At 40.1% G+C, this 144,179-nt stretch overlaps 5 protein-coding genes across 7 annotated transcripts; 3 read left to right on the forward strand and 2 right to left on the reverse strand.

Moving 5' to 3' along the window:
- Positions 1-9,506: 9,506 nt before the first annotated feature.
- Positions 9,507-15,726, reverse strand: slc13a5b (solute carrier family 13 member 5b). The gene is made up of 12 exons (XM_073487663.1): positions 15,628-15,726; positions 14,523-14,651; positions 14,306-14,442; positions 13,906-14,126; positions 13,643-13,823; positions 13,422-13,544; positions 13,077-13,289; positions 12,877-12,983; positions 12,677-12,798; positions 11,511-11,672; positions 10,253-10,390; positions 9,507-9,856 (listed from the first exon to the last, which is right to left on the reverse strand). The coding sequence occupies exons 1-12, from the start codon at positions 15,724-15,726 to the stop codon at positions 9,731-9,733; spliced, it is 1,758 nt and encodes a 585-aa protein (XP_073343764.1). The 3' UTR covers positions 9,507-9,730.
- A 6,260-nt stretch (positions 15,727-21,986) lies between these two features.
- wdr81 (WD repeat domain 81) lies at positions 21,987-36,534 on the forward strand. The gene is made up of 12 exons (XM_073489979.1): positions 21,987-22,209; positions 22,958-23,476; positions 24,236-27,813; positions 27,896-28,003; positions 28,132-28,331; positions 28,448-28,629; positions 29,341-29,506; positions 29,856-30,021; positions 30,159-30,983; positions 31,130-31,275; positions 31,437-31,619; positions 34,695-36,534. The coding sequence occupies exons 2-12, from the start codon at positions 23,115-23,117 to the stop codon at positions 35,019-35,021; spliced, it is 6,243 nt and encodes a 2,080-aa protein (XP_073346080.1). The 5' UTR covers positions 21,987-22,209; positions 22,958-23,114; the 3' UTR covers positions 35,022-36,534.
- Positions 36,535-37,103: 569 nt separating this feature from the next.
- On the forward strand, positions 37,104-41,342 carry serpinf2b (serpin peptidase inhibitor, clade F (alpha-2 antiplasmin, pigment epithelium derived factor), member 2b). 2 transcript variants are annotated; one of them, XM_073489989.1, is made up of 10 exons: positions 37,104-37,267; positions 37,679-37,781; positions 37,886-37,954; positions 38,054-38,128; positions 38,256-38,541; positions 38,699-38,842; positions 39,007-39,195; positions 39,329-39,471; positions 40,254-40,458; positions 40,580-41,342. In XM_073489989.1, exons 3-10 carry the CDS (start codon positions 37,901-37,903, stop codon positions 40,930-40,932), a joined length of 1,449 nt encoding a protein of 482 aa, XP_073346090.1. In that variant the 5' UTR covers positions 37,104-37,267; positions 37,679-37,781; positions 37,886-37,900; the 3' UTR covers positions 40,933-41,342. The 2 variants fall into 2 exon arrangements, with proteins under 2 accessions (XP_073346090.1, XP_073346099.1); XM_073489998.1 differs by having other exon boundaries at positions 37,141-37,267; positions 37,861-37,954.
- An 854-nt stretch (positions 41,343-42,196) lies between these two features.
- Positions 42,197-71,261, forward strand: rpa1 (replication protein A1). 2 transcript variants are annotated; one of them, XM_073485877.1, is made up of 17 exons: positions 42,197-42,328; positions 42,722-42,769; positions 43,037-43,115; positions 44,051-44,159; positions 44,297-44,385; positions 44,570-44,644; positions 45,853-45,970; positions 47,215-47,317; positions 47,442-47,510; positions 47,825-48,017; positions 50,394-50,530; positions 51,832-51,980; positions 59,820-59,949; positions 63,344-63,520; positions 64,337-64,444; positions 64,724-64,810; positions 70,502-71,261. In XM_073485877.1, the coding sequence occupies exons 1-17, from the start codon at positions 42,299-42,301 to the stop codon at positions 70,604-70,606; spliced, it is 1,806 nt and encodes a 601-aa protein (XP_073341978.1). In that variant the 5' UTR covers positions 42,197-42,298; the 3' UTR covers positions 70,607-71,261. The 2 variants fall into 2 exon arrangements, with proteins under 2 accessions (XP_073341978.1, XP_073341987.1); XM_073485886.1 differs by having other exon boundaries at positions 42,215-42,328; positions 45,856-45,970; positions 70,502-71,032.
- Positions 71,262-116,192: 44,931 nt separating this feature from the next.
- On the reverse strand, positions 116,193-118,499 carry rtn4rl1b (reticulon 4 receptor-like 1b; the record flags this gene model as incomplete). The annotated part of the gene is made up of 2 exons (XM_073492353.1): positions 116,193-117,086; positions 118,041-118,499. Coding segments are annotated over 2 exons (1,353 nt in total), but the record flags the coding sequence as incomplete, so codon positions are not given.
- Positions 118,500-144,179: the final 25,680 nt, after the last annotated feature.

The following is a 144,179-nucleotide window of genomic DNA, read 5'->3' on the forward strand; positions in this document are numbered from 1 at the left end:
AAAGTCTTAATTATGAGATAAAATGTAAACTATGGGATCAAAAGTCAGAATTAAGAGATAAAAAGATGTAACTATTAGAGACACATTATAACTATGAGATACGTCATTATTCTGAGATAAAAAAAAAAAGAAGTTATATTTTAAAAGTTATATGAATATTTTTCAACTGGCTGAAATGAGCTTCTTATAGGTAAGATTATTTGTCTTGACAATAGAGCAAAGGCCTTACTTTGTGTTGACTAGCTGTGGGGACATAAGTGCTCAGGTGACCCTTTTTTTTAAAACAGTATTCAAAATTCAACAATGTAATGGGGAGATTGTTTGATGTCAGAGTAGATGGGTGTGAAATTAAAGCATCATGGCACGTGAGAAAGGCATGGCCTGGGCTGCTACAGAGTCGACAATACAAAACACCTCAGCATACATGAAAAGTACAGGAGCTAACTACACATTTTTTAAAAACAGGGCAGTAGCCTAGAATTTATAGCAACACAAACTGCACAATGTTCACAAGTAAAAAAAGGTAGGACACGTCAGAAATGACTTTGGATCTTTGCAAACCTCAGGCTATTCTAGCTAGCAAACAAACCAGACACTGTGTTACTATACGGGTCACATCCTGCAAACAGGCTGTTTCTTGTAATGTTTACAGTAGGTCATTACTTTAAACAAACTTTGTCATAATGTCACACCAGAATCAACAGCAGCCAGTTTTGGCAGAGGCTGACAGAGATCAGAGTTTTAAACAAATTATGCTTCTAAAATGTGATTGGGAAAAAATCTGTCAATTCAAAAAGTCGTGGGAACAATTCCCCAGCATCCTGAGTGTAAATGACACCTAGGCTATGCAATCAAATTGAGATGCTTGTCCTTGAAATATATTTTGAGCATAGATTTGTTTCACTTTTATACATCTAAAACAAAAAACAATAAACAAAATAGAGCAAAATCATACTTTTTATTTCTAATTTCAAATCAATGTCTTTCTCTTTTTTTAATTATAATTTTAAATGTGTCCATGGAAATCTGTATGTGTGTGAAATTCCTCCCACAAACTGGATTCCTTGTCATTTTTATGCCAACAGATGGAGCCATTTTTCCAAGAACACATGCAAAGTGATTATATTGAAGCTCCTCACAAAAATGTTACAGTGCCACAGTACAATGTTTTTATATGGACTTGTAAAGTCACATATTAAACAACGCAAATTGTTAAGCGCTGAAACTTTATACTGAGGAAATCGTTTTGGTCTCCAATCAAACATTAAATTTGACAAATAATTGTTCTTAATTTCTCTACAAAATGATTGTTAATTAATCATTAGATACTTTTGTTTGCTTCCACTGTTTGACGCTAATTCATGCATTCACGTGTTAGCAGTAATGAAACATTTTTATATGTCCTTTTTCTAATGATTAAACAGGTTAATAATGAGTTACAAGCTTTATTAGACCTAATAAAAGCAAGGTCTATTAAATGACCCCTTAATAATTACCTGATATTGCACTCAAGTTAACAATGCAATGCAAAGACCAAGACATACCCTTAAACTGATAGATTAGAAGTATTGAGATTAAGGTTGGTTTAAGTTTCAGCCCTGAATTGTTTCATTGTATCAGCTTAGAGGGTTTAGAATTAGTGTAATTGAGAGGAGGAGAATGTAAATGTACGTTAAAATGCCAAATGAATAAATTAATCGGAAATCGTGGGTTTCTTTTAAGTGATTTTTATGGTTTTTAGGACTACCCGAGTCTCCAGTCAGAATTTGCATCCACAAATGTGCTGTCAAGTTAATGTAAATAAAGGATTTGCATTCACACAGGTGCAATCCCAAAGACAAACACTGTAGCTTGTCATTTATTCTGGCCACCAGGTCATGAAAACAATCACAAAGAGCTATTTCAAAGCAGGCTGTACAAGAAAAAAAAATGCTCAATTTGTTTGTTACATTTAACGATCTCAGCGGCATCAGGTGATGTTGTCCTGAAGGACAGACACTGGATCGAGACACGCATGAACAACAAAATGTCTTTGTTTTTGACATGCGAGAGAAAAACAGACTTCAATAAGCCGACTGTAAATGTAAATCTGAGGCTCAATTGACGAGGCAGTTTCATCAAAACAGTCCATTGAGAAGTTCAGACAGAGGAACACAATAGCAGGGTTGCAGTGCTTTAACCTCTTATTAAGCTTAAAAATGTCCTTTTTGCGAGTGAAGTGGTGCAAACAGCACGTGAACTGTGGTCATACAGTCTGAGTCATCCTTCACTCTGTTTTTGAGCACATGTGTGGTACATGCAAAACGCTAAAAGGGGAATGTTCCCTAAGGTGAAGGATTCTGGGTGCAAGATGTAGAATCCCATAGAAGTAAACAAGTAAACAAGAAGCAGTAAGATTCTGTAATGAATGCAGTCCACCTTGATGACAGTTCCATCTACAGGGGTCCTGACCGATCACTAATTGATTTAATAAGCATGAAAATCATTTGATATGCACGGCTGGATTAATCTGCTAAAGCTACAGCTTGTGACCCATTAAGATCCGACCGACTACAGCCTTCATAGTACTTCCACTGCTACTATTGCGGCTACTGCTGCTTTTACTACTACTACTAGTGTTACTACTACTACTACAGCCTTTACACTACTTGCACATCTACTGCTACTACTGCTGCTGCTGCTGCTACTACTACTACTACTACTATTACTACTAGAGCTGCTACTACTACTACTACTACTACTACTACTAGAGCTGCTGCTACTACTACTATTACTACTAGAGCTATTACTACTACTACTACTACTACTACTGCAGCCTTTACACTACTTGCACATCTACTGCTACTACTGCTGCTGCTGCTGCTACTACTACTACTACTACTACTACTACTAGAGCTGCTGCTACTACTACTATTACTACTCGAGCCACTACTACTACTACAATTACCACTACTGTTGATGAAGCTTCTCAGTCATCCAGGTTATGGTAAATCTAGGTGCTGTATCGTAGGCAACTGGACTTGTATTACCACTACTACTACAGCCTTTATACTACTTGCACTTCTACTGCTACTACTGCTGCTTTTACTACTACTAGTATTGTTACTACTACTACTGCTACTATAACAGCCTTTATACTACTTGTACTTCTACTGCTACTACTGCTGCTTTTGTGTTACTACTACTACTGCTACTACAACAGCCTTTATACTACTTGTACCTCTACTGCTACTACTACTGCTGCTGCTGCTGCTGCTTCTACTACTAGCAATTCCCCATCCTTCATACCATTTATTCAACTTTTATACTCACATACTGACATGCACATACACTGTCCAGCTCAGTCGCCTCGAGGTTAGAGCTCATGTCCATGCACTAGACTGCAAAATCACCTGTTCTAGGTCTGGTTGTTGATAACGCAATGTGAGGCAATTTCTGCATTTCTAGCAATGGGCATTTGAGCATTCATACTGCATTTTCAGCAGGAAATGAATTTTCCAGCTACTTTTTGGTCACGCAAAAAAAAAAAAAAATTGTGACAAAAATATATCAAGGCTGACCTTCAGCTATTCAGAGAACAAGTGCATGAGACAGAGAGAGGCTGAGACAAAGAGGACAGGAAGGAAAAGGAACAAGTTCAAACAAAAACTAATTTCTAAGTCAAAATCCATCCAGTTTTTCTGACACAAAGACGGTTGCTAAATCTCCGAACGACCTCTGGTCTCCCGCTTGGCTGCCGCATCGCCTGGCCACCACCATCCATTCCTCCTCCTGACACGAAAATCAGCTCATATACATGTAATCTGCACGTGATATGACACGTATTGTAGAAATTTTTATGTTATACATTTGAAATGTACAAATACAACGTACCCCTGCTTTTTGAAGTGATGCACGTTTTATTCTGATGACTGGGCTCAAATTTTGATCCGTGCAAATCTAGTGCTGAGGATACTTTGTTGATTATGAGGTGATAAAAGTGTAATGATTTACAAAATAATGTAACCAAGGGAAGTGTTGTAAAAGTGAAATCTGGTTAGTATGAATGTACTTTGGCATACAGAGAGCAAAGAATGGCTCTCTGTCCTTTTCTGGACCTTTTGGATTTTGCCCTGTTGACTTCTGTCCAGAGCTTAATTGGATGCTCGGCTTGCTAACTGAAACCATCTCTACACACAAGTCTTTATGTCCCAGGAAGGATTGATTGTATCAGACAGGCTGCGTATTGTCCTCCTGTAACTGATATAGAAAAGGTGGAAGGCCAGTTTGGCTTTCAAAAAGCCTTCCCATCCACGAAAATGCATCCAAATGCAACAGGTGGAAGAGACACAAAATGTGTTTTTTGGCCCTTTGTGTACCTTGAAAATTCTCTTGACTCCCACATGTATTTGTCAGGTAGTCATTTATTAATCACTCTATCTGCTTACTCAACAACACGAAGGCCTAGTTTCTAATGGTTTAATAGAAATGTGTTTTTGGGTTCACCAGAGGTCTTGTGTGTGCAGTCAGCCGCATGAAACACCAGCAAAGAGAGCGACTTGCAGGTTCAATTTCCTACTAAAGCCTTATATTATGCAGCCAATAATGGAGGCTATGATACATGAGGATGTGTTTCAATTGGATAATGAGTGGGTGGCTGAGAGGCAGAAAAGGGAGAGAAAGGCACTGTAATTACATAAGCTTTTTTCCCCAGTGAGACCCAAGATCATAGTGATCTGAACTGCCCTATGAACCAAACGGCTTGTTAACCACTTTTAAACCATATAACATTTTAATTGTCAAACAGAACTGAGGTCGAAACTTTCACGCGATCCTTTCATTTCTTTCTCCCCGCTACCTTTGCTACAGTGTAACATGTCTATCTGTCACACGATGCCACCAACATGGTTTCGTGCAGTTTTTTTGGTGCTGCGTCTGCTGCAGAAACCTTCAGTTTTGTGGGATTCATTATCTCCAGAGACCTAAAGGAGACATCTAACATTGTCTCCATCATCAAAAAAGCCCAGCAGAGCTCCTACGCCAGCTCAGGATGATCAACCTGCCTCAGGAACTGCTGCTCTCTGCACATTCATCACTGTCTTGTTTGGATCGGACACCAATCAGAACAGGAACAGATTCCAACGGACAGTCAGGACTGCAGATTCAGGACTTACACAGTTGCAGAGTCAGGAGACACAAACAGCCCCATGCTGATGGAAAGTTGGGTGAAGTTTCGCAGTCCACAAAATGTTTCTGGAGCTTCACAGCAAAACAGTTTTGCAGCATTCCCCTGAATAACTGAAGGGTGGAGAAGATGGGGACTTGTTTTAAAACATAAAAAACAACAGAAGAAAAGACCCAAAATAACTCCATACAGTTTGTCCCAGTTTGTCAGCCCTAAGATCCCAACTTGATTCAGAAATATGTCATTTAAACCCTTTTTAAATCTTCGCTGTAGCTGCAAATTTCATGTTTTTTTTGTTTTGTAATTTTTTTCTGGTTGTTTTTATACATTTTTAAACAAGTCAGTTGTTTAAGAGAATGCTACAATGCTGTTTTGCTGTGAAGCTACAGAAATGTTTTGTGAACTACGAAACTTCACCAGACTTTCCATCAGCAATAACTGAACTGTTTTTGGGGGTGAACTTACCCTTTAAATAAGTCATACAGTGTCAATAACCCTGTAACTAAAGTACACACTTTGTATTTACAATATTTATCATCCATCCCTGTCAAATATAAACCTAAGTACGCTGCAGATATTGTACATAGGAATGTACAAATGCATATACTGCTCATGGCTTTTACACGGTTCTGGTTGACCACAAGTGCAAATTGGAAGGTGGAGTCGCACAACATCTGAACGTGACTGGCACACAACATGAAGAAAATAGTGTGCCGCCTCACACACGACATCAGGCAGATATATACACATGACTCCAGTGAACTAAGGCCACTCTTTGTGGACACTGAAAAAAGAATTGTAGTTATGTAACATGCTGGGCTGGTGCTATTGGAGCACAAGTTTCTATAGACTGAATTATAGGATTTTGTGTTGTTAATTGTATTTCTTGCCTTTAATATTTTCACTTATGGGTTTATTGTTTATATGATTTTTCATCTGTTTGTGTCAATTAAATAACTAACTAACTAACTAACTAACTAACTAACTAACTAACTAACTAACTAACTAACTAACTAACAGGCTTGGGGAGAAATGGAATGCATGGAACAGGATTATGTAATCAGGATACAAAAAAAAGGGAACTGTATTCTGTCAAATGTACAGAAAAAAATGTAATTAGATTACAGATACAGATTCAGTACTAACATGATTACAATTTTAAAATAAAGAATAATATATTAGTCTGTAACTATACACATGTGCACACATGACAACACTTCATGAGTCTCACACAACGTCACTCTGGTCCTGAGTGAAACTGAATACACAATTCTTACATTATATTCACTCCTTATTTAACTTAAATAAAAGCGATCTTATTAAAGACTAACTGACTAACTAACTAACTAACTAACTACTTCATGTATAAGAAGTAATTTTTACCTAACCCATTCAATTTTTAGTTATTTGTACGGTTTGTATTTGCCTACAATTTACATATGCAATTGACTAATAAATAGACATTCTATGTTGTTGGTCATTGTTGCTTTTTATATATAAATAATATACTGTATGCACCATTTTTCCTAACACTTGTATGCATAGTAGTAGGCCTACTATGTTAACTTTCACCCATCTCCTTTTTTTGCTGCTTGCTTTAGAAAACATCTTATAATTCCAGATATGTGTGCGCTTCTGATTTACTGTATTTAGAGATGATACTCTTTTGTCTCGCTGTAACACATCATTTTCATCATAATCGTATATACTCATAGTGTTGTAATAAAGAGCTGTGAGCGCTTTAAATGCAGACATGTGAATTGTCTTCTTTGAGCTCATAATGCTCATGACGCACAACAACGCCGGACAATAACTGCCTTGACCGTTGGCTCACGCAGTTTTGGCAAAAGGACAATGACAGGGAGCTCATGGCTACATACATAAGGTGTGCCCTTTCAGTCCAGGATTACTGTGGCTTTCCGCACTGTGTTTACAGGATTATACTGGCTTTGGGCACGAGACAAGAAGTCACTGAGAAAGAAGCCAAGAAACACGTGTGCACTTTGAAACACAGGTAATTGTCATGTGAAGTTGAGAAAGACCCGACTGCTGATTAAAGTGGGATAATTTTGTTGTGGATGACACTAAGGGATGACAATGCTGTTTTTAACTGCTTAGACTGAGCTGTCTTTTGACCTACTTTATTAAAGCCTTTTATTTGTTTAAAAGTCTTAACTGGACCATAAATAATCCTGCTATAAACCGAAAGCTTGCATTTTAAACCAAGTTTTGTCTGCATGACTCAATGACTAAATCAAAAATGAATGAATTAGTCAGTCCGTCTTCTGTTCTATTTAACCAGAGTATGTAGAGACAATGAGACAAGAAAGAAGCATTAAACTCAATATATTAAAACTCATGTCTTTTTTATTCTTATAGTTACAGGCCGATAAAATAGTGTTTATTACAGCAGAAAAGATACGTCATCATTTTCCAAGTACAAAAGTCTTGCAATTGAAAAGAAAAAAAATATACATTGGTTCTTAAATACCACTTTATTACAGTTCAGACAGAATTCATTATTGGAGTGAGACATTTCATAATGTCAGCATATAATGTATTGATCAAAATATTGAAAATGTGTTTACAGTACAATAAGTCAAGGCACATAGGTTTGTTGTTTTCTAGTGACAACACATTTCAAAGGTCAACTGGTGCTGGAACAGACCACTCTACATCCTGATATATGGGTCAATACAGGGGTCATGTTTGGATACAAGGGAGTGGGAGTACTTGTTTACTTGTAGTCAAGTGTCAGCTGCACTGCACATGTTAGGCCTTTATCTATTAATACCAAAATGGCAAACCTGACAAACAGCCTTTGTTATGTGCTTTAAAAAAAAATCCAGCCCTGGATAGCAGTGGCAGAAGAAGAATTTAGATTTTTTTAAAATAGAAGTAGCAACAACACAATGTAAGAAACAGTTGATCACAAGGTTTGCATTCAATTTACTTAAAGGTGTAATTTGTAAAATATAGCAAGAATTGGGAGGTGGCTCCAAAAACATGGAGCAACCGGCAACAACTGCTGCTCTTTGCTAGCTATCTTTGCAGGTAGCTAACTACCGTTAGCTAATTAGCGCATAGTTCAGTTAGCTGTGGAGCCAGTTGTCCTAGAGTTTGCCTAGACCAGGGTCTCGGATTACAGGGGAAGTCCTAACTGGCGATGGGGCTCAGCTCAACAAGGTTAAGCAGCCTGAGATTGAACAGGGCTGGACAATGAACTGAGACTGAACACAGCCTTCAAGACTGTAAAGAGGTCAGTTTGAAGACAGGGGCTACAGTACAGAGGCGATTTACATCAGCTCTGTGTTTGTTGAAAGACAAACCAAGACTGTTGGTGAGTTTTATTTTGTTCATGTCAAGTTTGAATGATGTGTGTTTTACAATGAGTTAATAAGGCAATTAAGCTTGTCTTAGTTCCATAAATGAGAAAAACTTGAATTCAGAAGGTATGGTTGTATTTTTTTTTACTGTTAAGTTGTAGAAATGAGTATTTAATTTCTTGGCATTTGCAAGTTTATTTTGTTTCTACAGTTTTGGGGCTATCAAACTATAGCATCTTGCTGGTGCAAAGTGACATTATGAGATAGGACAGAGCTGGGGCTGGCTGGTTAGAATGCTAACTTTTTAGTCTTTGACATAAGGTAATAATATTAGTTCTCTTTTTAATTGTTTTAAACCAAACTTCTGGCCATATCTTACAAATCTCTTCTTTAAGTGAAAGTACAGATTCTGACACAAGAATGTATAAATAGTAAAGGTACGCTTTGGGCAGATGAATTGCTTTTGTCAGTGTTACAGGTAATGTTATTGGATTACTATTTTACAGAATTTAAATGAAGTATCTGGTTGAGATGGGGCTAATTTGTATGCGGTTGGATAGTTTAATCTATAACCATAGGTCATATTATCTTGATATGAAAAGCAACTAGAAACTACAGCTGTTAAATAAATGTAGTAGAGCAAAAAGGACAATATTTACCTCCTGAAATGTAGTGAATTAAAAGCAGAGGTGGCATTAAATGTAAATCCTAAAGTAAAGTACAAGTACCTTAAAAATGTACTTAAGTGCATCACATATGTTTGTTATACCTTACATCTCATTGCTAATAAGATATGGCTACATGTAACTACGTAAAAGATTTCTAATGACTCAGAACTCATGAATAACCCTCCCTGTGATTTACTTCATTAAAAAAGAGTGGACTTGAATGGTGTTTCTAGAATTGGCTGCCTGGGAGTATTATAAAGTCTCTCTATTTGAAGATATAAATAAATTGAAGTGTAACTTCATTATTATACAATGCTAATAAAACAGAAAGATTTTAATGTCATTTTTCAACTTCTCCTCTCCCAATCATGTTCCACACCACTTTCTTTTCCAAGCAAGACTCAGGTGTCAATGAAAACAAGCCTTGAGGGGCTTGTGTTCTTAGCAGCAATCGGACGCATGCGGTCCAGCGTGTGGTCCTGTGCTGTTGCTCTGACCAGAGGTCTTTGTCTGGCACCTGTGGATAAGGAGGGCAAGGTGTGCGTGGATCATCTTCTGTGGCAGAACCATGCTCACACCCCGGTGACATTAGCCCAGCTTGGGAAGGTGCCCAGGTCAAACATGGCCTTGCCCCAGCTGTTGATGGCCAGTGTAATACAAAGGATGCCAATGATGTTCATGACTATTCCTGTCCTGGCCTGAGGGAAAGGAAGAGTGAGAAGTGATGTTAAAGCAACAGTTGGATTGGGAAATACCTGCTTTCTTGCTGAAAGTTGGATGAAAACATTGATATGAAGCTAGTTGGCTTAGCTTAGCATAAAGAATTGAAAATTGGGCAAACAGCTAGCCTTGCTATGTCCGAAACTTTGCTTTGTTTTCTGTCTGAACAATTCTTAAGGTAATTATCACTCTTCTTATCCGATTCAAGAAAGAAAATTACCGTTTTTTTTTTTTTTTTATTGTTTCAGGTTACAACTGAGTGACTCTGAGCCCACATGTTTCACTCACAGTGTAAGAGTTGCCCCAAAGTGACAACTTTGCCTGTTCAACATATAATTTTCTGAATAAACCCAACAAACCACTGCAATACTCACCATGTCAGCAACTTTGAGGTAACCGTAAGAGAAGACTATAGCGTTTGGAGGCGTAGCAACAGGCAGCATGAAGGCGAAAGACGCACTCAAGGTACAAGGCACCATGACGTACAGTGGATTGATCCCAATGGACTGAGACTGCAAAAATGACACAGAAAGCATCAACAGTCTGAGACATGGATTAACATAGCCTTTATAACAAAATGCTCCACCTCCTCCATCTGGCTATTTTTCCGCCGCCGTAATCACTGACTCATAACTCAGAGTGAAATGTGTGCAATTCTGTGTGGAGAGAAAACTCTCATTAGGTGGGTGTAATTAAGATGTAATTCCTGCAAGCTTGGGGCTGAGTCATGATATCTAAAATAGAAAAGCACTACATATGTAGCGATAATGGCAGACTTCTAAGTTGCAGAAAACATTACTCTGGAATTTGCTGCTGAATTACATATCCCACAGCGCAGCAAGCTTACAAGTGCACAGTAATTTCTGTTTCTCAAAATAAACAAAGGAGTGAAAAGACAAACTTTATAGTCTTCCTTAAACTGTGAGCTGTAAATCAGGTCACTGCGATGACAGTGTTTTGTCTTGTCTGATATCTTTTGTTTAAATCAAACAAGAAAGACTCACTTGACAGGATGACACGTATGGTGACATACCACAAGCCATGACTACCACAAAGTGTCATCACCCCACTCTCAGCTGCATGTAACTGATCAGATGTTCTTTTTTTCTCTCTCTTTTCTTTCTATCTCTATTTTCACACGGGGGTTGGACATCCTTGCGAAACCCACTTGGCTTCGCTCTCCATTAATGTCTAGCTGAATGCCCCTGCTTGGCACTGTCTTTCACAACCCAGCTTTGGCATTCTCTCGAGTGCTCGACCAGCGGGCACAGCAATGCCATTCTTCAGCAGCAGCGGGGTGGGCAGCATTACAAGGCACTGGACTGAATTGGTGTGTTTGGCAGGTTATTAATGGGAGGAGGGGCCCGGGGAAGGGGACCAAACATATTCAGCCTGAATGACCAACTAGATGGGTAACCAAACAAGGGAAAATAGGCCGGCTCCCACTGGGAGTAGTTTCAATGCTGGACTCCAATTGGGGAAATCAGTTCAAAAGCACTTACACTACGTAGCACTTCACCTCACTGAACCACTGCTGCCAAACATAATTGTCTGTCTCGGGCTGTCTGAGATTCTGCTTCTGTTTGTTTTTTCATCAAACACATTTTACTCTCTCTTTCTCTCAGAACTTACCATTGAGGCTAAGACAGGTAGGAAGAGTGTCGCAGTGGCCACATTACTGGTGCACTCAGTGAAGGTAGCAATCAGCAGGCATAAGATGATAGCAATTGCCCAGGGAGGGATGTTTTGCAGGGGAGTCATTTGATCTCCCATCCACTTTGAGAGTCCTGATTCCTACGGAGATGTACATAATATACATAGACAGGGTGAGTCTCTTCTGGAAGTGTACACAGTATTCATCTAAACAGCTGAGTTGACATTTGCTCATTTACTGTGAGTGTACTGTAATTAAGGTTTGTGTGTCATAAGCTGTAGCCTTTAAAATGTTACTCACGTTCCAGCTGCAGCATAAAAACGCAAGATAAATCAAACAAGGGGCGCTTTGTAGTTTTGGAGAAGAAATCCAAACTCAAAATTCAAATTCAACAACTGAATAAACAAGCTGTTCTCAGAGGAAAATAAGGTCCCCAGAACACTGTTTGAAGCTTGAACGGTGGCAGGGTCCGCCAAATATAAACAAAGTAGAAACACTATGAAATTGTGTTGTCCTTTATGGTCAGTTTGTTTATTCTGTTTATTCAGTCATGAAAACAAAAAGAGTTTGTTTATTTATTTTGTTTATGCATAAAATAAATCAGTCAATGAAGATCTTTCTTGAAACGACATAGCACACCTTTAAAGGAACATTTAAACTTTAAGCAGTAGGAGATGTTACAGTTTGGCCCTGGTGATCTTACTTTGAAAAAGTAAACCTATTACCTCAAAATAAGGTAGACATTTACTGCTACTTTACTTCGTCTACTTTACTTGGTAATTTTGAGGCAATCGGTTAAATGATTTTTTTAAAGTAAAATCAACTTTTTACAACTTACAGTGTACAGCAAAGCGAACGGTAATTAGCGAGTCTGATTCCGATAAGATAAAATAAAAACAGTCACACTGGATTACATGAGTTTCCCTTGTGTATGAGTGGCAGGCTCCGCCACTAACAATAAAAAACATAAATAGTATAGAAGAAGAAGGTTTGATGTCATGAAAATCTTTTGCACCTTTACACACAACCAGCCATGAAGCCAACACCACACTTTCCCCTTCGGAGACATTATTAATCATACCATATTGTGTGCAAACTCCCAGCCCAGTTTCACGTTAACACTACGAGTGTCTCTGTCACTTACCTCACTGCCCTTGGCCAAAGCAAAACCTCCTCCAAGAAGAAGGACGATGCCCCAAGGTAACTTCTTTTGGGCAACTTTCCAGGTGAGCAGAGGTGGAGTTGGGCCAGCAGCTTGATGGGGGGCTACAGATCCATTAAATTCAATGTCAGTATCATAACTTTACGACATGTGATCTGTATTCTCCCAGATTGATGGCTCACCTGTGTCAAAACTTTGAGTCCTCCTCAGACAGAAACGTGGGGGTCTAGAGGGCAGAACAAAGAGAAGGACGGCAATGAAGATTGCCACTGTGGCGTCTGTCACGTACCTGAGGAGTGAACAAACTTGGTTAAGATATGAAAGCAAATCATTCACAGAAATTTGGTGTAGCGTTAGAAAAAGAACAGTTTTGTCTACACACTCTGCTTGGGCGTTGAAGATATCTGTGGCCCAGCCATGGACGAACCCTGGGTCCCTTGAGAACCACAACACCACCAGCAGAATGAAGAGAGCCAGGACATTTATCTCTCCGAACGACATGGGCCCCAGCAAACGATGCTGCTCACGGATCACATTATAGGCAGCGATGTCCTTCTCTGTCTTCACTTCCCCACAGCCCCAGGTCTTCTTGAAGCTGTAGGGATGGCATGGGAAAAATCTTTGTGTCACCTCGGCACTCAATAACACTGCTGATGCGGTAAAAGTTTCTTGATGTTGAGTCAAGTCTCTGTCAGTATAATTAGGCTTTAACCATCACCAAACTCACTTGAATCCCATGAAGACAAACTGCAGCCAAAGCCAGGCCAGCGTGAGCATGAGGATCATGTTGGGGAAGGCAAAGCCGAACCAGGAGGCAAAGTTAATCACATCTCCGTTTTGAGGGAAGAGTCTGAGAAAAATAACAAAAGGGATTTAAAGAAAAATCTATTTTTGGAACAAGACTGAGAGCAATAACGTGACTAATTAATGCCTTGAGAAAACACTCACTGGTTCATCTGGCCCATGAGCACCAGATTGGGACCGGTTCCTGTCAGTGTTGCGGTTCCTCCAATGCTGGCAGCGTAACAAACACACAGGGTCATTCCTTTACACATTTTCCGCCTTTCTGCTGCCTCATTAAGCCTTGTAGCCTCCACTGTGGCATCTAAGAAAGTCACCACCGTCGAGCCTTCAAACAAAGAGCAAGGAATGAAAAGAGCTGTGTGTTTTCTTCGCCAAACAGGCTCTACTTGAAGGTGACCGTGTCTCACCTTGTCCATCACTCTGTTTCTCTGTCTGTGGAGGCTGTTTGCTGTCAGTGTCTGATGTCTGGACCTCCTCGTCCGAGCTGAGGATCTGAGGTATCTCCCCCTCATTGTTGTTGAGCTGCTCCAGCACTGCTTGGACAATAGGCACCATCATGGCTGTGGTTGCGGTGTTACTGATCCACATGGACAGGAAGGCTGTCACACCCATGAAACCCAACATCAAACTGCAAGGAAGATAATAAAAAAAAACACTGTTAGTGGCCTTGGCTTGGAAGAGGTGCCCCCTTTATGTTCTCTTTATCTATATCAGGTGTTTTTGAAGTCGTAGTTGATAAGATATGCTTCAGAATTGTAAATCATAAAGAAAGAGTCTGCTGTGGAGGTGTGCATCTGAGCCACTCACAGCGCTGGACGCACACCGACAAGGAGCAGCACCCTCAAGGCAATGCGCTTGTGCAGGTTCCAGTGCTCCACGGCGACTGCGACCATCAGTCCCCCCACAAACAACAGGTTGCTGTCCTTCAGGTACTGCATGCACACCTGAGACGGCACACAGAGTCAGACGTGTGTCAGCAGAAATTCCCCCTCACTGAGCAAAACTCTCCAGGTATTCTACTTACGTCTTTGGATTGCATGATGCCAAACAAGGGGAAAAGGAGGGCCGGGAGGAGAGCCGTCACGGCCAGCGGTAGGACCTCTGTGCACCAGTAAACCGCCATCAGGATGATTACATAGGCGCATTCTGCCTCCTGCGTAAAAACACGTAAAACATAATGGCTCACAAACACAAGAGCCATGCAAGGTGTAAAAACAGCTTCAGGGAGTGGTATTACATAATCTTTAATGGGATGTTATTATGGTTCAAAGGGTGAAGATAAGTGCGCTTGTTGTTCTATTGTTTTTGGTCACCTGCCTGATCATTTGCCAAGAAGATCACAGCTATGAGCGCTCCAAACACCCCTTGAAGTATTATTATTACATGACATATTCTTTTGTCACTTTTATTGCCCTGCAGCCTGTGTTATTAAGACTTTTGAAGCATTGTTTCAGTCAAAAGAGTGCATTTTGAATCCTTTGTCTTTGGTTTTTGCAGGCAAACAATAAAAGTTTGAGACCTCTCTCTCTGTCAGCCTTTGTTCATGGCTGCAGTCTGCGTCTATCATAACATGCGTACATGCCTGTGTGCATCTCCCTATGTCACATGTGTGTAGCAGCGTGGAGAGAGCCCAATGTTCCCACGCTGGACATGACCCTTCACGTTAACAACAAGGAGTTAAAACAACATGGACTTCAGAGAGCCTCTGCTTCAGGCAACACTGCACAGATCGCATGCAATTTGCTCCAGAGTGCACTGCGCACTTGTGAGCCGCATCAACAGGTGCAGGAGAGCACAGATCAGACTCATTCATTTAAAAAAGCTCGTGGAAAAAATGTCAATGGCGCGCTGAATGAATGCGCGCGGCGAATTTGGCTCATTCATGTGCTAAAAGTGCATGACCACGAGATGAAATGTTTCTCTAATTTAACTTTAAAGAAGTAAATTAAAGACATTCTGAATGTGCATGTTACCAAACATACAACCAAACAAACAACCAACCAAACAAACAAAACAATCAGAGATGCAGCATTTCTAATATTTTACGCAAAAATGTTGATTTTCTCCACTTTCAGCACTGTGACAAAGTTTAATTGAATCTATTGTTTCATCCCAAATCAGTTACATACCGAGGTCCCGATCACCAAAGGCAGTGGAAGAAGAAGAAATGGAGCTGAGAAGAGGATAAGCTCATTCTTAACAGAGCGAAGATATTTGAAGAATGCCATCCTGGAGGAAAACGGAGAAAAGAAGGCTTTCGCACCATGGATCGCGCTTTTTGAGGCGCAGAGAAGAGGAGGAGGGGAGGAGGGGGAGGAGGAGGAGGAGGAGGGGGAGTCCCAGATAAAGATAAAGGAGAGAGAGTGAGTGAGAGAGAGAGAGAGAGAGAGAGAGGCGAATCACAATGAAGAGAGAGAGAGAGAGAGGGTGCACACATCAAAACAAAAGAGCTGAGTGATCATTTCTCAGAATCAACACAAAAGGATCGAGGTCATAAAAAGGATAATCAGTAAATCTCCCAAATAATCACAGAAAAAAATCCAATGTTCTCCTTGAGTCATTAGTAATGACTGAACTGCTGCAAATTGGATAAAAAAGTTGATAAAAAGTTAATAAAAAGTTGAGGAGCTTGAGGTTCCTGGAGCAGCCAGACCACATTGACAGGTACAAACCATTTTAAACCATTACTTCATCCATTTATGGATTTTATCAGTTGTGTCTGTTAAAGGACTGCGTGTAGTGAGCTTAGTTGTGTTTGTATACTCCCTTGAATAAAGATCAGGTGAATACTTCTTGCATCATATCAGACTGTCACTGGTGAGTCTGTGATTCACTGTAACATGAAGTCATTTCTGATTCAAAAAGGATTTCATTAGTCTGGATTTCTCCAGAAGCAGTAATGCAACAGAAAGGTCAAAGCTAATATGACTGCACAGGGGTGGTCATTTGAATCATCGCTGCGCCACCTTATTATTTTGGTTGACCAGCAGTGGAGCAGTGAATTTAAGTAATCTTCAGTAAGTATTACATTTATCATAAAAAAAAAATGATGGCAAGTTATGGATGTAGCCTGGATTTTCAAAATAGCGAGGTCATGAGACCAGACTCTAAACCACCTCAGATTTAAAACAAAGAGAAATGTTCTGATTATTATCACTTTTAAATGGTTTTATTAGTTCATTTAAATGAGAGCTGTTATGTTTTTTCATCTTTTTGTCTTTCCTTCAGTGTTTTATATGTCTTCTTGTGCATGTAAAAGGTCTTGAAAGTTAAAAAGGTCAAAGTCCGCACAAACAAAAACTCCTCTCTCCCACAGAAAACGCTGTTCATCAAACACGTCGTCAGTAGCCACACCTTTAATTCCGTGACTTTGTGACATCACGCTACATCACCATGTCACAGAATTGCATAATTTATGCCTAGTGGAATTGATTTAGCGCAGCTGCTCTGTTGTTGTTAGCGATGCTGGGTCAGGCATGTGTGAGCTGACAAATCAGAGCAGACTGGGTATTCAGGTGGGGGGCCTTAAAGAGACAGGAGCTAAAACAGAGCATTTCAGACAGAGGGGGAATACAGTGCAGCAGCACTGGACAGTATAAAGCATGTAAACCTATTCTAGTACTATACCAAAATAAAATTATGAACCTGAAAATGAGCATATTATGTCTCTTTTAGCAGTAAATGTTATCACATGTGATGGGGAATTAGAAAGTCCCTTTAAATTTAAACACGTCTTTCTAAACAAAAGATTTAAAGGCCTAAAAAAGATCTCAATCAGTTGGTTGATGTCAAGCATGGCAACTACAGGCCAGTAGAGATATAGATAACAACTCTCCAACCTCAATGATACAAGACAGTTGAGTTTCCGAAGAGTTAATTGGAGCAAATGTGTCTAGATTCAGCTCTGTATAAGTAAATGGATAATGTGTTGGCTGCTATTGTTGTAGGACGGTAACATAATTATAGGCAGGCATAAACTGTACATACTTATGGTAGTTTCTTAAATAAACACAAAGAAATACATGAATATCACATCTTAAGTATAGCTTAAGTATCCACTATCTCTTATCAAGGAGTAAGTCATTACAATATAATCTGCACTGTCTCTGTAACATGAGGAATTCACAACACAATGTTGCATGTACTGAGAGACAAGCTTACAATGTCTCCTCTTTAAGCAGCATGTCTTTGCCAACCTTAAAAACATGTTGCAACCAAGTCGCTGTCATTACAAGACTTTTGTGTCTGCATCAAATTGCTTGTATTCTGTGCACTAGTTGAGAAATTACACTTCACAATTATTTCAGTGTCTCGTTTCCTCTCCTCCCTCTCAGTGTTTTCTGCTTAACAGACTGTCTGTCTGCCTGACCACAAAATACCTACCTACAGCCTTTCCAATGCCGACTATCACTGTGATTTTGTCATTTTCAATCAGACTTAAAAACAGGTCACTAAAGTGCTAAATGGATTGTCACAGTGTGCTGTGATAGATTCACAACACTGTAATAAATGGGGAATTGGGAGCAGTATTTTGGCTGAAGGGGGACGCCTGGCTTCCTCAAATGTAGATTTCTTTACCACCAGTCCTCATATTTCAACATTAGTGTGGATTTTTCTTCACTGTATTGAGTATGTCCCACACCTACCCTGGCTTTAAACGAGACATATGCTCATTTTCAGTTTCATAATTTTATTTTGGGTTACTACTAAATTAAGTTTACATGCTTTAATGCTCAAAAAACCCATCAGTTTTCTCATATCGTCCAGTGCTGCGGCTGTTTTAGCTCCTGTCTCTTTAAGGTCCCCCGGGTCTGCTCTGAGTGGTCAGCTCACACACGCCTGACCAAATCCTGCTAACAACAACAGAGCAGGTGTGCTAAATCAACTTTTACATGCCAAGCTATTATAAAATATTGTCTAGTTTACATCCTCTGGCTCAACATAAGTCACCACACCAACATGGCCGCTGCCTCGGCACAGAAAAAGTATCAACAAAGGTACAAATCACAATAAAACTGGACGTACTGACAACAGCAGTTATGTGAAAGGAGAGTGTGTGAGTTCTGCGGGACCAGCTCTACAATGTTTAAGTCACAGCTTTGGTGACCATTCAACCAAACGCCGTCACTTATGCAACTGTTGGGTGCGTAGTCTTTATAATTATCTACTATCACAGTCTTATACTTCATTATTTTTATGACAAACTTCGACTTTCTCAAGTTTGAAAGAATATTTATTTATATAAATTGAAACTTAAAAACATCCAACAGGAAACACTAGGATCAAAAAAATATCTGTCTCTCTCCATTCACTAATATACATATTTTTTCCAGAATAAGGTCCCATGGTGGTCCACTGAAAGGGGCGTGATTCTGTTCTCTATAGGTCTCCTTTAAATTTAACCCTGCGGTGTCAGTGTAAGTTGGTTTGTGGTGCCTAGTTTTCTCAATTTAAGCTCTTATTTCATTGCACAGTATACATTTTGCTCTTTGGTTCAAATTACAGTATTTACCAGTCAGAGAATGAAATTATCTTTGGTACACAACTGAAAAAAAGTATATGGGAGAATCTGGAAGTGGGGAAAGCCTTGTGGTTGTGTGCTTGGTACTGGTGAACTGATGGCTCAGAAGTCTGTTAAAAATCCTCTTTCACAAGGCTTTTTCATTGCTTTGGCTACTCTGCCAACCAAAAACTAATCCTTCCCTCAGCCCAGGACTTAACTTCCCACCAGACACACACACTGACAGAAAATGTAACCTTGTTGGCAGAGATAATACTGCAAGAAGAAACAACTTTAACTTATCTCGCTGGATAAAAGGGAACATACGACTTGGTTTCACCTTTCACTTTTTCCATGAAAACATCCAATTTTGGGGCTCCTGTTGTAACCCAAGTGGTGAAAACACATTATAATTATTTTTTTTAAATGATTTAGCGACCATGTTAAAAGCTTTTAAATATTTCCTTTCTTGTTTGACGGGTTTTTGTTATATTTGTGCCTGGATTGCCTTCTGATCTTTTTATAGTACTCTTTCTTCATTTCTTCCAAGAACACCTGACAACATTTTTTTATCTACACTGTATGACAGAAGAACCGGTCATCTCTCTTCCATCCACAGTCTTAGTTTGAACTCTGCACACTTTTGAGTTTGTTAAGGTCGTTAAAGGTCACCTCAGGCTATTTTCTCAGCCCGTCTACTGACTTTATGACATGACACATTATTTTGAATGATGTGGTACAATACAAAGTACAACAGTATTTATTGCAGAGCTACTATAATGCATATGCTTCATTATGTCCTCTGTGTCCTGTGAGTTCAGGCCAATTGCAGTGAGCGCTTTTAAACCAAAACCAACATTGTGCTTTTGGATATAAAACACATTCAGCCTGGCAGTGCTATAAAACTGCTAAGAGCGGAGCTAAGAGAAGGACACAATCTGCCGAGCCAAGGAATGTCATGTTCTTTGGCTGTGTCTGTTCTGTAAAAGTGCTGACAGTAATTATGTTGCATTGGCGGTATGCTGAAATGAGAGAAGCTTTTCATTTGCGTCCCTGTAATTGGGAATCTACAAACCACTGTGGGATTTCAACGTTCATGACTCGAGACAAATTTTTACCAATTTCAAAGACATGCAAAAGCTGTTTTAATCAGGACAGTTTGTTTGTTGAGTTCTGACAATAATTGCCTTAATTCTTTTTTTTGTTTTTATCCGTTTAGTCTGCTAATTTTGACTCCCTTCCTAAAATTGGCTCATCGTGCACTCAATGTTCCCAGCCAAAATGTGCTTTTGAAATATTCATACATACAAATATGCATTCTTAAGTTATGTTTATCATGTCCATATAAGTTAATTAAGAAAGTAGAGTTGCTTTGTCCACAGCCTTCCCACGTGTACTGTATTGTAATAAATGTACCATATAAACAAATTAATTCTATTCAGTCTCTGTTTTCACATTTATGTTACATAAAAGGTCCAACTTTAAGTCATTGTAAATAGAGATTGGGTGCTAGTTTTGTAGATAAATAACTCAGGCATGCAAATTAAACCTGATGTGGTAGAAATCCTGATTTCACTGTCATGCTGGTCGAACAGTGATCCCATTTGGCTTCCAGTCATCATTTCTGTCAACATGACAACATCATGTTGTGTCACCATACAACATTGGTAAACAGAGGTCCTGATGCACATCTTTTTTTGGACATCACAAAATACCTAGTCAAAGTTGGAGCCAAAATAAAACATCAAATGACTGCAAAATTGCATCGTGTATATGTCTGAGGGATTTGTCTGTGAAATTACACACATAACGCCACCTTGTGGAGGTGACTGTCATCACACCCCGGTCAGTTAGCAGTAACAAATATGTATTTATACTGAGCAAAATGAGACTGCAAACTTGAGGAACTGTCAATTTGGGAAGTACTTATGATGGGCTGGTTCCTAAAATAAGAGGAGTAACTTCCAGGAACCTTAAATGTGCAGTGTGTAGGGGATCTGTTTGCAGAAAAGGGAACATAATGTTCCCAATCGCGTCTTCATTAGTGCATAATCACCTAAAAGTAAGAGACTCAACAGAGTCTGCCATGGTGCACGACAACATTTCTACAGTACCCCAGAATGGACAAACAAAGCACTGACTCCAGAGAAGGACTTTGCATTTTTAGTGGAATTGTGGATACTTTTTATTCATTAGCATGAGCTCATGTGAGCTACATCACTTATCATAGTGTCTACTTAAATCAAGGATTCAAGCTTTTTTATTTTTCACATAGGATTTCCAGTGAAATGTAAAGTGACAAGAATCAGAAGATTATGCAAAAGACAACAAAAGCAGAAAAACGCAGATTTTCCTTATAAAGCATAGTCAGAAAAAGGTTTAAAGAAAGTGCCCAGTGTGCTTTAAAGGATGGGCTACTGCAGCTCTTACTACATGTGATACTAAAACTGTAAAAATGTATTATCTCTGCAGAGAAGGTTATGTTTTCACTCGTATCCATTTGTTTAGATGCTTAGTTTGTTGGTTTGTGAGCAGGGTTACACAAAAACTGCTAAACAGATTTCCACGAAACTTGGATGGAGGATGGGTCCCGGCCCAGAACAGACCTCAGTAACTTTTGGTGCAAATCTTGATAAGGAGACAGATCCAGGAATATTTTTTTGTTGTTAATTTCTCATGGAATAATGCATGGGTCATGATGAAAAAGTGATACAGGGTTGTTAGGTTTGACATTGGTGCCCTTGTAGTTGTTAAATCAAATCAAATTAAATCAAATCACAGACAGATATCTCCTTTTTTTTCCAATCTAGAGAACAGTTGATCATTTGCTTCTGCTCTGTGTAGTAACCACAAAAGCCACTTCTGTACTCAGGACCGTGTGCAGGTCGCTGAGGAAGCAGCCCGTCTCGCAGCTGCAGCAGCAGCAGCGGTCACATGAGATGGGGCTGGTGTTGTGTCACGTGAGGTGTCGTTTCTAAAACATGGCTCCAACGAGCACAGGACAAAAACACCATCGGCTGACTGACTGCTGTCCGTCTGCTGACACGCGTCGGTAAACATCACAAAATGGAGCATGTAGCTGGCTGTCGCCCCGCAGCGTGTCCGTGTTTTATTAAGTTCATTTAGTACAAAGTCATGATGCGTGAAGCCGGCGGTGCACCGCTAGCTTAACGCTCGCTAGCTAGCTGTCAGCTGCTACAAGTGGTGAGAGGTGAGCTAAACATTTAGCAGTGAGCGCTGTTGTTTTTTTGTCTATTGCTCTGTAATAACACTGTACTTACATTAAATCAGTTTAATTAGCTTTGTGTAAGTGATGTTAGTAACCATATTATTTAATTTTCGCTTGCTAGAGCTGAGTATCGTGACGTTAGCCACTTCGCTAAGCTAACTTTTAGCATTAAGTTGACGTTACTTCCCCAATTGTCTTCCTAAAGCTCCCAACGCACTTCCTTATTATTTCTAACGTGGAAGAGCTTGTCAGTCGCTAAATGACAGGTACGCCTACGTGTTTTGAAGCGTGCAGTGTTTATAGCTGGGCTTTTTCTTATCTCCTGGGTGTTATCTCAGCTAGCAGCCGAGCTAACGGTCTGCGAAATTCATTCAAACTTGCAGCGGTTTTTCGTTTCCGGAACTTGTCATGAGTAAATGTGAGCTATTAATTTTGTCAGACGCATTGAGCAGCAGTTTACTCTTGGGAAATATTCAGTTTAAATCAGTACAATTGTTTCTTAGAGCAAACTTAGCCACCGGTGTAGAGTGGTGTGTTTTGAAGGGGTAGATGCAGCTCAGTCATGTGAGCTGAGCTCAAACTTCAGGGACTTGCAGCTGAACAGGAAGTCACCATCTTCACCAATTTCACATCACTGTCATTGCAGCCACCAGCTTTTCTCCTCTGTTTAAAAGCAGTATTATTGTAAAAGCAGTAGTTGCTCAGCTAATTGTCCATTTATGCTTTTCAGTTGTTTCCTCAGAGGGACGGGTGGAAGAGGAGATTGATCTGCCCTTGATGACTTTGATTTCTTCATCCATGAATGTCTGAGAGTCATCCTTGTGGGAGACAGCGAGGCGTACGCAGAAGGTCGTTGTGCTACTCTTAACAAGCATTGGAGACTCACCATGGATTGGCTGATGCGTGCGGTTGAGAAAGACTTGGGGGTTGACCGACGGCAGCAAGGCCCAGGTCCCCGTCCCAGGGAGCTCATAGCCCTCGTTCCTATGCGTTGGGTGATGGGCTTGAGGGAGAGGAGGGTCATGCGCTGTGCCCGCTTTGACAGCATCAGTGAGGCAGAAATTCGCACGTACCTTCAGTGTTCCCAGGCGAAGTTGCCTCCTGGCTGGACACGCGTGTGCATTCAGGGTCTGAGGAAAAGCAAACTGAGCTACAGATTGGCCAGAGACCCTTGTCATCAACAATTGGAGTTCATGTCACAGGATTCTTATGTCAAAACCATGCAGTGTGTGTCGCAACATAATGTCAGGTACGATTTATATTCTCATATTCTACTGCACTGCTTGCCACTTTGCATTTGTGCTGAAGTTCAATCAAAGTAAAATTCTCCTTTTTAAGATGATATGTTATTCCCATAACTATTGACTGTTAAGTCATTATTTGTGAACAGTGTTTACGCTCATCCAAAGAGTTTTCTGTGATAATTTTAAGTAGAGCCGGAACAATTAAAGGGTTAATCTATGAGTTGATCTACAGAAAATTAATCGGCAACAATTTTAAATGTTAACTATTCAAGTAAGATCTTCATTTAGATCTATTTTTACCTCTTTTGATTAAGATTGGCTTTCTCATTCAATGTTAGTTGCATCAGTTAATCATGCACTTTTAATAACAGTAGGTGTTTAACTATTGGTTGTAGCTTTTGAAAGGTTTCTATATTTTGAAAGTGTTTAGTCATCAACAATTTCGATAATTTGTCATTCGGTTTGAGTAATTTTTTGTTCTTCTTAAATGTGAATATTCTCTGGAATATTTTCTCTTCTTCAGTCCACTGTGATGTTAAACTGAAAATCTTTGGATTGAGAACAAAACAGGACATTTGAGATGGTCATCCTTAGTTGCAGCTCTACGTGTTAGACAGTTGACTACTGAGACGAGATGTCAGTTTAATGTCTTGACTGCAGTGAAGATGTATGTATGAGTTTGACATACCTTAATGGTCACTGAGTAGAACGTGTTTGAGATACTAATGTATCAGCTTTTCTGTGCTTTTGTTTCTCTTTTCTAGGAATCTGTGGCGTGAAACTCATTACAAACTTGTGCAGGCATATGCAGGAGCCAGTGAGCAGATGCATACTGCAGCTGTAGATGCAGTGCGTCACGCTTTACAGAAGCTCTTCAATTCCACATTCATCTCATCTGACAAAGTGTCGCCATCCCTTTCTCCAGCCAGAGAAAAAGAGAAAGAAAACTACTTGCCATCGAGTTCATCCTGTTTTTCCAAGTCTCAGTCAGACCATCTGTGTCCTAATGTTCTGCCTGCAGAGTGTCTGCTGGAGACCGCAGAGATGCTCTACGTGATTCTACCTTACACTCAGTATTCACTCCATGATATCGTCTCCTTCAGCCCAGCCAAGCTCGCTAACAGCCATGCCAAAGTGTTGTTCATTCTCTACCAGTTACTAACAGCCCTGCAGGCATGTCATGCAGCAGGTCTGTCTTGTGGAGAGCTCTCCCTGCAAGACATAGCAGTAGATGAGCAGCTCTGCAGCCGTCTCAAACTCAACCTAGCCCATTACGAGGATCTGGGGGCGGAAGGGGAAGCTAACGGTCATGTTACTGGCAGACAAGTGCCAAAAAGTGTCCTGCCCAGGGACAACTCATGTGAGAGCCAACAGAACAAGAGACTTTGCAAAGACTGTTTTGGTGAGCTCAAGAACTTGGTTCTGGATTGGGTTCATGGACGAGTCAGTAACTTCCGCTACTTGATGGAACTGAACAGGCTAGCAGGACGGCGAGAAGGAGACCCTAATTATCACCCAGTGCTGCCTTGGGTGGTGGATTTCACTGTGCCATTTGGGAAATTCCGTGACCTCAGGAGGTCAAAGTTTAGGCTCAATAAGGGCGATAAGCAGCTGGACTTCACATATGAGATGACCAAAGAGGCTTTGGCAGCTGCAGTGGGTAATGGGGTAGGTGGAAGCGGCGTAGGTGGAGACCTCAGTGGCTCTGTAGGTGCTGGTGGTGCTGGACAGCCTGACCACCTCCATGTACCTCATCACATATCTGATGTGCTCTCAGACATTACCTACTATGTCTACAAAGCCCGGCAGACACCCAAGTCAGTATTGTGTAGCCATGTCAGATCCCAGTGGGAGCCCAATGAATACCCAGCCAGCATGGAGCGCATGCAGAGCTGGACCCCTGATGAGTGCATTCCAGAGTTCTACATAGATCCCTCCATTTTCCGCTCTATCCACCCTGACATGCCGGACCTGGATGTGCCTTCCTGGTGCAAGTCAGTTGAGGAGTTTATTGAAGTCCATCGGCGCCTTCTGGAGAGCAGAGAGGTGTCCCAGCATTTGCATCACTGGATAGATCTCACATTTGGCTATAAGCTGTCTGGTAAAGAAGCTGTCAAGGCCAAGAATGTGTGCCTGCACCTAGTGGACAACCACACCAACCTGACTACCTATGGTGTAGTTCAACTGTTTGACCAGCCCCACCCGCCCCGCTTATCTCCTTCCCAGTACGCCCCAGCAGAACCTCCTCTCCTTGGCCTTGCTGCTCTTAATGTGCCTTCTCTACACATCCCTCAAATAGACACCATGGCTGACACTGTGGATGGAATGGTGCCAGAGTCCACAGGGTGCGAGTCCAGTGGCTGGACCATGGTAGACAGAGATGAAGAGCTCGAACAAGGTATGGAAGCTTTGGACTCATTAGCGGCCACTGGCTTATCCAGTTCTGCATCCTGCTCTGTGCCAATGCCAAGCATCAGTACGGCTGGAGGAAAGATGGGCGGAGAGCACACAGCACTTGTTGTATCTCAGTCCCCGAGTTCATTCCCTGGTGATTTCACAAGCGGCTTAGGCCCCGGTTTACGCAGTGCAGTGTTACAAAGAGGTGGGCCGACGAACAAAAAACATGGGGAGGGGAGTGTGGCCCCCAACAATACAGAGGATATCAAGATCGTCCTCCCCGAAGGCTTCAACCCATTGCAGCCTTTGGAAGAACTGGAGAAGTTGAACAATTTCCTGGTGAAGAGTCTTCACGCTGAAGTGTGGCATCCTGCAGGATCTGCTGACTGCATGAGAGACGGTGTGATGATTGAATCTCTACCCTCTCTTACACAACTCTACCAAAGAGACATGCAGGCCCTTGGTGTTCTCATCGCTGAGATATTCTACTCCTCTAAACTGAGAGGACTGAAACCAGGAAACTCCCTCAGACAGCGTTTCCAAGCTGTCATGAAGCTATGCTCTGCCAGTCTCCGTGATGTGCCACTGTCTTTGCATCATGCTCTCGAGACCCTGCTGCTAATGGAGAAGCACTCTGGAACGGCACACAGAGAATTACCAGACTGCCCACGTCCACTTCTGTTCAAATATGACCCCATCTGTGATGGTCTGCCTCCTCCAAACCCCTGCCAGTTGTTGAACTCAATCATCACCCCCTTTCCCTTCCCTTCCTATTTTGCAGCACTTCATCGTTTCATCTTTTCCTACCACACCAAGATGGAGACTACTTGTAGTCTTCAAGGAAGAGACGTTGTCTTTCACCTGTGGCAGCAGCTTGAGACACTGTTGAGGGGTAACATCACAGCTGAAGGTCTTGAGATTCTCTTGCCCTTCATTCTAGGCCTTATGCTTGAGGAGTCCACTGCTGTCTATGCTGCTTGGTACCTTTTCGAGCCCATCTCTAAAGTACTGGGTCCCAGAAATGCAAACAAATACTTACTGAAGCCACTGATCAACGTTTATGAAAACCCTCACTGCCTGCGTGGACGGTTCTATCTTTACACTGACTGCTTCATTCTACAACTGATTGTGAGGCTTGGCCTGCAGGCCTTTCTGTCCAGCCTACTCCCCCATGTGCTGCAGGTCCTCACTGGCTTTGAAAGCTGCATCTCAGGCTCTGGTGGGGAAGCTGGCAAAGGGCTGAGGGGAGGCACGTGTAATCTAGGAGAGGAGGAAGAAGAGGACTTTCAGTGTGGTGAGGTGCGGTCATCTTCTGGGTCTGTTAGTGGTAATATGGGAGGTAGCAGTGGACCCACTGGAGGAGTCGGTGTGGTCGGAGATGCAGGACTAGTTGATTACTCCTCTGGCATCAGTCTAAATGACCAAGTGTTTCTCTCAGAGGCAGAGGACTTTCAGAATGGGTTTTATGTCAACAGTGGAGCAGGGGTTGCTGCTGGGAAACAGCAGAGCCAAAACTCTGCGGCCAAGGATCAAGACCAAGAGTCGCTAAGTGTGGGGAAACTGAGTGACAAAAGCAGCACAAGTGAGCTCTCACTGGGTGATGGAGACTCAATGCGGGATCGAGCCAGTCTCAAATCAGCTGACAGCAGCCAGGACCTGAAACAAGCTAGTGAGGGAGAGGAGGGAGGGGAGCTGGAGGAGGAAGAGGTGACTGAGACTAATGAGAGTAAAGAGGGTTCAGACAACCATGCTGTTCCCAACATGGAGCTCACCATCTCTGGTTGCACAGAAGCTTCAGGAGCCACTGTAGCCACTCTGGAAGGTGACTTTGTGAATGGAATGGCGCTGGAAGAGACTGAGAAAGGCAATGTGGGAGAGCAGGAGGAGGATGATGACCATGATCCATCAGAAGACTCTGAGGAGAAAGAGCACAAGATTCTTCTAGGTGAGTGAATGATTGAGGTTTATGTAAATTATTTACTTGACCGATTAATGTCTAATATTTTTAATGTCGTCTCCACACACAGATACAGTCTGCAAAACAGTTCGATGGCTGTCAGCAAAGCTGGGACCAACAGTGACGTCTCGATTTGTAGCCAGAAATTTGCTGCGATTGCTCACAAATTGTTACATTGGTATGTAAATGTGCACCTAAAACATTTCTTATATTCTACAACACCATGCTCTGGTGGAGTTTTTGTCTTTCAAACGTGCCTTTTATGTTTTCTTCTCCACTTTTTCTTCTCATGTTGTCTGCCTGCAGGACTTGAGAAACACCAGTTTGTGGCCCCCACATCTGAGGAGAGCAGTCTGGAGAGTGTAGGAATGGGCAGTGTGTATGAGAAGAAACCTGTTGTTGGTGACCACACAGCAGGGCCTGTGTTGGAGTGTCTCATCTACATAGCTCAGCTTTATGGAGAACCTGTACTCACTTACCAGTACTTGCCCTATATAGGATATCTGGTACGGCCACAAATAAAGAGAACATATAATTACACACATAAAACTTTTTAAGGAAACTATTTGTCTACAAACATTAACAAAATGTGCTTTAATTTCACAACTGTGTATATTTCCAGGTTTCTCCACCTTCTTCGCAGCGTCTCAACACACGTAAGGAGGCCAGTCTGCTTGGCGCCGTTGCACTTTCACAGAAGATCATTGTTTTTCTCTCTGATACCACTCTAATGGACATGCTTATGAAGATCAATCAGGATGTGCTCCTGCCACTGCTTGACCTGCTCACTACTCCTCGAATGGGGTAAATAACACACATTACAAACACACATACTCGAGATGTATGCTGAGTCATAACAAGGGATGAGCGAGTACACCATTATCTGTAGCTGTTCAACCTACTAAATTATTTGTATCTTGGAATGAGCGTGGCCTACAGAAGAAGTGTATGGTACTTATACCAGAAGTTAATTTAAGCCTGATCAGATGTTGCTATATTTATTGTTAATTAGAATTTTTTTTGACAGAACAACCTCAGGATTGAGCATTGGATCAATGTTTTTGATTGAATGGAGCTATTTGCAGAAGTTTTTTTAATTTTTTTTTTAACTTCACTAAATAACTTCAGTCATCTATGCAATGATAGTACTTACACATCTTACTTGGATGATACTCGGACTCATAAAAAAGTACATTATCTCTGCCAGATACTCATTTCAGTGAGTACTTCCTCAACCCAAGTTATAACTTCTTGGGAACATCATCTAGTGTATGGACTCATTTTTCACTTGTTTTCCCAGCACCTCGTATTTTTCGCATTTGGATGTGTGTGCTTTCGCATAGTCTTTACATAATTTATGATTGTTTCCAGTTATTCAAACACATATCACATAACAGAATATTGCAAACAGGTTGTTTTGATTTTTATTTGTCATACATTTCATTTTTCCTCTAAGTGACTTTTTCAAACATGCTACAATAGATCTGTCATTCATCCTCTGCTTGCTGTGCCCAGGTTCCCCAGCGGGGTGCAGACACGCACTGCCGTCTGTCTCAAGACACTCAGCCTGATGGCTCTCATCTGTCTGCGCATCGGGAGGGAGATGGTGCAACAGCACATGGCTGACACTCTGCGTCGGTTCTTTGCTGTTTTCTCTCTGCTGCATTCTCTGCAGCATCAGGTATGCACACGCACACCCCAACTCAACAAACACCACATAGCACATGAAGACTGACAAGCATCACATCAAATCTACTTCTAGAGTGCTTTCAACAAGCAGATGTGTCAAAAGGGGATTTTACAAAAACAAAACAAAACACAAAGGCAGATGAAAATATGGAACCACAATAAAAACGAGACAGAAACAACAACAGAGAAAAAGAGAGTACTTCTACATTTGAAAGCATGGCAGAATGTTTTTTCTTGTTGCATCAGATAATTTAGAAGATTCTTCCTGTATTTGCACCTATTTCTTTTGGAAACAAAACTGTAAATACACAGATGTCGTGACTGTCTTTCTTACACTGTAGCTGGACAGTGCCCCTCGCAGAGTTGTTGGAGAAGTCACGGTCGTGGACGTCTGTACACCTGAGGAGGCGAATGTGACATACGAGTTGGGGGTATTGGAGGAGCTGCAGACTGTATTTAACCCTGAGATGGCTCATGCCTCTTACATCCCCTTCTATTGCCTCATAGGTAAGAATGCCAAATACAAAATACCGTATCTGGCAAGAAATAGCCAGTATCCTCTGTGCTAAAATCAAGTATATTTTTACACCTCAGTAGTATAAATATTATATATATATATATTATAAATATTGTGATTTCCGTAGGTGATGTAGCAATTCGGAAACTGGTCCCCAACCACGAGCTGGTCTGGCAGTTGGCCCAGTCGTACCACCAGAGTGTGAGCCAGGGAAGTCCAGACACGAACCTTACAACAGCGTCCAGGGTGCCTCCTTCCTCTTTGGGTCTCTCTTCGGGTTTTGCCAGACGTGTAGGTTGTAGCCCATTCCCTGCACCCTCGACTATCTCCACCCAGCTAGGAGACTCCCTCCCTGAGTCTGGCACGTTTGGAAGCCACCTGGTAGGAAACCGTATCCAAGTGTCCCGGGATGCTGATTATGATGGCAGCCCGAATTTGGGCTTGGGCAACTCTTGGGGACGGTCCAGCCATACCACCCCCATCATCACCACTGCCTCCACCTTCGCCACTCCATCCGTTGGCACTGCTTCCTTTTCCTCCTCCTGGGTGACAGGCCCCACCCTAGAAGACAGTGCTCTGAAGCAGGAGCTCCCTCGCAGTGGCCGCTCCCTGCAAGGCAACTGGCTGGCCTACTGGCAGTATGAGATCGGCCTCAACCAGCAGGATCCACATTTCCACTTCCACCAGATCCGACTGCAGAGCTTCCTGGGTCACTCTGGCACCATAAAGTGTTTGGCACCTCTGGCAGGAGAGGATTACTTCCTTTCTGGGAGTAAAGACAAGACTGTGAAGCTCTGGCCCCTTTATAACCATGGTGATGGAACTCAGGAAGTGGAGCCCAGGCTGACATACAACGACCATCGAAAGTCAATCTTTTATGTTGGACAGCTGGAGGCTTCACAGGAAGTAGTCAGCTGTGATGGTACTGTGCATCTGTGGGACCAGTATACAGGTAAGAGAGATCAAGACTAATGTATTCTACTCATGATTACAACTGTGCTTCTATAAAATTGTTCATGTTGTGAGAAGACGCAAGACTCGAATGGGTGGAACAAAATAACTGTACTGTTCTAACAACACTATATCTGTCGTCCTCAGGCAAACAGATCCGCTCTTATGAAGCCGTGGATGGGAAGAATCCAATCACAGCTGTCACCACCATGCCAGCTCCACACTGCAGTGTTGTGTTTGGCAGCGCGGATTCTGTTCTCCGCTTCATCGATCCCCGCAAACCAGGACTGCAGGTAGCAATTTCACTTAGCAAGCTCATTCCGTTGAGACCTTTTCCATACACCTGCATCCATCAATTATCAATCATTACCGTGATTTCTAGGCACTTTTTACACGTCTCCACTATAGAGTTATTTCAGCCTTGACAGTGACAAATCTTTCCCTCCATCGACAGCATGAATTCCGTCTGGCATACAACAATGTGAGCGCCGGGCTCATCCGCTACCTGGCAGTGAGCCCTTCAGGCCGTACTGTGGCTGCAGGTTTCTCATCTGGCTTCATTGTTCTGCTAGACGCACGTACTGGACTTATTCTGAAGGGCTGGCCGGCTCATGAGGGAGACATCCTCCAAATGAAGGTATAGAGAGAGAGTTTGTGTGTGTTTGTGTGTGGTTTTCTTTAACTTACTTCCTAATAACTGAGCAGGGCTGCCTCTGGGAATAATCTTGTAGTCAGTGGTCAGTGGTAGGGATAGGTATCATTAGGATTTTATCAATAGTACTACTCTTATTGATACCCCTTATTGGTTTGGTCCTTTATCAGTATTTTTAAAAAAAAAAATTTTATTCAAACTAATTGCTTTTAAAGAAATATATTGTAGAAAAAGACTAAACTTAGAAAAGGAATAGAACTAAATGTTTTAATATAACTATTGTTTTTAGAGCAGCAACAACAACAACAACCACAGCAAAATCTTCATAAACTCAATAACATCTTAGTGAAAACATACCTAAAATGCAAATAAAATAATATTCCGTCAGCAGCAGAGTTTATAAGAGTTTGCCAAATTTTAAGATACTGGTATGTGACAAACTAAGCTAAACAGTTACTACATACAGACAGCTTTTGTTTTAGTGTGCCGTTGTTTGTTTGGTCTACAGTAAATATGTATAAATATAAATGTCTTGCCCTGTGACTGTTGCTTGGCTGTTCACAACAATAGTTGTTCTTTGGGCATCTTTGCCATTATTTAAATACCGACAGTAAAGAGGAGACTAGAAATGTTGACGAGAGAGGAGGGATGACCTGATATATTTATGTTTTCTGTAGGTTGGTTGAATGTTCAAATAAATTAGTGCTTTCAGAATAATATAGAAAATAATATTAAACTATGTATTTAAACCACTGTTGGATATCCAGCAGTCTTTACCGTAAAAGGGAGGAAGGAAGAGAAAACATAAAATACCCAAAGTTTGGGCATTTTGAAAAGAAACTTATGAAATGCACCAACTCAAAGAGTTTTGAAACAGTAACTCCTTTCTATTGCATTACCGTAACATGATTATGAAACAATTATGCATTTGCCATTGAGGAGTATCTTTTGGTTGATCAGTCAAAAAAAACATTATTTTTGATACTTTTAATACTTTTTATATTACTTCTGCAACAATTCAATATTGTAATGCCATAAAATATGAGAAGTTGCCAAGTGGGTGAATACTAAATACTATTTTAGGCTTTATATGATAAAGGTATACAGAAATATTTCAGATTTGCTGCTTGTGAAGTTAAACGTGTCGCTTTCTTGTTTGAGAAAGTGATACCTCGCTCAAATGATGGCCACACACTAACTTGAACCCTCGCAACACTAAGTACTTGTATTCAACGTGTGTTTCATAACACTGACATGTGTGGGACTCTTAACGGTCAAGTTGTTTACACAAGACGTGGGCCGGCAGACGCGGGTCATGCAGTGTGTCACGCAGTGTGTCACAGTGTGTCACATACATAAGGGTGGTTGAAACTTGTAGTAGCCATACAGAGTGGATAGTTTGTTTTGGGGGGGGGGCGGTTGGATGATCAGTATACCATTAAATACAACAGGCCTGTGCGCTTTTACTGTTAGGAAGATAATTTCTGTTTATTTGTTGTACAATTTGAAAACCAGTTAAGTGTTTCTATAAAATCTCTTTTGAGCATCAAGCACAGAGAGTCACAGGAGGCAAATATACAGTCGTGGTCAAATGTTTGTATAAGTTTACATGAATGTTTTTTGTGACAAAGTAGTATGTGTTCCTCTCATTCCATGTAAACTTTTGACCATGACTATAAACTGTATTCCAGTAGCCAATTTGTATGTTATGATGCATCAACCAGCAGAATCTATGAAATCACACTCTCTGGAAAAACACTGGAAACTAATGGATGACCCTGACTGTGGAAATCACAACCCACACAGTTCACATCAGCCAGTTTATCACTTGGCACTTGTGTTGACTCATTTATTCTGATCGACCCACATTACATCAATATGTCTTAACCTAAACTTCTTGATGGGTTGTCAACGTGAAATATTGGATATTCTGATGCTTGACCCGTTATTGATGCAGGTTGAGAGCTTGGTGTAAGAGGGGTTTTACTAATAGTTTTCAAAATGCACATTGCCTTCCCCTGATAAAATTAAAATAAGCATTTAATTAGATGCACTAGGTTTGCAATTGAGTCTGTTACTGTAATCCTGGACCACCTCGTATGCTCAAGCCAGAAGGTGTGGCTGTACTTTTCAGTAGTCATGTGATAAATATTCAAGAAGACGAACAGCCAAGTGGCTTTTATTTTGACACTCCGCAAAGGTAGTGGGGGAGAGATATGAAGTGGTGCAGAGATGGTGAAAGTTGTACCCAGCAAATCTGTTGTCAACAGAGCGCAAGGATGAGCAAACTTTATTTAACCCCAAATTAGGTCAAGGATTGTATCTCTAGTTTTAAAGGCACAAGCTTAGGCAAATATGGACACAGGTTACTCATTAGAAAGACCACATCGGTTCTTATTGGTACATTCATATTACTCAGACTTCCCCTCAATTTTTTGGTGTATTAATCACTGGCTTTTTTAATATTTAGCTGGGACAAGCAATAAAGTCATAATCTTGTCTTATTTCAAATATTTTTTTTTCGAAAATATCAAACTAATTCAACGTACTGTACTCCTTTCTAAACGTTCTCAGTTTGTGGGTTCAGGAACACGAGTTCAAGTTTCTGATATTTTTCAGTGAATTAAGAAAGGGATATAAACAACAGCTGTAAACTGTGTTCTCATTTATCTGTCTGTATACAGTATGTGTATCACATGTTTCTGTTTTAAGGAAATTTTAATATGAAATAACCATTAAAGGGTAACTCCACCAATTTTACATCCTAAAGTGTGTTTACAGGCCTTCAGGAGTACTACTGCATATGTGGAAAAAAAAGGAGTATAAAGTGTTTTGTGGCTCCAGAGGAACCTTTTTTTACATATGCAATAGTACTTACCAAGACCTGTAAACACACGTCAATGTTTTTCTACATTTTTTAAGTATTTATTAAGTATTAAGAAAATTTTAACTGCATTGTTTGGTATTTAATCACAAATGTTGAGAACGGATGTTGGAAAACTCAGACTGGCAGTGTTTACTTCAACAGTCGGTGTCCTTTCTTTTGTTTTTACTTTTCAGGCTGCGGAAGGCAACCTGGTCATCAGCTCCTCCACTGACTACACACTCACTGTGTGGAAAGATCTGGAACACAAGCCTCTTCGCCAGTACAAGTCGCAGTCCGACCCCATTCACGCTTTTGACCTTTACGGTTCTGAGATTGTAACCGGGACAGTGGCTAACAAGATCGGGGTGTACTCCATGGCAGACATCTCCCTGAGCCCTGTTAGCAGCACAAAGCTGAGCTCGGAGAACTTCCGCGGCACTCTGACCAGCCTGGCAGTCCTGCCCACCAAGAGGCTCTTGCTGCTGGGCTCTGAGAACGGGGCCATCCGGTTATTAGCTTAGGGAAAATCAATGGCTCCCAGCTACACTAAACTCTCTTAGCACTGACCTTGAAAGTATCTTATTCGTGAAGACACCAGGTGTCTGAGCTCTCTCTGTCCCTTCTCCTGTCCTTGAGGTCAGTTGTACTGGTGGGGCAGTTTTTCAGTTCCACTAAATTGCTTTTTGAATGAAGCAGCACAAGTAAAGGCATTGTATAAGCTACATGTCTAATGAATCTTGCCACTCTGGCTGTTTGCACCGGATTTGATGAACAGGAAACGTGTGCCACGCAGTAAACATCTATCATGTACAGTAAAGCCCATGATTTTTAAAAAGCCTATAGATGTATAGATAGTATATAATAGGAAATTCTTATTTTCACAAGGTCATTTGTTCTTTTGACAAGGTCAGTTATTCTGTTCAAAAGAATGAATCAGAAGACGTGCTCAGGAAGGTGGAACCAGACACGGTTCTTATGTAGTGTTTACACTTTCCAAATAGATGCATAACAACACCAAAAATACATTGACCTCAACTTTCATTTCCCTTGATGTTAGATTACATGCGTATCCAAATGCACTGATTAAACTATGCAGTATTTGTAGATCATTTGTTTGTGTTGGCATCACTCCGTCTTTCATGAGAGTTGTTTCACATTAGATTGTTGATACATCTTGAACAATAAAAGTACACTCACTGTTTTGTCGACAGTCTCGGTGCGTCTTCTCAGAGCGGAGACGCTTCAATGGGTCGTCGCACACAAAAGTAAATTACTGATGCACAGCCTTTGTTCTACTGCACAAGTATGGCCTGAATTGTAACATTTAGATTCTCACTCAGATTTTAAGGACTGAATGTTTTTATCCACTAATAAATTACTTGAAGTTGCTTTGGGATTTTTAAACAGTTGATTTAGCAGTCAGAACCTGTAGCAACATACCGGGAGTGCATCTAGGCAGATGCCACTTTGACTAGACTCACCACTTTCTAATTTCTGACTACAGAAGCTAACATAGGAGCAGTCCATGCCAAGATTAACAGTTTTGTATTTCAACATTTATATGAAACTGCTTATGAATATTATAAAAAAAATGCCAACAGAAGTTATAAATCAATAAAAAAATGTGGTTTAACTTGCTGCAGTAGAGATTTTTTGCTCCTTAGACCGAGCTCAATTTCCATGAAACGCTTAATGAATTAAATGGCCACTAGCACCCACGATCAAAGCTCTCCCCTTTGTATGAGTTTTATTACTGTCATATTGTAAAACACAGTTTGCCTACTTTTCTAATTATTTGCCCAAAGCTCAAAATGCTCTGACAAGTGTATTACACCTTTTGATATTTTGTGTTTTTGTAAATCTGGAGTGAAAGCTCAATAATCCTAAAACAACAAACTTTGTTTTAAAAAACAATTTGTAGTTGCATATTGATCACTGGTTAGAATTGTTCCAGTATCTCTTTGAACATTTCAAGAAAAATCAATGAAAACGCTTATTTATTAACTGGATTAATAAAAAAAAATATTCTGCGTCCATGTTTTTTTGTGTGTTCCACTTGTTCTGTGCGATTCATCTGGATTCGTCATGACTCCCAGCTTTACCTCCTGATCTTGGCTGAGTCACTAGAGCTCAGTTTGGACAAAGTCCCCTGTTGTGTTTGCAGACGGCTGTCATGTGATCTAGAAGATATCACTTTTGCTTAGTGGTGAAATTTGACCAAATCGGCCAAATAAGTTTGTTTTTGTCTTAATTTCTTTCCCTCTCTTGAGTAGTTGTTGGTCACAACATTTAACTAGCCGTGATTTTTAGAAAGATCAGTAAAATTTGGCTGTTCTGTGAAGATGGTAATCTGTCAAAGCCAGGGGTTTCTGAGAAATGTGGGCTTGTGTCCTTTGATGTCAAATAAGCAACTGGTGTGAGCAAGCTGTATTTGTTTGCCCACACAGCGTTGGATTAAGCACACTTTGGCAATTAATCCGTCATGTTTCCCGTCAATGATTTAGTAGTGTCACAATGTTATCACCTGCTCATTGAAATGCAAAACTGCTAAGCGTGTCAGTCTTCAATATTTAACCCTGGACAAGTCTCAGTAACTGCATTTACAAACAAATAGTGGCTTAAACAAGGCCCGATCAATGCAAGTTGATGTTTAACTGCTTGCTGAGCAAGTGCCAATCTTTTCCTCTCAGGAATTCTGCCATCCGCAGTCACTTAGTCGCTCCTTTTTTGGACAAGGCAGCAGGTTTTTTACTAATTTAAATTGAAGGTAAGATCAAATATTTTCTCATAAACCTATTGGAACACTATGGTACATCTGAATAATTTGAAGATTTAGTGGAATATGCTCAATTTTACTTAGTTATTCATGGATTGTTCATGTTTGTGCTTGGTCTGCAAATGGGTCTATGGTGCTATACTGTTTTTTTGTTCTTAAACATTTGCATATTTTATGTTCATGTGAGTACCGAACCTCTCTCACCACTACAAGGCTCGGTATAATTGTTTTTGCCTAGACAAGTGAAATTTAGTGCATAGCCTATAATAATGTTTTATTGAACAATAAATCTGCAAAATTAGGATGTGCTTCAAGACGGCCTGGATATGAGAGCACACACTTTGCAGTTTCTTTGTGGAGATTCTGTCTACAAATTCCATTTGTGTGGCTTTCACGTTTTAGGCATACATCCAGATGATCTGGGCTCCTTCAGAAGAGAGGGTGACTAAGTAGAACGAAAGTGTTTGAGACCAGCAGACTATTCTTATCAAACTATAAACAAAAGGTGAGAGTTTTCTGTTTTTAGAGGTTTGAATGTGAGAGGTATATTATAAATCTTAAAAAGTAACCAAGTGTTTTTTCAGCCAACATCATTTCTCTCTCTTACAGTTTTGTTATAAGGACATGGACTTTCGTCTGACACTCCTGTTCATCTGTCTCTGCTGCCAAGGAGTCACTGTAAAGCCCTGAAATTATTTATAAGTCACTTTTAAGATTATGCTTGACTATATAACGCTGGTAAAAATTGTTATTTTCTGCTATCTTCCTGCTCAACAGAATGCTGAGGTGGCAGACAATGAGTCAATCCCTTTGGTGCCTCTCATTCCTCTGATGCCCAGCCACCCCATACAGGTGAGAGGCAAAAATAGAAATATTTGGAAGTATTTTTGTTTTAGTGTCCTCGTTTGTGCTGGTTGTCTAAATTCACAGAAAAATGTGTCCTTGCATTTTTAACATTTGTTCCTATTCCTGCCTTTAGAAAGCAGAAAACGAAAGTACACCACAACCAGGAACGGCACATACCACAGAAGCACCTGAAAATGTAACAGGCACAACTAATAGGACCAACGGGGGCTCATCAGAGGAGGAACAAGATGAAGATTGTATGTCTATTGGCCGAAGCCCACAGTCCAGAGAGGCCATCGCTGCTGCCATTCAGAAACTCGGAGTGCAGCTGCTGCAGAACCTGGAGACGACGGCAGAGCAGCCAAATGTCATCATATCTCCCTTCAGCATATCATTAGCGCTCTCCCAGTTGGCTTTAGGTATGCATGTCCTGCTGCTTTTACTCGGCACATTGTGCCTAAACAGCCAATTTTCCGCATGTATTTTCTCACCACATTTAATAAATTGTGTCAGCAATTTGCCCAGGTTTATAGTCATCTGGAGACCCTCACTGTATTGCACCCATCTTCTTTACAGGTGCAGTAAATGAGACACGGGAGCTGCTGATGCATCATCTCCATGAAAACACTCTCCCTTGCTACCACCAGTCTCTGCATAATGTCTTAGAGCAGCTCAGGAACAATGATCTGCAGATTGCCACACGTATCTTCCTGCGCCAAGGTTACTACCTAGAAACAACTAGGAGAGCATTTTTAAATGTATTATTTATTTGCACAGCTCCTGCATGCAGAAACATTGATTTTCTTCTCTTTTTAGTACTGATTTAGGGAGCAAGTTAAAGAGAAATGGAGTCTCAGAGGGTGTGTGTTTATTATGTCTTGTAGAGTTTAAGCCAAAGCAAGACTTTGTCCATGAATCTCAGCGGTTATATGACTCAGAGCCAGCGATCTTGGAGAGCCTGCAGCAGATAAACGACTGGGTGGAAAACGCAACAAACGGAGTGATGACCGACTTCCTGTCTGCTTTGCCACCCAATCTGCTCCTCATGCTCATCAATGCTGTCCATTTCAAAGGTCAAATGTCCTCTTGTTCATCTTTTTTCTAAGATTAGTGCATTATTAGCATTCCCTGAGATCCCAGTGGAAATTTTGAGTGAAATTTCCTGTTTGTATTTTACTGAGACACCCTTGTCCATCTTACCCACAGGAGAGTGGAAAGCTCGATTCGACCCACGCTTCACCTCCAGAGGTGTGTTCTACATTGACGACAAACACATGGTTGATGTGGAAGTGATGGAAGATGCCAAACATCCCTTGAGTTTATTTATTGATAATGAACTGGAGGCTCAGGTAAAACATCACTCAGTCTTTATGGTTTAATCGCTGTCCCCATTTTATCATACAGGTGGAGACACTACAGATCAATGGGGTAACATTTTTAACTGATAAACATCGCAATGAATCTTCCCCAGTTGTTTACTTATATTCAGACAATTATTTTCTTTTTTGCAGTTTTCTGTTGAAACTTCTCTTATATAGTTAAAAATGCACTTCTTTGCGGTTTTCAAGAACAGAAATTCTTGTTTCATTTTGTTGAGATATTAAAGTCAAAGGTTTCTACAGAGGAACTTTTGGATATCTCTTTTATCGCACATAAATCGGAAAATACTGTCAACAGCCATCAGAAATTCATTTTTTGTCATGTTTTTAAGGAATGTAATATTAAATAAATCAGGCTATGAATTATTTATGAACCAGCCCCTCTGTAAAAACCTTCAGAATATAGTTAGGAGTCGAATTGGAAAGTTTGGTGTATGTAAGTTATGGCTCTGAGTATGAGAAAAACTCATTTTGAGAAAATGACCCATGTATTATAAAATCCCACTCAATTTTAGACAAAAATGGTAACTAATAGATATTACCTTGAAACGTCCTCCTGTTGATCACTTATATTAAGACAATTATTTTTTGTATAAGTTAATTATAAGATTTATAGCCCAAAATCTAACAATGCATCATGCATAATGCATGAACAAACAGTGTTTTCACCTGTATTGTCTTCCCTTAAAAGAAACTTAAATTCCTAACACAACCTCCGTTTCGATACAACATAATTTCTTCTTCCCGTGCAGGTAGCGAGATTCCCATTCCAGAAGCTCATGAGCTTGTTGGTGGTCATGCCTTTGTCTGGCCAGTTGAATGTGTCTTCACTTTCTGCAAAGCTGAATGTCTCAGACCTGTATAATCGTCTCCCCAAGGAGAGGGCTGTTCAAGTTAAAGTCCCCAAATTCAAATTGGAGTATGCTCAAGAGCTGCAGGATGTTTTTACCAAATTGGGTATGTCCTAATTATTTTCCATGTTTTTTTTAATGTTCTTTTCACCACATAAAAACTTTTATAACTTGATGGAAGTTGTAAACATGCTCGAATCGACCCTGTCCTCTCTGCTCTGTGTTAGGCCTCGGAGATATGTTTTCCAGTCCGAACTTGGCTGAGATTGCAGACGGCCCCCTGCTGGTGTCCAGCGTGCTGCACAAGTCCGGCATGGAGATAAATGAGGAGGGTGCAGAGGCGGCTGCAGCCACCAGTGTGGTCATCTCACGGGCATCCAGCCCCGTTTTCCACCTGATCCAACCCTTCTTCTTTGCCCTTATGGATGATACGACACAAGTGCCGATCTTCATGGGTGTCATCAACAACCCAAATCCTGGAGCTCCTGTGTTGCAGAGAGGAGACCAAGGAAGCAAAGATAAAGTGGGATTCCCATTTGATAAGAATCATGTTGGCACATTTGGAGGCCCACCTAAGTAGGGACTGATACTGTTATCCCAGGGAAGACCAAGACCTCTATGATTGTACAGATTAAATGTACGATATCACTTAGCTGGATCAGAGTGTGTGTGAAAACTTCATATGTGTCTTTATGTCATTGTAGAATAAACACACTGCGTAACCAAGTATCCCATGTAAAAAAACAAATATTTCTTTGAAAAGATGTCAGTTTTGCTGCATGAGATGATTGTCCTGGTCAAGTCAACTCTTAAAATTATAAGATGATACCAGAAATGGTTCATAAAATGTCTACAACCTTTAGATTTCCAAGGTTTCAAAATGTAAGGTCATTGTCACACCATGACTGCACTATTTTGTATGTAGTTTAATTTTGAAAGATGTCATCTAATATCTAATGAGGTAATAAATCTTAATAATTTGAATCACAACCTGTCGAGGTCATGAGTTTTATTGTCTCCTTGAACTAGAAATCTGTTACTGTGGCCTAATCTGAAGGCAAATTGGTGCATTTATGGTAATGGGAAAATATAAACTGATTGCAATTTAACATGCATACACACATACATACATATATATATATTAACTTTAAATGTACTTAGGCAAGTATCTAACTTGTAGTTGATAGTCCTGTCCTGTCAGTTTTCCCCTTGTCTCTGTGACAAAACAAGTGCTTGATTAAAATGGTGCCATCATGATTGACTGCAATGAAAAAGCAAATGGGAATTGCAGTCATCTCATATCTTTTCGCAAAAAATGTTGTTTTGTTTTGTTTACAGTCATTATTATATATTTTTTGTATTTGTTATAAATGTATTGTCTACTTTATCTAATATCTTCCACGGTAAACGAGCATGCAAGGTGAAATAATGAAGATAAAAGGGTACCTCTTGCATAACTTTGTGTGTGAATTGTAATTGAATTTATATTGGCGCGATAGCCACCTTGAAAACACAATACCATTACTAGTAGTATAGTATAATTTCAAAACTCATTAAAAAAAACAGCTATCCAAAGTTTTGTTTACATGCTTTCAAACAATAGTTGTCGTGGAGTACGAAGTCTTCTATTTTCCTATTTTCACGAACGCAACGTAGTGAGCGCCTGACGTCACGATAATGTTTGGCGCTTACCTTCCTGTAACTGCTCCCCGGTCAGTTTGTTCGCGTTTGAGTGTCGCGTACCGACAAACTACAAACTGAACTCAGATCAGTGAGCGGAAACGGAAACCGGAGCAACGCAGACGGCGCTTGGCGCGTTTGTCCAAGCTGTTGGCGGCAACTGCACAATTCAGCGAGTGTTGTCAGTGTCAGACGTATCGAGTTGACTGTCCGGCTAAAACTTCAGCAAAGTCGCGTTTTTGTCGCTAATTCACCTCCTCGCAGACATGACGAAGCTTACAGAGGGCGCGATAGAGGTAAGGGTTCAAATAATGAGCTAAAACATGATTTTTGAAAACGAAAAACTGCCGCAGTTGAAGATGAATCGGTGCACTATGAAGTGCAGTCTTTGTTCAGCTGCTGTTAGCAAGCAGCACTCGTTTGTTTTCCCACTGAAAGTCCAACAAACAGCGGGTTTGTCAGCGCTAGCTTAATGTTACATTAGCAATACTGTTAACGTTCGCATCTTTGGAAAATAGCGACGTCAGCTAGCGTACACACCGCCGAAGTTGAGCTCTCGAGGCGACATTAGATGCGATAGTTGAGTTATCTTTGTGCAGATACAACATTTCCAAATGTTTTCAGGTTGAAACACCGTGTCAATTATCGTCAACAAGTGGTTTAAGCTAACCAACGGTTTGTGTTTACAGGCTCTATCAAATGGCACCGGTGGCAACGACGTGGTGCTGCAGGTGACGGTGAGTAACAAAAAACAAGGTGTTTCCTTAAAGTTAGTGTTCAGCAACTTTACATCCCTGTTGACAAGAATCAGATTATTCTGCAAACCAAAGCTGCATCCTGCATCTTCAGGGTGGAAAAGTGCATTTAAGATCATATAAGACAGCTCGAACTCAAAATGTTACAATATGTAGAAGTGCACAGCTCACTGAATGAGGAGTTTGTGTAGTGTAATTTACTTGTTTTTATAATATATATTTAACATTTTCACATGTATTACCTTTCAGAATATTCGCAAGATCGACGGAGTAAACGGTCCAGCTCGCTTCCGGGTGATGATGAGTGATGGGCGGCACACTCTGTCCTGTAAGTACATCATCCCTCAAACACAGCTGCCAGATAAATACAGAAAAGCAGATGGGATGTATACAAGAGATTATTGCAAAGTATTATTATTTGTTCTGACTGATGTTTAGGTTTGATTTTATGATTGTTTATGAGCACATAATAAAGGGGTTTACCAGTAATCATACAATTAACCTTCTTAAAAACTGTCCTGAATCTTAAATCTCCGTGTTGATATTATCTCTCTAAAAGGTGAACGTGGCATTTGGATGGGTAGTGCAAGACAGATGTTGACCACTAGTTCTCAAACTTTTTCTGGCATGTCTCCCTTCAGAAACCGAAAAAAGTGAATGCCCCCCACCTAACAATTTTTTGTCAGTCATTAACAATTATAATGGATCAACTAATAAAAAAAAAGGATCCACATTGAATTGTAGTGAAATAAAGGTCAGCATGATAACATCAGAAAACACTTATGTTCTGTTTTATGTTACTTTGTTCCGGTCCGTATCTTTCTCACTTCCCAGTTTGAGAACCAGTGCCCAGGGTTTACCTTTCCGTCCGTGTGATCTGGAAGATTTCAATGTCTTGAACAAATGGGAGAAATTCATGTCAAATATCATCTTTGTTTATTGATCTTTAAAACGGTTCATGGAGACCGCTGATGCTGTGCATCAACAACCAAAAGCGTCTGTATTTGATGACCTATGAATGAGACTCAACAATAGACTTATCTTTCTTCAGAATTACTTACTCTAACTCTAATACAATTCCAATTACGCTTAGAGAGATTTATTGTCACCCGACATTTTGACCAGAGAGATTTAAATGTGTTGGACTTCAACAGATTTTCCTTTTATTATTACTATCAGCTATTAATAGCTGCCATTTCCTTAGTTGAATGAACCAATACTGCCCTGTCTGATTTTCTTGGTCACTCTTCTACACCTTTACAGCCTTCATGCTCTCAACTCAGCTAAATTTCATTGCTGAGGAGAACAAACTGGTCCCGAACTGCATCTGCATGCTGAAGAGGCATGTGACTAATATACTGAAGGATGGACGGTAAGCAGTTTCTCTACACATTTCTTATCTTTATATCCAGACTGTCTGTATAAGTGTGAGCATATTAAGTAATTATTTTCCAAAACTAGACGCATACAAGGCTACTTTCTGCTGTTTACGGTGATGTCTTATTACAGACGGGTGATAATCATTTTGGAAATGGATGTCCTGAAGCCTGCTGAAGATGTAGCTGGAAGAATAGGCGACCCCACTCCTTACACTGAGGGTAAGTCTTCGAAACACATTTCGTCATGTTTGCCGCTTACTGAACATTTAATGTTTGTCTGAAAGCAGTGCTCATTAAATATAATATGGCAGTATGAAATGAGATTGATATTTACATACACACCCATACATGATGGGGCACAGTGTCACTGCAGGCTCAGACTAATCTCAAGTCTTCCTCGCAGGTCAGGGTAAGGGTCCACAGGCAGCGCCAAACCCTGAACCCCGTCTTCCACTGCAGCAGCAAAACAGGAACGAGAGTGAGCACAAGTTTTTATTTTTAACTCTTAAAATGGATGAAAAGGTTCAGAATACAGATGAACGCACTACACAAATAGTTCATAAGTAACCACCAGATGGCAGCATTTCTCTACTGCTTCCTATAATTTGGGTGACCCATAGATTTACAGGCCACAAGTAATTCTGACAGCCCCGCTGAGGAACCTTTTCATATTTTAGCTTTCTCAAGAGTTTTTTTTATCATGTGTTATTGATGCTTATTTTCCACAGCGTCTTCTTTTTCATGTGACTGCTTTGTATCATGTAAATCAAATCAAATCAAATGTATCAAGCCTCTGTTGATGGGTAGCTGTCTCTGCCTCTGCCTGTCAGTCATTACATTTATCTTGTTTGGATGCACAAACAAACAAATACATTGCAACACAGGGTACCTGGAGAGTGCACATTAACCTCCATAAGCAAACAGATAAAAAAAAAAACACTGACAGTTCATGTAAAAGATAAGCGGTGTATCACTGCAGAGCCAACATCTTGGACCGGGAGAGATCCGCAATCCAGCTGTCGGAAGGCTTTTGCTGTCCTCCAGTGTATGTCATAGCAGGTATTCATCCCTCTAATCTGCCATGTGGGAATTGAGGTTGTGGCAAGCACCCTCCTCATCAGCACAGTCATTGTTCATTTCTCTGTATGTGCTGCTTGATCTGGGGGCTTAATTACCAGAAGTGCAGTGGTTGGCAAAGTGGGAGGACTTAAGTGGACACTTTGAACTCTAATCCTCCGCGTGAGACGCACACAAATCAAATGTGCAGCGCTTGTTCAAACGGAAAATCTCAAAGTCAGGCAGCCCGGCTCTCCTGGGGAAGAGCAGCTCCAGTTTGTTATAGCATTTCACACTCTGCCCTGATTCTGTGAAATGTGAATCATCCTTCTCGCCGCAATGCTGGATCACACATCTCCAACAACTCGCTTTGACAAGATTTTTGTTTCCTGCTCTTTCCTTTTTCTCAACTCGAGAGTCAACGGTGGTAGATTTACTTTAAGTCATTAGTTTTTTCTTTGATGAAACTTCCCTCATGAAGTGAGATAATTACAGTGATCAAGCAGTTGCAATCCAAAGAAATTGGATTTTTTGTAATTCGTCTCTGATGAATAATGTATGTGCCTCTCTCTTGACTCCTCTCCATCACTGCTCTTCATGGATCATTTATTTTTCTCCTCATTCCTCCAGCAGTGAACAGAGGTTTCAGTAAAGACTTTGGGAAGAAGGCCCCATCTGCCATGCTCAGTACTCCAGGGGGCAGCTCCAAAGTAGTGCCCATCGCCAGCCTCAACCCCTACCAGTCCAAGTGAGTATGTTTTCCAGGCAGTGGGAAATGTAATGCCAGCTTGGGAATGACTTCCAGGAACAAGAGTATAAAAAAACAATGGCGTCCGCAGCAGTGTGTATAATACTGGCTGTCATGTTTTCAGAGAAACCAAAAAAAAAAGAAAAAGTAAGAATGAACCACTGTGATCTTTCCTGTTTCACAGTTCCACCTTGCAGCACCAACAGCATCGTTCCTTTTTGCTTCCACAGTTGAACAGTACAGGCCTTTCTCACATGTGGATCTGCCAAACACAGGTGTTATTGATAACATTGCTAATGACTGCATTCTGTTGAGGAGTGCCAGTACATGCTGTTAACTTCTTGGCATGCCCTAATGTAACTGAGCCAACTTTAATGTCATTAGCTACACCTGTGCTTTTCTCTCCTACGAGTAATCAAAATTTCCATGAAAAGCCTGTTTCAGAGGAGAGAAATAAATAGCCCTTTTAACACAGAGATCGTGCAATACTGCAGCAATGGAGACCCTGACCCCTTTGTTTATTTACACTGAACCATACAAAGGTGGTGTGTGATTTATTTATATATATATATATATATATATATATATATATATATATATATATATATATATATATATATATATATATATATATATATATATATATATATATAAATAAAAGAAATATATATATATATATATATATATATATATATATATATATATATAAATAAAAGAAATATATATATTTCTTTTTAGATGGCATGCTGGTATCCACAAGCAAAAGAATCAACGTACCTGTTATAAGGCAGTTGAGTAAGGAGGTCCCACACCTAGTTGTCTCCCCACCATGCAAGCATTTTTAGTTGGTGCTTGTCTTCTTTGAGTTGGCTGCTAACTAAAGCTAGCTGCCTTTTTTAAATCTCCCGTTGGTGGGTCACACGCATAACATAACGTTACACCCCTGTCCTGTCCTGTCCCCCCCCCCTTACTACACAGACATCGATTTGGCACTGTTAACTATGTCTGCTGTCGGCTCAAATGCTGAACAACAGGGGCTCATAATGCATGTTCTGCGTTGTCTATACACTTTGCCATTAATCCACAGGACCACTAGAGGGCAGATTATTAAAAGGTTGAGTTGGTGAATGAAGTAATGAATTATGAATGAATACACCTGGATAAAAGATTACATTCTTGGTCCATGAAGGGCTTTAAAAATGAACACTGACCTGAATAACCTCTGACTTATCTCTGTTCGATAGGTGGACCATACGTGCACGTGTAACCAACAAGAGCAGCATCCGCACATGGAGCAACTCTCGTGGTGATGGCAAACTCTTCTCCATGGAGATTGTGGATGAGAGTGTGAGTGTTATTGTGTTCTCACTGTTAATTTTATGTAAATAACCTACAAGATGTGAAGAGATGGAAATCCTGCACTGTCCCTGACCTACTTTAATATTTAACCAAATGTAATGTTTTATTACAGGGAGAGATCCGAGTGACTGGTTTCAACCAAGAGGTGGACAAGTACTTTGACCTTATTGAGGTTGGCAAGGTGAGATGTTCCTCCAGATAATGATACAGTAGTTTGTAATTTTCTGCCAAAACTGTTTTTCACTGTCCTGTTGGAGACGGATTTGGCGGCTGACTGTTCTAGCAACAGCTGCCAGTACTTTGTGAGTTAAAACCACGGAGACTATGAATGAGTCATCTGGCTACACTGTACCCATACAATAAGCGGCTTATGATCATCTGCCAGCCTTTGTTGATACGACTGTCTGAAGTCGTATCTTGTTTGCACCATTCAGTCAGGTGAAATGCTCCCCAGATCTGTGATTAACACCAGGTTCATCCATCTGTACGGGCCAGGTCTACTATGTCTCCAAGGGCTCCCTGAAGATCGCCAACAAGCAGTACACATCAGTGAAGAATGACTATGAGATGACACTCAATGGAGAGACCAGCATCATCCCTTGCGAGGACAGCTGTGATGTTCCCATGGTGCAGTGTGACTTTGTCTCAATCGGTGATCTGGGGAACAGAGACAAAGATGCCATTGTTGGTGAGGATCATTAGTAATACACACAAGCATTTCTGAACCCAACCTGTGTCGTCGAATCAGTTTCTTCTCATGTTTCCAGACTGTATGGAGACAAAACTATTAAACTGGGCTTAAGTCTAAGTACAAACACAAAGACATGACATACTGCCAAGACAGAAAGCCCTACATATAGCCCTGAAAATGTATCTGTAAAAGTTGTGCAGAATCCTCAAACTGGATGTCTTTATTAGAAAATGATTCTCCCGACATTTCGAGTATCTTTTGATTCAGGTTGAAACTGTCAGATTTAAACCCTTGCATAGTTCAACATTGTAAAAAAGTGAACGGCTGGATAAAACATTTAAAAGCGGCCTGTGTAAGATGTTCAATAAACCTCACCTACAGTCCTGACAGGTGAAAATATATAGTGGAGGAATACAAATATTAGATCTGTTCATCCCTTGTTGTCTCTGTAGCAGGCTTGCAGTATGTAGGGATGCATGGTGTGAATGTTTCAGCCGTCACTGATAACATAATTGATCATTTCACAATTATGTATTTTAAAAATAAGTTAATAGCTTGATGATTAATCACACTTGTGGTTTGGAGGCTAAGATGTAGTGCATGAAGATGGATGATTTAATGTTCAGTAGCTCTAATAAGATTTGCTGCGTTAAAACTCATAGACTTTCCCTCCTCTCAGAACCCTTGCAGTATGTGTTGCAAATTGCAGAAGGGTTGTCTTCCTCTGAAACGGTTTTTGGCTGTCTAGTCTAAATTGTGTGGCTCTACCCAGGTGTGGCAGTGGGCCACCATTAGAGCTTTAACTTGTTTGTCTTTTTTTCTCGTTGTCTCTTTCTTCTTCGTCTAATATTGCATTTGTCAAGTAAAAGAAATACATTTTGTCAACCAGTACCAATTAATGGCCACTCATATAAATTTCCGAGTCTCGGGCTGATATACATCTTACATCTCTGGTCCTACTTTAGATTTTTCCTTTTAGTTGTAGCCTCATTTGTTCCTCCCAAACTGCTACACCTCCTAAATAAAGTCATATCTAACGCCCTAAAATATTGTGTACAGTCAGCTAGTCGGCCCGAATTATTAGTTGAGACTTATTGAGAAACTTGCCCTGCCCTACTACACACTGTCATGTCAGTCACTCAGAATCTGGCCCTGTAAACCCTTTCAGGGCAGAGCTTGAAACCCAGTGTGCTCCTATGCTGCATTGTTGTGATGGGATGATCTGTCTAGTATGAGCTGTTTTTTTCAGTTTGAATGGTGGCCACATTTTTCCAACTGATTTTATGAGACATTAACTTTGATGTTGCCGTGATGATGGCAATGATGATGATGATGATATCATGCCGTGATGTATCCTGCGCTCTATACAAATGTACAGAGAGCAGAGGTGTGCAGCACAGTGCACAGAGGAGCCATTACCCATCAAGTACAGGTAGCTTATGTTTGTGTCTTCAATAATTCCTGGTGCGTAAGTGCACATTGCTTTCCCTTTATGGAGGAGTGGAGCCTAAACAGATCCTAATTCTCTCCTGCACAAACCAGCCAGCCATCCTAGGTGGTCCTAACCACACAATAATAAGCTATAGCGGAGGATAGTTTGTAGCGGAAAGTAGAGCCGGATATGCTGGGAGGTTGAGGTAATTACAGTATACGAGCAGAGAGATAAAAGTGGTATTAATAAAACTGGTGACAGTAACAGCCTGTAGTGCAGATTGGCTTTGGGCCCGATGGCAGAGCTGGTGAGAAAATGAACCTGCTGTCACAGGTAAAATGAAGTGATAATAATTAGTCTGCTTGTAATTGTGTTAATGAAGACTGTGGCTTGTACCTCTGTTTGAGTAATTTCTCTCCCACATAGTAGTCGGCATCAAAGTTAAGTTTTGTTCATCATGGTTTAATGCATTTACAAACCCTTAGCTCACTGGGGCTGTGGGTTTATACCTTAGATTATGAGTAATGTTGGCAATGCCACTCTCAATGCTTGATTGCATTAGTCAACACAGTATGCTTCAAGTGCATTGGTGGAAACAATTAAAGCCTGTTTCATGGAGTTTCTCCTACATTATGGATGTTAGTTCCAGGTGCACAGGCCAGTGACCTCACACCTGATGTGAAATTAATGAATCACTTATTTCCCAAGAGCCAATTTGTGCTGGAAACCATGAGACCTAGAGTGACCCTTGGACGTTAACACCACAATCAATATTTATGATATGTATATGTGGGAATAATCTGTTTATCTGGAACGTTAAACTATATGTGGTCTTCTCAAGAATGTCATATGCATGAGTCAATCAGTTCGGGAAGAGAAAAATAGATCCAGTGTCAACTGCTAATGTTTTTTAATGTTCTGATTCATGTTTCCCGTTACAGATGTGATTGGAGTCTGTAAGGGTGTGGACGAAGTGACCCGCCTCACCACTAAGACCAACAGAGAAGTGTCCAAGAGGACACTCAATCTGATGGACATGTCTGGGAAAGTGGTGACCGTCACACTCTGGGGAGAGGACGTGAGTATAGACATTAGATGGAGAATAAAAGATGTAATGCGGTAGTGCAGTCGTTTAAATTGATGGTGAAGAATCAATATCAGCCTTATAATGCCTCAACATGTCACTTGTAACAGTTATGCTATCTTCTCTGAACTCTTGTCTTTTCAAATGTTAATCACCGGCGAACAACCAGTTTTAATAACAGAGAATTTGTGAAACTGTTTCAACCATAAGACCTTTTTTATTCGCCGTCGGAGGGTGATCATTTGCTACAATTACTATGAATAACTGAAGCTAAAGTAGATCACACATTCAGCAGGTGAACACAAAGACGTTAGCACCTGCAATACAAAGAGCCTAAAATAAGTGCTCTCTTTTGTGAAGTTTTGGTTTACTTTTTTGCTGAGACTGTCAGATAGGTGTTTAATGAGAAGGGTTGTTCAACACATTTGCTGATTGCTATTCAGCAGCAGAGTCAGAGACATTTAACAACATGTGCAGTGTTTAATGGAGGTGTATGTGGTTGAAAGCGTCGACTGAATTCCCTGTCACAGGGTGATAAAGTAACTGTCCTCCTGCAGTTGATTTTTACCTGTGGCTCAGAGGGACTGTGCTCAGTTCACCACCATTTCTTTCCTCCTGACAAGAAGCACAGTGTTCCCTGTTTGTTTGTTCGACAGGTAGCCCTTTACCAGAGGGACTAGCTGAGGTACACAAGATGTATAGTTTATAAAGAACAATGGCAATGCAAGAAGCAAGTGTTGGATTTTCCCCTCATCGCTAAGGGCTTTAATGTTGCCCCCCTCCTCCCTTATTGTTTTTTCTCAGTTGGTGTCCTCAGGTTATTATTGAAAGGAGCACTGAAAAGCTATGAAACTGAAAATCAAGTTACCGTGAAATATTTTAAAACAGTCATTTTGGAACTGAAGAAATTAATAATGTGTTTATAGTGCATAGCTTTGGAGGACTGAAACTGCAAATATCAGGAAGAAATAAACAAAGAAAAAGAGGGCTTAATCAATAAATGAATTTGCCATTAAAAGCAGACATTTATGAAGATGTAGAAAGAAAATACAAGTTTGGAAAAATATGGGGGAGGGAAATGCTAAGAGAAAATAACATAATGACTACAGAAATGTATGTCTAAATAATTTTAAAATGAATACATTTGATGGAACAGTAATGGGAAAGTAAATAGGCTATTAATACAAAGGTACAAAAGTACTAACACACCATTATAAATGAAATGAAATCCAAACAAATAAAAGTAACAACAAAGTATTAATGACTGTCTTTCCTTTGTCTCTTGCTTTGTGTAGGCAGAAAAGTTTGATGGCTCTGGACAGCCCATTCTAGCAATTAAGGGGGCGAAACTTTCTGACTTTGGAGGCCGGTCCCTCTCTGCATCCTTCAGCAGCACCGTGATGATCAACCCAGACATCCCTGAGGCATATAAGCTCAGAGGCTGGTAAGTGAACCTGATGCTCATAGATAATGCAGTGGAGAAAATTGCTTATATGTTCTAGCAATTGTAAACCCATGGCCGAGGGCTTTTTTAGCAAGTATGAAACATGGTTTACGTTTAACGGCAAAAGGCTTTCTCGTATCTATTTCCGCCTGTGATGCAAGTATCACTTATCAAACTGAAGTAGTGATAAGATTTAAATGGCAGGTTTCCATTTCCCAAGTTGCAAGAGTGCATGCTCTGATTCTCATTATCAAGATTAGTTTTCCCCCATTAGCCACAATGTGGGGGGTGCCTCAATGAAGCATTACATATAAATGGAAATCATACTTAATCTGTGTAAATGCGTTTTTTACTCCTAATCGCCTTTCCAGATGAAATGAAATCCAGACTAATTTCTGTGTGATTATGTTTTTCTCTTACTGTGTGTGTATGTGTGTGTGTGTGTGTGTGTGTGTGTGTGTGTGTGTGTGTGTGTGTGTGATGGTTCCACATATTCTCATGTTTGTTTTCACTTGAACACATAGGATTATGTGGAAATAAGGCCAGGTATCTTTTCTTTGCTGTGGTGAACTGTGTACATGTAGTCATGCATATTGCATTTATTAGAAGTACAAGAGCCAAATGCAGAGTTGTAGCATAGTGCGTTCACACAATTAAGGCATGTGACTCTATTCCTTGAAGAATTTCAGTTGGATTTTCGAGAGAAACATTTAAGACTCGAGCTTTCATCTTTTCTTCGGGCTCATGTGCCAGTTCCTCGATTCCTTCTTTTCTAAATTATTTCCTCTCCCTGGTGTACAACACGACCAAAAATAAGTATGCTCTGCATGCATGGATTTTGTCAGAGGTTAGGATAAAAGACATTTCTGTTGTCTATTTTTTAACAAAGACATAATCTGGTCAGTGTGTGGTGTTAAGGTTTATAGTGACAGCTGTATGAAGTGGTACAGGTCGCACATGATTGATAGATGATGCAGAGGCCACGTGGATCAAGGCGGGAGTTAATACTCTACCTCACTCCAGCACTGTGGCATACTGATTGATCCATCCTCCTTTATAGATTTTACTTAAACAGGCAGAGTCTGGCCCTCCTCTCTGACATGAAAGCAAATGTCTCCATTTGTGAGTGGAGATCCGGTCGATTCCATCAAACACGTTTCATTTGTTTACCTCCCAGTACAAGTGTCTGCTCTGCACTGAGGAATAAAAGACAATAAACACATTTATTTTGTGACAAGTCTAGTGCTGTCTCCTTTCCCGCCCTGACAAATGTAGCTGTGAGTATTTATACATGATCAGAGAATCTGATCTGCATAATCAGAGCAGTGAAATGTGACTCGACTTTAGAGGTGAGATGGAGGCAAATCACAAAATATGCTAAAATGTGCCTCTTTAATCAGATGTCTTGGCTCATGGTAATTTCTTGATGATAGTTTTAGCTTCAGCCTCTGGCTTCTCTGAATATTTTTAATTTATTTCATTTCTCAGAATACCAACTGCTGCTGTTAGGTTTTCTTTGTTATGGGATTATTTTATATTCACGTTGTGATAAAAAAGTGCTCCATTATCAGGACCACTCCTGGGTCTTCTGCATTCGTTTACCTGAAGACTATTAATTCCTGAGTCACATTTTCACATCCCTGTTGTTGCAAAGGCCTTTTATTCTCCCTGTGCTCGTCCTTCCTGTTTAACGATGGAAGGCTTGTCCAATCACTTCTCACTTGAACAGCCAGATATGACCATCATTAAATTCTTGTATTGGTTTATCCAATGCAAAAGAGCATTTGGCCGATATTGCTTCTCTTTGGACAATGGGTTCCTGCAGGTTTGCAAGCATCCGCTAATGAACAGTTTAAAAGTCACAGATGGAAGGATGCCAGACCTGACTCATTACTCTCGATCCAAGTCGATCCGAGTGAGAACCACCGTGAAGACGAGATCGTTATGCAGCATTTCTGAGAGCTGTCGCCGGCCTCATGCTGAGAAGAGGATGGAGAGAATAGCCTCTTTAGTTATTAATCTTTATTTTAAAGCTGCGTTAGAGATATCTAGTAAGGGAAAGTACGTTTTTAGTGCGTGTATTCATCCAGGCTTCAACTAACTGACAACTGACTAATTATTTTCGATTAATCTGTCAATTATTGTTTATTATTATTATTGTTGTCATGATTATTTTGTTTTTGACAGAACCCAAAGTGACATCTTCAAGTTGCCTCTTTTGTCCAACAAACAGTTAAAAAAGACTCTTCAGACTCTTTACTGTCATAAATTATGACAAAAAAGCAGCAAATCCTTACATTTCAGAGGCTGGAACCAGCAAATGTATGACATTTTCATGGTTGCAATTAATTTTCTGTTGATCAACTAATCGTTGCAGCTCCAGTTTTCGTTGGAAGTCTGCCAGCTGTTGAATATATGTGCATTTTGTTGTGCTGGTGATAAGCTCGGGTCTCAGGATGATACTCCTCTACCGTGTGTCCGTTAGTGATTGTTCCATATGCCAAAATGTGAATTGTGGAAAATGGAACAAGGCAGCAATTCAATTAAACTCTGAATGAATCTTTTAATGGTTATTTTTTTTTATCTTGCACAGAAGCACCCAAAGCTTTTACCTCTCTATCCCTTTACTGTACAGCCAAGCCTGCTGAAACATCATTGTTTTACTCATGTGGAGGCGTCTTAATTTGATTGTGTTTTGGCGCAGACCTTTGGGACTTCCTCAAATGAATAGTCTATCCTTGGTGGGCTGTTGACTCAAATTCATGCAGAGTATTAGTGGTGCTGCTCAGCACTTTCCACTGTGCTTATAAAAAAGAACGCTGCCCCCTGCACTAATTATCTTGATGTTGGATTAATCTGGGGTTTTAGTGTGCCGTTGGTGTGCATGTACTTTATGCCCCAACCAGCTTTTATTGAGATTACTTGACACAAGTTGCCAACTTGACACTAAATCCAAGTTCCTCTTTGTAAACATTTTCATTGAAAAAAGTCTGACTTCACAGTCACACTGTGATCCATCTAACTGTGCACATGCAGTTGTCCATTAGGTGGCAACAGCACATTTAGAGAGACACATTTAGACCTTCTGCCATACTGTCAGGCAGGGTAGTCACTTTTCTGTTAACTACACCTCGTCATGTTTGTTCCCAGAGCTTGATGCTGTCAACCTCAGACATTAACCACCGACTCATTTAGTCACACAAGTCCAAGCTGACATTTTCACTGTCTGTCTTATCTTGACTCCAGTATTTCCTCATGCACAGGATGCATCATATAGCCTGGGCAGTAATTATGTCAGCCAAGAAGCAAACAAGCTTTAACACGGCAGTCTGGTGAACATAATGCCTCATTATATCATTGGCTGTTATTTTACCGAGATGCTTCACTGTGCTGTAATGATTTGGAAAAAAAAATATGGAAGAAATACTAGCTGAATTAGTGGAGCAGAGTTATTAACTGAATTGAGTTGGTAACTGTCTCACTGAAGGTTTAAAACCAAATTTGCATGCTCACCCATATCACAACTGTCAAAGTACCTACTGAATCTGCTCAGTGGCATACAATGCTCTCATTTAATTAACCCTACACTATATTATGTTTTGTTTTTGACAAGACCTCGTTTGACCTTGTTTAGTCAGTACGTATAGAGTAGAACCAGTTATTTCCATTATCAGTCAATCAATCGGAATTTAATCAGCACACATTAGCTTTTCCGATGATGTTATTTTAAAGTGTATACCTCTCATTCATCTAAAATTTTATTTAAAACGATCACTGTCGTTAGTTGGAGACCTAATTTACCTGTTAAAGCAAAATAATGTAGAAATTGGCATTTTGTGTGATTTGGCGGGCCCCTATAGTTTGAGTGTCATAAATTCTAATCTCAGGTCTGTAACAGTTTGTCAGATGTAATGTAGGTGCTAACTACAGACAACTCATTACGTCATAACAATGTTACGTGTTGAAAACTTGTATGTTGAAGTAAACATGTATGTAACACATGTTGTTTTAAGGAAAATGACAGCTTGAGTTTACCCAAAACTAGCAGTTAGCCTGAGATGTCACTGTTGGGTAGAAAGACGATAGCAAAGCAACACAGCAGAAACGGATAGGTTGGACCATCGTATTTAACGTCTATACACGTTACAGCTCAAAATGACAACAGAAATAAACCAATTTGACAATTTCACACATCACAATGCAAATTAACTGCCAGTTTTCTACCCAGAAGTGACTGTTATTTGCACAACATCACTGTGATCCAATACATAGACAGTTTGTTGACTTATACTCTGTTGGAAGCTACAATTTAAAATCATTATAAAAGGTTTACAAAGATAAAAATCTGTTGCCCTTTCTTAGAGGGATTAAAAATTTGTTAAATATGATGTCTTTTATTTATAGAGATATGCTGGGGTCAAGTTTATAACAACAGGTTAGCAGGGAGTTCAGTTTGCCTCCCTGCACTGTTTAAATTCCTTTTTTTGTCAGAAAAATAATGTGGCATGAAAACAACTTGTTCTGTTTTTCTATGATACACTTGTTCTTTCAAGCTTTGTATTGGACAAGCTCATTTAAATTCAACTATTGTGACACACTGAGAGTCTACTGATGCATGCTGAACAGTCCTAGGGTCTATGAATGACATGTAAATATTAAATTGCTGTATTCTTGCACTTTTATTCTACAGTGTTTTCTTAAACAAGTGGTTTTGCAATTGGAGCCTGTGTGATCTGTCTATTATGAGAAGATATAAAAACTCTACGGCGATTCTGCCAGGCCAGAATAAAGGAAAACATGTTTTCAGTCATGTTTGCATTAAAATAAACTTAATGTGGCTTCTTAAGTTACTGGTCGCTCCATGTTGGACCATATGTCACTCACTACTGATGAAGTGGCTAACACCAAGGCACACACAACATGTGGTAATCGTGTTTGTGGCGTGTTTGCCACTCTCAGCCCAGGCATTAGAGTCTTAGCCCGGAGCTGAGAACTCTGCTTACTGAGACTTTCCCATCATCCTCCATCCTGCTTCTTCCTCTGACACCTCTCTGCTCCTGTCCTGTCCTTGCACATTGACACACTGACATTTGACATTTATATGTCATGCACATGCATGTCTGTCTCCAGTGATCCATCTCTGTGTTCCTGCACATAGTTTGACTCTGCTCTGAGCTGGGATGTGCATGCTTTCAGTTGACTGTTGCACATTTCCTGCCAGGTCTAATTTGTCCTCTTTGTGTCTCCTTCATCACGATCACTGTCTGCTGTGCCATTTCTGTTTCCCGTGCTCCTTGCTGTCTCCATGATAGAAACAGTCGCAGCTTGGCAACTAGATTCTGTCACGGTGGCATCTTGTTGAGCCTTTTACAGTCCTTTTGGGGTCTGTCAAATCAGATGTCCAGAGCAGCGTGTAGCACTGTGAAGCCTCACTAGTCTGCAGTCCTACCTTTTTAAAGTGTGATGCATTTTTAATCATCTCAGCTATGTTGTCACTACATCTTCCTCCTCTGCAGAACATCAGTCTCAGGATAGTTGTTGAGCCATGATGGAAAACGGTATCTCCATTTTACCTGATTTGATTTGTCAGAATATCTTTTCACAAGCTCCTAACTGGTCGGTACAATTAAAGCACAGCGGCGCAGGTACACTATTGAGGAATCTGGTGCCACCGTGAAGAATTGCTCACATTTGTCAGTAGGAGTGGGAAATTGGCAGCCTGTGCGTCACCCTGGCCACACTCTGAACCGTTAATGGGGATATTTTCAATTAGTCATGCCTCCAGGAGCAAGGCGTGCTCTTGCTGTATTTACAACCTGACCTCCCCATTGTGCCCCACTCTGCCTTGTGGCCAACAGATTAGTAAGCTCTATTGATCTCTCTGACCATTTTAAACCAATCCTTTTTTTCTCCCCCCTACTGCATTTTACCTCCACCCATCTTTCTTCCCCCTTCTTCCCTGCCTTCCCTCTTCTCCTCCTTCCTATTGTCTTCCCTGAATTACCGAGAACATTGGGCGAAAATGGGTTTCTGATATCACTGTAACAGCCCTGACCCTGGCCAGCTCATCTGTCCCTCTGCTGTTGATTCATTTCACAAGCCTCTCAGCTTGCCTTGCTCTCAGCTAAGCTGTCCCTGCTTTGACAAACACAAATGGATGCTCTGCTTGGGACAAGATTTTTTTTTTGCTAACAGTTAAATGGACAGCCTGCAGCCTGTTGACAGCCATGTGAACAGCAGCGTATTGTCCCTTGCTTTGTTGCAGATGTATTAAAATGAATAAAGCTGCAAAAGTAGACCTCGGCATACCAAGCATGAATCCCTCAAGTAGAAATACAGCTTTCCAAAGTTGATTTTTATCCAGGTAAAATCAGTAATAACTACTAATATAATATATTAAGAGCTGAAAGCTTAACTTGATTAATGACCAAGAATTAATCTGCAGTTTATCATTTAAGAATTTTTAAATTGTTTCTGCTTCGCAAATGTGGATGTTGTCTAATTATCTTTATCGTCTATAGTATTTTAATGTATGGTGTCTCCAACAGTGTACAGATATTTGGAAGCCATTTTCACCATTCAGGTTGGCCTGCCATGTCCCAATCACCATGTGGCAGGCCCCCCCAAAGACTTGTCCACAATTTCATACGATTATTGTCTTTGTATCTCTTTGTTGTTTTTAAATATAGGGATCATGAATTCATAATGGTGGAGGGAAGACCAGATGCACAACGTACCTCTGGAATACATGTTTAGTCTTATTTTTAGAAAACCAGACAGGACAAGAAATCTTATTCTACCATAGAAGTGTGTTTTAGTGTGACTGAAAATACATCTGTCAACTTCAGTGGATGTTATGCACCAAAGGGTATATTCTTTCTATATTCTTTTTATATTCTTTTCTATTCAAGGGTATAAGTGTGTAACACCACTGTTGTGAATACAAATCCCAGGTCTGTAACAATTTGTCGGACGTAATGTAGGTGCTAACTACAAACAAAACTCATTACATCATAACAATGTTATGTGTTGAAAACTTGTCTCTTGAAGTAAACATGTATGTAACACTGTGATCCTACCCTCTCACTGAAGTTACATAGTGCAGAAACAAGTGATAGGGGGGCAGAGTGGCTGAGACAGAGACACCATTCACCCTATTACAAGACACTGTACCATCAAAATGAATTTGAAGCTGTTATTTAAGGTAAAAAAGTTACATAATGTCCCTTTTTAAATAGTCTTTAGATTCTGTCTAAATATTGGCCCAATAGGCAGAATATATCCTTTGGTGCATAACATCCATTGAGTTCCCAGATGTCTTGTCAGTCACAAAAAAAAGGATGTACAAGAAAAATAATATCTTTTTATAGAGTTGAAAAATAATGTTTTTACCTGTCTGGTTTTCCGAGAAAAAACAGATTTAGCAGTTATTCCAGAATCACTTTTTATACGGTTGATGCATGGTGTCCACTACAGTCGACATTTACGTACCTCCTTCAAAATAAGAAATGGGGGAAAAAAAGTTACTGGCATCATTTTTCAGTTGTGTAAGAGTAAAAACATAAAACATAAAAAATAATTACTCTCTGGTTTAATAATTAGTGCATGAAAGGGTTAAACTAAAATCTTGGTTTTGGAGTGCTGGTCGGAGAGAACAAACTTTAAGAAATTGTGACACATTGTTTTTTTGTTTGTTTGTTTTTACTATGTGAGGACTAAACAATGAATCAAGAAAACAATCAACAGATATAACCCTTAGTTACAGCCCTACAGGTATACTTGGTTGACTGCAACTGGGGTCAGATGAGCAGTGACCGGTATCCGTTCTGTTTAACATAGGTATGACAAGGAGGGTCACACCATGGAAGGAGAGTCTGTGACAGAGATGAAAGGTGGCAGCGGCGGTGGAAACACAAACTGGAAGACTCTATCTGACGTTAAGACGGAGCACCTGGGACACGGAGACAAGGTACACACACGTGGTCGGCTTGGCTTTGACGTGCTCAAACATTCAAGATATGGTAACTCGAGACATATTGTTATTCAAGGATGATTCTTTGAAGATATTCAAGGACAAACTGAAAGACTGGTGCTGAATCCCAAGCAACAAAAATGAAAGTGCTCGCAGTCAAGCTGCATTTGTACATGGTGCACACTGCAGGTCTGTAAAGCCTCGCTGCAGTGTAACCTTGTCACTCATAGCTCTGCTTTGCAACGGTACTTTTTAGCGGAGAGTCAGCATGATGAATCTTCATAATCGACTCATAAAATCACTGTAGCACCAGGTTTGTGCACTTAAAAGCAGACCACACAAAGGTTCCCGATCTTCCTCTACTCATTAATCCCCCTGTATTGTCGGTGTCCCCTTACAGTCTTGGTGTATGTTCATGGTGAAAGTCACATTTATCTCTAGTATTGATTACAAAGAGTACGTATGCTCTATTCGTTGCCCTCTGTAATGAAATTACCGCCCTCAGATAAGTAATGTGTTTTTTAATTTCCCTTTTTTTTATATTCATACTGTTGAGGGAAATGGTGCTCGCAGTGCATAAATTGTTCAGACCAGATAATGTGACCTGTGCAGAGATCTTAACTTGTCTAATTTAATATCATTTAACATGCGCTGCACATTAGTAATCATCACAGTATGACGAAAACATCCCATTAAGACCAGCTCAGTTAATAGATGCAAGCGATTATGGGAGGGCACAAAGATTCTGCTCGGCTGTAAAAGACGAGTACAGTGTTGGAGGTGGAGGGCTATACTGTCTATTTGGAAGCTGAAAAAAGACTTGAGAGCTCAGAGCTCAAACAAAAAGAAATGCAATAAAACATGGATTCAATAGGATCAGCAGTCTCAATTAAGTGAAACATATGTTTTGGTAAATAATTTCAGGATTTCTTTGTTTGACCATGACCTGCTTCTGGAGCACTCACAATTCTCTCTTCTACGTCCAGAACTGCAGGATTCCCAGTCACAGATAGTAAATGGCTTATTGTTCCTACATATGCCTCCTGTTATTGTAGCCACTTAAGCGATTTGATCATCCGGAGGTCTACGATGCAGCTCATGCAGCCCCATCTATTTCTTTTCTTTCACACTCGAATCCTGACTGTAAGCAATAGCCCCCCTGTCAGGTGGAGGGCTTCTACTGGCATTAGCTCCCTGCAGTTCAGGAGGAAATGTTTGACCCTGGGCTATCAAGGCTCTTGCTCCTCCTCAGCATGGCGTGTGATGAGACCCGGTACTGACAAAGGAGCTGAGCCGATGCTGTCCTCAACCCCTCCGAGACATCCCATACACAGGGGGCATGGGGGTCAGGCCTCTCAAGACCCCCCTTAACCAAAGTCTGTTGCAATTAATTGTCCCTGTCAAAAAGTCTTTGTGTCACAATCTCAAGTTTCCACATTGCACATTCCCCGTGCCCTCTCTGACAGTAAATGGTCACCCTCCTCTTGTTTGCTTGACACTGCATTTGTAAAGACCTGTGACAGAGGAGAGAAACAGGTTCTTCTGTCCTCTTCCCAGTGTGGCAGCCCCACTCAGTCACACGCTAATTGAGGAGGTATTTAGTTGATTAATTGGACCTCTTTTGGATAAGCAGCAGAGGTTGATGCGTGGGTTGTTTTTGGTAAAATCAAAACAGTAATTATAAAAGCATAGCCAGCGGCGTCTTGTGTTGGAACAGGATGATTTTCTCTTATTTTGCTGCTGTCGCTTACCACGCTCTTAGGGGCTTTTTATTTATCCAAACTGACATGAAATATCAATTGTCCTGTTTAAGAAGTTAATTGGGAACAATTACCCTTTGCGTACAGAAGCAGTGGTTAGTGCTTGGAGAAAACTGAGAGGAAGGAATCGATTTTCTTTGTACTGTAGGGAGAATTCATTGTTCGCCCGCTTAGCAAATGTTAGAAGTGTCGGTAAGATAATGTTTTTTCCACTCAGCAAGGTATCTTTTGACCTTGCACAGAGTTCGAAAAAGCTCTTCTTGACCATGAAAATGGTTCAGAATAGTCAGATCACGGAAATATTTTAAAGGTTAACATACCTGGGCCCTATTTCCCCATGTTTTTGTGCCTAAGTGACTAATGGGGACAGCAATTTTGAGAAATTGGTCCAGTATTGAGCGGTGCCACTGCTGCTAGCAGATAGAAACAGGCTGCAATGTAATATGCCACCTTCAAAGTACCCCCACTTAAAGTGCTTGTTTTCTTCACTGACAGGCTCCGGTTGTTATTCCGAGTGTCTGACAACCTTACGGAAATGATCCCTGTTTATTAAAGAATAAGATCCTTTTTGTTTAACCAGAAACAGCCACTATTGCTTTTGGCCAAAGCCACCAGACTCCATTTGCAGAAAAAAATATTTTATTGTCTTAAAGAGACTTTCAAACTTGACAGAAACAAAGTAGAACTCACCTTGTTATGTTCCAACAATCACCAACTCTGGTTTGGTTGAAAATCACTTGATTCACTGCATTCAATTTGAATATATTCTAGATTCTGCATATATTCTGGATCTACAAGCTGTTTATCTGATGTCTGCCCTTCATCTTGCTCCTCTCTGCATATTTTCACATCTAACATGGTGATATAAGGGTTATATCCAGGTTTGGAAAAACTCTTACTATAGATTTCTGCGGCCGTACTGCATTAATATAGTGGCATTATTGATTGGTTGATGTACTTGAATGCTTTTTGCTCTGCTCCCCAACCCTAAACGGGCACCTTTGGCCTTTATCAAAGCATGCAAGGGCCCAATCTCCTCTCTGTGGTCACAGCTGAGGTTAGTGGTAGAGAAAGACTCTGTCCAAAGCAATCAGCAGTTGGGGTGCAACACCTATCTGTCGTGTGCATTTGGGCCTGCCCTGCACGAGGGAGCCCTTCCAGAGAAGAAGAGGTGATGTGACTCATCTGCAAACATGTCAAAACATTTCGTCTCTTTACAACATATGCAGAGCTTCGTTTTGTGTTCATCTATTTCCGTCCAATGTGAAATTCGTGTCACTTGCTCAGGTGTTTCCTGTGCCAACAAGGAATGTTTCCTGAAGGCAGCTGGTTTCTAAAGTTTGCCTCTCTGCTCAAAAGCAGCAGCTACCTCGCTAGTTTGCATTTGTGTTGGAGCCATTAGGATTCTGGTTGGGAGTGTGACTTGTGCATCTGGCACCCAAATGTTGCTTTCTGACGGTTCACGCACACCACTACATGCTGCGCAAAATGTCATCCTAATGTTAATTTCATGCAGGTTTTATTCCTGGTTCTCAACAGTCAACATGTTTCACATACAAAACACAAAGGTCGTGAGAGAGAGAGAAGACATCTTGTTAGAAGTTTGTTTGTTTGTTTATATTCCCTTATAGGCCGACTACTACACCTGCATTGCTACCATAGTGTACCTGCGCAAGGAAAACTGCCTTTACCAGGCCTGTCCCAGCCAAGACTGCAACAAGAAAGTGGTTGACCAACAGAATGGCATGTTCCGCTGTGAGAAGTGCGATAAAGAATTCCCTAACTTCAAGTACCGCCTCATCCTTTCTGTAAGTAACTTCTGTCTGACACTTTTTCAGTGGTGCCACAGATGCACTCACATAGTCATATATGCTAATGCACATATCTTAAATGGCTGTTCTCCCTGCTTAGTCCTGAGCAGATGCTTCTGCTGCTCCTTCTTATTTTCCTGTCTTTCTGTCTCCCAGGACTCAAACCACTCTCTCCCCTTTTAGACCCACTCCCTATGGCTCAACATTGGCCCAATCTGCTCTTTGCAGTTAAATTTAGAGATGTTTAGAGCACATTTTTTACACTTGATTTTAAATCCGAGCCATGTCGGGTTAATTGCTGCAGCTTTCAATACTGCGTCGTCTGTCATTTTACAGATGTAAATCTCATGTAGAGACACGAATATAAGCCTTTTTCCTCAGCTCGTTTGCACACAAACATTTAAAAACAACAACATTGAATACAAAAACTCTGCAGCCAGGCGTCGGAAATAAGCGGCTTTTGTTTCGTACCACTCACCAGTCAACATATTGTTATTCTTCACAAGCTGTCACATAAGCTGTGAATTTGCTTCCACTGTATGTATCACAAGTGCGCTGTGACTGCGTGTTTTGCCAGGCTTGCCAGCAGGATATAGGCTAATTAGAGGATCAAATGATTTCTTAAGAGCAGAGAGATGTGTCAAGTTAAAATACCATATTTAAGCATCCAGCCAACTACTCCATCAGAAAATATGCAAGATTTAAATACGGCTACATTGATCTATGTCTGTGTCTGTGTACGTGTATGTGTATGTGTATCTGTCTAACTTTTTCTTTTTACTATTGCCTTCTCTTTTTTATATTATCTGACAGGCCAACATTGCAGATTATGGGGACAACCAGTGGGTGACTTGCTTCCAGGAGAGTGCAGAGGCCATCCTGGGCCAGAATGCAGCTTACCTGGGGCAGCTCAAGGACTCGGTGAGACTCCTCTTCCTAAATATAATACTGGCCTCAGGAAATGGCCACCTCAGTCTTTGTCACTGCCAAACATACACACAAACACACACTCCTGCAGAAACAAATCTGTGTTCAAGACACCTACTGTGCTTTGTTTCTTCCAGACATAATTACTTACATAAATCACAGGAGTTGTTTTTCAGTGTTTTTATTTATTTTGCACTTGAAATTATGATGAATGTTTGATAAACTAAAAATGCATTTGTCTTGAGATCAAATCAAATTTTCCCTCAATTTCAGAATGAAGCTGCCTTTGACGAGATCTTCCAACAAGCCAACTTCAACACTTTTGTCTTCCGCAGCAGAGTGAAGCTAGAAACGTATAACGTAAGTAAAGCAGGAATGGTAATAAATCTTGATTAAAAAGCCTGCAGGTTTGTCGTCATCGCAACATGCTTTGCAGTCAGACCATATTGCTGCAGTAAAGTAGAAATCACAAGGAAGGAATAGTGTAACTGCTGTCCCTTGAATTTCTATCATTCCTTTGGAAGCTGAAAAGGCACAGCACAAAAACAGCTTCTTCATGTGTTTTCCCATTCATAAACAAAGCAACCCTACTTTGATTGACAGAAGCAATCTCGAGGGGAAAAAAACTCTAGAGTGTTTGTCCTAGCATGTTGCTCATTTTCAGTGGCTTTGTGAAGGATGCACACACAGATTAGTCGTGGTCACTGTTTCCTGTAGGCCACACAGATAGAGGTTTGTTTTGAGGGAAGCGCATAAAAGAATTGATTGGGCTGGGACTCTGAGCAGGAAGTCTGGAGCCAGGCCAGAGGCTGCATCCGCCTTCAACACACAGAAGAGGCCACTGTGTCTGTCGCATTCAGCGTGGCATCCGAACTGCCAATGGCACTGCTACAAGCATGTATTGGCTGCTGCCTCCAAACCCCATATTCCTTCAACAGAGACACCTGCAACCCCTCTTTCACTTTATTTTCTGCCTCTCAGTGCCACAAGCCAGCCATTGTGCTGTGCGCTCACATGTTGTCCTGACACAATGCTGTATATGCTTGATGTGGGACTAAGCAGGTCCTTAACAGTAAATGACACCCATCCATTCTGTTGCATCATAGTGAGGCTTGTGCTTTGTTGAGCTGAAGACATCGCCTTTTTTTTCATGTGTAATTCAGTAAAGGACCTGCAACAGTCACGTGAGGATTATGATGAAATTATAAATTATAATGACATTGAGACACCAAAGCACACATTTTAAGGTCACCCTGACTTATAAGGCAGGCAGACGACATCACATGTTTAGCATACATGTACAATATTAAAGCTGGAGAAGATTGTTATTCCCCTTCTTCTTCTGTTAAATGTCTTTGAAACAAGCGAGTTGAAGACGTCTGAATCAAAATGTGATGAGAATTTGTCGCAGTGTTCTGACATTTATTGACTAAACCACTGTTTCTCAAATTCTTTAAGTCCGTGTACAACCTCAGAAAATATTAGCCTCTCCTAAGCACCATCATTATGACCAATGTTAAAATATAGTAGTTTGGGCCTACTCTATGCAGCTTATTGTTTAGCACCATTTGCTGCTACATGTAATTTTAGCATATCCTCTAAATACTTCAGCGGTGCTGCTTAAATAGCCTTTAGCGCTTGTCAACTTCCGTTTCAGCAGGGATTCTTGAAATACTCTCCTCCTGCTCTTCCTGGTGGTTACTGTTTGGAGCAATGTTTGTCATGTTCTGATTTTACCATCACAGTTTGAGTTTAGCTTCTAGCTTATCATTGATGTTGTTAATGCGCGCAATGTGCATGAAAATGTCTATGTAGCAGGCTGAAACAAACATTTTTACAGGAAAAACAAAACTTACCGAGAACCTGCAGTATTTTGATAGTATTAACAGTATGTTTTTAAATCAACATATTTAATTTACTTCAATTTTTAAGAATATTGGGACTAAACTGTTGATCTATTTGAAAATAATTCATAAAAGTTTGATTAAAAGTTAAAGAATCAATCTTTCTGGCTCAATAGAATATATTACATACAGTATAGTTGGGTAAAGCTAACAACATGATTACTACTACTACTATATAACATATAATACCAATAAATCTTGATAATTCTTTCGTCTTCTAAGTATGAACATCAAATTAAAGTATTGTGATGCATTTGTTGCTCAAAGTCACACAGAACGGAAACGGAAACTATTGCAACGTTCTTGTAAAGCATAACAAAGACAGTTGAAGGAGCCTTGTCATATTAAAGATAAAGTCAACATTCAAGTTTTCCAGCTATATTTAATGTCTGTCTGGCATTCTGAAATAAATAAATGCACACAAAGCCTTTTAGGAATAAATATAGGTTGCCATCGAAAACCAAAAGCCATGTCACTTAATGTAGTTTACTTGATGCTAATCAAAACAGTGTATTTAATTACAATGTATTCATCAAAACAAGTCTGTTGTGCAATTGATGTGGTCTAGAAGCATAATGTAATTATTTTCACACAAGTCAATGTCAGAATTGTGTTTTGGCTTTCAAATTATTGGTATTTTGATATTGTGCCAAGGTAATTGTGTTGTAACTTTCAAAATGTCAGAGGATAAATGTGTTATTACTGTCAAAACACCCTCTTTTAAATATTATCACTGAGTACTCGACTCTTTGACAGTCTTAAATGTTTAACTTGCCTGACATCAGGACTGTCTGCTTGCAGCTGTAATATTGGAACTGTTTTGCCGTTATAAAGCTCTCATTGTCCCTGTAGGCTGTCTAGACGTTGTAACTGATTTAAGCGTCTCAAAAGGACGACAGTGATGAAAAAACGATATTGAACATTCAAGGCTTTTTATTGCAGCCCAGTCTTGACCACTGTAGGCCCACTTTCGAACAGAGTTGTGGTGGTTTTGAAAGCAAACAGCTGGTCAGCTAATGTTTTCTCATTTATTAATCCTGTCTGACTTAGAAGATGCTAATTATACGATGAAGTCTGGTGCACTATTCTGGGGATATTTTAATTTCATACATATCAGGGACAGTATGTTCACAATGGGCAAAATTTGCAGTGCTGAATTTACGGTGGGTTAGTACCTCTTTTTACTGGATGTTCTGTCAGACACTGAAAGAGTCACTGTAGTTTAGAAGAGACAATCAGCCGAACCCTTTTAAAAAGCACCAAAATGAGACTGTAGCTTAATACATTTGTTGTTTAAAATCTCACATTTTCTAATATGCTCTTCATGCTACATGCTTTACAGGGTAGGCTTGACATTGACACTCTGCGCTAATTACACACTGCATATCTCATATATATATCAAGTAGTCCAACTGAAATCAGAGAATTTAGATTTTTTTTCCAGAAAAACCTGCTGAACTGAGACCGTACAAGTGCCTGATTTAGCTACCTTGCATTGTGGATATTCAGACAAATTATTCATTTCATCCTCTCAATCACTTAAACCTAAGACGCATTTGATCTACAACACCTAAAATTCTAATACCCACTCTTTTTTTTTAAAACAAGAAAGTACCTACAAAAACCTAAGTTTCGATATAACATGCAAGTGTATTGATTACTGCTGTTTTCCATGGCTGGGTAAAAACCACTGATGGGGCACTGTGTGCCCTGATCAAATATACAGGGTAGACATAGGTTAAGGATTTAAAGATTTGACTGCTTTTTTCAGTTACTCATCAGATGCTTGGTTACAAGTGTCTGTGCCGAGTTTCAGTCCTCTCTTCATCCCCACAGCTCTCTTAAAGGCTACACAAGAGATGAAATTTTTCATTTTAGCACGTATGAAATGGTTAGTTTCTCCTTGGCTGTTGTTAGCTGTAAGTGTTCCTGGCAAGTTTAAAGCTGTTAGAAAAGAAGTCATAACAGAACAAATTCATGTGTGTGTTGTTCCTCGCGCAGGTTGTTCAAGTGTGGATCAACACCCAACTTGGCTGTATGATGTTGGCTGCTAACAGATTTACACACATCTTACCTACACACACATCTTACCTACCCACTCATCAACTGCAATCACAGTCCCCATCACTTTCAGTGTGTATGGTGAATATAAGATGCCACCACAGCAGTTATAAAATGCCTTGTATATAATTCAGTTTTTTCTTTAAGATAAGCAAGATATTATTCCGGCCTTTGAGGAAGGAAGACAATGCTGCTTTTGCTGAGTGATAGATTAAAAGAAATTATAACATTGGCAATATAAATGCTGTAACATGTTGTGACATCTTCTATAATTTGGTTCTGTGATTTGAACAATGTTTTATTTCCTTAGTGCTTGTGTTTAATTTCAAGGCTTTTACAACATCGGTCAGAAGGGAGCATAAGAATGTGAGTCGTGTGCACTTGTAGGACCGATTAATTAAGCTGGGTTAAACTAAACAAAAACAAGGAGTAGACGTGCTTGTTCTAATGAAAAACCTGATGGATTTCCCTATTCCTTCGCCAAAATGTGATTTAGTCCCAGTGTGCAAGAGTGGTGGGACACAAACGTGTGTGTGTAGGCGTTAACTAGGCCTTCACCCTTAAAGTTAGTACATTTGAGGCTTCTGCACTGATGATTACATTCGAGTCACAAAGTGAAGCATCTCTTTAACTGCAAGATAAATCCCCGGCGACCTTTTAGAAAACCAGACGGCGCTTAACAACACTTACAGGTGCCCGGTGGAGTTTCTTTGTTTCTGTTTATATTCAGTGTTACTCACCAGAATGCATTCAGTGTATCCTTGAGGCCTGACTCATCTGCTAAATGCATTTTTCTTTGCTTAAATAACGTTTAAAAAGCTGATTACTTTAAAATACTAAGTCATGCAGTGCTACATTATAAGGCATGTTACAGCTACCGATTGGAGCAATGTATATTGCATTGCTCGCACGCATGTGTGTATTCATGAGAAATTTTCCTAATGACTCATTATAAGGAAATTTAAAGTAATGCTATGAGGAAATTGGCATTTTGTACAATTTGGCGCCCGACCACAGCTTCTGACTGCAACACCACTGTGGTAAATACAAATCTCAGGTCGGTAACAGTTTGTCAGATGTAATGTAGGTGCTAACTACAAACAAAACTTATTACGTCATAACAATGTTATGTGTTGAAAACTTGTCTCTTGAAGTAAACATGTATGTAACACTGTGATCCTACAAACTCATAAAAACATTTCTCAATGGCACTACTAGTGGTGAAAAACTCCACAGGGTACCTTTTAACCACTCTTATACGTTATAAAATATTTTTATAAGATATTTCCAGAATAGACACTTCCGTCCGACTGGATCTACACATATTCCCTCTTCTGCACAATAAATAGTTTTTAACTTGTTTCCTAATGTCAGACAGTAGTCAGACGAGACATATTTGTTTTGTACAATGCCTTACTACATTTTTTATACCTGGCTCATTTATCTATATTGGTGTAAAGCTTGACACTTCATTCCTGTTCATTCAACTCTTCTCCTCATCAAACTATAATGAAGTTATTCGTTATTTTATATATTTGAGTATAATATATCTATATTTCTCTTGCATCACAGAAAACAAGCCGAGAGATTTATAGGGGGCTGTTCTTAAAGAATGTGGGCACAGATCCAAAGGAGGATGATTTACATTTCACCCAATTGAGCTGCAGAGGATTAATGGAGACCAAACAAGTGTAACTTCTGTTTAAATGCAGAGAATAATGGCCCTGGTAGACATGACCTTCCCCTGTCTAGACAGCTGTGGAGGTGGTTATGGCTTTAAAAGCTGCAGTCTCTATTTCTGTGTGAAACATTGATTTGAATGGCAGCGCATTTCAGACACGCAGTCTAAACATCTCCATTAACACACTTTGTCACGGTGGAAGAGAAGGTGCCAATATATATTGTGTGTGTGTGTGTCTGTCTGTCTGTCTGTCTGTCTGTCTGTCTGTGCATTAGATTACCAATGCATAGATATGCAGTAGAGGGGTCATCATGTGTAATACACCTCAGTCTTGCCTACTTTGTTGGAGTGGTCAGAGAATTTAGCCCAACTAATACAAATGTTTTCTTATCGTTTGTCTGACAGGATGAATCCAGGATCAAGGCCACAGTGATGGAAGTGAAGCCCGTCGACCACAAGGACTACAGCAAGAGGTTGATCATGAACATAAGGAAACTGGCTGCCCAGTAGGACCTTGTGATTAATGCCATGTGTTCTGGTTTCTTTGTGTTTCTGTACAGTCAACAAACAGCTCTAAATGTAAGAGAAAGTTGTTGTTTTTGTTTTCTACTTCACTGTGAGTCTTCAGAGTACTTGTAACTGTCCAGCTTCCCCTTTAAAAAATAATGTTTGGTGACCTGTTTCTTTTGGTTGTTGTTGATGGTGGTGAACGTAACAGACAGCATTTTTTCCTTTCTCTGTTATTTGGGGAAGCAGAGCATAGAGTGGGTCAGTAAGCCACAAAAGAAATCATCACTGTGTCTGTCTTAAGTCAGCCAGTTGTTCCTGCATGTGCTGCGGTCATGTGGGGGCGACGGCTGCTTTAAGCACAAGACCAGCACAGCACCCGGCACTCTTTTCACTTTCAGACGTACACTCAAAATGGCTTGGCTGGACCTGCACACCCCTGATAAGACCGTTTACTCTCCCACTCTTTTTTTTTCCCCTCCGTCTCTCACATACTTGCAAACATAAGCACATACACACATGCATAGTGCAGACTTAATGGGAAAAGGAACTGCATTCTATTTAAGTAGATACAAGGTGTTTGTCCAATTGTCTGTGCGTTCTGTAGTTCAGTTTATTTGTGACAATTAACTCTCGAAATAAAGATGTTTGTAATCAAGTTATTGTCTGATGTGTGAATGTGTAAATATCCCCTACAGCGCCTGATACCTGACCCGACAAGAGAACGAAAACTTGTCTATTATTTATTTTAGGAGCTGCACAATGTGTAGAGGATTTATTCAAGGCCTGGCACACAATGCCCTCCATCTCCTCAGGTTTTGCTCAGATGTGCAACAGATTCCCCCGCAAACTTGACTTTCATGTTGTATTAAAGCAGAACATCAGTGAGGCTGCACCTCCCCATTTTTTCTTGTGATAACATCTCGTTTCTGCTGAGTGCTGCATCTGTTGCCTGTAGTGTGCTGAGATGGATTAAACCTGTCTTTAAATGGTAAGGAAAGGTGAGTTTGACTTATTCATTTTATTTTGCCAGCCATGCTCGGAGATATTGATTTGACTTTGCCTGTGATCGCCTCTCCACGGCACACTATTGATGTGCTTCTTCTGTGTCTTCCTAAATATCGCAATAAATCTCTACATCTTTTATAACGCCATAAGTCAGTTATTGTAGCTGGAGTCAAAGGTTGCCAGTGATGCTTCACCTGGTCATTCTCCCAGCAGCAGCAGCAGAAAGGGCCTGAAATGACCTGGTGGCCATCCAAACTGAAACATTTCCCTCAGTGATGCACACAGCACTGCTGAGAAAAAAAAAAGGTTGTACATCTGGCAGGTTAAGTCTTGCAGTTTCCCCTGGGAGTCGGGGCTGGAGTTATTTTCTACCCTCATTTACATCTGGCATCCCGTAAGCTTTCATTTGAAGCAGGAAAACTACTCAGTCCTCGCCTCAATTGAAATCTCTTTGTAATTCAAATCTCACACCTGTCTTGTAATTTTGATTAAACTGATTACGCAGTTCTAGTTAAGTAAAATTGAGATTGTGGTGCATTTGTAATTGATTTTACACTTGTTAGAAAGAGAGTGGCTGATTTAACTGGACCTGAATTACATTTGTTGCTCAGGACTAGTTTGCTCATGCTGTTTTTATTAGCAGTAAATGAGCGTGGCTGGATGGGATTGTCACGCCACATGGTGAAAATTAAAAAAGCTGATTATAATCTGTGAGACGGCTCTCGTGTCAATAAAAGGCGCTTCTGATAAAGGTTTTGCCCAAATGTATTGCTAATTTATGGCTGTCAGAGAACCAAAAAAAGCTACGTCGGTTGTCACAAGTAAAGGAATCAAAGGAATAATGGCAATATAATATATTCTAGTTATATGTCTGACAGTCGTTAACACATTCACATGCAGGACATACGAGGCAGAATTCACACTAATGATTGCACTATTATCCTGACATGCATTGCCGCTGTGCTATCAACAGATGCCACGCTGTTGCTGCGCTCATCTGTTTCACTGATGTGTTTATGGGCTTGACATTTTCTGTCCCAGCGTGGGGAAAATATCATTTGTAGGTTTTTTATGTCTGCCTTTTAAAAAAATGACATCAATTTTATTCTAAATGCATTTGCCCATAAGATTGAGCACCTAAGGCACACTGTAATTCAGGCCGTGTTTGGCTTTGTAGCCCTGTTTAGATTGTGTTGATCTTAAGCCCCGGCAGCTGCTTTCATCTTCTCAGGATTAGATACCTCTCGTTTTGATCACCTGTACGTCATGTAGGCATTTAATACCGCACATAACAGGTGTGTTGAAGGTTTAACATTTAAAGCTTTTAGTTTCATTTGAAACATCACTCATCGCTAAAAGGATGTTAATTTATTGGGACAAACAGCTATCACATACACCACATGAGGAGTGTACCATTCTTCATAATCATCAAGATAATGTCACAGGCTTGTGTAATTCAGAAGATTAAAAATGTACTTATACATACTGATAATCCGCAAATACAACATTATATAACTATGACACCTCCTTCATGTGCTATTAAAACTAAATATGTGCTACATTGTTAGTAATATGAAAAGGATAATGTAGTCTCCCATGTGGCTAATAAGCCTACTTGTGTGCATATACACACAATACTACTGGACTTGATGGTCATTACAGTTTTTACCTGTACTTTACCTGAGCATTTACATTTTCTGCTCCTTTATATTTCAACTGACAGCAGTTACTTGCTACTTTACACCTTACAATTATTCATACAAAATGTAAACAATAACTGAATGATGATGTTTTATTGTGGATTAGTCTTCCTGGCGGAAAAAAACTGGTGGACGCAAAGTCCAAATAATGCATTAAATGGCTCGCTAGACAGACTGCCCAAGTAAAGTGTATTCTCTCTTTCTCTTTACTCTCATACATTTCAAGGCCTGGCCTCATTTACATTTAATAGGTTGTATTAGGAGACAGTGTTGGTGTAAGATGCCTTGCGGGTGACCAGGCACCCGCGGGATCCTTGTGGCTGACCCCTGCTTAAGGCTGAAACACTGTTACCAGCTCATATTCCAGACTGTTTTTACTCAAAATCTTGAATTTCATATATGTGATTGTCTTCTTGACTTAAAAGAACAGATGGGTGCAAATCTCCGCAGGCAAATCTCCAGCAGTACATGAAGTAGTTAAAAGTAGCCACCTCTTTACCAGCTGCAACATTAGTGATGCTCAGTAATCAATAATTCTAATCTAATAATATAATATACACTGACCAAAAATACTTTTTTTTTGCTCCCATTTTCTTACAATTTAAAGTAAAAGACTTTCTGTGCACACAAAACACTTATCTCGCTCATATTTTGAGCACAAATTTGTTCAAATCTGTGTAGGTGAGCACTTCTTCAACAAGAGAACCCTTCCACCTGACAGGTGGCTCATCAAGATGCTGAGTGAACAGGCCACTCTAAAATAAAAAAAGATTGTTTTCTGGAATTATTGATTAGCTGTTTGTTTTTAACATTTCCAAAAATGTTAAAAACCACAGATCAGTGTTTCTCAAAGCCCAAGATGACGTCTTCAAATGTCATGTTTTGTCCACAGCCCAAAGATATTCAAACTCAAACTGTAATTGTTCATCAAATTAGTTGCCGATTAATTTAATAGTAGTAATAATAATAATAGTAGTTAAGTAACAGATCTGTTACTTAAGTCAGAGTATTTCTTCCACCACTAGCTGTCTTTTCTCTTTGCTCTGAGCCCAAACCGTATCTCATCATTTCGGGAGTGAAAGGGTTAACCTTGTGCAAACTCAATTACTTTTATTAATGGAATCTGTGTAATGGTGCCATTACAGAAACTGAATGTGTTCTGATTGTCCGTATTGCAGCTATTTAAATGTGGAACCAGTATAACCGAGGGGTCCAGTCAAACTAATCACCAGTCCACTCTTTAACATTATTGAGTGCCTGGGTGCTGCCGATGTTTTCACATAGGGTCATTTTAAAGGAGCATATATGCTAATTATGGAGTTACTGTGTTGATATTCAGTCGGCGGTTCCTTTGCCGTGGCCTTGATCAGTCTGGTTGTTTCACTTTATACTCGGTTCTCCTCCTGGACCTGTGGAGCCCGGCAGGTTGAGAATGAGTGTAGGGAAGCCCGCGGCCCTGACACCATGGAGACGAATGGGAGGGAGGGAGGGAGGACCTCTGGGGTACTGCTGTAATGAATGGGAGTAAGCAGTTTGTGTATTTCTCAAGATTCATGGGTCTCGTTCCTCTCCCGGGCCTGGGGTGTATTTGCTCATGTGTATTAGAAGGGACAGGTGCAAGACTTTGTTTTTGCAGCCCAGTCTAGTCGAGGGACCTGTTGACCAAACACTGGTCACGTGGATGCAGCACAGCTCCTTCTTCTTCTTCTTTTTTTTTTCTTTTCTGACTGGCCTCACCAAGAGCTGGGAGAGAATAAGTGTGTCTGGCTGAATCTGTGCTCTGTCTTCAAAGTGGTTGTGGAAAATTGCACTGACTGTCAAAACGCTGGCAGGTGGAAAGCTGATCATTACAATAATTGTTGCAATCAAATAAAGTAATAATCCATTGTTGCTTCTGAAAAGCATTGCAGATTGAATCTGTAGATACAAATGTGTCTCGGCCCTGATCCTGTTTCCACTTTAATTGGATTTGAGTATAGATAAAGTTCTGTTTGTCTTCTCGAGCACTAGATTATAAGGCCGTGTAGCGGGTTTGTATTGTTATTTCTCTCTGCAGTGTCTCCTTGTCATTGTCGGGGCTACACAATCTGAAAAACACACTCTGCTTTCATTCAATTTCAATGAATTGTTTTCAGTTTTGTGTTTTGTCTCTCCGTCGCAACTATTCTCGGTAAAATGTCAGACTAAGGACAGAGTTGCTCCATACAATTCTCAAGGTTGGGAGCAATCTCTCGTGCAAAGATTATATACTTTTACTGTGATTCTCTCCTATATACTAGTAAAGTTCAGGTAACAGCATCTAAAGTGGACGGGGTGTAATGGTTTGATATGTTAGGGCCAGGAATAAGGCCGATTTGCTCTCTGAGATAAACGCTTATATTTTCGATTTCTTACTTTTATCCGACTGTGTGCCCTCAACTCTCCACTATAAAATGCACATGGGTTTGTTTATTTATTCACTTTTTAAAAATTCTGTCCTCCTGTAATTTAACATTCAGTAACCTTTATCTTGACCGTGTGCGTGAGTGGAGCTTATTCGTGCGCCGAGGTGATATGAATTTGCCTCTCAGTCTAGTTTAGCTCAAAACATGGCTGTAGGAAAGAATGGGGTTAGATGTAACAACAGCTTTAGCTATAACACGTTATAAAAAGGTCTTATGTTCGAGCGCAGAGATGGTTGGGGGACATATCGGGTAACCTTTTCTTTGAATATGTCTTCATTCGGTCTCCATTATGTAACCTGATAATTAGACTTTGAATGTCACCAAATCACTGATTTTATTATTTGAAAATACTGACAGAAAGACGAGGATGTGGGTAATAATCAGAGGTCTGGATGAGGATAGAGCCATTTTTGTTTTTATCATATAAAGCGACAAGTTAGTGCATCCTTCAAATGCTACGTACAGTTTAAAATGCTGTGCTGAGTATGTTTAAATATATATATAAATATCTATGTATATATAATTTATACAGTATAAATATGCATGTATGTATATATGTCTGTATGTGTATGTACTGAATATGAGCGCATGTGTTTAAAGAAGCACGTTTTGATTAAATGTAATTCAAAAACAATTACATCTGGCTTGACTCCACACATATTAAGAAAGACGATGGCGGGGGGGGGGGGGTTCTTCCTGTAGCTGTCAGGTTTTTTTTTTAAAGGACCAGAATCAGCACCACAGGGGCGTCTTGAAGGTGCTGCTAGAATATTTTTTCAGACACTCATTACATTGAGGGAAGGGGAAAAAAAAAAAAAACATCAAAGGTTCAGCACGTCACTGAAATTACTATTCCTGGTGTGGTTTTCCAATATCAAAATAACTTTGAAGTTTCGTGTTGCTCTTTTGTAAACCGCACAAAGGAGCTGACACCCCAATGCATTAAGATCTGCTGGTCTCCATTCTGTATGTACAGGTGTGGATGACCTTGTCTCCGTTGTCTTTAATTGGATGACCCAACGCTTTGAATAAGGGCTGCTCATCAGTGAATATTGAGGAGGGGAATCATCTCTGAGTTCATTGAAGTGTCAAGATAACAAGTGATTAGACAGTGGAAGGAGATGTGGTGCGAGACTGTCGGAGCCCATCTCCATACTGAAAATATCAAATCTGCGCGTCCATGTCTTCTCCCTCTACACCCCTGTCTTCCTGAATGAACCGACAGAGCATCACAAACACTCTTACTGTACTGTACAGTTCACTTCCTGGATTCTTGTACATCATCGCTCCATACACCCTCTTTATCCAGTTCCTCCTTGACTGTTACACCACTCTGCTTTGCTCTCCTTCCCAGCCTCTATACAGAGACGTTTTTAATAGTCCCTGTGGTGTGGGATTTGGACAGGCGTATTAGTTATGTAACTGGGCCCTCTTTCCCTCCCTTATTGCTTCCTTTCCCTCTCCCTCTTGTCTTCACTTTTTCATGCACTGGGGCTTTAATTGTTTAGAAAAGCTAGTGGAGTTCCCTTCAGGCTGGAGTGTGAGACCTGCACTTCGTCTGTTTGTGTTCACGTGCCTCCAGGACGGCACAGCTGTAGAGAGGCACTTCTGCATTAGTTCAGACTCACTCACTCCCATCCTCTGTACACTCCACGAGCTTTCTAAATTTATAGTATTCCTCAGTGTGGAGATTCACTTTTAGCATTTCCTTTTTTCACCACATTTACATCGTGCTCCTATGTTAACTCAGTATCTATCGTCAGTAGGCGGCTGCACATTATCTCCTCGGTGCAATGGGAGTCCGAGTGGAACTCATGCATTCAAACATGTTTGTTTGAATTTATGCCAAGGTCTTGTTGTGAAAACAAAATTTGCTTGCTCCTCAGTTTCTCCCTGGAATACAGATTAAATCTCCATGTCAAGTAATGGTCCAGGCCGGGCGAGCGTCACCCCTAGAGGGGGAGAGGCCGTAGCCTCAGGCCCTGCTAGTGTACAATATAACTCAGTAGGCCAGCCCTCTTGATGCCGAGGGTGATGCACCGCAGTGACAGTAGTTTTTTTTTTTGCTGCGTCTGTACAATACTCCATTTACACAAACCCTTTAGAGTCGGCCCACTCCTACCAAAGTGAAAAGCAATTGGCTTATTTACTTACTGTCAGTAAAACCTTCTCTCTTTTTCTGGAACAAGATGAAAAACGGGGAAGTCAGGGAGAGTGACTGTGCTGTCTCAGGAGCTGACAGAGTGCCTGCACAGGCAGCTTTGCACACTTCCTGCAGAGGATGATATTTTGACATCTTTTTACAGACCCCTTGAAGACGAGGCTGAATGTGGAGAAAACCTTTAGTCAGTCTTCGTGTGAAGACTGACCAAGGAACGCAGCAGAGGAATGAAAGCTGACAAAAACAAACCTTTTGGAACAATTTTTAATCCATTGATGTGTTCCAATTTAATTTAATTTACTCCAATTTAACTGTTTACGTGGACGCTAAATAAAGTGATCTGACAAGACGTGCGTTTACAAGCCCCAGAGGATTTCATCAGAATGACTTTATGACATGTGCAAAGTGGTTCCACCCACTCTGAAGCAACTGCGGGGGATATCCCAGAAGAATAAGAATATGTTTTCCAAACTTATTGGAGAAAAGGCAATTTCATATATATGACTGTCTTCTTGATCATTGTTCATCTTTTCAAACTCGTTGTTTCGAACATTTCAACTTTAAAGATCTCCAATAAAAAAGTCGTATCGGCCAAAGACCTGTTCTGTTTTGCTACCTCTTCCCTTCTGAAAGCACCAAATGTTACACCCACATGAGGTGAACGTGCAAAAAGAATCAATTTATTCCAAACATTTCAGCCCAGTCACCAGGATAAAACGTTAGCAGTTAACGTTTCTGCAACCACCGATTCGTCCAAGGTTGCCATCTGGTTTCAATAAATGCTTATTAGCTGACTTTCACATTTCCATCCATTGTTGTGCCGTAAAAAGCAGGTGTATTTTAAGTAGACCTACGGACATTTCCGATTAAAACCGGCTATTTTCCACAGGAAGTCGGACCGTCTCCATCCATGATCGTGGCGACCAAAGCAGGCATTTTAAGCCAAACCATGTTTTTAGTGCCTAAACCAAAGCAGAGCTTAAGCACAGCGTTGTGACGAAAGAGAAAAAGAAAATTCCACCTAGACAAACGTGACGTTGCAACATAAAGAAACATCCAGTCTGGCCTTACTTAGCTAACATTTATTCTGGTGTTAGCGATCAGATTACGCGTTTAAATGGTTATTGAGTGCTATTATTTTCCTGTTTAACAGATTATCAAAGTTTGATGGTGAACGAAGCCAGAATCCACTGAACCACAAGCGCAAATATTGTTCCCGGGACGTGATGCGGGACCGTCTTGAAAATGAAGCTTAGCGTTAGCTCGTGCTGGACTCGAAAGTCATACGCCTCCGCTGTAATCAGCCGACAGCCTGCCGATTGAATCACTGTTACCAATCAGTCTCACACCAGTCACAGCTATTCTCACCACGAGGCAGTTCATTTAAATACGGCTCCCTCCTCACTAATCACCGCTCCCACTCAAAAGCTGCCACACACTGCTGCTGCTGGAAAGCTTGCCACCACCACCTTAGCCTTTTTAGTAGACTCCTTTCAGGGCTCAAGGTTAAAAAACTGTATCCATTACTCTTGCTCGGGGCTCACTCTTATGTACCCCGGGGGGGGTTTTTTCTGCATTTTGCTCCCCCGTATTGGCTTAGCTTGGTCAATTCAGGGAGCATCTTAAGAGCGTAGCTGCCAGCGCCAAGCATAACTGTATTCCATTTACTGCAATAAATGATTAAGCCTTTGAGTCCTGACTGAAATTGTATTAACAGACAGAGTGAATGAATGAATGAATGAATTATATTTTCTCAATAAAGACTTCTTATTCATCTACTTCTGTTATGTTTCTGACAGATTAGATGCTTCACAGTAGGTGAAACCACTTTGCACAGTTCCTGATTAAAGGCTTTGGGCATGTAAACGCACATATCGGATCACTTAATAAGTGTCCATGTAAACGGTTAAATTGGATTGAAGAAATATGTTCATGCAACCACAGCTGCCGTCTCATTTAAAGTATTGTCACAAAAAGCCTCATAACTGGATAATCTCTGGACTGTATCGTCCAGACTACGTCAACTAGAGCTGGGCAAAGTGACACTTAAAAACTAGAGAGTTTAGTAGAAGATATCGTTGAAAATGTCAAATCCTGCCATCACTCGTATAACCAGGTTGAAGAGCACAATAAAGGAAGATTTCTGTGTCACATACTGTGCTGTTAGCTCTCCGGTCAGAGGCTTAGTGTGTCAGCCGGAGAGATCAATACTGCCTTCAAACCTCAGGGCAGGCGGTGAGGAACTCTTGGCAACATCTGTGACTCATGGCTGTTTCTGCTTCTGGCGTTGCGCTTTTTAAAATTACAGTCTCTTCTTCCTCTAACCGACTCTGCTATTATCAGCGTTGAAAAAGAGAGAAGATGCCGTGCTGCCGACACAACTCAGCTGTCAAGGTGCCTCAGTTTCTGCCCTGCCAACTCCATGGTTTTAAATCAGCGTGTGCCCTGCAGCTATCATTTCACATCATTACTTGCAAGCGATTGTGCCTCGTGTTTGACTAATAAAATCAACAAACTGGGAACGGAGGGGTAGAGGGAGAAGCCGAGGGATGCTTTATGACAATCATTAATGAGGGAAAATTAAGGTAATGTGCAGCATTACTCTGAAGATCTCTAATTAAACAAGAACGTCCGGTGCCAACTGTGTGTCTTGTGAGGAGCTCCAGGCGATGCACGCATGTCTGTGGTGGGAGAGATAACGCTGCTGTGTGGGAGGGAATGTCTCCTCGAGCCAGTAGTAGCCCGAACTAGCACCCATTGTTTTTGCCTAATTGAAGTCCTGATTTGGCCAAGCAGTGACCTGTGTGTTTCCTGGCCGGTGTTTGAAGTTTTCTGGGTGAGGCAGCCGCAGGGGGGAATTTAATGGTCTGTGTACTTGGACTGTTTATCCCATCAGCAGCTGCAGCAATTGAGCCGCACAGGAAACGTAACAAGAGAAGATGAGCGGGAGGAAAATATGTCACATTTGAACCCGAGGATATGTCTTTGACCGGGAGCAGTGCTGGAAGCTTTACAGCAGAAAGCGAGGTGGTGGGACAGCGTGATACCAGGCCTTACTCGCAGGCTTCAAAGCCAGGTGGAGAGATGTTTGGGTCAACATCTAAATCCCTTCTTTCATGGCTGTCAGTTCTGGAATCAACAACAACCCCTTAAGACTGAGGTTTACACTGCGAATAAAGACAGAGGGCCCCGCTATCGTCCCTTGCCATGTTCTGTACCCTGAGTTATCCCGATAAAGACATAAGCCCGGGATCTGATGTCACCAGGAGCACTGCTTCAAACACCGGGGATTCTCTACGATTGTTTATTCTGTTATGTATAAAGAGTGCAGTGCAAGAGACACAATATTCTGTGTAGGAATAAAAAAGAAACAGAGACAACTATATTATATCATTTTCAGACTTGGAGGAGAGGCAGTATTTTGTAATAAACAATGTAAACAAGATGTTTAAAGCAAGTGGTAATATAACAAAACATGAAACATTAAGTGTGAGGAGGCGCTGGTTCTGAAAATGTTTTTCCTCATTATGTATTCCCATTTCAATTTAAGTTAGCCTCAGTGTTTTATTATGTCGAATGTAACAGTCCTATACGGTTATTATTTAACTGTACTCCACAGAAATCACGTTTTCTAATAACAATGATAAACTTTATTTATATAGCACCTTTCAAAACACGGTTACAAAGTACTTCATAATGAAAACGGAAACGTTTAAAGCACAAAAATCTGGTCTCGTCTAAAAACTTTAATATCCACAAGGCTCTGAATCCAGTCAGAGTGAGCATGGTGAGCACATCCGTATTCATATCTGTGCAAAATAACCTATAACATGTGTGAGCTAACTATGGTTGTAACAAAATCCCACTGTTTTTTAAAATCCTTTGTTCATTATTGAATTTGATTCTGATCGTGTCACATAATTTGTATATTTCTGTTTGTGTGCATTATTTAAGTTGTGTAACTTCTCAATGATAAACATGGATGGGGGAGGGGGGGGTATCCACCAGTCGAAATGTGTCTGTACAGTTATTTGTTAAAGTTGTATAACCAAATATTAACAAAATTCAGAAATCAACTTTTTTCAAAATTGTAAACTCTGTGATTGTTTCTTTTTTGTTGTTTTTTGGGCAACGTAAACATCTGACTCAATGCCAAATAAAGCCCCTGAATTGATTGGACGTTTCTTACTGAAAGGTCGTTAACTTTACACCTCACATTTTCTCTTCTTGTACACAAGCGTGCACCTACGACATCGACTATTTTCTAACACAGTCTTAAATCTTCTTGTGCTGATGATTCAGCTCGGAGAATTCATGTCTATCAGGGACGAAATGCGCAAACGTATGGATGGGAATGAATGAATGGGAGTTTCTCTTCTGGGACCAGGGATGCCCGAAATAGCTCCAACCACTCTGAAGCTCCATTTCCAGAAATTGTCCTGAATTTAAAGAGTAACACCCTGTATAAAAACATCCAGCGCTGAACTCCAACTTCTCCTGTTGCTGCAGGGATGCACAGGTGTACTCCTGGATGGCGTGACATCACAGCTGGGTGTGGTTGCAGGTGGGCTTGACACCAGAGAAGGCAGCACAACACTGCTTTTCAGCCTGGTGTTTCTCTCTAACATCATCATTAGTCAAACCTGACTGAGAGCGAGGGGAACAGATCGTTTCCACAGCGAATACTTTGACATGAAAAGCGCAGGTGTAACTAATAACAATAATTAATAACGACTGAGCTCCATTTGGATGTGCCACTTCTTTGGTTCTGCACACGCTGGCACATTGGAGACAATTAATGGATCTGAAAAATTGTTAACGTTATTAATCACACGTGTGCTCATCTGCTGCCAGAAAAACCTCTGGGGAAGCAAAACTGACTTTCGATATGTAGCCACGCTTGCTAACGTTAGCCCCCTTAAACTTCTGGTCATACTGACTGCATCACACTGAGCTACAGTAGGGTGTTTTTATTATTCATGAATTCAACTTCTTATTTTGTCTTGTATATTACATGATCTTGCTTGAAGGGGAATCTAGAGATGTACAGTATACAGGCTCCTATTGTTTGTGTGTTTGCTGTGAATAGTTTAATAGTGAACGTGCTTTCAGGCGAAAATAGTTTAAATAACAACGGTTCACAGCAAGGTCTGCAGATAAACCAGAGAAGCCCAGGCAGTGTTTTTGAAAAGACACACTGCTGCTGAATTTTTTTTTCTAATTTCATTATCACTTGTTTGAGCACCACAAACAGAGCTCCATTCACCCCCATTATTCTGGGGTGAGGCATTAGTCTGGGCAGTGGGTATCTTAAAACCCTGCCAAATAAAAGGAAAACTATCTGCACTGCTAGATACTACACGGAGAGGGAAAATATGTTGTTTTTTTGTGATTTGGTAAACTGACCCTTTAACCACCAGTCACTGCATTTGGAGAGATGAAAAGAAAGGGAGGTCTCTCAGTGTTTTCTTTAACGTTATTTACGCAAATGCCAGAAGACAAAACACATTTAATATAATGCAGTCCAACACAACGTGTACACAAAGCACAGTCACAGAAGTTCAGGGCTGAATTTCATCATATTGCACAGTGGTAGTAAATAAACTGCTCGCTCACTGTTTTTAAGAATGACAGCGTAGTCTGTCCATGTGTTCTGAGGATAAATCAAATGTCACATGGTGGTGCAAAAGTCCTAAGTGCTCCCATTCAGAGAACCTGGATACTCAGAATCTGATTTGTCAGATCTGTAGTTGCATCTTTCAGAGGTAAACAGCCATCACTTAAGACTTGTCTTTCGGGCTGATATTGCCTGTTTCATGATAAATGGGAATCCAACCTGCCGTCGAGAATGACCTTACAAATATTGACATATCTGTCAGTCTGTCCAGTCCTTAATGATAGCCTACAGGGACGTCAATTCTTTCACCTAACCACATGACAGGCCCTTCTGGAAAATGCAGCTAAAGAGAGGTAGTGGGGCGTGGATCTGACAATGTTTTGTGACTAATTTTAATACTGTCAAGCAGCGCTGATATTAATGAGGAACAAATTGTTCCAGCTATAATGATGCTCTGCATTAAACAGGTCTGATGCGATGTTATCTCACAGCCCATCTGCATCACCATGCATACAAATAACAACGCTTGAGACTTTCAAATCACGTGCAGTACATACCCCAAAATCCAGATTTGCGTGCAGGTAATCCTTCGCATTAAGCTCTGTGGAAAACAGATGCATACAAATGCCACACATGAATGTCAGGTTATGTCATGTTATGAAGAGCAAGAAAATCCAAGAAGGGTGGAGGCTGGGGCTGATGGATGCGTCAAACAAACACGGGATGTTGACCCAGGAGATATGTGTTTGTGTCCCACGTGAAACAGAAAGTCATCACTGACTTATTTAAACTTATTGGTAAGTTAATGGATGTAATGTATTTAACTGACGTCACATATGTAACATCATCTTTTCCTAAACTTGACCAAGTAGTTTGGTTGCCCAAACCAAACCAAACCAAACCAAACCAAACCAAACCGCAACTGTTACATGTTTGATTTTCTACTGTACTTTACCTGAGAATTTATATTTTCTGCCACAATATACCTCCACCCACTAAACTCTGGAGGCAAACATTGTATTTTTTACTCCACAACATTTATTTGATAACTTGAGTTACTGGTTGCTTTGCAGATTACATGCTGTATCAGAGCTAAAGTAGTATTTTATAATTAATTAATTTGATTGGCAATCAGATTAAAAAAAAAAGAAAAAGAAAACACCATTTTTTACTTCCAAAAATCTTAAAAATGCTGAAAACTGGATCCAATAATCTATAAATATCAGATATCTTTTACTCGAGTACTGTTTGTATGGTTTAATTCCACATTTAACAAAGTAATATCTTGCCTGTCACCTGCACGCAAATTGAACTTTTGCTGCAGGTAGGTGAGACTGCATCTCCACCCCATTACTAGCAATGTATTGTCATATCTTCCAGTGTTATGTGTGGAAACTACTTTGAAAACAATTAACCAGTGAGCCAAGATGCCACATACCCTGGTTATTGCAACCTTATACCCACAATCCCGATTAAATGTTCACTGAGATACTATTCCCGCTGTACATGTCGGGTTTTTGTTTGAACAACATGAAGGAAGCTTTTGTGGTCGGAGACGAAGCAGTGTTTGTGCACTCGTCTCCACAAAAACCACCAGAGGCTGTGTACATACTGTATCTTATAAAATGAGTATTAGATTAGCCCTTTTTCCCCTAGAAGCTTTATGCATATGCAGGCAAAAGCAATTATTTCTGTGAGATACTCGCAGACTCCATTAACTCATACATCACACCGGCCGAAAACCCCACATTATCTGTCACTGAAATACTGCAGTGGTGGATACGATAAACAAACACCCTTACTGCAAATATCAAAATTGTTTGATGACACAATTTCAATTATCTTCAGCTGTTTTCCCGGCCTGCCCGTCGGAGCATTGGGAACAAATGAAACGAGAACCTAAACCTCCAGCTGAAAGCCTGCTCTGCTCAATGAGAGTGAAAAGCAAATATATTTTGTGTTTGCCATGTTAATGCGGTCGTAACTACAAATGTCAACATGCGTAGATGAGATTAAATCATTTGAAATCACTTTTTTTCTTTCACTGGATTGCAAGGAATGTTGATTTTATAGTGGAGTATCTTGTGCGCAGTGGAGCTGTGAAGCGAGTTAATAACAATCACGGTGGCGCTCAAGGTGGTGTGTAATTAAAATCCACATGTTGACGGAAACTTAGCTTTGAAAGACAGCTACGGCAGGGCCCTGTGCTGACACACACAATTGTACGTGTTGTGCTAACATTCGTGTGTGTGAACTTGTCGACTAGATTACATCGAGCAGCAGACAATAGAGCTGAGCCAGATAACAGACAACAGAGACAGATAGAGCAAACTGTCTGAATGACAACATGTTCTTTCCTCCACCAGGAGTTATTGATTTAGATTAAATTGATTATGACTTGAAATGGATTTTTCTGGTGGACTATGGGCTAAGTAGGAATGGAGTGATTGGGTTGAGATGTATTATGGGTCATTAAGTTCGAATAAAGACATGTCCAGACTGCCAAGACGGCAAGTGAGACGAGGCCACTCTGACTTTCCTGAGTAACGGCTGAATGATGAGGAGCATGACGAAACCTGAGAGATTCCTCCTTACAAAACACAGATCGGCGCTGGGACGCTGTGTAAAATGTAAGTGAACTCAGACAGCCGTTTTAGTGTTCCTGAGCCAATGCTGTAAAATCCTTTATACAGTGAGGTGTTTCACCCCATCCTTGCTTGTGAATGACTGAGCCTTTCGAGGATGCCCCTGTCATACCAAATCATGACACTGTCACCTGTTACCTGTTGTGAAATGTATTGTCTTTCCCAACAGAAATATATTTTTCCCATATACAGAATCTGGAAATCAGAGAGTGTCTGTAATGTAACTCCTCTCGCGTTAAATGTTCAGTAATCCTGCACCAGGAAGGTGGCTATTGTTTCATTACAAAAGTCAATGTGGAAGACAACCTCTAGTTATGAGGGAGCTCACACACACCGACCCTGACCGGCCCTACTAATCAATGTGCAACTGGGCGCCAGGCTGTGTTCATTGGCAGCCACTGGGCGCCTGGATTTGGTTGGCTGCGTGTGTATTGTTACTGTAAACGCTCCCTCATTAACTGAAATCATTTATGCACGGGATTAGAAAAGCTCTGCCAAATCCGCCCCTTCATTATTGCAGCCATTGATTACTTTGTGGCATTTTTCAGTGGCTTTGGTGTGTGTGTGTGTGTGTGTGTGTGTGTGTGTGTGTGTGTGTGTGTGTGTGTGTGTGTGTGTGTGTGTGTGTGTGTGTGTGTTTAATAGAGGCTGCAACATTACACATGCAGTGTTCATGTGTATTATGTGCATTGATTAAATGCCTCCGTTAATAACAGAACCGGAGACTAATGAGAGTTTTTATTTATTTATTTGACTTTTTTTTGCCATATTATCCTGATTTATTCATTATTCAAGTAATGTTTGTTTTGTTTGTTTATTGTAGGCCTGCTGCATCACTTAAATTCATATGACTTAAACCTGCATTAACTGATGTTTTTTTGGCCACTTGGGGGAGGCACAAACAAGGTGTAAATACTGACAACATTAGCAAGCAATTGCCTATTTACACGTGCTGCAGGCATGAAGCAACATTAACATTCATTTGGAATCGTCTCTCTGACCACCTGGAGAATGTCTGCAAGTCCAATACTCTTTTTTGCTTTGTTTTGTTCTACACCAACTCCTGGGGAGTCAAACTATTGGGTATAGTAGCCACTAAGCAAAGGTTTTTTTCTTTTTGTATGTTGTCATTTTGATGAAGATGCTTTTCTTAATGTTTATGTACAGTTTGCAGTTCGTTTTCTACAATTTACAATTTATAAAATAGTCTCAATTTAATTCTGATGCCTCTGTATGACCTGCAGAAGCAAACAAGACCATCAGTGTGAAGAATGGAGCCACAAATAGATTACCTCATCTCCTCATCTCCATGTTTGTGAAAGAATAGTGTTAAAAATAGGCCCACGTTACGTCTGTCTTTCACTTGCTTTCAAAGTAAAAGCACGCACTAGCAAAATCTAAATCTAAATCGAGGCTCATTCTGCTTTCGTCCACAGGGGCCGCCAGAATCAACAAAAATGAAAGTTACTTGTAGCTGCTTTAAAGACTTGCAAAGCTCTACATTGTTTGTGGATGCAAATTGAACTGGATTCCCACACAGCTTTTGCTTCACCCGCTAATACCACTTCTGTTGTAAACAAACCTAAGTAACCATGTTGCGAGTACTGGAGCTACAGTTTTGCATTGATGGAACTGCACAAAAACTAAAGACTCTCGCCTTTGTGCTTAGAAATGTACTGCAGTCACATTCGCAGAACACAGCTACAAACTAAGCACTCAATATTAAAACATACACAAACAAAACAGCTGAATTGGTGAGCAGCCGGCTTAAAAAAGGTGCCCACGGAAAATATCACGCTTTGTTTTCTGTCACAGGAAACTGAGCAGAGAATGTGTTTTTGTTTATTTTTTATTTCAATTCCCGCTTGCTCGGGGGAAAAAAAGAAAGTTAATCCTTGTATTTCCAATGTCAAGAGTGCATGAAATAAGTACAGGCGGGGTGGGCGCCTCTGAAGCCAGCGCAAACTGTCATCGGGATGATAGTGTTTTTCTGAAAGGCCCATGACTCTCACTTCTGTACGGAGGGAATACAGGAGAGCTCTTCACCTGCTGTTTACATATTGTTGTCTCTTTGGAGAGAGGAATAATAAGTACGATGATACATAAACTGCAGCTCATGTCTGACAATATTATACAGTTATATTCATAATGTGCAGCCGCCTGGTCATATGTAAGTTTTTAGCCCTGTCCCATCATTTCAAGAGGTGAAAATTAGCATCATGATTAGCACATATTATCCCCTTTTTGACCCCATACATCTTAAATAGGGCACATTTGTAATAATGAGTGGCAGAGATGAAACCTCTCACCTCAAAGTCGGAGGCCTCTGTCATGTTGAATTTATGTATTTGTGACACATGCTGACAAAATTTGGGGTGCTGCGCGAGGATGCAGAAGGACATTTGGCCTGATCTCTGTCATCAGTGGGCTGAGTATGGCTGTGAAGTAGATTGTCCCTTGATGCAGTCCAGGTGTGTCATTGTGTGTGCATTGACGTATGTGCTGTGGGAGGGCATGAAGAACAGCCCAAATCAAATCAAATCAATTTTATTTATACAGCCAGAAATCACAATCACATTGCCTCAGTGGGCTTTACAATCTGTACAGTGAACGACCTTCTCTGTTCTTAGACCCTCGATTGGAGAGAGGAAAACCTTGACATGTTGAGGAAAAAAAAACCTCTAACAGGGAGAAAAAAAAGAAACCTCAGGAAGAGCCAGGGAGAGATCCCTCTCCCAGGATGGACAGAGATACAATACATGTTGCATGTACAGAACAGAACAACAAAATCACAATTTACAAGTTGCATTGACAGAATATCTGATACAAATCCAGAAACATCTTGATTTTTTAAATAATGCAGCTTCTGTTTTGTTCATATGCATCAGGTTTGTGCAACTACCGATTATTGGTCAGTTTTGGAGTAGAAATTTGTGGATGGATGACTTCTGCAACTACCTTTGTGATTTTTTTCATTGAAAAATATGTCAATAATTCAAATTACATTTTCTTGGTCACTCATAGTTATCAGTTGTCTCTTCACTAAACAAAACATTACTGTAATTCTACAGTTAATTACCAGCTAATCATTGCAGTAAATTCACAGTAGTGTGCAGTTATTATTTCAAAGTAATGTAGATGAACATCACAGTCATATGTTGTGTTTCTTTAGTAACCTCACATAATTTTATTGTGGAAATACTGTATTTTAATGTAAAATTGTAGCATATTTGGTTCTTGTAAATATACAAATTGACAGTAAATGTACAGTAACATTAGAGCAATATACTGCATTTTCATGTTAACCCATCCATATTGCCTATTAGCCTGTTAGCATGTGTACCTTGTCGTAAAACTACAATATTTGAATGCTAAATTACTGTATGGTGCTGTACCCCATTTACAGTATTTCCATGAATGTACCATTTTTACTTTTTTAAACGTCGCTTCAAAGTGCAGCTTAAACTGTACTGTAATATTCCAAATAATTACCCGTCATGCATTGCAAAAGCATAATTACAGTTCACTGTGAGAAGTGACTGTGAAAACCTGCTGTTTGTTAACAGTGTTTGTTTACTTCTTCAACATGCTGTGGCCTTTAATTTGCTAATTTAATAAAGCCAGGGGGAAAAGTAAAGAAAAGATGTGCTCTTGTTTGACTGTAGGTCAAAGAAGTCGATCTAATCGAGTCCCAGCGGATATCAAAAGTTGTTTTTTTTGGCAGAAACATTTTAAGCAATCAGTCTTTTATTAAACTTTCTCACTGTCAACTGATCTCGTCTACCAGCTGTGTCAAGATAACAGATGAATCATTATGTACAACAATTAAAAATTTATAGGATTTTCATTTCATCACTGTTATCGTGTATATTCCTCTGGGCTACAGAAATCACTCTCAGTGGATTGATCTGAACTGTTTCTATTGACATTTTCAGATGCACTTTGCTCTGAAGAACAGGCCGATCTGCTCAGGTTAAATCTGAGCCACTCACACACCGCAGGGTATCCAACAAAACAGAATTATTAAGGGAAGCAAAGCACAGCAAGTGCTAAAAGAGAACAGTGCAGACTCATACACATGCAGTGTTGCCTGCATGTGCACGAGTGCCTTATTTGTACTGGCAATGAAATTATTAATTGATAACATATAGTAAAGGATAAAAAGAAATAAATCAAGTGTATGGTGTTTCTAACCTTTCCCTGATCTTCCTACAGGAGGCTCCTCTGTGTCTTGTGTATTCCTCTGTGAGGAATTTACAAGGCCTAACAATATTGTGGATCAACAGATACAAATCTTTAATCAGAGGTTTACTCTGCATTTGTTTTTAATTTTCTAAATGCTAATAATGACTAATTATGGATGAAAAGGTTGTATAAAGGCTTGAAAAATGAATAGAATAAATATTGCTTCAGCAAATCAGCCAAATTTGCTTATTAGTGGTATTGGATTGTAAATATATTATTACCTGTGCAGGGGTGTCATAATGGGGGGGAAACTGAGGGACTGACTAATCAGGGCCCCAATGGGTTAGAGTCCTTGAAATAATCTCTAATGAAAAGTTTGTTAGTGTTTGCGATTTTTATTTTTAAGTAATTAATATCATGAATAAGTTAAGATTTGAGAGTCCGAACATTGTATCAAATAAAAAAATAGTAGAGGCTCTCTGAGGCCCCCCTCACCCCTTACAAAAGGTGTAAAATGGTTTGGTCCATCCTATGCACTAGGATTTGTATTTTATGGTGCGTTCATGTGGGGTTGGAAAAATCATAAAAACATATTTCCGACTGGGGAAACGTGAACGCCCCCTCAAGTTGGAGCAACAGCTCGGAAAGTCGGAGAGCATTTTTGTACACGAGTTGCCGAGTTGACGTCATATGATGCTGAAACATAGCGGACGAAAGTAAACATTGGGTTGATGGTGACATGAATATTGTGAAATATATTACATAGCTTACATGGTTTCCTTTGCTCCTCCTTGTCACTCAAATACTGGAAACAACTGTAAATGTGTTGTTTAAATGCTTCAAGCGATAAAGGCAACAACACAGGACAAAACACAGGTTTATAAATTCATTTAGACTATAATAGAGATGTGAAAGCAGACAGAAATGTTGCCAGTCTGCCAGCCTGACCGGATCTCAGTCAGCCGCCTTTCATGCCAAATGGCAGACAAAATAGCATGGCAGAAGTGAATAAAAGTTTATATTGAATCTACATGCCAATGGTTTGTACGTGGTCCTTATTCTAAGGCTGAGGGCCGTCGTAATGAGTTCTAGAAATGGAAATCAGTTTGTGGTTCTCACGTCTCAAAGTCTCTGAGTTTATATTTAACTGGTTTTCTAGTAAATGCCTGAAATAAGTTCTGTGGTTTCAACAGGCTTGAGATATTTGCACGCTTTGTTTTATGACATAAAATACATCATTAAATGTCCCACAATTAAATTACAAAGCGCTTACGTGTCTTAAAAGTGGCGGTTGCTAACAAGTGGCTAAATGAGAGTACAGATCTTGCCAGGGAAATTAAAAGGTCATCACGCCGAACACGGAGACTCATCAACTCACTGGTCTGTCGTTACAAGCCGACTTTAGTTGCAAACTATTCTGACTCTTTACAACTTTGATTGATCAGTTTATAGAAAACATGTATAGTAGTTGTGCAGTAAGACGCTTAGTTGCAATTCAGTCTATTTATAGCCTGACATTAGGTTTTTACTTCCGGCGATTTAATTTAAGCTTCGAATATCACAAAAAGTGTTGTTCATCTGTGGAGATTATCTTGCAGAACAAAACCTTTAATTTTCGGCAATAATCCAAAATCCAATTCAAAAATGTCATTCAGCTTTTTGTAGAAGGAACCAGGGTGATGCCTACAAATCATCCTACAAGTCATCCCCACAGCACCCTATTACATTGTGCATCATTTACTTCATAATGATATGTTAAAGCCTAAAAGCTGTTTATTGCCAGAATGATATTGTCTTATGCATTATACTAAAAACAAACCTGATTTAAGTTTAGTAAACGTATCTCAAAGTAATTGCTGGCTACAGTATGCTAACATAGGAATACTTTTAAACGTGCTATGAACAGTTTATTAGTGACTATCCTAATAACTGCTACAGATTCATATGTAAGTTTGTTGGCTCATTTTTGTAAAAAAAAAAAAAAAAATTCAAAAGCTGCAAGAGAGACACTGATGAAGAGGTGTGCCCACAGACTGCTTATGTATAGGTTCCATCTATTGAGGCTGTTAATTATAAAGACTGGTTTGAATGCATCTCTTACAGCATTACACTGCACATTTGCCCTTCACTATTCTTCACACTTTATTGAGGTTTAAAGTTTATTCTTGACCTCAGAAATGAAAGTTGAGAGAACAATCTCACCACAAGGTCCATTCAGCAGCTATTCTGCAGCTTTGATCACATGATTATCGGCAGCAGATGACATAAAAGGTGCCAACTGTGGTTCCATGACAACTGGGCAGATTCCACTTAAGCTGCAGGTAGTGGTTAGATTTTGCTTTTGTGGAGCATTTCATTCAACCTGTAGCATTTTTTTCTAAAGTCAATAAATGTTGTAGTTTTATTTTTCACAAATGTTGCAGATGAGCTCTTCCTCTGTAATCTTGCAGTCTCAAGATGCAATCTCGCAAGAAAACACGTGCTCTTGAAAGCATCAGCATATTCCAATCTCTGTGCCCACAGTATGTGAGCGCTGTGTTCTTGCACTTGTGGGTGGGTGTACGTATGTGTGTGTATGTGCCCATGTGGGTGTTGCACAATCAATGGCGAGCTACGTCCAGAGCATATAACAGCAGATCAAAGGCTTCCACGGAGCATGTTGTTAATTGAGTGCACCGGACAGTGTGCATGTGCCTCATGGCATCTCTGGGCAGAACTGACGCTCGTCTGCAAATGTCAGCTTTCTTCTCCTCACCGGGAATTAAAGACATCGCCTCACTTCCTTGTGTCCTTGTGGGGGGTTGTTATGTGTGTGTGAGAGAGAGGGGGAGAGGCAGAGTAAGCCTGTTTGATCTGACAAGCTTGGATTTAATTGACTGTGATGGGGCTACAGAGGATACATAAGAAGAGAGACGGACAAGAAGCAGAGGTGGTTTCCATTTTTGCTCCGTCCTTTCACAGTGTTGACAGAGAGGAGTGCAGACAGACCGGGTGGCACTTGTCACTTTGAACCACAGCAACAGACTGCTTCGGCTTCACTTAATTAACAGACCTCAAGGAACTTTAACTGGTTATAAAACAGTCTCAGTTTAACAGTGATGCCTCTTTATGACCCACATAAGCAAACAAGACCATCAGCCAGAGGATTAGACTTTTCTTTATAGTTATTATAGTTCATCTTTATGCCTGTCTCCAGGTCAGATTTCAACTTATCCGGCAGTGTTTCTCACAGAATGACCATGTTCCTGTGGTGGTTGTGGTGGTGGATGGTTTCCTTGGAAGTGTCAGTACTGGATAACCTCAGACTAATCCTCAAAAATCAACTATTTATTTCAACCCAATCGCCAGAATAGGGTTAGATAACCTGACTTACTGTGAAAAATATCTGTTTTTCGATACCACAAACACGGCTTGAAATGTCCCGAGTTCTCCTATCCAATCCAATAATATCCTGTGGTGTCATGCTTGAAAAACGTCCATCTTAATGCACACACACTGGCTTGCCCTCGCCTTTCAGTTTCTCTCTCCCAGTATGTGTCTGCCTTATTGATTTTCTTCGTTAGGTGTGTTTTTGGGGTGACTTTATAAAAAATACTGCTCATATTTTGTTTGGATTTTTTTTACAAATGACTTCATTTTCACAACAGCAGGTGAGCCACATGTGAAGGAAACTTGTTTTTAATGGTGTAGTCTAAAACTATCGAAACCAATGGTACCGAATGACATTGCAACAACAGGTGCACTTACAAGATTTTATGGCATAAAGATTAGCCTAACTTTTTTGCATGTCTTTGGATTGTGGGAGAAAACCGGAGTACCCGGAGTCATACGACTTTTGTCCACAGGGGCCGCCAGAATCAACAAAACGTGAAAGCTCTTTGTAGCAGCTTTAAAGTATTAGTTATGAAAGTTTGAAATCAAGTTTATGTGCAACCACAGAGCCCCTACATGGGCCTGAAAAGTGTTTTGGTACCCACCAAAGAGCTGTTTTTTTCCCCCACCACCTATATTCACAGGAATCTCTGCATACTTTTTTGGTTCGGGCTTAGTTCACGGCATCACAGTCTTCCTGAAATATCTTGAATTCTCTGATCAGAAACCTACCTTCATGAAAAGACTATCTTCTGCACACCACCTTCTGCACCGACTGATGTGACGCTCTACAGAGGTAATAATTTCAATGTGTAACACGGCTTTTTTAGATCCTGACAGTTGCCTCCCTAGTGTTTGCAGAATAGAGGAGAGTTGCACCAGAGCTGATGGGATAGATGGAATCTCTTAGAGTCTCCCTGTTGAGATGATTTAGCAAACCAAGTGAAATGGGAGGCAGTTTCTTTTTTTTTCAAAGGGTTATACATCTTATTTTTAGCGGCGAGGAGAGAACGGCACGCTGACATGAGTAGCGGTACCACTAGTCCCCTGTGACGGAGTGGCACTCACAACACTGCCGCGCCGTTTGCTGTCAGTGCTGCTGGGACGTGACGCAGGAGCTTGATTCTCCGGCTAAGACCCCGAGGGAGATGGCAAAGGACACTGTTGGGTACATTTTTACATTTTTATAGCACGCTTGGCAAACCTTATTACAAAAGATGGCAGGCCATTCCTTGCCATTAAATTAAAATGAGAGAAAAAAAATCGTTACCATTTTTCATTTTCTTTTGTGCTTTGTTTATCTATTCATTTATCTTCCCATTTATCACACTTGTCACGAAGACCCCCTTCCCCTTCTTTGTTTCAAATGTTTTTCATTTAACCAGTGTCTCCTGTAAAAAAAAAAAAATCACATGCCAAATCACTTTTCCTTATTGCTCAGAGTCAACAACTTTTGTTTTAGCTTTCAATTACTCTAAAAGATTAGAGTGGAGGCCTCACTGTCATTAAAAGAAAAAAACAATCTGAGAAAGCTTGTGAAAAAAAAGATGCATCCCTTTATATATAAATATGCAAAGCATGGACAAAACAATACACACTTAATAAAACAATCGAGTACGGACATCAACAACAATGGTCCAAGGAGATTAAGAGTTGAGCAAATTATTTTGTAAGTTCATGAATATGTTATTTTCTCCAGAGCATTGCGTTCATTATCTACAGTATCTCTCAATATGAAAAATAGATGGAGGATTTCTATGGCATGCCAGGTGTATTATTCCTCTTTTGATTTAATGTTACATACTGTATTAGATAATGGAGCACAGAGGACTCCCACACATGTTGGTTGCACATCTGGGCAGTCCAGCTGTGCTCTCCCAAAGCCAAGAGAAACATGATGGGCAGGGCCGGTAGGGGCTGGAGTACGTAAAGAGAGCCTGTAGTCGAGATCTACACAGCTGATGTAAAAGTGCCCTTTGGAGCTATGTTTTAATGAGCAGGTGAAGCAATTCAAATTCCTGGTGATGGACAGTAGTGCTCCGAGAAATGCAGCGTGCAACATGCTAGAGAAAGAAGAGTCTGCGAGCTAACAAACAAGGCTGTAAACAATGCAGGTTTTGAAATATTCCAAAACAAAAATCGGCTTTGCAAATGTTTTATGAAGAAGGAAAGGTATTCAGCTTTTTAAATTATGGCGCTGAAGGATACAATGCAGGGTGTTTTAGAACAAAAGAGTGAATGAGAAAGAAGAAAACTCCACAGAGTATCATTAAAGTGAAAAGCAGCACTCCACTTTTAGTCTTTAAAGTCTGCTGCACTGCTGACCACACCCTGCATGTTCAGAAGTGTGCTCTGTTGCACCTGTAACCAGAGGATTTTAGAATTGGAGATTTTAAAGTTGAATGTTTTAGCTTTAAAGACTTTTCATAGTTATTTATTTTGTGGTTCAATAAAAGAGAGTTTTGTAGTTTTTGCTCTGTGGGGCCAGTTTTCAACATTCGCTTAGTAAATTCACTCAGTTTTTGTTTCTCTGTTGGAGGTGCAGCATCCTTAAGAGGCATCCAGGTCTTTGGTTAGTTCTTATTCATTAATTAACAAATATTCAGCCTTCTTGAAATGTATTTATACGGCCGCTTTGTATCATTCTATTAAACAACCCAACAAAAGGCGTGTTGCTTAATGCATGTAGGGGATTTGTACATTTTTTTTCAACAGCGTGGATGGCCCTAACCCTTAACCCTAAAACTGTATCTGTAGTCAAGTCTCACCTAAAATATTTTGTTACAGAGGCACTTTTCTCTGGCTGTGTATTTCCACCAGCACAGAAGCTACTGAATTATCATAGAAATATTACAGTAAACTACAGTTTTACTCTCTTTTGCAACTACATTGTTGCTACTTGTCACTTTGATCATGAGGGAGACAAGAGGCTATGGAGTAAAATTTCAAAAGAGCAGGACTGAGACTAATACAAATCTGTCTACCACTTCAGCACCACGGACAGCACCACAGATTTCTCAACACACAGCACAGTTAGACCGTGTCCTGACTGCATGCAAACGTCTGATGCAACACGATGTCGGATGCTCGCCGTCCAAACTGAATCCATTAAATATGCATCATGTCACGTCATGTATACAAACCACATGTACGTCAGATGTGCACTGGAAGATCAGATTGGAGGCTTAACCACTCAAGTTAAAAAAAGGGTTAGTTTGCCAAGATGGCCTCTTCCTACATCTGTACTTTTAAAAACAGATAGCACAGATTTTACACAGTGATATTTACATGTAAAACAACAGCATAAGGGGATGGTGTGTTTTCTTACCAAAAACTTACATCCCTCTCTAGAACTCGCTCCAGCTAGCCAGCAACTTGTTTAGGATTTTGAAGTAGAGGGAGACGGTATTGAATAGATAACTCCTCATATCAAGTTTACAAATCTACGGCTCCTCGTCCATGTCACACTTTCAACACGAGCAACATGAATGAAAATAGAAACAGGACTTCGTTCTTGGTGTCAGGCTACTGATGTTTCAGATTCTGACTTGCACAAACCTCAGTCAGATAAAGGAACAATGAGTCAGGCAGACTACATCAACAGATTCAACTAAACAACCCCTCTGACCCTGCACTCTCTTTGCTATTGCATTAGGGTGAGGAGGATGGTGTGCCCTTTCATTCCCCCTCAGTTCGCCTACTGGCTAAACATGGATAAAGAGCAGACTCTTAAAGTAAGTCAGCTAGTGTTGCAGGGAGGTCAGCGAGGGCAAGATTTTCCCCTGTAATATCGTTTCTAGCATAGATTTCTGGGTATAAAGCACACATTGTTATTGTACATCATGTACACAAAGGTCAGAGGTGTGAATCTAAAGATCAGTCAGCCACATCAGTCAGCTCGCTCTCACCTGCAGCAGCCTAATACTTACACTAAGCAGGATGTTTTTCTGACTTCACACATCAACTATTGACCAAAACACTTGCCTCCCAGGACGATATTGGCGTTACAATGCTGTCACACCAGAGACAAATCAGTGATAAAACAGGGCTGGTCCTCTGCCACCGGCCCGGTGTGATTATTCGACACAGAGCCGCAGACCGGGCCAATGCTGTTGAGTATCACACTGGTCCCGTCCCAGCAGCGCTTCTTTAGCTGCCATGGCCTTGTGCAATTAGCTCGGAGGACTGCAAATGCATCTATCAAATTAAAGCAGAGCCTGATTCACTTGTCACTAAATCAATGGTGATCCGTCTCTCAATGCAGCGGTGCCAGGAAAAGTGTGAGCAAAGTGATGCCTTTGCTGCCTTTACCATCATGTTCCTCCGCTCTGCTCACTGCATGTGATACAGCAGCCTCACAGTATTGAAGCACTGTCAGGGAACAGCAAATTAATTGTTATAGCTACTGCAGTGGATCACAGACAAGTGTTTTGTTTTTCACATTCTTTGTTGTTTTTGTTGAGATGTGTTGTAGAAATCGTAAAAACAAATAAAATCCTTTGGATATTCTCTGGTCGTCATACTGCCTGCCATCTCCCTTCCTGCACCAGTCTGGCACATTTCAATGCTAATGAAAAGAAACTGACAAGCATCTCAAAGGAATATTTCACTTTGATAAAACATTTTGTTTTAGCTAAAACTTTTGACATTATTTGCCCCATAAGCTTATTCAGCCCTTTTCTGTTTTCTCTGCAAAACCCTCTATTGGTCATAAAGCAAACAAAGATTTTTTCCTTCAGCCTAAATGAGATTGCATCATTAAATATCCAGAGAATTTCAGACAGAATAAAAGTAATACTATGTGATACATCACTCGATAGTGATCGCATTCTGTTTTCTACATCAACAGTGCTTCCTTTTTACCATGACCAATTTTACCATTGACTTTAACCACCCAACCTAAATATTAATCATCATCATATGGATTTTTTCACAGTCATGTATCTGGAGAAGACTGATAAGTGTCATCCTGCTTTTTGGAGAGTCAGATCAGAAAACATTCATGTGTCATTTTGGAAGCCAAATAACAACGTTTAGTTTGGAGGACTAATAAATGTAAAGTGTTTGGTGTGTTTACATTAAATGATGTAAAACAAGTCTACTTTTAAAGCACGCCTTTACATTCTGGATGAAGAAATGATGTGTTCTACCTGAAGCAATGACAAGATTTATTTATTAGCCAGCTCATTACCAGAAAAATGACAGCAGCTTAGTACAACCCATATTTGTGTTCATTGTTCAGCGGCAACCTCCAGTGGTCATAGTATTTATGACAGGAGCAAAGGAGGAAGTCAGGTGATGTAGTATCAAGAGCAACAAAGCCCACAGATGGAGGAGCAGGGTTGGACAGCCCCAACAAACAAACACAGGACTTTCACCCAGGAGAGTCAACGGTGAGTTATTTTAACGTGCTAATACCATGTACGTAATGCAACTTTATGTAAAACAAGGAAAAATAGACACTACTCTTTTAAAGTAGCTTTGCACACGTGCTTTTAACTGTTGTGTGATTTTATGTGAGTCTAATGGGTGTGAATGTTTTTCCATGTTGTTCAAGCCCTAACCAAAGTTTATTTTCTGTCACTATGTGATAGACAATAACGTTTCTTGAATCTTGAATCTTAACATACTCATCTGAACTCAACCATGATCTTTCCTGAATCCTAACCAAGAGCCTTTGGTGAGGAACAGTCACCATTTCTCACTGTCAACCACGCGATGAAAAGGGTCCAGTACGCCACCTGTCGCTGGTCCTCTTTCAGTTCATCAAGACGACCCAAATGCAAGACACTGAGGCAGGTTGAAAAACAAAAGGCAAGCTTTCATAAAATAAAGCTGAAGTCCACAATCCAAATCCAAAATACAGTCAATAAATGGCAGGCGACAAAAACGCATGCAAAGGAGAATCCAAGAAAAAAAAAATAATGAAGAAAAATACAAAGACTTATGACAAATCAGAAATCCACAGGGAACAAAAGCAGGAACACAAGAGGAGCAACGCAAGGCCGGGGAACAACTACAGGAAAAGCAGACTAAATAACAAAGAGTGAAGGAAAAACACAGACTTAAATACACAGGAGCTGATTAACTTTCCACACATAGATGTACAGAGAAAACAGCCGGGAAAAAGACAAAGACAGGAAGTGGACACATGAGCGTACAACCTACAAAAAAAACAGGAAATCAATCAATCAATCTCATTTCTTGGCAAAGTATGGCATCATAAACGTGTCTGACTCAAAAGATCTTTGGGACATTCATCTTAATTCTTTAACATAATAAACTGTATTTCTATAGCCACAGATCAATATGATATCTGTTGGTTTACACTTTCATGCTGTCATGGTGATTTCTTTAATTGTACACAGTGTGTGTAAATTCAGATATAGCATTAGTACACTGGCTTTCAGCCACAGTCTCCGAGTTTGTCAGTGGGGTTTGTTTTCTGTAAACACAGCTGGAGTCTGGTACTTGCGTGGGTGGTACAAACCTACTTGGAAGCCACACAGGCGCACTGATACACCCATGTATGCTGGTGTGTGTGTCTCACACAGAGACAGTGAGAGGCTGATGAGCATCGCATGTAAAAAATATGTGCTTTTAAGTGCATGTTTGTGTGTGAATTATTGTAATGTGCCGCGCTGCATGTCAGTGTGGGTGTGTGTTTATCTGAGTGATGCCTGTGCCGCCGGGCAGGAGCACAGAGCGAGGGAGGGAGACTAGCTTGAACTCAACCTCAGACGCCCTGCAGCTTTCCACTGAGTGGGAGCATGTGGATGTGAGGGGACACACTTGTGGTGTCTTCTTTTGTTGGAGTGGCAAAAATGTTTGCAGCGGTGTAATCGAGGAACGGCGGCAGAAAAGCCTCTTCAGACGGAGAGGTTCACTATCCCTGCACTCCCTCTCCCACACTAATATTTTGAAGACTTAGCTGATACACAGGAGATTGTTTGATTTGTTATCTCTGTTGCCTTCGTTAGTTTTCATGTCGTGTTCGGCTGTAATCCTTGAAACGCTGGAATTGCCATGTTGTTTTAAAAGACAAACAGATAAAGAAACAAAACCCTCTTTGATTATTAAACTCTATTTTAATGCTGTGCATAACAAGCACACAGCTTCAAAGTACTGACTTTGGGAGTGTTGCCAGTGTGGTATTAAAATGCGTGCTGAATATGACATGATAATTAGACACTGCTGGCCCAGCGTTCAGGCCCATCAGCTGCAACTGACACCCTTCATTGCATTTCAAACAGCACCATGCTAAGTCACAGGAGAGCGTCCTGACTGCTCCGCTAAGTCTGTGTTACTTCTCTGTACTTAAAGAGGCAGAGAGGATTAAGAGGGTTTGGGAGGGTCTGTCACCGGCTCGCCTCAAGGTGAGTGACAAAATCACTACAACATCAGCATATTTCATTCTCTTTGTACCCAGTGGTAAAAGAGCCGGGGAGCCACTTTGTCAGGAGATCAGAACAGAGTTTTAGTCGAATTAAAAACCAGGAGATATCTCGACTTGGACTACTAAGATGTACTGGGTAATTTTCCTTCTCTCGCTTGGTGCTCAAGGAGAGCAGCTGTGTGTCTTTGCCCTGTGACTCCCCAGAAATCCTCAGCATGGATTTAAATGATAACATTATGGAACAAAATCTGTCTTAATGAAGAAATAATGTAGTCCCGCTAAAATCATAGCCCAAGAGCATGTCTGCATATTCATTTTATTATGATGAGAATGATAAAAAAATATATAAAAGGCATGATTTTTTATTGTTCATGATTTCATACTAACTTTCTGGGAATACTCCTGGGAAGAAATACACATGGTACCACTAATAGGAAATGAAAAGTTCTTAGAGAGTCTTAGAGATAATCTAGCCGTGTTGATTTAATCAGCAGTCGGTGATTTTCCTGAGGAATTGCTCATAATGTCCCAGACTATTTCTTAGTAACTTCCTGGAATCTCTGCTTCAACTGGTCCAGGCCAAGAAATAGCCTGACACATCATCCCCTCGTTGAGCGGCGATTTATCTCTTCAGCTCTGTATTAATTAGTGAGTTTTAGAGCAGCTACGGGGTGGATCTTTTCTTTACCCTTTGGACAGAGTCAGGCTAGCCATTTCCCCTCGTTTCCAGTCTTTGTGTTAAGCTAAGCAGCTAAGTGTCTCAGGGATCTAGTGCATACAAAAATGAGAGTGGTACCCAACTTCTGAATCAAAAATGGAACAAGAAAATAAATGTTGACCAAAATGTGGAACTTTTACTTTTAGGTGTTGACTGGTTTTTGGTAACTGAGTGAGTGCTGACTCATTGTGATGTAAAAATACTCTTCCAGACAGGGAGTCAGACAGCAGAATGGCATATTAATTTTTATTATAAAACAACAGAAAACAGCAGACTCGGGGTAAACAGCACGACGAGTTGGAAATATTAAAATTAACACACTTAAAACAGACAACAAATGACAAAATAAACATAATCTGAGCAAGTCAACAAAATCAGGCAGCCACGACTCCATTTCTGAAAATGACAGCGTCGCACACGCCAGGTAACAGAGACGTGCCCAGTGGAATCAAAGGTTTATGCGTCTGTGAGGGATGCACAAAGCCCCTCCTGTCAGAAAGCATTTCTAACACATGGTCAGTGTGAAACTACAGTTCGCTTTGGTTTAGACACAAAAACTACTTGGTTAGGGTTAGGAAAAGACTTGATGTTTGGTTTCACACGGGAAGCAAACCTAGGTCTCCTGGGTAAAAATCACATGTGTGATCCACCACCGAACCCCAGCCTCCATCCCTATTGGGAATTTGTCGCTCTGTATCAGCTTTTATTGCTGCGGATGGATTCACATGGACTTAGTTTTAAGTCTGGGGCTACTCATACAGACGGTAAAGGGTCCCTTCTGTTTCTGCATGAGGCGCAGAGGGACGTGACAAAACGTCGCTGTTTGGCGCCCTGGGAATGGGACCGAGTCAGTGAACAGCACAGAAAGTGGAAAGTGTCAGAGGACTGGCAGACTCAAACTTTGAGCTCATGAAAGGTTATGCCAGTCAGCGATGTATCTAGACTTTTGAATAATATTACATAAAAATGTAAGATGTAGTCAGAAAATTTTTTAAATATAAATTTATATTGGTCAGAGGAATATTAGGTAATCACAACCTGTAGATTGGGTGGCTTTAACTCCCACATAAACACTCAGCCTAGCATGCTCAAATAACCCTGTTTCACTGTCATATTTTGTGACATTTTTGTCTCTATGCTATAATTATGCTAATTGAATATGTGCATACAGTCAGTGCAGAGCACAAAGGCACATCTCATCCGCAGTCCTGAAGAGGACTGAATAAATCGCTGCAGTGAAGAGGAGTTTTCCTTTCTCTCAGATCTGCCAGAGGAGTGATTAATTGTGTGTGCGGGGGGGGGGGGGGGGGGCTGGAGCTATGTGTGTCATTAGCCTCTTGACTGGAGCGTGGACCCCTCCAAGAGTGATGGGCTACACGGCTGCTTCGCACTCGAAGGACGACGTCTCTGTTCCTCAGGCCTCCTCAATTGATTGCGTGTGTTAATTGTGGGCATTGATCAGAACAAAAGCAGAGCAAAGAGCCCTTTCAACGGGAATGTGAGCTTCAAGGGAAAGAAAAGAAGCCCTGCAGTCTTAAAGTGGAATTTAGATTTTTTAAAAATCTGGATCTTATCTAGCTTATCTTATCTTATCATTATCAATATAAATCTTCATCATCAATAACAATGTACTTAATGTCAAACTATAACCAAAACTGTCTGATGTAAATTTCCAGCATAGTTTACGGACCAAATTCCTGGTCCAACTTTAAAGACATCGGTTTTTGCTGGACCAGCTCAGGTCTCTGATGCATAAAATTCACTTATAAACTGATATATATGTATCTTTATTGATGATAGACATGAATTTAAATGTAATGATGTTCTTCATTAATTACTGACATACACTTTATGTTACTTCTCCTCTGAAGTCTGTGAAGCAGGAGAGGGAATGTTACGGGTTTCCACTAATAATTGTTATCCAAGAAATACAGCCACAAAAGCGATTTATTGGTATTACACAAAATCTTAAATAGCAGCTGAGAAATGAATGACAAATCTCTACTAAGTAGCTCCTGAGTAATGATGATTCAAAGATTTTTTTTAGACTTCTTCTCTCTCTGGTTTATTATTAATGAAATAATTGTGGATTCCCAGTAAACATTAGCAGATACAGTGCTTACTGTCATTATTGTGGGATGATTCTACTTTACTTGGGTGGAAGATGATAAGGAAGAGGGATTAACTTCTTAGTAGAATGCATCACTTTTTTTGAGGAAGTGCAAGGGAGTTTAAGTAATTAGTAATGAATGAGTAGTTACCAAGTGTAAACCCACTGTGATTGTGTGTGGACCACCATTTTGAAGCCTCTAGTTTGGCATTAGGACCATCACCATCTTGACCATATTTGGATGAGAGGGAGGAGCTGGGGAGGATATCCTGATTCATTTATCTAGTTAAATCATTGAACCCTCATTTACAACGTCGCAGAGGTATGGACATGAAATCTATCAAATACAGCTAAAATCAGAAAGGGAAAATACATTTATAAAAAGAAAAATCAGGATAAAATAAACAGTGTTAAAAGGTCAAAATGTAGATGTTGGCTATGAGACCAATACATGAGTAAATCCATGTGAAAAAAAAATCATTTTGCAATTAAACCTTTGAATTGTGTGACTAAAGACATGCCGTGGTAGCGACTGTTAATTACAAGGTAGCCACGCCCTAAAGCATACCCTGCTTTATCGCCTATTTTACTTTAAATGCAACCATAGTTTAAAAAATGAACATCGTGCTGTATTGAAGAAAACTTGCAACTAGCAATTGAGACCGTTAACTCCTTTGGAAACCGTTTACTGAGGTAATAAATCAAGTGAGAAGTATGGTCATTTTCTCATAAGCTCATATACAATGGGTTTTTGTTGCCCCCTGCTTGCTGTTAATAATAATGCATTTACTTATTCACGTTTCAGACCCAAGCTCCATCCATAGTTCACACAGTCAATGGTAGTTACTCGTTTTGTGGCGTAGAGGTAATCAGGAATGACTTCCTGAAGAAAGTGGTCGATTCACAGATCAACTAATCATTACATAATGACTCGAGTCTGCTCACCTGAAACTCATTACCGTCTCCTCCATTTAGAGTTAATAAGGAACCTACTTAATCGCCCATCATCAGGTCAGGTCACAAAGTATCTGTTACCACATTGATCATCAATGAGCTGCAAATGAGTTTTCATGAATGTGTAAAACACAACAAAATGTTGGGCAAACAGCTGCAATTCTTACTCTGACAACACAGACCAGAGTGAGCTTCAATGCAAGTTCACCATGCTTAATTCACCAGTGTTTTCCACTATCTCGCCTTCATGAGAGTGAGTAAACAACTCCAAACATCTGCTCACTTCAAGACAGACTTCTTAAAGACGCCTTGCTTCTGAAACGCTTCCATTGGACATCTGAACGCGGTGCAGGTGGAACGTGACGCTACCACATCCAGGACACCTGTTTGTTTTCCCTCCAATAAACTGTTTATCTGGCTCAGCTACTGGCTGCTTGGTGATTTGTCTGTTTGTTTCTTGCCTTGTTGGTCCTCTTTGTACAACTGCCCTTTGTGTTCCTGGATCTCAACAATTACTCTGGAGAATAACAAGATTTAGAAGTTTTTCTGGTAAATCAGCTCAAGCCATGGGCACTGCAGCGCACATAACAGTCAGCATTTTCCATGTGTGGAGGTGTGATTCATGAAAAGTAACACTGCATCAACAAGATCCTCCCTCCTCCATTCTAGCACGAAAAAAATAATTTAACCTAGATGTATTGTTATGGAGAAACATGCCACGCTGACTTTCAGTAATTTTTCTGCATATTCTGTCTGACTTGAGGTCAAACATGAGAGGATTAGCGAGCCTCTAATCCATGCAGGTAGTGGTGTGGCCTTGGGCTGCTCAAGTCCTCTCAGTTTAGTATGCAGGCTGGGCTGGTTTGCAGAACTGGAGCACAGCACCGCTCAGGGGGGATTTTAAGCTAAATAAATAGACAAAATAAAAGAGCCAGAATAAGAAAGGGGGTTTTATGGAGAAAAGAGGTGATATTAGCTTTGTGATTGAGTGGGGAGAGTGGGACTCGGGGAGGGAGAGGGAGTAGGTGCAAGTGTTGTGGCATTTTTGTGGTGTGTCTGCTCTTAATTATCGTGTCCCACCAGTGCGGCGTCTTCCAATCCCAGCTCACCCACTTTCTCCATCTCCTTTTTCAATTTTGTAATTGCTTGGTTTTAATTAAAGCCACACAGAAGTGACAGCGAGTCAATTAAAAGCCAAGAAATGTGTGTGATAGTCAAAAGGCTGTCTTTTTTTGGGGCACTGAGAGAGAGAGAGTATTGTTTTCAGAACAGTGTCATGCCTTAGGATGAATCAACAAACTGCTTCTCTCCCTCCTGCATGAATAAGTGATGTGAAATCCTACATGCAGGTTTCTATATTAGGAGGCTGTTGTGGGGATGTGTGGAGCTATGTTTGTTTCTACATACTATATGGTACATTATACGAAGACTGCGAGGGTGCTATTTTTTACTTTCTCGGTTTCTTTCTCACTCCTTGACTGTGATACCACGTCTGGTCACGTCCCCTTTGTGTGTCATTTCCTCCCGCATGAATCCCAGCCAATTCCCCTCCCTCTAATCGCTCAATTACCAATGTACTGTACCCTCCCGCTCACTCTCCCTCCGCTTCTCTCATTTTCTTAATGATATCACATTCCACGTTTTTTTTAGGACTTATCCCTCCTCGTCCAATCTTAATTATGCAGCAGCGTTTTGGCTCTGGCTTCTAACGATATACTGTCCACGTCCCTACCTGTTTTCACGCGGGGGATCTCCCAGCTGAACTGGGTCCTGACTCCATGCGCTGATGGCTCCTAGATTTCCTCTCACAATGAGACAATTACAATTATGTCCCCGCCTTTGATGTGCTTTCCAAATAACTGGGTCAAGTCAGATGAGAGTATCTGTGAGTCGGATACTAGTTTACCTCAAAGTGGAGGGAAATCAAACAATTCTGTGTAAAACTCACCATCAATGAGATAACTCCAGCTGGAAATGGTTGCAACAGTACTTTAGTTTTAAGTGCCATCGATTTTTAGGCTCATGTACTCCAGCTTCATTAGTGTAATGAGCATGTTTAGAAAAACTAAAAACTGGTGTTATGTCATTTTTCACAGAAAAACTTGCAACAATTACATTTAGCAGATGTTTTTATCCAAAGCAACTTACAGTAATTCATACATACAATGATGGTGGTGGCTGCTGTGCAAGGTGCTAACCAGCACATCAGGAGCAGGATGATGAAGGACACTTTGACATGCAGACCAGGGGAATTGAACCAGCAACCTTCCGACAACAAGACGCTGGCTCTTCCCCTGAGCCACAGCCGCCCCAAATAATGACAGCCACAGGTCAAAATCTGACCTTGAAGTTTTATTAGGCTTTAGTTTTTAAAACATTCTCCAAAGGTTATATTTGAAGATGGAAAATTGTTATATCATTGTTTCCATTGTTTTGACTGGTTTTAGACCCATGTTGACAAACAGCTGAGGCTCTGAACATCCAGCAAAGGTTTCCACATCACAAGAGGTCAAACCTTTTACCATCTTAAAAGGATAGTTGGGCAGTTCTGGAAAATATGATTACAAGCTTTCAGGCAGAGGCTTAGATGAGAGGTTTGATACCATCCGTCTGCTTAGCAGGTAGCTCCTTCAAATTTAGATACTTTTTAACATATTTTTTTGGCTTTACTAATGAAACCAGTATTACCCGTGACAGATATAAATCACTTCACATTTTTTTGTTTTGTTTTGTTTTTTCTTCACAAATGACTTTTTTTTTCTTTTTTACATTAAATTTCCTGGAAAAAAGTTTTCTAGGAAAATATTTTTTCATGTGTGAAGCAGAGTAGAATTTTTCTTTTTGAAAAAAGAAAATTCTTGAAAAAAAAATTCTAGAAGTTTTTATCACAATTGAAAAAAATGTTTTTCAAAAAAAGAAAAAAATAATTCCACTCTGCTTCACCCATTTCAAAAAAATTTTTCACCTCAGTTTTAGAAAAATGTTATTTAAAAGTTTTTATCACAAGTGAAAAACTAATTTTTAAAAGAAAAAAAAAAATTCTACTGAAAATATTTTTTTCACTCAGTTTCTTACATGAAATTTTTTTTTATCACTTTTATTCACTTAACATTTTATGGAAGCCCTAAAGGGCCATGCATTCATGCATTTTATTTCTTCCGTTTTCCCGTGATAACGAGTTAATTTCATTTGTTTTCTCTAGATCTCGAGTTATTATCTCGAAATAACAACTGCCGTTTTCCCGAGATAACGGGATAATTTTCTCGAGATCTTGAGAAAACAAATGATAGTGTAGTATATTAAATCATTGCAGGAAACATCATTCAGTGTAGCAATGTCAGAGGAGCAGCAGCATATCGATCACCCAGCACATATGTTTTCAATCAAGGCCTGACACAGGCTGAAATAGTATTATGCCTTGCTATTACAGATAATATACACATTAGTGTGCATAATCTAAAAAGACAGTTAGCAAGGCTTCAGCTATATCGGCGGCGCAATCTAAGTGAGCCTGATGTCGTCATTAACTACATAGCTGACCAGCTATGTAGTTAAGGACGAGATCTCGAATTAATTATATCGTTATCTCGGGAAAACAAAGTTTCGTTATGAATGCATGGCCCTTTAGGGCTTCCGTAACATTTTCTTCAAGTTCCAAAAACTTTTTTCCCCTCAGTTTTATAAATAATGTAAAATTAATTCGAGATCTCGTCATTAACTACATAGCTATGTAGTTAATGACGAGATCTCGAATTAATTATATCGTTATCTCGGGAAAACAAAGTTTCGTTATCTCGAGATCTCGAGAAAATTATCTCGTTATCTCGGGAAAACGGCAGTTGTTATTTCGAGATAATAACTCGAGATCTCGAAACGCATATGAAATTAACTCGTTATCACGGGAAAACGGAGGAAATAAAATGTATGAATGCATGGTCCTTTAAGGCTTCCGTAACATTTTCTTCAAGTTCCAAAAACTTTTTTCCCCTCAGTTTTATAAAAATGTAAAAAAAAAAAAAAAAAATCTTTTCCTAGGAATTTTTTTTCCAGGAAATTCTTTTTCAAAGAACTTTTCTCCCCTCAGTTTTAGAAAAATGTAAGAAGAAAGAAATCACTCACTCCTTTTTACTTTCACACTTTTACTAATGAAACCAGTATTACCCATGACAGACATAAATTCATCAGCATTGGATAAGAAAGCACAGCTTTTAGATTAGAGGCAGCAGATTTGCCCATGGCATTTGTATACCATCCAACCTGACCAGCTGTGTGTGAGTGAGTTTACAGGTTTGTGTGTGCTGGACACACACTGTTTTTGGAAATATCATTTCATCTAGAGGGGAGAGATCCAGGATGGGAACAATGCTAATCCATCTTAGATTTAAGGAAAGGAAATGAAGCCAGGTCTCTCTAAAAATGTGGGCACAACATCGCTGATCACACTGTTGCACTCAAGGAGAGGGCCGTGATCCAAGCTGACAAATGAACTTCAAAAGTGGAGGAAAATTGTCCCTACAGCGGGACACAGAAAGGTGGACCCTGTGTTTACATCACTGATGCTTTGTGCTCGCACATAGTCAAAGTTGATGGACAGTGTTTACCTGATGTCAAACGTTTAATGTCAGGATGTCAACCATTTCATTACTGCCATTATTCACCCAGATGCAAATTAGAAAGAAAAGGCACTACATGTTTATGTATATATGTATATAAATAACTGTATATATATGTTCTATATTTGTGTGGCATTAAGTAGTACAACCTTTCATTGTGTTATGTAACCCTGTGTTGTATAAGTACAAATAAATCACCTTGAACCTTTTTTCTGCCTTTTTTGAACAAGTCTCTGGTCATATTTATTTACTGACATTGTTATATTTACCAATCAAAGTGTTTGTTATTATTACTGTTACTTTAGTTAACTGTTTAAATATTGCTTTAGCCTCCTTTGATATACATGAATGAACAAATTAGCCTGTAGCCTGATAATTTTACTGAATTTCTATTTTACCTCACCCTCAACGATTCAAGGTGGCATACATCACGGTACAATACATTCAATAAGAAACACATTAGAAGGTGCACATTAGAATAAGCATTGACGCGGCAACATTTAATGGCAAACATAAGACAAATGTCCAACCAGTTTTGAGCAAATATTTCAGCCACTTTTGAAATAAGAGCTATTAAATGAATGTTTGTTTTCAGCTGCCACTAAATGAGTAATATCGTTAACGTTTTGGATTAAAACACATCTGCGTTGCTCTTTCATCTGGCACCTGTGATCCAGGAGAGGGGGCGAGTGCGACTTTCTGCAGGTTGGTGGAAACTTTAACGCTTGTGTATCATCATTACATCAATACTAAGCACAAGGTGGTGCCTGTTCTGCTTTCTGAGACATTTTAACATCCACGACTCTCCAACATGGTGTTTATGTATAACCAGTCTGCACATAATGGGCACAGGCTGCCATCTTTAATACCATGGTGAAATGATCAGTTTGAGTGAACATTTTCAAAGCTTCATTCAGGTTAAAAATCAAATATCATGCTTACTTCCCTGGCTTCATTTTGGTGGCCTGACTGTTGGAAACTCTCCCAGCTGGTGCTCCAGTGACAGGGGCTGAGCAAAAAGACTACATGGGGAGGGTCTGTATCTGTCAGCACTTCACTCCAACCATTCTGTTCAAAACACATTCCTACGCAGCCATGATCTGGGTTTAGTACAAAATGTACCACATTTGATTAACAGTGGAAGATTCAGGGCTTTGCTGAAAACATCGACCCATAAGAACACCCCTGGTGCTGCTTATGCTTTGTACAAAGACAGGCTTGCTATTTTTCACTAATAATGGTTACTGCCGGTTTACTGGTTACAGGTTTAGAAAAAATGATGTACAACTGGTGTTTACAGAATGAAAAAAGGCCATTTTAGCCACTTCACAATTTTTTTTTCAAATCTATAACTGTTATACAGTAATGAAAAATGCTGAGGACACGTTTTGAAATGTTTGAAAATGGTTTTGTATCTGATCTGACACTACACTGTGTTAAAGGTGTACTTTGTAGACTATGGCCAGAATTCTAAGGCAGTTTCAATAGGGGGCAGCATATCACCAGAGTAACAGACACCACAAAAAAAAAAAAGAAAAAAGTAAAAATGAGTGTGATTTTTACGGAAGCCCTAAAGGGCCATGCATTCATACATTTTATTTCCTCCGTTTTCCCGTGATAACGAGTTAATTTCATTTGTTTTCTCGAGATCTCGAGTTATTATCTCGAAATAACAACTGCCGGTTTCCCGAGATAACGGGATAATTTTCTCGTTTTTTCACCTCAGTTTTAGAAAAATGAAAAAAAAAAAAAGTTATTTAAAAGTTTTTTATCACAAGTGAGAAACAAAATTTTGAAAGAAAAAAAAATATGAAAAAAATATTTTTAATATTTTTTTTTTCTTTCAAAATTTTGTTTCTCACTTGTGATAAAAAACTTTTAAATAACTTTTTTTTTTTCATTTTTCTAAAACTGAGGTGAAAAAAATCAGTTTCTTACATGAAAAAAAAAATCTCTTGGAAAACATTTTTACTTTCACTTAACATTTTCTTCAAGTTCCAAAAACTTTTTTCCCCTCAGTTTTATAAAAAAATGTAAAAAAAAAAAAAAATAAAATCTTTTCCTAGGAAACTTTTTTTTTTTTTTTAAAGTTCTTTGTTCCGAGTGCAAAAAAGAAAAAGAAAATTCTTGAAAATAGTTTTCTAGGAGACGTTTTTATTACGAGTGAACATTTTTTTTGTTTTTTTTATTCTCCTGAAACAATTTTTTTCACTCAGTTTCTTACATGAAAAAAATTCTCTTGGGAAAAAAATGTTTACTTTCACTTTACTTTTTCTTCACAAATGACCTTTTTTTTGTTTTTACATTTTTATAAACGTTTTTGGAAAAAAAAATCCTGGAAAAAAAGTTATTTGAAAAAAGTTTTCTAGGAAAATATTTTTTCATGTGTGAAGCAGAGTAGAATTTTTCTTTTTGACAAAAGAAAAAAGAAAATTCTTGAAAAAAAAAAATTCTAGGAGAAGTTTTTATCACAAGTGAAAAAGAAAAAAAAATTCACTCTGCTTCACACATGAAAAAATATTTTCCAGGAATTTATTTTTTTCCCAAAAACGTTTTTTCACCTCAGTCTTAGAAAAATGTAAAAAAAAAAAAAAAAAAATCATTTGAATCTTTCACTTAACGTTTTCTCTCTCTCTCTCAAAAAATGTTTTGAAAAAAAAAATTCTCCTGACACCAATTCAAGTTCCAAAAACTTTTTTCACCTCAGTTTCATAAAAAATGTAAACAAAAATTTAAAAAATATGTGAAAGTAAAGAGGAGTGAGTGATTTCTTTCTCTCCCGCTCTTTATTTTTAATTATTTATTTATTTTTTTACATTTCTATAAAACTGAGGGGAAAAAGTTTTTGGAAAAAAGAATTCCTGGAAAAAGGTTTTCTAGGAAAAATATTTTTTCATGTGTGAAGCCAAGTGGACTTTTTTTTTTCCCCACTCGTTTCGCACATTTTTTTTTTTTACAGAAAAAAATTAAAAAGGAACTTAGAGAGATTATCTGCACAAACTTTTTTTCACGAGTTCTTAAGTCAAAAATACAGGAGAGAAAAATTTTTTTTAGATCAGACTTAGAAAATGGATCACTTCCATAATATGTAGATGTCTTTGACATAATGTCAACACTGTTGTTCCTTCACAATCTGCTGATAATGTTGCAGGTTCTTTTGGTGGAAATGTGAATTTTACCCTGAAAGGAGTCAGTACATCATTAATTCAAATGAATCTCTTCCATATAAAATTAAAACTACATTTAACCCAGTCAGTGTTTATGTAAAAATGTAAATTACTCCATGTCCATTACTGCTGTAAGCACGTAAGCATGTTTGTTATCACATTTATGAAGTTGTGTTCACATCACTTTTATAAGTGCATTGCTTCATTTTTCCCCGAAATTACAGTGACAGATGTTTTAGGGCATGTGGACGAGCTGATTAGAGAATCCACACCCCATCAGCTTCTGCAAATAGTTACAAATGGATGCAGGGATGCCTCATATTTTTCCAGTTTATCATTTAACATCTCATTCAGCTCATTCAGACGAGAAAATTACCCTTAGCTGACTTTGGACTTGATCATTATGAATGAGATTGACTTGTAGTCTGGAAAAATCTTCATAAACGCTGTATATTTGGTGCCATTAAAACAAAAAAATTATATTTTTTAAATGGTAAAAAGTAGTTTAACTGTATACCTCATCATCATAACTAGAGAATTGGCAGGATTTGAATGTGGGCTCTAGCTAATGCAAATCGTGTTAAAATTAAGTTATGAAATTGGATGTAGATGGCGTAGATTTGATTGCTTCATTTTCACAGTTTATGGGCTGTTCCTGATATGAAATGTTTAATCTTGCGTCCAAAAAGAATGATTTCATTGAGTTATGTAAAGTAAAAAGCAGAACTCGTAGTAAAGTAGTTATGAGGTGGTTGTTGGAATGAGCTGAGAGGGGGTAAAAACTGCTGGTGGTGAGTAGATAAACATCAAACACTCCAGACCTGCTATCAGTTAAAATATAATTACACAGCACTCTCATCCATGCATATAACCACTCCTTCTATGCTCATTCATCATTTAACAGAATTCAGAGAAGAAAATTTAATGGAACACTTACTAGCGGATCAATTTCTATCACAGCGAGAGCAACGTAAAGAAGAGGAAATAGAATTCATGTTCTAAAGGCCCATTAATAATAATAATAGGCTGGAATATCTACAGATTCCATGTGACACTTTCATTAATATCCTTACTGCTTTTCAGTGATTTATTGAACTGCAATATATCACACTATGGTCCGCGTGTCATCTTTGAACGTCCCTTTTCCCCCTGAACTTATTATATGTTTAACTTCTGTATGTCGTTGCACTTATATTCCACTAATATTTACATTATATGCTTTACATAAATCCTGGATGAGCACAGGAAGGAAGAGGGGATCTGTTTGGAGGAAGCAGCAAGTTTAGCCAGCAGGGGCTGATCAGGGGAGACAAATTGCTAACTAGTGCAAAGACAGAGCCGGAAACAGGATGGGAAAAAGGCTAAACTTGCTGACAGAATCGATTTTTGGGCTTAAATGAATTAAAAGGAAATAAAGGCAAGAAAAGAGGGGATCAAGGATGCCTTTAACTTTGTCCAAACAAGCCTTTAAAACCTTAAATGCAGCAATAAACAGACTCAGACTGCAACGGTAGACATAAGAAGATATAGATTTTAATATCTTTATAAACATTTTTGTACTGTTGTTGTTTTCTGATGATAACTTACTGAACAATTGAATTATGGCAAAGAAAGAAGATGAGTAGGCATACAGTAGAACGAGAAAGAGGGAGGTGAGGAATTGTGCATCGACAAATCAAAGGCTCTAAAAATATAACATGAAAAATACGTAAATAAACAAATCACCAGAAAATCCAAAAAAAAATTGAAAGACTCCTCCTGACGGGAGGAGCAGGAAACCCTGTTATCATCATCAATGTCACTGATATTGTTTTTCTCATAGTAATACAGTAAATGATTAATATCAGCACTGCAAGAAGTCCTCTTGTCTCCATTGTTACAGTTCACATCATTGATACAAACACCATCTTATCAGTAGATTTAAGGGAGGCACAAAAGCTCCAGAAGTACAGCAAGACGTCCGGTAATTGTCCATCTGTCGATCAGCATTGAACTGCATCGCCTTGTTACTTCAGAAGCGATTGTCTTTGTCTTGGATCCCCACATCCATGAACAATCACATCAGTCAATTAAGAGGCGCAATTCTCTCTGCATGATCCTCATTTAGCCATGCTCCATTCAAAGTGTTTTTTTTTTTTTTTTCATCTTTTACTGATCACACGAGTCAGTTACGGCACACACACATTTTTTTTCTCGAGTCTTGGTCTCGTATCCTTTGAAGTTAAGTGATTAAGAAAAAAAAATGTGTTCCTCACGTTCTCAGTGAGGCGGGTATACGCCCTCGCTGAGGAGGCATCAGTTCAGTGCGACCTCACTGGGAAGCTGAGAAAGCCCCGTCTGACCCCTCGACCTCTAAGGCTCCTGTCGGCCCTGCAGCAGGGATATCTGTCTCTAGGTCCATTTTGTGTCGTAGAAAAAATCAAATGAACAACATCTGACACGAGATATAGACAGACTCGTCAATATTCACAGCTTGATCTCCCAGAGACACACATTGTTTTTCCAAGCAAATGAAAATAGCGCATGGCAGTCCTTGTCATCTTGAAACAATTAGCAGCCTAATATTCAGTTGCACAGAAGGAGAGACATAAATGAAGATGGAAGCCGAGTTGTGTGAAGAGATGTAATACCGATGTGGAATACTGTTACATAGGCAGAAAGTTGGTACAGCACCTGAAGAGCCAGCTTTAGGTAGAGAGTAGTTGTTACAATTTGCTAGAGCCAACTGTCAGCTCTGTTTCCAACACCTGTGGCTATAGATTTCCATTTTGTTGTGAGGATGGCACATTTCTATGTCTGATACGACTTTATTAGTTTATTGCCATGCTTGTTCTTCACCTCTTTTATGAGTAACACTGACACCCAATTGTTCGCATCTGTTGTTTGCAAAGGATGCAACAGAAAAATGCTCCTGGCAGACAGGATGAGCGAGGATTCATGTTCATCTACTTCCCATTTGTACCTTCTTCATAACAATTAACAAACTGAACTGAAAATGAAAGCTGAGTGGAGCACTTGTCTTAGCTTATCTGTCTCAGAGCTAACTAGCTAGCAAGTTCCACCTGTTTGCTCAGTCCTCTCTTCCTTTTTTACTCCATTTACACCAAATTTTGGTCATCTGAGCTCCAGCTAAGTGAGAAACAGAAGTTTAAAAAAAATAATATATATATATATATATTTATATATATATGCCAAGACATATGAGGATGAAATCATACTGGCATAAGTGGCAGTGCAAGCTTGTTCTGCGTTAACCTTTTCTCATCCTCTGACTCGCAGTCCCTCTGATTTTTGTGCTGTGAGTCTCTCTGTTGTAGATGTTTGATGCTTTGATGCCCTGTTTCAGTCTGAACAGTAAAGCTCCCTACACAACATTTACACATATAATCACACTCACACACACATACAGAAAAGACACACAGGCCTTGTAGTGCAGGAGCAAGAGAGGGTCTGAGGGCTGTGTTTTTTTGTGATTAGCATTTGCCAAACCCTCTGTAGGTCAACGGAGGATGTAGTCAATATTTGTCGTTACCAAGGCCACAAAGAGGGCAAAGACATGTAGTAAGGACTGGGATGAGGTTGCCCTATTGTTGGCTTGCTGAACCCCACTTGGGGGACGAACAGTGGTCCGGGGAGTGCACTTGTGCTTCCTCCGTGTGACGGTGCCGTCCGGAGACGTGTGGTCATGTTTCCCACCGTCTGTGAAATCTGGGGAGGAATCCTCCTTGTCTGCCATGACCTCCTTCGAGTGGTGAACTTCATTGTCACCCTTCCCCTTGCTCACCCTGTTACGAGGCTTTGTGCAGTTCCGAGGTCGGCCAGGCCTCGAGGGGTGCACTATGTGGGTCTGCCCTCCAGAGCCCACCACTACTCCACGATTCATAGACGGATTCACCGTGCCAGATAAATTGTTAGTCTGGGCTCTGGACTCCGAGTTAGGAACAGTTGGTGAACAGTTTGGGAAGTCCTCCTTGCGCAGCTCCTTGAGGTCTTTCCCAACCAAATCAGCCGGGGCATGACAACCCACTGAAGACGTCGAACCTCGGAAACGTTTCAACCATTCCCATAGCGACAAGGCCTTGCAGTCACACGACCAGGGGTTGTCGTTGAGGCGCAGGTATTCCAAGGCGGGCAGCGTGTCCAGGCACTGTCCGGACAGCTGTATCAGAGAGTTGTTGAACAGGTAGAGGGTGGTGAGACGTTTCAGGTCATGGAAGGCCAGGCGGTCGACCCACTCAATCTGGTTCTGGTGCAGAAGCAGTCGGTCCAAAGCTCGGAGGCCTCTGAATGTGTTCTGGTTAATGCTCCACAGGCGGTTTCCATGCAGGAACAGGTGGCTCAGGTTGTGGAGGTCCATGAATGTGTCATCCTGCAGGAACTTCAGATGATTCTCCTGAGAGAGCACACAATATCAAGATTATATATTAGACAAAGTGCTCATTCAAAAATGAATTACTGTATTCCTGTAACCTAACTTATGCCTTCATGCCATGAATTCTACTGGCCAGTGTCGGACTCAGGATGTTTGAGGGGCAGGGGTGAAAAAATAGAAAGGGTATGCACGGTGGCATTGGGGCCAGTGCCAATGGCCTAAATACTCGAATGCACTGTCCATCTGACCATGTTTATACCCTGTTGCCTTCAAGAAACCAGGCTATTGCTGTTATTGTCACGAAATGGAGAAAATAGAGCTGCAATAATTATTTGCATTGTCGATTAATCTGTTTTTTTTCACAAATAATTGATAAATAGTTTACAATGTCACACAAATTGTGAAAAATTTTCATTACCATTTCCCAGAGCCCAAAGTGGCATCTTCAAATTGCTTTATTTGTTCACAAACAGTCAAAACCCAAAGACTCTTCATTTACTATCATGAATGACAAAGAAAAGCAGCACATCCTTACATTAAAGAAGCCATACCCAGTAAATGTTTGACATTTTTGCTTGAAAATTAACTGAAGTGATTAAAAGCTTCTCAAAATTTATTTTCTTTTAATCGACTAATTGATTTGTCAAATAATCGTTGCAGCTCTAGTGCTCAATGAATAATCATGACACCAAACAATCTGAGAAGTAATGTGTTAAAAAACATTTGGATTTGACACCATAGAAGGAAAAATTGTGGCTGTTTGCTGATGTTGTTGGCAGCTTGTCACTCAAGTGAGGCAGCGGAGGCACTGAACAGAACATTAACTCTGCAACATAATTTAGGATTAGTCTACGTGGGTTGTGTTAGAATTATTTAAAATAAAGTCAGTGCTGGTTCAAATTTGTTCTTCGGAAGGGTGGCAGCTCTAATAGAGTCTTGGTGACAAATGAACCAGAATGAAACTGTATAGTGTACCTGCAAGTAGAGATACTGCAGGTTTCTGAGGCCTTGGAAGATGTTATTAGGAAGTGAACTGAGCCCACAACGGTAGAGGTGTAGCGCATTGAGCCGACTCAGCCCGTGAAAGGTGTCTTCAGCCAAGGAGCGCAGGTGGCGGTTGTCTCCCAGATCCAGCTCCTCGAGCACCGTGAAGCCGTGGAAGGTGGAGGGCTCGATGTATGTGATGTTATTGGAGTAGATCCAGAGAGTGACCAGGTCGGAGCTGAAGTGGCCCCGGAGTAAGCGATGGATCTTATTGTTCTGTAAGAAGATGCGCTCGCTGTCAGGAGGAATGCCTTCGGGGACCGACAGGAAGTTGTGGGCTTGGCAGGAGACGGTGCTGGGCGCGGTGTAGCAGATACAGTGACGGGGGCAGGACCAGGACAACTCGAGCCCACAGAGAACCAGCAGGAACTCCAGCCCGCAGCCTGCAGAGAGCACACAAAGAGAAAGGTTGAGGAAGAGAGGACATGATCAAAAATCTGAAAGTCTGGAGCGAACAGGGCATAACCAAAGTCATTAGAATTTATCCTTGAGGGACCTTGGATAGCTGTAGCAAGGTCCAAGACAATAAATCTAACAGACCCTATGACCATGAATCTCTGAATAAAGTTTAATGACAATAGTTGAGATATTTCAGTCAGGACCAAACTGTTGGACCAACCAAAAAACCAACAGACTGACATTGCCATCCCACACTGCTAGTGTGACTAAAAGTTGATATTCTAGTATGGACTGGTGCCATAGAAAACCAGTCAGGAAACAAGAACACTGAGCAGAATCCATGAGCGATTGAGTCATGATTTTGCAAACAAATTCATATTCTGATTTTCTGCCAAACAGAGACATGTGTGGCTCAGCCTTGATCCATTTTGCGTTTCGTTTCTTCGGTTTCAGTGATTGTCTCTCTGATTGGTTCAACTTGCTACACATATGGACCTTATCCGTCACAGTTTACTAACCGAATCCACCGAGTGTGTAGGCCCACAATGAGCAGTCTATTGAAGAGAGCAAACGATAACACCTGCTCCAGTGAGTCACAAGACATCTCAGTGAAGCTGATTGGATCCCTGGTGCAACACTCTTGTCTGATTCGACACATATGCGGCTATTTCATAAATTACCCTTTCTAATATCCTGCCACCTTAGGGAGATGTGCTATTAAGAGTCCAATCCCTTCCTTCCCCGAGTCCATTGGCACTACTTTGCAGCGAGCGGAGGCTGTAATCAGTCTTTTTTGTGCTGTTAAATGGGGCGTGGAATGCTTATTTAAACTGGTAGTAAGCTGCTCTGAGGCGCTTTCTGATCGGTGACATGATTCCCTAGATCCTTTAGACGGGAGATGTGACTTATCCACAGTCTCATCAAAAATGAGCACAAACTCACAGCCCGTCATGAAACTTCCATCTGACAACCCCTGGCTGTCTTCTACTCAATTTATTATTCACAGCATAGCAAAGGCCTGATTCGCTGCTTCTAATCGATACGCCTCTGTTGCCTTTTAACTCACCCTGTAATCCTGGGTCTTTTATGCTGGAAATTCAGGAGCTGCAGAATTACTCTCCACCAAGAGACAGGCGTATTTATCTAATGTATTTTCTCGCCAAACTGTGGCTAAGCTGTGACATTCAGCGTCTGACTCCACTGACCTTTAACAGTAATTCTCTGTGTCTAGTTGCGGAGCTGTGTGTCACCTGAACAGGAGCGTGCTCTCCTGGGCACGGATCTAATCCTATTTGTTAAGCCCTGCTACTGGGCAACAATGGAAATGCGTGCATCCTCCTAAATCAGAAATGTGCCCACTAAATGAGGTGATTCTTCACGGTTGAGCGCTGTCAAAAAGGCTGAATGCGAGTGTTCATGTGTGCTGATACGCATGTGAGTATGTTGGAGGGCATGTCGTGCCATGAAAGCTTGGCTTTACTCATGACCTGCGTCACGACACGGATGCTTTAGGTGTATTACTGGCTATATCCGCATTTGTCACACAGTCAAGACCAAACAAGAGTGCTGTTCCATTGCAGCAGTTTTTATCTCAATCCGTCTCTCTACTCGCCACTTCCATGAAGATGTATCAAGCATGGCACCTATTGACTGAGTAAATCAGGGGAAAACATTTTGCATTACTTTTTGGAAATAAAGGTTTGCTTTATTTATCAGACAAATAAGCAAGACGAGACAATTTCTCCAGCTGCTGTTCGAGGAGCATTTGCATTAAAGGTACTTGAGATGCAGCTTCTTTGTAATTTGCTCATATTTTTTTTTTTATACTACTGACCCTCACAGTAGAAGCATTCTTATAAAGAGCACACACAACGTAACCAATTTAATCTGTCTTCTGCTTTTACATTTGCTCCGAGATGAAATAATACTCGTTTCAATCACCTGTCTTAGCGGGGATTCATCCTAGAGATTCCATTATTCATAAAACTGATTCATAAGACCTTCTCTCACTCCAGTAATTATATTTTTCCAGGCCTTAAACTATTTCCATTAACACTTTACTTCATGCATGTCAATAGAATTAGGCAGCAGATTTCTAACGGGAAAATGATCAGAGCGTGCGAGAGACAGACAGTGATAAGTGTGATACACGGGCAGAGCGAGGGGATGAGAATGTAGATAGTGCCCAGATAGTGAGACAATTTGAATCAGTGATCTGCTAATCACGTTGGACACAAGGATGTGCCTCCTCTCCCATCACTCTCCGCAGCTTGTCAGGACAAAGTACTAGATTCTTTATCCTGCTTAATCGGTTTCTCTAAAATGGCTATTTTTTTTTTTTTTTTTTTACTGCTGTGCACAAAACCTCCATTTATAGTAAAAAAAAAAGTGGCTGATATAGGGTAGGTTATCTTCCTACTTTCATTTCCTGTGCACAGAAGCTTTTCACTTCCTCTCTGATGAGGCTTATACTAGATGTGAATTTATGATGTGAATGCTCTTCAGATTAACGCATCTCTCCTCTGCATGCAGACTGAACGACGAGGGAGAATGACACACCGTTCGCTCTTGTTTTCAGCCACACTGAGGCCATGTGTGCTCCCTTTTGAAGTTGGCACAACACGCACCTCCACTGGAGACTTAAATACCTGCCAGCTCACTGATCTCAGCATCCCATAAACACACAAAACACCACTTAAAACACAGATGTTATTGTAAATAAACCACCATGACACACACACTATAACACTCAAAACACTATTTTTAAAGACTAGTTCCCAGATGTATTTAGACCCTGATGTCACGGGAATACTATGTGTAATTTACCGCATGTATAAGCCTTCTATGGATACACTAAGACATTAACATGTACGTCAGGTTTGAGAGTGAATTAGGGAAAGATCATGTCAGCGTGAAAAGCATAAAAGGCTTAATGACGCTTGTTTACAGAGCTTTGAATGGGGAGGCTGGTTACGAGCACTGAGGAAGAAATACGCATTGTGTGGGAATGCTGTCCTTAAATGAAAATGTAAGAAATTAATGTGTGTCATAACTGCATTGTGCGCTCACACAATGAGCCATTCAGCTCAAATTGTGTTTTATAAATAGCTCTGGACGCAGTGGAGCATACATATGCCAATAGTGCCTATTGGAATTTGGCAGAATAAAGGGGAGGCTCTGAAAGGGAGATAATGTGTTTTTGGAAAGGGAAAGACACGGCTATTTCTGGTTGCAGCCCGGGCTGTGTTTTAACACACTCGTCACAACTCTTTCACTTCCGAGTCTCTCCCCCCATTTTCCTCCCCACTGATTACTGATGACAGATGCTATTGATAGCTCTTCACAGGCACAATCACGTTTTGACCCCGTGACCTCGTCATCAGCAAGTTCCCTTTTTTCTTTGGCGGTGTAGAAACGGAAATAGATAAATAAATGAATAAAACACAATGGCTCAGGTCCCCTGACAGACTGAGAAGTGACTGTGTAGAATAGCAGTGAGGCATAGTTCACACTAGATTTGCCCTCATGAATAACACATCTCTGCTAATAGGAGGGAAATGGTACGTCTGTAGAGCTGCGTGACTCTGCCCATCATTAGACTGGACAAACTCAATTTCCTGTGTCTCTCTAAAGACTCTGATAAGCACCCTGGTGTTTTCGCTGCTGCTATTCGCCGATTCTAAATAATGCCTCGACTCATTCCACACTCAAAAGGTGTTGACTGTCATCTCTGTGCACACAGTGGTTATTAATGGTAAAGCAATATATTAGATTATTGGTTTAATGTGCTTATTCTTCTGGGGAGCAGGGATTAAAACCCATCTGACAGAATGTATACAGTGTCAGTATCACCATGTGGCACTCAATGTGCCGTCTCTGAATGTAATAGTCTGTAATATTATACTCTGCAATATTCAGTGGATATAATAACGGTGGCTTGCAGTTCTACTCTTCATATCTCAGTGAAGAATTTATGTTTTTCAATCCATTTTCTTTGAAAATAAGTTTGATAAACTTAAACGTAAAGTCTAATAACTAATAAGTCTGATGTAAAAGGTTTTTTTTGCCAGGATTATCTTTGTAAGAATAGTGGTGCACTTGAGCCTCTTGTGGTCAAAATGAGTATTACAAAAACAAACACAAAAAAAAGTCTCCTGCCAAACTTTTTTAAAGAGGTTTCACACAAAAACATTTTTTACTCAGTTTCACGAATAAAAAAGCAAAAAATAAAAAATTCCACTCAGTTTCACAAGATTTTTTTTTCTCTTTCTCTTTTTTCCTCAAAAACTAAAGCATTTCTCTTTCCCTCTCTCTCTCTCTCTTTTTTATGTGTTTACCCAGATGAAAACAAAATTAACTTAGAAAGATTATCCTGGTAAAAAAAAAACAAAAGCAAAAAAAACCAACTTTTATTTCCCAACCAGTTCTCAAGTCATACACAGAGGAGAGAAAAACAATTTAAATCTGACTAAAAAAAAATTAATCACCAGAAAAAACAAATTTCTTCACTTGCTCCCCGGGTACATTCTTATCCATACGGGGTTGGAAGTAATGTTCAGGTCCTTTACTTTAGTAAAAGTATTAATACCACACTGAAATTACTCCACTACATACAAAACCTGACTTCAGTATTATCAGCAAAGTATCAAAAGTATAAGTACTGATTCAGCAGTAAAATGTTCCCTGTCTGTGTTTTATATCTTATTGAGTACTGCTGCATTAATGTGTATGTTGCATTTTCCTGCTGCAGATGTTTAATGTGAAGCTCATTTGAACTACTTTATATACTGTTGGGTGATTTATTCTACATCAATGCATTGTCATATATTCTCATGGTTTAGGTTTTTGGTTTGTCATTTCCTGTTTCCACATACATACAAACTGAAATATGCTTTTACAACCGCTCATGTCCCCAATGAAATTAAATGGGAAACTAAAAGGTGTATAGAGGGGCTTGGATTTCAAGGGGTTCAGTTAAGATAAACAAAAGATAGACAAACAAAAGAAACCTGCAGGTGTCAGGCTATTTGAACAACACACTTAAATAAGCACGGCCCAGATGCAGGTGACCTAGTTGAAGGGTGACTTTTGATGGTCACTCATCTAGGTTGAAGAATAAACACAATTTCCCTCAACTAGAAAGAATCAGGGCAACAAACAAATCTCAATGGGGCCTAAACAGACCAGAGTTTCCAGCTGACAATCTATTGGGATGAGGTACTGTATACAGTGTGTCAAGGACAGATTCAAAATGGGCATAAGTCTGACGTGGGTGCTATTCCCCACCTCTCGTAAGCCTTCACAAAAAGGGCATCATCACAACCTGATTATCTAGGAGGGGAATGCCCCAAGCTCCTCTCACTCATTAATTACGAGGCAGTCTCCACAGGCTGCACACAGGTGATCTCAATCCACTGCAATCAATCCAGAGGGATTTTGAAATTCAGCCAAAATAAAAAAAAAAAGCTAGTAAGTACTACACAATGGGACTGCTACATGTTTGTAGCATCGCTGTCCTGTGAGAGCCACATTTCTCTTAAATGTCAACATTTCTTGAGAAAAACAAGCCCTGTTTTCAGCTTTGTGACAAGTCTTCTAGTTAATCCAAGAGGGTTTTAAATAGTTTATTTAGCTTAAGAAGTAGGAGAATGTCTACCAGTAAAGGAACACTTCATCCTTCAGTTTATTAGAAACACTCAAAATCACCACATTTAGAGATAAATGGTTTTCAATGGATAAGAATGGTATGAGTTCTTACTTAAAAGTAACTAAAGTAACTAATATTTTCCTCTGAGATGTAGTGGAGTAAAAGTTCAAAGTTGCTTAAAATGGAAACACTCAAGTATCTTGAATTTGTATTTAAAGGTGCAATATGTAAGCATAAACAAGCAGGGGGCTGCATATCACCAGAGTAACAGCTAACTGCTGCTAGAGTTAGCTGCCATTATCTGTTAGCTCTGTTAGCCATGCAGCTAATGGCCCTGACTGGGAGCTCCTAGTAGCTAACTTCAGTAGATATCTCTGCAACACAATATAAAGTCATCTTTGAGATAATATCAAAACTCTTGTCTCTTCACATTCTGTACAAAAAAGTTAATTTTTGCATTTTTTAAATAACAATTCTTACATATTGCACCTTTAAGTGAAGTGCTTGCGTAATGTGCTTAGTAACAGTCCACTGCTGGTTTAGCTGCCAATAAAATTAGAATTAAAATATAAGGTGACATTATACATTTGCCATCTCGCTAAAAAATAACATATTAAAGCAATTTGCTTTGTATTTAAACCAAGTCCAGACTTTAAATATGTGACTGTTAATGGTCCAGGTGGAGGTTGTGTGCATAATTCAGGAGTCCCTGATAAGTTATTCTGCAGTGTCGATGAAAAAACAAAGAGAAAGCTATTAACAAAAATCTTTAGCTTGTCATTCTGCTGTCATGTCATGCAAGCTGCCAGGCTTTAATATTAGATGATGTGGTAATATAACTGCAGTATTACTGCAAATGTTTACATACTGCCATCTGTTCAGAGCACATTAGCTGCTCATGTATTTTTATACACCTATAATATGCTCATATCATAAACTCACGACACAGTGACTTTATTTAATCTCTTAATAGACCAGGACAAAATCAAACAATATAAACTGAATACTTGAAATGCTACAATGAGGACTTGCATCTATAAATTACCAGTTTTACATAATATCATTTTCTGTTTGTATAAGCCTTGATTTCACAGCAAGTTGCCTCTGCTATTTCCTGTGTGGGTCAGTGATTGCATATTTATTTTAATCAACTGTGTTGGAACAAAAGCAAGAGTGCAAAAAAAACTACAAAAAGGAGGCAGGTTTATTCTTAAAGGGAAAAGAAACAGCAATAATGGCACCAAACTAATACTTTTACTCAAGCTGTTTCTCATTACCATTTTAAAAGAATGTCTCTGTTGACTTGTTAAAAGCACTGATTGCTGCCATTATTTTCTGACTGAACAGCAGACTCACACATGAACACTCCTGCCAACAGCTGTGACCAGCAACACTTCTGCCCGGGAATATCTTTTTATTTTTTGTTTGTTTTTTTGTTTTTTTCACAGCCTACTGCAGAACGTTATAGATTTTGTCTCATTTGCCATTCCCCGGCACCACTGCAGGCAATATTGCCTCATAAGGTTGCCTGACTATTCTTCTAGAGAATGAAAGGAAAATGGGGGGAGAACAATGACAATGCGGAGATCTCAGAGAAATGCGGCAGAATGGAACTATTTCAGAAATACATCACGTCGCTGTGATATTCTTCGGGTGCAGAGGCATCAACAACCTCAGAGATTGCTTACAAAGTGCACGAGTGTTTGTGTGTTTCTGTTTGTGTGGGAGCGACTGGTCTCATCTCTTATCGCTTATCTCACGCTCGCACGCTACAAATAAATTAGGTCACGCAGAGATGATTGTATAATTAGTATGTACAATGAATATATACAAATACAAAATATTAAGGGTGTCTTCTCCATAATGAGTCTTTTTTTTTATTTTAAAGATCCTCGTTCCAGTTGCCATAAACGTTTCTCTGTCTCTTTTTCTTCATTTTCTTCTTTGTGATGGATGTGGATTTTATGAGAAAGATCAATCAGATTTTACCTCTCTTCACCTCGTCTCCCTACTTCATAAAAATACTTTTTAATACTTTGAACATTAGGGATATTATAAAAATGTTCAGACACTCAAGTGAAATTGAAACCATCAGGGCTTGCTCTATTGATTTCCTCTTGCTTGTTCTGCTCCATGTGCGAGTTCTTTGATTCGTGCCATGTGTGTCGGCACAATATGTGCTGTGAAACTGTAAATTGTCAACACTTCCTGCACGTTAATTATGATTTGATCATTCTTCTGTCGGGTTGGCTTCGTATCAAGGGACGGAACTGCTTCATGTTTCTGACTGCATCCCTGCCGAAGCAGAAGGACGGCTGAAGTCAAAGAGAGGAGGTGAGGACTGGAGCCCAGTCACATAACAGGTTGGCGCACAGTGTGCCAAGTTATGTCGGGGGTTAAATGGACCAGAGTGTTCCTCACATTATTGATATTTATGTCTGTTAAGTGCCATTTTTATGGCTGTTTGATATTGTGGGCAGCAGTGGCTGGTCAATGAGGCGGTGCTGTCGATAAATCTCTGCAGAGTCACTATTTGGAATGGACAAAGCGAGAGAAGAGAGTAAAGACATGGTGAGAAACCGCAGATAGAGACAGAAGATCAGAGGTAAGCATACCTGCCAACCTTGAGACCTCAGAATTAAGGAGGATTTCGGAACCAAAGCGGAGGTCTGAAAGGTCCTAACTTCAAAAAAAATTAGTTTCAGAGACTTTGAAACACTGCAACAGCAATGTAATTTCATATAATTTAAATTTTAACATTTATTTTTCAGAAAACAATGCAGATTAATTCGCCCCTCTAGCATAAAGTAAAATTCATCATACATTCATTAATTCATTCATGATCTGCCCCTGACCTTAGAGAGTCACAGCACTGCCCTACAGCTTCTTCTGATGATTGATGCGGTAGGATCCCTGTGATTAACAGAAAATTTAGATGTGGCTGAATATACAAAACGCATGCCCCCTTCCTTTGATATTTTCCATACGACACGGGAATTCTTCTCTTCAGGACATCTGAGTTCGTGTAAGTATTTCTTTCTCTTTTCCATTTTGGTGTGCGTCTCTCACTCAATGGGGAGGACGAGTACAGTAGACTGCATGCTGTACAGTGCCAGAAACAAGGTGTGAAAATGTGTCAGAAATCGGGTGAAATATAGGAGAAATGTGACCCCGGGAGGAAACCAGAAGATGGCAATGAAACCCTCCATACTTGTCAAACCTCCCGGGAAAACCCTGAGGGATGACAAGTATGGAGGGATGACCTGAACAGTGACACATGAGGCTCTCACAAACACATGTAAAACCAAGCAATCAAACTCAGGAGTAGTTTAGAAAAAGGCAGAGAGGATGTGAGTGACAGCAGTCTTTCTCAGGTTGAGGAATCAGTGTGCCTAAAAATAACTCCTTTAAACAACAAGCAGCACCATATGGAGCATGTACAGAATAAACAGGATGATTTGTGGAGAGTGTGCAGATGAATAAAGCTCATTTATCTTCAAAGATAGAACCTGAAGATGCTGAGTAAAGCCAGGCGGATGGCTGATAGCTGAGCTGTCCACAGATGTTCATTACCTACATTTTAATTAACACGCTTAATGGATGGCTAGTAGGCGCTAATTCCACTCGCTTACATTCACAGGCGCATCTGTACCCGCGAGTCTTTTTCTCTTCACGCCTTCACAGCATTCTGTTAGATGCCATACGGGATGCATGTACACACATGGATGTATACATACAGTACACACACACCATCCATGTAAGAATACACACAGGCACATTAGCCGAATCACTGCTGTTAAGGGCAATACTATCAGCATCCAACTACGTTCATTCATCATGACAGCAAGCCAAACATATTGCACTCCCTGTAGCGGTGTTACACTGCACCGGCCAAACCTAACGAATGGTTCTGCAAAACCTACATAAATCATCCAAGTGTATATATATATGTGGTTGAGATAGTGATAGAGAGCATTTATAATGCAATTCCCGTTAGTGGAGAGGCTAATAATTATCTTTCATGGTTGAAGGTGTTTGATATAATCTAGGGGCTCTTCAAATGCAGAGAAATCTTCACAGTCTGTTTCACAATATACACGATGGCTCTCTGGTATCAGCGTCATATCACAAGCTAGTGGCAGTAAAATGCATGGTAAATCTAGTCTCATTATCACAACATATGGCAAATTCTGGTTCCATTCATTTCTGGATTAAGGGGCAACAACATGTGCCAGATTTTTAACAGGTCCCCATGTGCCCATATAGATTTTTGTAACAAGAGTCTCAATGAGTCACATTTTCATTTATTTATTTATTTTTGCCATTTTGCCTGAGAGCTCTTTGCTTTGAGTGACACTCAAGCAACACCAGAGTCACTGAGGCCTCGAAGCCCCTCATTAATTCTGCTTATAAGTCAATCAACCAACAAGGATCCATAGTCAATTAATTAATAATTTTGGTTCCACACTGGGGAAAGGTAGTGTTTCATTTTGTTCAAAAACTCATTGCACCCACTTGTACAGCTTTGACAAATTTAGGATGAAATAGAAAATAATGAGAGCAAAGAACTTAAAGTTTCTAATCAATGTCTTTATAGACACAAATACAAGTAGCTGTATTTAACTATTATTATCAAAATGACCCCAAAATAACTGATTTAAAACTTCAGTTTTAAATTTAGTGTAACTATTTCAAATTAATTTAGGCACATGAAGTGATCATACTGGTTGAATTGCAGACTACCTCCATAAAATAATTAATAGTGGCTTTAGAAAAATGCAAGGCTATTTCTTAGGCTGTTGTGAAGACCATCACATTTCCAACTTACTATTAAAACATGCCTAGACTTCTATTTTTAAATCAGATTTACAGTGAAATTCTGGTTTTGGTGGGCAGAATACATAGATTTAATATGGATAAACTGATTTTTCACAAGAAAACAGTTACCATGGATTTGGTTTTTAGTTTAAATGTTTCCTGTTTTATTTTGTATGGTTCATCCTCGTGTTATGTTGTCACTTTCCACTTCCTGTCTTAGTCTTTTTCTCGTGTTTTCTGCCCTCATCAGTGTTCCCCGAGCTTCATCGTGGTTTATACTTCATTTAATTTTGTTTTTCTCCTTATCTATTTTTTTGCCCAGGCCTGTTTTTGTCAGGTTTTTGCCTGCCTCTGATATTTTTTTGGACTGCACCTCCTTATCATTAAAACTCACTTTATTTTTCTGCCTGCCTGCTTTGGTGTTTTGCTTTTGGGTCCTTTGGCTAAGATTTTATAGCAACAGTAGTCCCATTCAATCACCACTTACGACCTACTAGGAGTATGTGGTGGTGTCTGTGTCAGCAGAGAGACTCTGTCCTCTGCCTGTATTTTATTATTATTTTGCCGTGTTTGAGACATTTGAGTCAGCAATTTAAGCAAGCGGCGGTCTTTGACGACCTGGGAATGAGGCTCAACAAACAATTATCTTTCTCCAGAATTGCTTACTGCACCTTTGACTAGTGTGTTTACAAACTGCAACCGACAAATCCTGCATACGATATGGTGCCGCTAAGTGACTGCTGTTAATTAAGTTGCCCTTTTATAGTTAGACCAGGCCCATCTGAGTCTGTCACACACTGAGCATAAGGACACTAATCACACACACTAACATTCTGCCTCCTGTTTCACACGCTTGGGACACAGTTGTACTCAGTTACGCAACGTGTGGGGCTGAGTTTACAGTTTTTTTAGCAGCAGGCCGGACGGTTGTCAGTCTCCCCGGCTGGTCCGGTCGCTGCGTCTTGTTCAATCATGTATGTGAATGACAGAGTGCAACACAGCCAATCATGGTGTGTCTCTGTCAGAGTGACAGCTGAGTGGTGGTGATGCTGTGACGGGCGAGCAGACAGATGGAGAGGAAAGCAGCAAATTACAAAACATGCCATCGACAAAATACTGTACTGACTCCACTTAAAGGTCCAGTCTGTAGGATTCAGGGGCAGAAATGTAATATAATACTTAATATTATTTTTTCAATTGTTGTGTCGTTTTTTACTATATGAGCCTTACACAGTCCTCTTACATGGTGTTATTATTCTGTCGCCATTACATTGTTTCATCATCATTTACTTCATAATGATACATTAAAGCAAAAAATGTGTCTATTGCCAGTTTAATGTAATAAAGAAGTAAAGAGAGGTTGTTTACAAGAGTAGCTCTGCACTTGAGGAAACAGGGGCTGGTACAGCAGTTGCTCCATGAACCAGACCAGGACCTAGTTACAAGCCATGTGTCGGCAAGCATCTGACTTATGAAGAATCTTAGCAGGGCATTCAATCATTACCAGCTCCAGGGCTGGTGCTCTTTAGCTCACCCTGTGCTTTGATGTTTCTGTGGAAGGGGCCAAACAAAATAGTGGAATTTCCCAAAGGAGTTAGCAAATTAACAGAGTGTTTAGAAAAGCAGAGCAGAACGGCCAGAGCAGGGCTGCAGCCAAAAGTTCGGAAAAAATAATCTTCTTTTGGGATTCATAGCAGGCACAAAAAAATACAATAACGCTCCAATCAGTTTAATAACATGCTGATGTAGCCCACAATTTGTCTCAATCCGCTCTGATTTTTATCTCGGTGTCCCTTGTTTCAGATACCTGTCAGCTGAAACACTATAATCTGTGCGAGGATGTCCTGGGAGCCGTTTGCTGCATGACTTAACAATGTCCATGTGCTAACATGAATAATTTCACGTTATTTACCAGGTAAATATTCAATTTGTTTTAGCTCCTGAGTTGTTATTGTGTTGTTGCCTGGTTATCAGCAGGAAAAAGAGAGTAAATTGTATTGCTGAGTGTTTTGTCAACTCCGAGACGTGTTTTCCTCAATGTCAACAACCTCCGTTCCGCCATCTCGTCATTTTTATATCAGGCATTGTTGCGATTCAAAGGCTCAATCATGGTTTAGCTACTTGAAACTGTTGATTAAAGTTGCATCACGTTGACATGTGTAACGAATGACATTCTCTAACCTTGGAGACAACCACAACACATTCTGGCATGCCACTAAAAGCTTTTATGGATTAATGATTTAGAAGCTGCACAGCTCAGCTTTCTCCACCTCCTGGCACCCCTTACATGTTTCTCTTAAGACAAACTGTAAGGTACCCTCCTGCTGCAGCAGCTGCCTCCTTGCATACAAACCTCATGCGCCCTAGATTCAGCAGATCAATTATTCATAGCAGGTGAGAGATTGGTGCTCCATGTACGTAAAGGCACAAGCGCACACATACGAAGAAATTTCAACAGTCTCAACTAATGGCTTCAAAGAGGCTAGGAGAAATGTGAAATCAAGCAGAAAAGTGTGTGAGGGAACAGGAATGCATTGTGGCTCATTAGCTCAAGAGACAGAGGGATGACCAAGAGATGAAGAGGACGCACCGGGCGGTAGTCAGAGCTGAAAGACAGCCATGAGGGAGCACACAGCACAGGCATGAGTGCATACAGAGACAGGTACAGTAGTCAGTGGTGGGATGTAACTAAGTACATTTACAAATTACTTTACCATTTAATATTTTTGCACAAAACATACAAAGAGCTTATAAAATATGCGGGTAGGCTATAGCTGAAATATTAGTCAATCGATTAGTCAATTGGCAGAAACTTAATTGACAACTGACAATAATATGATGATGTAATGTATAAAAGCAACAGTCAGTTATTTTACTTTTAATAGTAGAGTGACTTTTAACTGACATTTTCAATGCAGGACCTTTACTTGTATGAAACTATTTGTACAGTGTGGTGCTCGCACTTTTACTTAAGTAAAGGATCTGATTACTTCCTCCACCACTGACAGCACTGACATCTACCAATACAGTGCACACTGATGTACTACAACCCATGAAGTAAACAATATGCTACATGTTCACTGCATTAAGTAGATGCAAGCAGGATAAAGAAGTTCTCTAGTAACAAAAGTTTGCAGGAGGACAATAGATAACTTACAGCAGATACAATGGATTCAGTTGGTGACCCAGACTCAGATGTACCGAAACTTTCACAGAAACTTCACAAACAGCTCCAGAACCATGATTCACGTTCGCCTTGATGATATACTCAATATGCAAAGACACAATCGAACCACCAATAAATTGCTAAATATGTGACTTGGGGTCTTTTTAGGAGCTATGACAAAGCAACATTAGGTGTAAAGCAAAATATAACTTACATACAATCAGACTTCTTTATGAAACCAGTGGAGTCACCCACTGCCAGCCTTTGAGCCTGCAGTGGCTTTACTTTTCAGACCCAGAAACCATATTTATACAGTCTGGTTTCATAGACATTTTGATTTGTTTTGCTTCACTCTGGGCCGCCTCTTGAGTCCATTGTAGTTGCTGTGAATGTAGTTGCTACACATGCTGCAGCTGCAAATGTTAAAAGCATCTAATACATCAAAAGACAGGTGAAGTATTCCTTTAAGCAGAGACTCAAATTCTCATAAATCAACAAAGTGTGCATGGATATAAATACATCATGTAACCATCTGTGAAGGCTTTTCTCACTTAATCATACTGCCGCATTTCCTGATAAAATCTGCATTTACACCAGTTGATTGGGGAAGACATGTCAGATTGTGGACGAAATTAGAATGTTTGTGTGTTTTCCTCAGCGAGGGCGGGGGAGAGCGAACAGAAGGACACAACAGAATATAAAAGAGCAGAAGAAAAGAAGCAGTGTGGAAGAAGGGAAGTGGAAGACCTTGATCTTAAGAGAGTAATCCCTTTTCATTAAGTGTAGTTTTTCAGACCCTGAGAGCTTCACCATTGATCCTGGTGTAATGTCAATTCATTAATGTACTGGGCCCTCTGCAGGGCTTATCACCTTGAAGGCCTCCCAACACTCTCTCCCCAACAAGCACGTTTAGCATTTACTGTAACTTTTTTCTCACAAGACTGCTGGACTTTCAATTCTCGTCAAATTGAATTTAGATCTGTTTTGCTCCTGATTGGATTCCATCTTGGTCCTTCCACTTTTTTAGCCTCGCCATTCTGTCTTCATTCAGTCCGTCTTGGGTTTCATATAGTCGAGCTCCAGCTGAGGATGATAACTTATCATCATTTCATTCACTCAATTCTCTGCAGTGCATTACAGTTGCCCTTGAGTCACTGTTGTGCCTCCATCTATAGCAAACGCACACATACCTGCACCTGCTTTGCTTTGTAAAACCTCATGAATTTAAAGTCTAAAGAGCAAAAGCTCTGAAAATGGACACAGTTAACGTCTCCCTTGCTCATTCAAATTACTGCGCCTCTTTACGACCTGTCTCTGACATTATTTACTCCTGTCCTCCCACATGCCATGTCCCCCTGGCTGTTTAATTGATTCTGTTGTTGTTTCCCGAAAACTACAAAGCAGGAGGCTTTACTGGATAAAACGTAGTCACTGTCTAGGTGTGATTAAAGAAACCCCGGTCTGGCCGTTAGAGATACTATGGCAGCTTATGGGATTTAGTGAGTCACTGTAAAAGCACAACACCAAACCAAAGATTCACTTCAAAGTCTTCCATCACCAAAAACCTTAAAAACACACAACCCACTAATGAATTTCTCACTCTCATTATTTTGCCAAGATGCCTGTGATTTATCCATAAAGGCGAATCTGAGGATCATGACAAATCACTTGATCTTTTCTGCTGTTTTATCATGTCGTGAGTGCTGCTGCCTCTGCTGCAGCACTGCCATTTGAAGTTTCTATTTTGCTTTCCTCCTCTCCATTGTAAACCTGAACCCTCTGGAGGCGAACCACACAAACTACTCAGCTTTTGTGAGTGCTTCCCCCCCCCCCTCCCTCTCAGCTGCTTGTCTGCATGCAACTACCACTCACTAGTGAGTGCTCCCAATCCCCTCTCTCCTTATAAAGCCAAGTGCCTTGCTGCAGACGTTCCATAGATAAGTGGTTTATTTTCTCCCCCCCCCCCTCAGTGATGGCCTGAGACTAATTTTTGCTGCATGTAATGACTTGGTCCCTTGAACTTTTCCGACGTATGACCAAAGAGAGAGCCTTCCACTGACTATTGCACCATGTGAGTCATAAACAACAATGATATTCAGACAAGCAGCCGCAAAAAGGAGATGTCAGGCTCCATCTCAGTTCATATGGCTGGATGATGAAACATGATTCCCTCCAGCCATCTCCCCCCCCACCACCCCTCACATCTCTCCTTGAAGACGGATAACGAGAAGTAAAGTCAAGGACAGAGAGAGAGGGAGAGAGAGAGAGGGGGAGAGAGAGAGAGAGAGAGAGAGAGAGAGAGAGAGAGACAGTCAGCGAGGGGTTTGTTTACACAAGAAATTGTGAGTGTGGTGTTTCAAAGACGGAGGGAGAGGCAGAAGAACGAAGGGAGGGGAGGGAGACGGTATAGAGAGATAAAGCAGAGAGTAGCAGTGCAGGAGAGATGTTTTAATTCTAAACTTTCACTTCTAATTTAGATCTAAAAGGAGCAATAACATTTAGCTGAACCTAAAACTGAAAATCTTGTCTTTGCTGACCTCCAGTGGTTTAAGTTTCTACCTTGTTGCAGTGATGTACAGGTGGACTACAGGACAGCGTGGCAACACCGTTGGGTGTGGTCGCAGGTTCAATAGAGCACATTTTTGACCAAACTCTTGATTTTTTTTCACTTTGAACCAGAGAGGGCAGCAAAACACTTCTTTACTGGTGATAAGTTACTCTTTAACCCTGGTGTGGTTTTCACTTTTTTGGGACATTCAGCTTGTCAAATTGACCTGGAAGATAACTGGTATCTTAAATCAAGTACAGAAATAAAAATGTACAGGTACTTCGCATACCTTTTTGTTATATTGGTAGCAAACATAACAACTAATGTAATTTAATGATTTGAATTAAAACAATCCACAACAAAAGTCAGTTGTATTTTGTGAAGGTGCATGTCGTCTCCTCCATATGATGAGTGTTACCGGAAAAAGATCAGCCAGCCTTATGACAACCAAATGAATTGGGTCAGACTGACAAGATCAACAGATGTTTTTCTTAAAGATCCCCTCCACACATATATTAAGGCATTCTTAAATATTCTCTAATTTGTGTCTGACAAGGTTTTTATAGAAAAAAAAATCATAATTGCATTAAAATGCTTAAAATGGCACCCACTTCTTCTTCCTCATTAAAGATTCCTATATAAATATGCAAATATTTTTCCTTTCATAAGGCTGGCGAATGGCTAGAGTCTCACCACCAGATATTTTTAATGAGACCTGCAGACATTTCCAGCTGTTTTTGTGGCGATCAAAACAGTTATTTTAAGCCAAACCATTATTTGTTTCTAACCCTAAACAAACGTAGTTGCAACATAAAGAAACATTCTGACTTTTGACTTGTCTGTGGTTTTGCAGAAACACACTGAGCTTACATTTATTCTGGCGATTGGGTTGGCACTGGTGACCACAGTTGTTTCACACTTTTGTATGCTGAATATTGGACTAAGATTAATTTATAAACTAATCATGATCGCCTCAAACTCTACACGTACATCATTCTACATGGTGAAGTTCAAACATTCAAATACATTTTTGACTGGAGGGGGACAGTAACAAAAATGAACCAAGGACAAGAAGTACCATAATAAAGAGCCAAGTTTTAGTGTTTTTAGTGTTGAAATGTAAACTGGTCAATTTGACTCCAACACAACATCAGGGCTTAAGCCCAAGCTCCCACCGAAGCTCCGTCTGGGCATGAGCCTCAGCTCCTCTAACAGTATCACAACTCTCACAAAGTCTGGACCAACAAAAAGCCAAAAACAAAGAAATGTACATCAAGCACTGGACATCTACTACAAGAACTCTGTGCTATTTAGCACTGAACAGACAATACCAAGTGGCACATTATCTGGGCACTGTGCACGACCAGAAACTGAGAAAGACAAACACCAACTGAGTGACCACAGTCTGGCTATTGAGACTGGTGGACAAACCTGGCAACCCAGAGAAAACAGACTGTGTCAGTACTGCCAACAACAAGAGAGGGAAAAAGAGCAACACTTCCTGCTACACTGCAGCCTGTGTGGAGACAAAGGGACCAAGTTCTTCACCAAAATAAAAACTAAAATTCAATATTTACTTTAAAAAAAAAACAACAACCTGGCATTGAATATAGAAGCAGCATAATATGTCAGAACATGTCAGTGCCTGAGGGAAACAAGCAAAACACATGAAACTGTGCTGATCTGCCTCCTCTGTCTTCTTCCTTTTCTTCCATTGTTCTGATTCATTTCCATTGCTGTAATATTGCTAAATGATATATGTAAAATTGATTTTTTGGTGGGTATTTTAAAGAGGAGGTACATACTTGTATAAACAAACACTCACTTATTTTATATATGGTGTAAAACTATAACATTAGTTGTGGGTTGTTAATGTTATGTAAGCTGACATCAAGGAGCAAAAACCACCCACAGACAAGAAAAACATACAAAATACATGTTTATAAGAAGAGAACAAGATGATAAGATAAATCAAAACAGTAGTGTTTATTATTTAGTAATATAGTTGTATACTGTTTATTATGCAGTAATGTGCAAACCACTGGCATTAATTAATATGTTCCTGCCAATAAAACACATTTAAATTCAAGATGGGGAGAAAAAGAGACAAAAAGAGTGCGAGAGAGAGAAAATAAGAGATGGATCCAAAGCCCAAAGTATTAAACTGAATAAGTTGGAGATTACTCTTTCAGTTTCTGTGTGCGATGCAGGACTCCTTCACACCACACTGACCAAGCCTCATAAAGCACCCCTGCCTTGCATATCTCCCCATTGGGGCTATTATCTTCACACCTCTCTGCCCTCACCACCACGACCGTTACCTCCTCACCATGTCACCCTCTCTCACCCACCTATTCTGCTCTACCCTCAGGCAGCATTGTTGGCAGGGCCGCTTCGAAAGGTTAAACCGGGCCGCAGTCAACCATGGGAAGCCGTAATGGCGAAAGCCCAAAGTCAAACACATCAAGTTTGCCGAAGTGATTCTTTCGGTTAAACTCACACTATTGACAAAATAACAAACTTGATGTGTGTACAGCACTTTTAGAAGAGGATTAAATGTACTTTGCAAAGAGCAAATAAGAGACAAAATCATTAGTATAAACACACAAATGTCTTGACATTGATCAAATGCAGGATTAAACACTCAAATTAAAAACTCATCATGACTTAACAAGAAAATAAGTCATTTATCAGTCTTACAAAATCCCCTGAATGTTTTTCCTAATCTCTAAAGATGATGTTTTGTCAAGTTTGTGCAACTAAGAGGATAAGGATAGCATTATTGTCTATTTTTCTTACTGTTAACAAATGGAAAGATGAAAACATATAGTAAATTGATCTTACTAACAAGTGTTGTCTGTCTACACAAGCATATTTTCCTGTGGCGTAGAGCCCATTATTGTTCAGAAACTACATTAAAAAACATTAGTTAGCCTCTCTGTTGTAGAGGGTAACATGTTCCTTCATTACTAGAAACTATACCATAAACCTTATTTCCATTCCAACACCTTCCTGCTGCAATAAATACTCACTAGCACACCAAATGTGTCTTAATCCGCATCTGAAAATAGACCACAACAAATTCACTATGTAGTCCTGTTTGAGTAAAGTCAGCTTAAACTACAAAACCTAACTATTTTAGTAGATTAACCTCAACCTCATTGACATCAATGTATTGTGTTAGAGAGACATCTACTGAAGTCAGCATGCTAACCAGCAGCCCAGGGCTCCTGTAATAGCGCTGTTAACACCAACAATCTGGGGATGCTTGAGTGAGCCGATAGGGCCGCTAGGTACACAGCTAACTGAGCTAACTAGCTAATGTCAGATAAGGTTAGCAGCAGTCAACGGTTACTCTGGTGATATGCTGCCATGTATTTCTAGGGAGTATAAATTCAACAGCTGGCCGATTCTTACATACTGCACTATTGATGAATGAAACTATACAGTATTTATTACTTTTAAGGATTACATCGTGAGTAATGAATGACCTTGGTGCTGAGTGCTACAGTCAGCTGGAGATGGACAAACACATTGTTGATTATGGTTTATTCATGGGTTTTGTTGACAATAAGAAAGACATACAATACTTCCAGCCTTATCCCGGAGGGTCAGGGGGAACTCATGGTCATTTTAATAAAAAAGCAATCTGCTGCCAGACAAAAGATCTGCAAACTGCACCTCTCACTAGAAAACACAATGTGTGGATGTTTTGTTCGAATTCTGCATTGATTGAAAGTTTTTTGGCGCTGCCTGCTCTTGTTTCTTACAGGCTTTGTAGCCCTAACCTCCTTGTTCTATGAAACAAAAACACATCTTAGAAAGGGCGATTTTTATTAAAAGAAACAAATGGTAGAACAGCCATCTACTCTCTATAAAAACTCTTTTTTTTTTTACAGTGAATATGGCGAACAGAAAGAAGATCAAGCAAGACTGAGAGACATAAAAGAGTTCAGTCATTAAAACCTCTCAGGGCCATAACAGGGAACGATACAAAGTTATGAAGAAAATCAGCCAATGCTTGATGTTTTTGGAGCTGATTCTGGATGTTCTTCTTCCTACTTCCCCTCGTGGAAATGCCCTCACATCTTTACAGAGATTCTTCCTGTGTGAAAAAAGACACACTTAGCTGCATGGGAAATGGGATGTGTGGGTGGATGCGTAGGTGCACTGAGAGGGTAGAGAGGTGGGGGCCCTGTACAGTAGTTTTGCCTAAAGTGATGTTCGGGCTGATTAATATACAGTATGTGGTTTACTTGTCTGGAGAAACAAGGATTAGTATAACTTTAGGGACAACAGGAGGTAAACGAATGTGAAAATTGAACAGGAGTATCACACATAATGTGAATCCTCGGCTCTGTGTTGAATATGGCTGGGATTCTCTTACAATTGAGGCTTGACATGAAGCTTTATTGCTTTTTGAATATACTTTCTGAGAGTGATTTCAAACATTAACTCCACGGTACTTATAGTACCACATCTCACATTTAAGATCGTCTAAATGAAGTATGGAAACTGTGAGTAAATGAGCTGCTCATGCAAATGTTCCTTTGCTTATGGCAGAACCGCTTTTTCTTTGAAAATGATGTACTCGACTTCAATGTGTAATAATCCTTACAGTTAGAATTATGATAAAAACCTAATGTATATATTAATGGGCATCAATTTCAACATTTAATACTTTATATCCACTGTATTATTCCTAATTGCCCATTACTTGAAATCTATCATACCACACTATTGTCCTGACCGTTGCAATGAATGTAATGAATCTTTCTTTCACAGACACATAATATGATCTTCCTTCTCTGCTTTCCCTGCAGCAGACACTCAGTATCCACTTAATTAGACACCTCTATTTAGCACTGGGTGGTTGTCTGCTGCTAACCAGTCTGTGACAAATTCCAGTAAATTATGTGTACTGAGGAGCCACTGTTTGGTTACTTGTTTGTGGAGTGTCAATCTGTCATCAATGTGTTGTATTTCAGCATAGCAAATCGGAGTCTCCACGGCACATGGGAAGTCTATAAGAGTGTTGCATCTTTGGATTGATTTTCAATCATGCATATATTTCTCTAGCATACATTATTCAGGAATAAATAGAAAACCAAGCAACAGGTCACAGTAACAAAAAAGAAAAGAAATCCTTCTATATTATTTATCAAGTGTTTTACAGTAATAAAGTCAGCACGTTTGCTTTATTACGACTGTGTGGATGTGGTCTGATCAGGGTTAAAGTTTTATCCACATTATGTTGAGTCATGTTTCCCTTCTCACTCTCTGACGTATCATCCGATGTTTCCCTGAAAGGTATAGCAGCAGAGACCAGAGGAACCACCCGTCGTTGTCAGACATGAGCACAGGACAACAGGAATCCGTCTTGTGAAATAACCAAATCTGGTATATGGTTTATGTATAAGGTCTTATTGCTCATAGTGAGAAGTTGGTTGAGGAAATAGGCATTCAGGCCCTTTATGAAGTGGTCCAGTGGTCAGGGCAACAACTCAGACAGTCAAAAATGTTTAATCCAAAAAACAAACCACTAAAGATACCCCGTCCACAGCAGTGCCTCTCTCCTGGGTACAGCTGGTAGAGGGTAAACCACAGTCAATATTCCAGCACACAGCAGGATATGATTGACACTGTTTTATTAACAACAACAAGGAGAGCACTACGCATTTAGCCTGCTGCTTTATCAGATTCGCTCTGAGCCAAAAAATGTTTGTCACAACAACGCCTGGCCTAAAGACATTTTCACACCAAGTCAGAAACAAATCAATATCCCATAAAAACAATGAAAAGTAAGTTTTACACAAAGTCAGTCTTTATTTCCACAGAGCGTGCTAACTGTCACTGACTGGATCTGGCAGCCGCAGAGTATATGTGCCAGACCCAACTCACAGTTGGTCATCTAGTGCCAGAACACAGTCGACACTCAGCCCAACTTGGCTGGAATACCTGAATCCCTCTGTTCCTGCCTTCCTTCTATATACAGAGAAGCAGAGCAGATGATAAACTGCAGGAGGGAGTGTGATCACTTGAAATAAGGTAACACAACTTATATGCCAGCTCTCAGTTTGCAACTGCCTTCAAGCCATCTGCATATGACGCATTTTCATTTCAAGTTCAAAACTCTTACAGTATTCCTTCCAACATCTTGAGATTCTTGTGTGCCGTTGAAGCGCCGCCACAAGAGTCAGACTGTGTGTATTCAAGTGTGTGTGCGTCTGTTTGTTCATGTGTGAAGCTTTTTAAGATGTGGGCTTCTTTACAGTTAGCACTCCTTCCTCAGAGAAATGCGGTGTGCAATCATAAACCAGGCTGCATGTCTGACTAACAGCTGGAGTTTATTTTAGCCTGCGTACTACAGTTAAATCAATACTTTACGGGGACTCTAAGGACTGTATCAGTGCATTTTGCATATTTCATTTGGCTCAGTGAGTGCATAACTATACCTTGTTTTTTTGTTAATATTGCATTTCTTTCATATACATCATGTGTTCATGTATGGCGGACTGAAACTGCCAAAATAAGGAAATACATAAAGAAATAATACATTGCTTAATTATTGAACGAATATGCCATTAAATGCAAAAAACAATGTATTAAAAATGAATGTAGGCATTAATTAATTTAGAAAATATGACACATTTTGCTGCTATATGTATTTACTTTTGTTTTCATACCACCATTTATTTACTTTTCATTTCATTTTTCCATTGTATTTATTCATCTATTCGTTTTTGCTCCACAGTTAAGTAGTTGTGAGCAAAAAAATGTTAGAAAAACTTCTCCTTTAAGGTAAAGTACAGCTCTAGTACGAAGCGAAAGAATGTGAAACTTGAGCTGCAAACTTTTTTAATGCGAGGAATTCACATGATCCTTCCAGCATCAACCATGTTCATTCATTTTTTTTTTGTCCTCCAGGTTTCATAAAAACATAGCCTGTGAATGTGATGCTTGTCAGCAACAGATTTTCATAGCCGTCTCTGCTTGCCTCTGAATTACAATGAGATGGTAATGCGGCTTCGACGGGGGAAAATTGTATGCTGTAGAAAGTGGTCAGAAGTACACATGAAACATGGTTAATGGGCTAAAACATGAAAAACCAATGCTTTAATCAAAGGCACGAGAACTGTCTTTCTCCATCACTGCTGTCCAGTGCAGTGAAATCTAGTTTATAGCACATATTTCTGTGTCTAAATAAAAAAAAAAACGACATTGGAAGAAATATTTTCTACTGTTATTGCGATGCTATGTGCCATTGTGTGATGATGAAATCATCACATATTGCGATGCCAATATGCAATTGGACATGGGTCAAGTTTTTGCATCACTATGGTTTAAATGAATGCAGCATGTAGAATGAACTTGGCATACTAATTTTGTGATGGTAGCTGCCACACACATCGATTGACTGAGTGAGTGAGCAAGACACAAACGGCAGTATACTTTCATTATTTTTCACCCCCCAGCGTTATTATCCCCTGGCTGCTCCTCCACCAATGACAGCCTACGTGTTTGAAAGTGTAAATCTGCAGAGAGATAATGCACTGAGCCCTATACTTGGAGGGAAAGAGAAAATGAACCTTTTTTATTTTTTCCTCACCCAGAGACTAATGACACCGGGGGAGTTCAAGAAATAGTGATGGGGGAAAAAATGGTGCCGCTAATGCTTCTCAGTCAAGAAGAATTATTTTCTGCTAAGTGTGGGTGATTTTTTTTGTATCCGTCCCCACTTTCTCTCTGCCTCTCTCTTCCTGACATGTACTTTGGTACCCCGGGAATTCATTCAGTGGATTGCTCCAGTTAGAAATGACAAAACAGAAATTGGAAGTATATTTCTCTTACAGATATAACTGCGCTGGGGCTGCGGAGTGAGAGGAATGCCGCTGATGTGTTGAGGGATGGAGATCGAGCCACCGTATGACGTTTAGAGCGTTTCAGATTTTTACAGTCCACCTGCCCCTCACACATGGGCAATGATGTGCGTGAGACTGATGAACACATTCATATTAGATGCTGTAAAAGCAGCAGGAACTCTTCTCAGCTCCCCATAGCTGGTGAAATAGAATCTGTGATGGACCATTTTATAGACTTGGAATCATCTCAGTCTGAGAAAAGAGGATTTCACACACTTTTCTGAGTATTTTATCTTCTTTCTTGATCTTTAAATGAGCAATACGTAAGGAATTTAGTCTAAAACGTTTAAAAATAATCAGAATGTAAAGAAATAGCAGCTTTGACCTTATGTCAAAGACGTCTGTGTTAGGTTGCAGAGATATCTACTGAAGTTGGCATGCAGAGTCCGATAATTAGACCAACAGCTGCACAGCTAACAGAGCTAACGGCAGCTACAGTTAGCACTATTTGCTGCCCTTGAAATATGAATTCAACTGCTGGCCAATTCTTACCTCCCACACCTTCAATGGTGGAAATATCAGGAGCCAAAAATGATTTCTGTACAACTTCTGTCCTGCTACAGTCAAACTCTAACAGGCAGAACTATTTTCAAGAACAATTGCAGTCATTCTTTGCAGAGCCCGTTTGGATTAACACTATCATTCTTTCTAAATGTGCTGTAAATGGAGAGTATATTAAGAAAGAATGGATTATGAACGCAGACAAATCACTGTGCCAGACCACAGAGATAATCCCCCATGAAACCACAAGCTGATGTTATTACACTTTGGTTTTTGTTTGGATTGAACAAATGAGACATAACAGGTTATTTAGTGGGATTTGGTGCTGCTGGTATGTGGATTTTTGACCCACTGGCCTAAGCAAGGCTAACTTGTTTGCCCGTTTTCCAGTCTTTGTGCTAAGCTAAACTAACTGGCTGCTGGCTGTAGCTTCATATATACCATAAAGATGGGAGTGTGGTATCAATCTTCTCATCTAACTCTTGACGAAAGAGTGAATTACTGTATTTTCCAAAACGTCTCACCTTTCCTTAAAATTGGTCCTGCATTATCACGTCTAGACTTCCTGTTTTTAGGAGCACTGCGTCAAATTACCACAAACAGGTTGTCAATAAGAGCCCACAGCTGCTTCATGCCCCCAAGGCTCCCTAGAGCAGGTGTATAGCTATGAATGTTAGCGGAAGTAGCACACAATGCAGGACACTATGACGGTGTATATAAGCAGGCATGTCTGTACATGTGAGAGGGCGTAATAGTGTGTGGGAGTGAGAGTATAATAGTTCATGTTCAACATTATGATGCTGTTGGGAGAGCAAGTAAGATTTATAGCGTAAACAGTCTCTAACATAAACCTGGTTTTCATTGGTCTCTTGACAAATCTTTCCACATACGTATAGTCAACTGTTTTTTTTTTCTATTCAGTGGTCCGCCAGCAAAACCAGCTTTTGTATGCACCTTTGCTTCTTTCCACCTTGCACTACTAATATAGTGTTAACACATAATACTACATGGGAATGGTTCGCACATTGCCAAGTTTCTCTATAAACAATGGTACATCAATGCAGCAGTG

This window comes from Pagrus major, chromosome 2, assembly GCF_040436345.1.
Source record: "Pagrus major chromosome 2, Pma_NU_1.0".
In the NCBI taxonomy this organism is placed as follows: domain Eukaryota; kingdom Metazoa; phylum Chordata; class Actinopteri; order Spariformes; family Sparidae; genus Pagrus; species Pagrus major.

Bases quoted from the DNA above. Each gene is read 5' to 3' on its own strand.
- slc13a5b (XM_073487663.1), bottom strand. From the start codon at position 15,726: ATGGCATTCTTCAAATATCTTCGCTCTGTTAAGAATGAGCTTATCCTC. The intron at 10,391-11,510 runs GTAAGTTCTGAG...TCATTTTTGCAG, and splicing joins TACCTGTCTTAGCCTCAATG to TCTCAGTCCATTGGGATCAA. The intron at 9,857-10,252 runs GTGAGTATTGCA...CCTTTCCCTCAG, and splicing joins ACCTCAAAGTTGCTGACATG to GCCAGGACAGGAATAGTCAT.
- wdr81 (XM_073489979.1), top strand. From the start codon at position 23,115: ATGGATTGGCTGATGCGTGCGGTTGAGAAAGACTTGGGGGTTGACCGA. The intron at 23,477-24,235 runs GTACGATTTATA...TCTCTTTTCTAG, and splicing joins GTGTCGCAACATAATGTCAG to GAATCTGTGGCGTGAAACTC. The intron at 31,620-34,694 runs GTATAGAGAGAG...TTTACTTTTCAG, and splicing joins GAGACATCCTCCAAATGAAG to GCTGCGGAAGGCAACCTGGT.
- serpinf2b (XM_073489989.1), top strand. From the start codon at position 37,901: ATGGACTTTCGTCTGACACTCCTGTTCATCTGTCTCTGCTGCCAAGGA. The intron at 37,955-38,053 runs GTAAAGCCCTGA...CCTGCTCAACAG, and splicing joins TCTGCTGCCAAGGAGTCACT to AATGCTGAGGTGGCAGACAA. The intron at 38,843-39,006 runs GTTACTACCTAG...TATGTCTTGTAG, and splicing joins ACGTATCTTCCTGCGCCAAG to AGTTTAAGCCAAAGCAAGAC.
- rpa1 (XM_073485877.1), top strand. From the start codon at position 42,299: ATGACGAAGCTTACAGAGGGCGCGATAGAG. The intron at 43,116-44,050 runs GTAAGTACATCA...ACACCTTTACAG, and splicing joins TGGGCGGCACACTCTGTCCT to CCTTCATGCTCTCAACTCAG. The intron at 44,386-44,569 runs GTAAGTCTTCGA...TCTTCCTCGCAG, and splicing joins CCCCACTCCTTACACTGAGG to GTCAGGGTAAGGGTCCACAG.